The 113,280-nt window shown below is 50.0% G+C and overlaps 4 protein-coding genes across 6 annotated transcripts in view; 3 read left to right on the top strand and 1 right to left on the bottom strand.

The window, feature by feature from the left end:
• The window catches only part of SUFU (SUFU negative regulator of hedgehog signaling), a 112,131-nt gene extending 99,555 nt beyond the window's left edge, over positions 1-12,576 (top strand). For both annotated transcript variants that reach the window (XM_044916589.1, XM_044916590.1), the window contains exons 10-12: positions 900-1,038; positions 9,840-9,908; positions 12,292-12,576. In XM_044916589.1, the coding sequence (XP_044772524.1) occupies positions 900-1,038; positions 9,840-9,908; positions 12,292-12,381 (298 nt within the window). In that variant the 3' untranslated portion in view covers positions 12,382-12,576. The remainder of the gene's footprint in view (positions 1-899; positions 1,039-9,839; positions 9,909-12,291) is intronic.
• Positions 12,577-23,738: 11,162 nt separating this feature from the next.
• Positions 23,739-36,712, top strand: TRIM8 (tripartite motif containing 8). 2 transcript variants are annotated; one of them, XM_021699651.1, is made up of 6 exons: positions 23,741-24,608; positions 33,640-33,735; positions 34,088-34,321; positions 35,318-35,349; positions 35,485-35,600; positions 35,953-36,712. In XM_021699651.1, the coding sequence occupies exons 1-6, from the start codon at positions 24,039-24,041 to the stop codon at positions 36,558-36,560; spliced, it is 1,656 nt and encodes a 551-aa protein (XP_021555326.1). In that variant the 5' UTR covers positions 23,741-24,038; the 3' UTR covers positions 36,561-36,712. The 2 variants fall into 2 exon arrangements, with proteins under 2 accessions (XP_044772527.1, XP_021555326.1); XM_044916592.1 differs by lacking the exon at positions 33,640-33,735 and having other exon boundaries at positions 23,739-24,608.
• A 15,146-nt stretch (positions 36,713-51,858) lies between these two features.
• ARL3 (ADP ribosylation factor like GTPase 3) lies at positions 51,859-87,426 on the bottom strand. The gene is made up of 6 exons (XM_021699761.1): positions 87,319-87,426; positions 80,736-80,879; positions 74,952-75,068; positions 62,882-62,932; positions 60,922-61,107; positions 51,859-52,130 (listed from the first exon to the last, which is right to left on the bottom strand). Exons 1-6 carry the CDS (start codon positions 87,319-87,321, stop codon positions 52,083-52,085), a joined length of 549 nt encoding a protein of 182 aa, XP_021555436.1. The 5' UTR covers positions 87,322-87,426; the 3' UTR covers positions 51,859-52,082.
• A 224-nt stretch (positions 87,427-87,650) lies between these two features.
• SFXN2 (sideroflexin 2) lies at positions 87,651-108,564 on the top strand. The gene is made up of 12 exons (XM_021699665.1): positions 87,651-87,756; positions 98,859-99,043; positions 99,203-99,373; positions 100,614-100,712; positions 101,678-101,753; positions 102,062-102,147; positions 103,401-103,461; positions 103,830-103,896; positions 104,632-104,681; positions 105,018-105,067; positions 106,792-106,839; positions 107,655-108,564. Exons 2-12 carry the CDS (start codon positions 98,883-98,885, stop codon positions 107,752-107,754), a joined length of 969 nt encoding a protein of 322 aa, XP_021555340.1. The 5' UTR covers positions 87,651-87,756; positions 98,859-98,882; the 3' UTR covers positions 107,755-108,564.
• Positions 108,565-113,280: the final 4,716 nt, after the last annotated feature.

Raw genomic sequence — 113,280 nt, forward strand, 5'->3', positions numbered from 1 at the left:
GAGCCTGAGAAAGGAGTTTGGATGCTAACCAGCCTTGGCCAGCCACCCTGGGCAGCAGGGCAAAGATAGCAAGTGGTCAGAATGAACAGGGGCTGGCAAGGCCCCCCCCACCAGGACCCCAGCCATTTCCTCCCCAACTCCCTCTCTGGCTCAAGCTCAGGACCTTTAGACTGGTGAAGGGTTAATCTGAGGCAGCCTGGGAAAGCAAAGGGCAGGCTGGGCTTCCTTTGCTGACTGGCATCTCTGCCTCACTGGTTGTCCCTGCCTGCCCTTCCCCCAGGTGTATTTCCAGACTGGGGATTAACAGTAACTTCTTTTGGCTCCCTCAGAGTGACCCCATTTGGTGTCAGCCTTTATTATTATTGTTGTTGTTGTTGATTTGTCTGTTTGGAGGTATGCTTGTGGCTTTGGGGCTAGCCGTTTTAATCCTGTGGGAGAGCCCATGAGCAGGTGGAAGACTCTCCCGTGGACACAGGGGTTGTGCTGTGAAGGCACTATGCCATCCTCCCAGGGGCTTGGCAAATTTGTTTAGGTACTACTTCACCTCTGCCCTTGAAACAGAAGGGACATGACCCTGCTCTTAGTTCTGGGCATGACCTTGGACACATCGCTAACTGCCCTCTCTGGCCTCAGTTTCCTCACCAGGACACAAAGGAGGTGTCCTCCACTCCCCCCTGCAGTCCCTTTCAATGCTGATCTAATGTCTCTGGTAGCTTTGAGCACTTTGGAGCAGTGACAGTTGAGAACTTGGGAGAGGCTTCTCTCGGAAGGGGCTGAAATGAACATGTTTGGTTACAGTCCCCTGTTGGTGGGCAGGTGGGCAGGCAGGAGGGCATTTGCCAGGCACCCTGTCCCTTGGCCAGGCCTGATGCTCACGGTCTCTGTGTTCCCACCCCCAGGGGCAGGCTCCTGCATGGACGGCACTTTACATATAAAAGTATCACGGGTGACATGGCCATCACATTCGTTTCCACGGGAGTGGAAGGCGCCTTTGCCACTGAGGAGCACCCTTACGCAGCCCATGGACCCTGGTTACAAGTGAGAAGGCTCATTTTCTTGTCCCTACCTTCTTTCCGTGGGCTCTTCCCCCACCCGCCTCCTCCCTCTCCTCCCTTGGCAGCTCTTGGTGGCTCCCTTCCAGAGGGGCTGGTTATGGGAAGCCATGTGGAGTGTGGATGCTGTTGCCTATCCCATCAACTCTAGGAGCACTTCCCAGCCTCTCTCCCCATCACCTGAGACACCAGGGATAACTCTCTAGGCCCTGGCCACTGGTTTGCCATGGAAATCCAGATTTGAGAGATGTGAGACTTTCTGCACCCTGGGTAAACCAAAGGCCAGGAAACCGAGGGTGCAACAGGGTAGGAGGAAGGATGGAAGCCACTGAAGCGGCTCTGTGGAAATCCCACCAGAATTCCTAGAAAATGGACATGTGGGCCTGGCCTGGGGCTGGGATGGGCAGGCTTCAGCAGACAGCCTCCCCACTCCCTTCATCTAATCGCTCTGCGATTCCTCCTAATGGAAACCCAGCTTTTCTGCACAGAAACCTGCTGGCTTGTCCAGAACACTTTGTCCTTCCTTTGCTCTTCTGGCTGGAGCACAGCTTCACAGCCACTGCCAAGTGGGGTGCTCGGGCCTGAGAGCCACAGGCCTCCTTCCAGCCCCCACCCTGTCCCAGGTCTCCAATGGGTACTTGGCCAGTCCGGCGCTCTCCCAGATGTATTAGGGGAACGACATCCTTTTTTCTTTGTTTGTTGGAGGTGTGAGAGGAAGAACACTGTACCTTACCTCTCTCAGGAGTATCAAGAAAGGGGATCTGACCCTAATCCAGAAATTGACTGTGCCTTGTTTGTGGTGTGTGGAGGGGTAGTTATAGTAGAGGGGAAGGGAATTATGCTGGTTTTGTGGGTTTAAGCCAGTCTGGGGGGTCTGTGAAGCATACTTACTGGTAATGTGGGTGTGTATGTATGTGTGTGTGTGTGTGTGTGTGAGAGAGAGAGAGAGCTTGCAGCTGAATTTCTCCTCCTTCAGGCCTCTCCCCCCCGCCCCCGCCCCGCCAAATACTAACCCTTAATTAAAAGAAACAGCAAACAAAGGACACCAACCACACTCCTCAGACGAGTGAGGTAGAAATGGAAGCTAGTGCTTTAGGAATATTGTGTTCCATAAATTATCTTGCCTTTTTCCACTGTTGTTATTACATTGTTTCATAACAAAATTACTTTGAACCATAAAGTTATAAATACGTTTTAAAAGTCCCACTTGGTAACATTAGATTTCTGTCCATGTGGTGTTGGTAGTTACTGTAATGTTTGAAACTAGCCCCACACAAGTGGAAAGGGCCTCCCCACCAGCCCCAGCTATGTCCCAGGAAGGCCAGGCTGCCTCTGTGTAGAGGAGGAGGGCTGCCTGTTACCTGGGCAGAGCTGGCAAGGAAGGGGGAGGTGGGCACCCAGCGGGAGAACCCAGCATTCCCTGAGAGTCGAGAGTTCCCAGGTCATCATTCCCAGTAGGTGACTGTGCTCACAGGTCTCAGAAGTGTCCTCAGATAGCATTTATGTGTATTGAAGGTTCAAGCACATGTTCTTGGGAAAGTAGGGACCAGGGTCTCCCCAAACTCAAGAAGAAGTCCCTCCCCCCCCCGTTACATCTTATATCTTCACCTCTGAACCTATCCTTGGAGTCTTGCCATCCTTGGAACACCTTCCTACCCTGAGGAGGGGGTGGTCACCATCTCTATTCTCAGCAGCCCAGGAGCCCTGGCCCCCAGAGAACTCAGCAGATGTCATGTTGCCCCTTCGTGCCCCCAGAGTTCTGAATCCAACCCCAGTCCCAGAGCCCCTTACCCCAGGGCCACTGGTGTTGTGCTCCCAGGCCCACTCCCGTCACCCTTGGGCAGCCCCTCAGGCTGCTGAAGCACTGGGCAGGGCCCCTCCCTTGCGCTGTTGCCCGGGAACCCGAGCGGTGGGAACCAGCCGCTGGCCTCGGCATGTTTCAATAAAGTTTCTGTGCTGGGAGCTGCTTAATCAAAGGCCTGTGTTATGGGCTCATTAGTGTGGTCCACCATGGGCCAGCTCACAGGGGAGCTCCCAGGAAGGCTGGCTGGGGCCCCACTCCCCCAAGCATGCACCCTCACTCACAGAGGGGTTTCTCAGGCCCTTTCCAAGGAGCCCTGGGAAACCCTCCTCAGCCATGGAGCCAACACCCACAGCAGCCCTCCTCCCTTGCCCCCAAAGCAGTCAGCATTTTCTGCTTCTGACTGCCAGCCCATCTTCCCCTTTAGGGTCTTGCCACTGTGGTCACAGGCAGCTCCCTAGCTTGCGGGAACCTGGGCTTCTAATTACTTATGGGCCTCTAGGGCTCCCTCTGGGGCTGCTTGTCTCCCAGGAGACTACAGGACCTCTTGGAGGCCTGGGGTTAGGCTCATCACCAAGGAGGGGCCACTCCACTGGACCAACAAGGGCCCCAGGCCCCTCTGGAGGCAGTCCCCCAACATGGAGGGGACTGACCTCCCCCTACCCCCGCAGGAATCTCTTGCTCATATTCCCAGGATCAAGGGTATCTCCTTGGGCCCTGTGTACCACACCTGTTGGGGACAGAGGAGTAGGAAGGAGCTGAATAGAGCAGGCCCAAGAATGTGAAGAGCTTGACTTCTGTTTTCTTGGCTGCTACTTGAATGCTCCCTGTTGATCCCAGCTGAATGGGGAGGGGCTGGGATGACTTTCTTACATCAGCCTCACCAGCTTTGGAAGCCCTCGATCCCAGCCTTGGCACCTTGTTCTGGCTACCAGCCCAGGCCTGTTATCTCTTGGGGAAAAGGCACGGCAAAGACACCCCGCATGAGAGAAGAGTGACAAAGGAGAAGGTGAGGGAATCTGGGACCTCACTGGAGTGTGTGGAGTGGCCCCCCACACACCCACCCTGCCCTCCCCTCCCCCCATCTTTCCAGCCCCAGAGAAATCCAGGCCCCAGCATACAGAAAGGCAGGGCCATCTGCAGCTCCAGGGTAAGCTCAGCGGACCCTCCCTGCCTCCTGGAGGAGCTGGGGAGGCAGGGATCCTGCTCCAATTCTATAGGCTTCGCAGTCTCCGGAGGTCAACACCTTGATTCCATCTGCCCTACCATCTGCTGTTTCCGTCCTCGTCCTCATGGAGATTGTAAAGCCTGTCAGCCAACTCCAGAGCTTTGCAGGAGGGTCTTCAGATCCTGGGGGAGGCCTGCCAGCCATCCTCTCTTGCACACCTTCCCCCAGCATTCCATATCCCGGTAGCTTTAACAAGCCTCTCTCCCTTGAGTCTGTCAACACCGGGCTGTTAGTCTTCTGAGCAGGATCCCAGCCCAGAGCTGAGTCGTTAGCCCAGCCCAGAGCTGAGTCATTAGCCCAGCCCAGAGCTGAGTCGTTCATCCGTTCATCCGTCCCCAGCAGGGTTGACCTGAAGTGGGAGAAGTCGGCCCTAGAGGTCACGTGGGGGTCACATCACCAAATATGAGAATATTTTTTTAAGCCCTGCAATGCTTTCTCAGCTGTGTGGTGTCTGACAGCTCGCCCAGGTGGCGCGCCACCCCCCGCTTCCCAGCCATTCCCCACCCAGCCCTGATGGGAGGCTTCGGGCTTGGGAGAAGATGCCCAGCTGCTGTTCCGAGTGGGCTCACCACTCCAGGCCAAGTTTGGGAATCACTGCTGGGCTCTCATCCTAGCCCAGTGGCTGACTCACCACTGTCCTCTGGACAAGTCCCCGCCTTCTCCTGTCCCCATCCACCCATTTGGATGTTGTGTGGAAGACACCTGGCAGTCCTGGGCCCAGGCCCTGAGCAGTCCCTCTGCAGTGCCTCTACGGCTTCTCCTTCCGCTGGGGGGCTGGCCACAACTGTTCTCCCCAGAGACCTTCGCTTGGGCTGTCACGGGGCCTCACTGTCCGGGGGTGCACCCAGTTAGGGTTTAAATCCCCCCACTGTGCCTGGGGAGAAGACCATGATGGCCCGCTGTGCCCTCACCAGCCAGCAACCAGAGCAGCAGGAGTCTGAGCCTGCTCCTGGCCACCAAAGCCAACTTCTCACCACCCACTGAGAACAGGAAATGAGTGTATGCCCCGCACACCTCTGCCCCCAAGCCTGGGGGGTCTCCAAGCTGTTTTCTGGCTTTCAGCTGGCCTGTTGGAGTTGGGGGGACACAGACCAGACTGCATCCTAGTCCTGCCCCCTCCTTGGCCATCGTGGGCGCCAGAGCAGCCCCTTGGCAGGCCCCACCCTATAAACAACACATTTCCGCCTCTGAAAGAAGGAAAGAGAAGGAAAAAGAAAGCCAGACTTGTCAGGAAGCAAGAACAACGTGTCAACATGAAGGGCAAACAGGGCCCCGGACAAAGTGTGGACTGTCATATCGAGGGGGAGGAGGGGGCATTGTCAGCACCGTTTGCAGACTCAGAAATAGCACCCACCACAGACATTGGAGTCAGGTCCGCAGCAGGCTCCTGCCCTCAGCACAGCAGAACCTGCCCAGGGCAGGCATCCCGAAAGATCACTTTTCGGGTTCCTTCCGGAACCTGCTGGGGGCCTGGGGAATTGGGAGATTGTTGACAACCCCCCCCCCTCCAATTACCCACCAACCAGGTTGTCCCTAAGGCACCTGGTGTGAGCACCTTGGAAAAGGCTGCTGGTCTGGATTCCAAGCCACCCTCTGACCAAGAGTGGAGGTTAGGGGTGGGGAGCAGGGGGCCACTGTTCCCCTCACAGCTTGGCCAGTTAGATGGTGGTGAAGCTGCAGCCACCGACTCACCCCTGTTGGTTAAGCCTGTGCCCAAACCCCATCCCCCTGTGTGAGCCTGAGTGTTCCCCACCCCATGATCTCCTGGGATGCCTCAAAAATGCAGACACCTTGGCCTTGCCAGAGTACTCGGATTCAGAAGTTCTGGATGGCATCTCCATAGTTTCGAAAGCTTCCCAGGGGAGTTAGCTGCTCACTAGAGAGCCTCCTCCCTCCAAGGGCTGCTTGTGCACAAACATAAGCGTTTGATGCCCAGCTCTTGGTGAGTGCAGACATTACTGAGTGCACTTGTCATTTTCCGTATTATTAGTTATTTCTGTTGCTGTTTTCTGGGCTAGAGTAACTGTTGCCTTATGTATGCATTCACTAAGCTGGCCTGGGCATGTGCCTCGCTGTTCCCACTTGGACACCATCTTTGGGCATGGTTTGCCTTCCTTTCCAATTGGCCATCTTGGTTTTTGAGCTGCTGGGTGTCTGTGATGCTCAGGGTTCCAGCCCTCTTAAGCTGAGCAGATTGTTCCTCTTGAGGAAAAATGTGTGGCTGGTGGGGGTTGGGATGGCTGGTCTTCCAGGCCATTGGTAGAAGCCAAAGTCACCTTCACCTCCCCCAACAGAGGAGAGAGAAGAGTTAGCCCTGAGTATACAAGGCTTCTAGAATTGGGGTGTTTTCCCCAGACCCGAGGAAAAGCGTATCCTCTACCATAGTGAGGTCAGATCACGTTCTAAAGTCCAGGAGCCTTATCTCCTCTCAACACCTGCTTGTCTGCAAAATGGGGGTGATAGTTACCTCTTCTGCAGGCCCGCCAGGAGGGCTCAGTGAAATGGTACCGCTCAAGCCCTTCACCCCGTGCCCGGTGCCTGGAGGAGGCGCTGCTTCGGCTGGAGGTGGTGTCACCATTCCTACTGGCATCGTAACCCTCCTGTTATTATTTGTGGCAGAGCCAGGCAGCCCCGTGGGGACCCAGTGAGCTTCCAGCGCCTCAAGCCCCAGACTGCACCGGCTTTTCCCACAGTTGCATCACGACGGCGTGTCTGTTGCTCAGGAGAGCGCCCAGGAGCCGCTCCGTCACAGTTGTCTATCTCCAGTGTCCTGTTGATAAGATCTGTTCACATTCTCAGCTCCAGGTCTGAAATATACAAAGAACAGGGCCTGTTTGTTCAATCCAAGCTTCTAAGGTTTAACTCCCAAAGGAAATTAAATTAGACGCCTGGAGCTATGACAGTCTGTCGTGTTTCTTTGCAGGGAATGTCACCCTTAATATCATGCAGATCTTGTGTATAATTTTCTCTGTTTAATTCTTTTAAAATAATGTGAAGTTTCCAGCAGGAACCAGCAAATCACCAAAAGTGAAAATTGAGGCACCACCAGGGTTTGTCCCCTTTTCTGGTCTTGCCATCCTCTCCCCCAGCTGAGTATAAAACGAGTCCACACCCAGATGGCGCGCTAGCTTGGTGCGGTTCTGCTGACAGTCACCATAACGCACCCTCTCTCCACCACCTATCCCAGACCTGTGTCAGAGGAACTGGCTTGGGGCTGAGCTCAGCGTTAGTGGGATTGTCTTGCCCCTTGTTGAAAAACAGCGCTTCAGTGTCTCACTGGGTGGTCGCAGTCCCTGTGAACCCTCCCCTCCACCTCAGCCCCGGCGCTACAGTCCCAGGCCTATTTACCTTCCTGGCAGAAAGTGCCTCCCTCCGAATTATTTGTGGGTTAGAAATCAGCGCAGCCTAGCCCGGCCTGGAGCCACTGTAATATAATTGGGTTTTAGGTATGCTTGTGTTTGTGCTAGCATTTGCAGAGATGGCAGTGAGCCCCGGAAATGCCAAAAATATGAATGTGACTTTTGTGCTACTGAAGCCGACTGGTGATAACTGGTAGGGAAACTCTGGACTGTGCGGGGCAGGGGAGGGGGGGATCCCTGGATAAGAGGAGGAGCCAAGGCTCTGGCAGTGGGAAGACTGGGGTATGATGGGGAAAGAGTCACTGGAGTCTGGGAAAAGGATCACCCAGGCCCACCTGGGGGCACTTGGAGGAAGAGTGGGGGCGGGAGGGGCCCCCTCGGGTGGGCATTTCCCTGGACTGACTTTGCCTGTCTAAATCTTGTCTCTGTCCTCACTGGAGGCCTGAGCTCCTCAAACAGAAAAAAACTTGGGTGAGATGGGGGCCAGTGGTCAGAGCTATTTTGTTGCTGACTGTGGGCTTGCAGCCTGGAAAGGAGACGTCCTTTGGCTCCCTGTCAACCAAGAGAGGGTGCGTGTCCAGGTAGAGCATGGACTGCTTTCATGCCTGTGTCCCTGGGGCCCCACCCAGGGCCGGGCCTAGCAGAGGCACCTAGGGAATGCCGTGGAGTTCGGTAGATTGGTGGGCACATGAGCGGAAGAGTGAATAAAGGCGTCAGTGCTGTGGCGGCTGCACTTCAGGCACTACTCTAGAGTCCAGCTAGGTCTGGGACATGGTCTTATCTCAGCCGCTCACAAGCCATGTGACACTGGGCGAATTACATAACCTGTCTGTGCCTCAGTTTCCTCATCTCGGAGGAGACTCAAGGAGATAAGATACATGAGCAGTCAGCACAGGGCCTGGTATGGTGGTGGTTTGCTCACCCGGGCTTCTCATTCCTTGCTCCCGCCTCCACCCCATCAACTTCCTTCCTTTGGAGTCCTCCATCCCATGTGGTCTCCAGCGACCCCACTTGCTGCTCTTCTGCTCTCCCGTGCCATTTCACTTCATCTCACAAGCTGACTATATTCCAGATATAGATATATATATAGATATATAGATATAGATATAGATATTCTGATATATGTGTATATACACACACACACACACACACACATACTCCACTTATCGGAGTGGACAACTCCCAGGGGAAACCTGAGGAGTATTTTCTCAAGTTCTTGATCCCCATCCTTCTAGAGGGGTTTCCCTCAGCAGAGTCGTTCACCTTGGTCTTCACCCCATTGTCTGTCTTCCTCTGTGCCTCCCCTGGGGCATTCAAAGTTTGCTGGAGGAGGCAAAGCAGAGGCAGGTGGAGCCACAGCCTGGGGGCGTATAGAAGGGTCTTGTGCCAAGGCCAGGAAGCCCCATGGGTCAGCACAGGGAGGAGAAGGGTGGAGGAAACGGGTCAGATTGGGAAGAGGAAAGACACCCTCAGCCTGGGCCCGGTGTGGTGCAGGCCTGGTGTGAGCTTGTCCTGACTCCGCAGAGCGAGCCTGAGCAGAGGAGCCAGTTGGGAAAACCTGATGGCCCATCAGGTTGAGGAAGGCCCGTGAGGGTAGGGCTTGTGCCAGCTGAATAGCGGGGCCAGGCTGTCCTAGACATCAAAGTATGAAGTGACAAGGCATCAGACTAGAACAGCGAAGTGGGACAGCCGGGAGGTGATCTGGAGAAGAGGTTTCTCAGAGGAAGTTGTGAAGAACTCAGTGGCTGAATGAGGTCAGCAGGGCAAGGGTTTGGGAGCTTCCAGCTTGAGAAACTGTGGATACTGCAGACGGAAAGGGGACTTGAGAGCCCCCTTTCCATCTGTAAAATGAGAGAGGGTGGTGCACAGTCTCCGAATTCTCCAGCTCAGACATTCTTGGATATACCTTCTGGGGCATTTCCAGATTCCAGACAAGGCCTGTATTCCAAATCCAAACAGATTCCTTTTGTCCTACCAAGTCGGGAGTGAGGGGGAACTTGGGAGCCCGGCTGGGCACGGGGCATGTTGGCGATCACTCTTGCCCAGCCGCCCACTTCTCCCTGCCCCTCCACTGCACTGCAGCGTGCCGGAGGCCCAGACTGCCCAGCCCGTATCCCTTCTGGGGACCAGCACTACATTCTCTCCAGATATCCCCACCTTGCTTCCCCATCGTCCTCTGACACCCTTCCTTCCTTGCCCTGGTCCCTGCGGGATTGCAGGCAGGTTGGGGGGGTGGGGGAGAACGCCAGTCTGAGATAGGCTTCCAGCACTTCCATCTGTCCCTAGGACAGGCTCACAGCTCCTCCGTGGCTAGAAGAAAGATCCATGGCTTGGCAGTTGGCAAAAAGACCATATATTAAAAAATAATAATAAACACTTGTCTTGTGCCTTCTTCCCAGATTCTGTTGACTGAAGAGTTTGTAGAGAAAATGTTGGAGGACTTAGAAGATTTGACTTCTCCAGAGGAAGTAAGCCTGTTTCATTCTAACAGCGGCTTCCAGTCTCCAGGAGCCCATGTGTGTCTTTCGGTCTGTCAGTCTCTGAGGTGTGGGGATGGGCTGGAGAGGAGCCCCTGCAGATGTGAAGCAGCTTCATTTCTGGCCCCCCCCACCCCAGCCATCATAAGGACACCCAGCCAGTTGTCTGAATCGGCAGCTTCCGAGAAGCTCACTGCCGGGGCAGCCAGGGCCTTTGGGCTAGTAGTTCTTCCCCAGCCCCTGCTGTTCCCTGGCAGGTTCCGAACAGAAAGCCCACACCCGCTGCCAGAGAATATTCCACTGGGGAGTTCTGGTGGCAGTGAGGGACTCCTGCTCTTGCCTCAGGCCACCCAGGAGCCGGCCTCCTTCCTCGCTTCTCCAGCCAGGAGCTCTCCCCTCTTGGTCTGCCCCTTCCAGCCTGAGACCCTGGCCGGCCAGGTGGGAGCTTGTGCCTTTCTTGGCTACTCATCTGGGGTACAGGAATGGAGCCCATAATCCCCTTTGTTTTTCTTCCTTGTTCCTGGCATCCTCATTTGCAGGGACTTACCTCATCCTGGAAAGTCCCTTCCCCTCCCCCGGCCTCCTACTAAGCAGCACCCCAGTGGGATCTGAGCCTTCCTGGCCTCAATGCCCCATAGGTTAGTGGAACATTAGCAACCTAGCCAGGCCTCTGGAGAGCTCTTCTGGGCCCTCCCCTGCCTGTGGCAGAGACGGACAGACCCTTCCATTGCCCTTTCTGCCGGGAAGCGTGTTTGGGGGAGAGCTCCTTCAGCTCCCAGGGGCCAGCCTTTCAAGCCAGAGGGAGGCCACGTAGGAGCTAGCTCCCAGCCAGGCCTGGAGCGAACAGTTGCCGGGGCTTCCAGGGCCGCATCAGCCGGGACATGGTGGCCTCCATCACCCACCAGGTGGAAGAGAGCCCACAGGGTGAGCCTGTCCTGTCCAGGTCTCCAGGTGGACAGCAACTCCTCAGAGCCTGAGGTCACCTCTGTCCTCTGGGATGTGGCTTGAGAAGTTAACTCATTTACACATTCCAAAGCCACCCGTCCCCCGTGTGTGCCAGCCAGTCAACCCCCACGAGTCACTGGTCCCTGAGGCCTGGCTCCTATTGAGTCAGCCCAGAGCCAGCTACCCAGAAGCGCTTCCGGAGAGGCCGCATCGCACGGGGCAGTGCCCGTCGCACAGGGTGGTGCAGCGCCAGACTGTAGCTTTGAGCCTGGGTGTTGAGGAGGTGGGAGGGGGACTGTCCAGGCAGGAGGGACAGGAGCCAGGGGGAGCTCAGGAAAGTAGGTCACTAAAAATGACTTTTTTTTTTTTTTTGGTTCTCTGTCCAGAGGCTATCCCCACAGCCAGCTCCACTCTCCACTTTGGTCCTGGCTCGGACAAGTCTCCCATCAGAGGGAGGGAGACGGGGCCAGCCACTTCCAGCCCCAGCTCCAGGCAGGCCGAGGGCCCTGTTCTTTCCTCCTTTCCAGCCTGGCCTGACTTCTCACCTAGCCCCGGGACAGTAGGAGTCATAAAAGGCAGACCCTGTTTTCAAGTCAGTGAGCATCTAGTGAGCACACCAGCTGTGGGTCAGAGGAAGTGAGATCCATCAGCCTCTTTCCCCCACCCCAGACAGAAGCCTGAGACGCAGAACTGTCAGCAAATCAGTGATCCCTGGGCTCGGGTAGGAAGAGCCTGGGCTCTCGTTGGCCACCACTGGCACCATGCTCACGGTGGTGACCCTGAGAAACAGACGAGCTTGAACAGAGGGGAGCAGGATGGGGATGCACCAGGCCCAAGAAATCACCTCCAGCCACACTTGTCCTGCTCCTCTCCTCCCACTGAGGCCAAGCCAGGGCCTCCTTCCCTTTGGACCCTTTGGCAAAGGCCACAGAGGGCAGGTTCTGGGGTCCTTCTGCACCAGCCCCTGCAAGAGAAGCCATGGCAGGGACAGGACCACAGAGTTCCAGACCTCAAGCCACTTCCCTGAAGCATCTGCACCCTCCCACCCTGCCCCCATCCCCCAGCCCCAGGGCCTCAGGGAGCAGATTCCTTACATGCTTGTGGCCGGAGGCAGAACCAAGGAAGTGAGCTGGAGGGAGGTCAGCACAGTCAAGAAAGAGTTAGAAAACATGCCTCCTCCAACCCCAGTTAATTATTGGCAGGGCAAGGGGAAAGAAGGGGTCACCGAACTCCAGCAGCTTAACCTCAGCCACCCACCTGGGAATAGCATTTGCGATTGAAGCCAGGCAACCGGTGGCCTCTCTTGCCCCCAGCACCTGGGGGACGGGACGCGGGTGAGGGCCCTGGGCTCTCTGTAGGCAGTCGGGACAGAAGGCCGGGAGTGGTGCTAACTGTGTGCACTCTGGCTCTGTGCTTGCTCCCTCCACAGTTCAAACTTCCCAAAGAGTACAGCTGGCCGGAAAAGAAGCTCAAAGTCTCCATTCTTCCCGACGTGGTGTTCGACAGTCCACTGCACTAGCCTGGGCTGGGCCCTGCAGGGGCCAAGGGAGAGCCCAGCTGCTCCCGGGTGACTCCCAGTGCACCAACTGCGGACACGCGATCCCCACAAATGAAAGGACACGCCTGAGGAGGGCTGTGCAGCCTCCGCATGGCCTCACCTGAAGCTCAGGGGCCTCCCCGCCGCCTGGAGCCGGCCAAGCCCCTGGGGCTGGGAGCGGGCAAATGCAAACATCCCCCTCCTGCTGCTGCCGCAGCGTGGTTTGAGATGTGACTCTGGACCTTTGATGGTGTGCCCTTAGGTGGAGACCGGCCTCACTGTCATCTCTCCCCTGCCCGCTCCAGCAGGAGGGAGTGGAGTGGCCGTGGTGCGCACGGCCCAGCTCTGCTGTGGGAAGCCTTTGCTAGGCCACGGAACAATTCCTCCGATGGTGTTTGGTTTTCTTCCTCCTTATTTTATTTTGTCGAAACCGGATGGTATTTTATTGGTCTTCAAAGATGTCCAGAAGCCGTGTATATAATGTTTTTTAAACAGAACTTTATTCCCAGATGAACTTTCTCATTCTCTCAGACGAGGGCCTGGGGCTGTCTCCCCCTGAGCCACCACCAGAGAAGGTGCCGGGGTTCAGTTCGCCTGCCAGCCCAGGACCCCGGAGGAGCCAGCTTCACAGAGAGGCTGATTTCTTCCCAGCGGGGCCTGGTGGAGCTTGGGGCAGGGGGAGAGCTGAGCTCTGGCCCCATGCAGCCTTCGGCCCGTTTAGCCAGCTGGGGCCAGGAGAAGGTGCCGCTGGTTCTAAAGCGGACTAGGCCCCTGGCAAAGTTCCAGGACCACCAGGGTCTCAGAGACTTGGTAGCCCCAGCCTCATCTTCTAGGCCTTGTCCACCTGACCAGGCCTGCCTGAGAGAAGGTGAGGCCCAGCACCTTGTAGACCATCCCCACCTGCCACTCAGGGCCTAGGTCTCCAGCTCTTTGACCACTCCTGTCCCATTTCCTCCTCCCCTGGGCCTCCCAGCCTCCAGGCTGCAGGACTCTGGCATATTAAAAATGGAAAAATCAACCTCTCACCATGTCTTTCACTTTGATTTTGCAAATACCGCACTCTGCTGCCCTCATCCTCCCTGAGTCCATTCGTTTCTTGTCTTTCATTTTCATTCCCCGTTCTCCATGTCATTCCCCATGCCTTTTTTCCTGCATCCTGGTCTCCCCCAGTCCCTTGCCCCACTACTGCAGATCTCATGGTCTTCCTCCCAGGAATAGACCTATCTCTGGCCCGTGGATTTGGGTTCCTCTTGGGTTGTCTCCCACCTCTGACCTGGAATCACCAAGCCCCTTCGTGCCCTCTCACCCCTGACTCTAGGGACTGCTATTTCAGGCCTTTCCAAAGCAAAGTCCTTTGGTCTGTCACGGGCCTCGTAGGGCCATGCATTGCCCCGTCTGCACCCGCCACACACACGGCCACTACAACAGGGCCCCAGGTGGCCCATGCAGGACGCCTCTGATGAGACTCAGCCAAAGAGCTGCCTCCAGGGGTCATGAGGGCAGGGGCCAGGCTCTCCAGGGAGCAAGATTTGGACTTCCAAGGGGCCACGAGGCCCTGGCCGCTTCTCTGCACACACCCTCAGGGCTACCCAGTTAACTCCATCAAACTCAGAGCTTCAAGGTGGATCAGCCTGGGAGACTGGGAGAGAGAGGCTCCAGGCCTCCACCAACGAAGATGGAAGCTCCTCTGGACCTGATGTTGGGCGCAGCTGTGCCTTCTGCTCCAAGGACTTTTCCAAAAGGACATTTTCTGGCCGCTGCCCACCACAGCACCTCTGCCTTTGAAGCTCTTGTCATCTAATGTTTCATGGCCGGAGAGGCGTCATTAGCTTGTCTCCTTTCCGTGCCACCCTGGCCCACCGCTCCACAAATTCTTTCTTTCTGGGGACCTGCCTCTGCCTATCTGCTTTGGCTGATGGGGAGGAAGGTATTTTCTGAGCTAAGCTTTGTTATCAGTACGGGAGGCAGGCGGGAAGCCGGTGAGCTCTGAGACAGTGAGCCCATGAAGCCTGTGGCCCCTTCCTGCCCCATGATGCCAGCCACCTCCAAGGCATCCACCATCTCTGACCAGGCCTTCCAGAGGTTTCTCTGGGAGGGGGCTCTCCACTGAGCTTCTGGCTGGTGAGAGGGGACCCTCACTGAGGACCAAGTGAGGCCGACCCTGTAGCGTGCCCGGCATAGCACTTGGCGTACAGTGGGTACTCACTAAATGTACCGCTTCCTTCCCTCCCTGCAGCACTTCGGGAGCCCTGACATAATAAGTCCGGGAGGTAAGAAGCCTCCCTCCTAAATCTGCCTCTTCCTCGTGGCTTCCTTGTGCCTTGCCCAGTCCCACCCACCCCCCTCCAGGTCCCTGTGGCTCAAGCTTCTGAGAGGACGGGGCTCCCCTGTACGTACACACGGCAGACTCTTGGACTCCTCAGGTCACGTGTGGGCTGCAGGTGGGCTGCAGCCCAGCTGTCATTCTGCGGGGGTAGAGTGGCTCATGCAAGGTCTCAGGTCTGGCCAGGGACCTGGTCCCTCTTCCTGCCCTTCTCTTCCTCTTCCAAAGGCAAGGCTTCAGGGCAGGGACTAGGAAGCCTTGGGGAGAGTCTAAAGGGCTAGAGCATTTTTAAAAATGCACACAGGGTCTTGGGGCTGGGTTTTGAGATTGAGTTGAGAGCAGGGAAAAAAAACCCCAAAGGTTGGTGCCCCTATGGGGCAGACCAGTAGAGAACTCCCTTGACTGTATTTTTTTATCCAGTTGTCTTTCCTCTCTGGCTTCCAGGTCCTCCGCGCCAGGTAAGGTGCCTGGGTCCCTGTTAAAAGTCAGGAGCCCTGTAGAGAGAGCCCTCCTTTTGTACAAGTACCTGAATGCTGCAATGAGCAGACTTTTGTAAAATTTTATATTAGTTTCTAATGTCGACTGCGACTCGGTTCCTGGGGGCTGCAGCCAGCCTGGGACTTTTGTAAGAATTTTTGGGTGACTCACTTAGATGTCGTTTCCTTCTTGCTCCCTCTTCCTCTGTGTAATCTAAGTACATTAAACATTTTGCAGAAGTGCCTGGATCTTGTGCTCCTTTTTGGATGCCTGGAGTAGGGGAGCAGCAAGCCTGGCAGAGGGGTGGGTTGGACTCAGCCACTTAGAAGAAACCGGGATGGGGGAAGGGCCCCCGAAGACTGTTGTCGGGAGTGGAGGGGGTGTCAAGGAGCAGGATCACGCAGCTGGTGACTCTAGAGTCATGCAGAAATGACTTTGCAGGCTCCCTTTCACTGGTCTTGAATTCCTCTAGGGTCATGGGGGGTGTAGGAGCAAGAAACAGGTCTGGGGAAATGGGTGGGTCAAGACCCTCTTTCTTCCTCTTCCGCTCTCCTGTCACCAAAAAGCCCTTTCCCCTTGGGAAGGTGGACCTTCCTTCCCTCCAGTTTTAGGGTTCTTGTGTCCCAGCTTGGGTCAGGAGATGGTCACTGCCCTCAGCATCTAAATTCAACCTCCTGGGATGGACAGGCAGCCTCAAAACCATCACACCCACTGGGTGACACAGAAGGTGGCCCTCCCTTCCCATGAGCCCCTCTGGGCCTGGCCTTGGTGAGGAGGTGGTGGATTTTCCTTCCCTGGAAGGAAGTGGCCTGGCACAACAGAGCCCAGTCCCCGTGGAGAGAAGGCAGCCGCCTGGGACCTTAGAGGCAGGCAGGAGAGGGTCTGCACCCCGACGGGGTTCCCAGAGCCTGCAGGGCTGCTCTAAACCTTCCCGCCTTCTTTCCCTTCCTGCCAGGCCTGGTTGTCTGTCTCGGAGAACAGCAGGGCCTTTTCTCATGCCAGGTGTTCTGCTGGGGCTAGTGGCAGAAGTCCTGGGGGGATCAGCTCATGTAAAGGGACTCTGTCCTCTTGGAGAACCAGCCGTATCTGGGGGAGCTTTCCCCAGGCAGAGGTCAGTACTCCTTCCCCTGTGACCTCCTACTGAACCCCTGGAGCAGTGGGCCAGGTCGTGTCTGGGGTCCTCAGTCACTCTGGCAGTCAGAGCAAGGGAGCTGGGAGGGCCTGGACAGACGGACCATCCCAGGGTGGCCCAGGCCACACCCCTTCCCCTTTTCTTTTCTCCTTGGAGATTGGGAAGCAGGGTGGAGGGGAGGGCTGATTATCTAATCCTCCTCATCTGACCAGCCTACAAGCACCCAGGGTCAGAGTGAAGTTCCTGCCCCAGAGAGTACAGAACAGCAAGATCCTGTGTTTAGCTCGTTCCAGGAGACAGGATGAGGCTGAGATTATTTCTGGAAAGAGGCTCCTGGGCCTATAGCAGAGACCCCACCCTAGATTTAGGGAGGGGAGAAATCTGCCATGTGATATGTAATGTCACCTCCAAAAGGCCTGTACATTCCTCCAGGCATCTGCTCTGCCCCATGTGGGGTGGGAGGATGTCAGGGGCCCTGGGTGAGGGGGACCCACAGGCTCCAGAGCCAGGGGGCTAGGGAGCCTAAGAGATTTACTAAACTGGCCTAACCAGAAGGAGAATGCAGCTGGAAGTGAGTCAACCCAGGCTGCCAGGCACTGAGGCAGCTGAGGAGGTGGGGAGGCCAGGGTGGCGGAGAGGGAGTGCTGTGCTGGGCCGGAGAAGGGGGAGATTAGTCCCAAGACTGCGGTGGTGGTGGGGGGGGGTGCCAGGGCAGGATGTGGTCTGGGAGGGGCAACCATCTCCAGGCCCCTTCTGTGGGGGCACCATGGGACTGACCCAGTCCCCTCCTCTCCTCCTTAACTGCCAGGAAGTCTTTGGGAGAAAGCTACGGACAGGATGGGGGAAGGGGAAAGCTGCCTGCTGGTGGGTGTCCACAGTCTATGTTCATTCCTTCCTTCTTTCAACAAACGTATGCCCGGCCCTCTGCTGTATGCTGGGAGACTGGGAGACTGGGAGACAGGACACAGGCCTGGCCTTAGGAGTGTGTGGTGCAGTGGGGAAAACCGACAAGGAAACATCTGCAAGGAAGAGCCACAAAGGAGAAGGGCACTCAGCTGCTTTCTGTCCTACCCTAACTCCACCACTTGTCAGTGTGACTTTAGACAGGTTTTTTTCATCTGCAGATGGATACTCACTTCTCAGAGTTTTTGCAAGGATTATATGAGATAATACACCTGAGGTGCCTGGCACATAGTAATTGCTCAATTAGTGTTAAGCCTTTATTAAAGGGCTATGCTAGGGTACAGACATAGAAAAGGTACCCAACCCAGTCTGGGAAGATTTAAAAAGGCTTCCTGAAAGAAGTGGCATCTAAGTCAAAACTGAAGGATACTTAAGGATGAAGGGCAAAAGAAGAGGGGCTTTATTTTCAGAAACCCTCCAGACAAACAGGACAACAAGGACAAAAGCCCCAAAACTCTTCTTGGGATTTGGAGAGCTCAAATTGCTTAAGGTTTTAAAGTATCAAGCTTGGGCGCCTGGCTGGCTCAGATGGTTAAGCGTCTGCCTTCGGCTCAGGTCATGATCCCAGGGTCCTGGGATCGAGTCCCACATCGGGCTCCCGGCTCAGTGGGGAGCCTGCTTCTCCCTCTGACCCTCTCCCCTCTCATGCTGTTTCTCTCTCGCTCGCTCTCTAAAAAATAAATAAAATCTTTAAAAAAAAACAATTAAAAAAGCATCAAGCTTTCTGAAAGAGAGCAAGATTGGAGGCAAGGACCAGGTAGGACTGGATTAAGGTGGAAGCAATAGGGATGGAGAGAATGGAACTCATTCATTGAGTCAACAAATATTTATTGAGCACCTACTATGTGATAGGTCCCGTTCTAGGCACCAGAGATATATTATTAAAAAAAATTCCTCCTTTCACAGATCTTATATTTTAATGATGGGAGATAGTATTTGTTTAGAGTAGAATACTTAGTACATGGATATATGTGCTATGGTGAAAAAAAATAGAGGAGGAGAGATAGGCTGGTGTGGGGCTGTGTTTTTAAATACAGAGGTCAGGGAAGGCCTCCCTGCATAAGTGACATTTAAGCAAAGGATCTCAATGACAGGAAGAAGTGTGCAATAGGGACACCTGGAGAAAGAATGGTCCAGGCAAAGTGAAGAGCAACTGCAAAGACCCTGGGGTTAGGGGAGACACACCAGGTGTATTTGAGGAACAAAAGAGGATGCCAGTGTGGCTGGAGCAGAATGAGAGAAGGGGAATAACAGGAGATTACTTATACAGAGGTCAGCTTGTGGAGAACCTTGCAGGCAATTATAAAACTTGGGACTTTTATTCTGGTTGACATGGGAAGCCATTGGGAGATTTTGAGCAGAAGAGTGACACAATCTGACATATATTTTTTTTAAATAATTTTAAATATATTATTTTAGAAAGAGAGTGAGCAAGGGGAGGGACAGAGGGAGAGAATCTCAGGCAGATGCCCTGCTGAGCAGGGAGCCCCACGCGGCGCTTGATCCCATGACCCTGAGATCATGACCTGAGCTGAAATCAAGAGTCAGACACTTAGGAGTGCCTGGGTGGCTCAGTTGGTTAAGCGACTGCCTTCAGCTCAGGTCGTGATCCTGGAGTCCCAGGATTGAGCTCCGCATCAGGCTCCCTGCTCAGCGGGGAGTCTGCTTCTCCCTCTGACCCTCCCCCGTCTCATGCTCTATCTCATTCTCTCTCTCAAATAAATAAATAAAATCTTAAAAAAAAAAAAGTCAGATACCCAACTGAACCCCCCAGGCGCCCCACAATTTGATGTATTTTTTTTTTTAAGATTTTATTTATTTATTTGACAGAGAGAGACACAGAGAGAGAGGGAACACAAGCAGGGGGAGTGGGAGAGGGAGAAGCAGGCTCCCGGCAGAGCAGGGAGCCCGATGCGGGGCTCGATCCCAGGACCCTGAGATCATGACCCGAGCCGAAGGCAGACACTCAACCAATTGAGCCACCCAGGTGCCCCAATAAATAAATCTTTAATTAAAAAAAGAGAGAGAGAAGCATCTATAACACCTGATTGGATAGATAAGGGAGATGAAAGACAGGGAGATATTAACATTGCTTCCCTGATCCTTGGCTTGGTAACTAAGCGGCTGACAGTTCCACTGACTGAGATGGGGGACACAGTGGATGAAAACAGGCTGGAATGTGAAGAGGATGATGAGTTTAGTTATCAGTACATTGAATTCAAGGTGTCTGTGAGACATCCGGGTGGACAGCATGGTTGGCTACACTGATCTGCAGCCAGGAGGGTGAACTTCTGGACTGGAGATACTGAGTGGGGAGCCATCAGTATACAGACAGTAATAAGGCTTTAAGAGTGAGAGGCTCCAGGGAGCAGGTGTAGATTAGTAAGAGAATAGAATGGAGGGCAGGGCTCTGAGGACTGTCAACATTTATGAGATGGAAATTGGAGAAGTCTGTGGTTAGAAAGATAAGAAGAGAACCAGAAGAGTATGATATCTTACAAGTTAAGGGGATCGGTGTAGAAAGGTGAGGAATGTAAGGAATCCTTTAGGTTATCCCGGAGGGCATTGGTGAGGAAGCCAGAGAAGGACCCTCCAACAGCTCCAAGCTAGACCTTGTTTCTCTGTACTATCTTTAGAGCATGCAATTAAGGGTTAGGGCTTGGAAGCCATTTTCTCCTTGTTTGTTCATTCAGACATGCAAGCATTCATTTATTCATTCATTCAACATTAAGATCTCCCATGTGGGGGGATGCAAAGTGCTGAAGACACAGGGGCTCTGTCCTTGAAGGGCCCACATTAGCCCCCCAATCAGGAATAAGGAGATGGAGGTCCTAGAGCAGAGAGGCACTTTGGTTTTATGGAAGGATCAGGGACCCATTGGTTACTCTGAATTGGATTTGCATCTCAGTTCTACCATTTAGAATGTAATTGCTGATGACTCCAAAATCTATAATCTCAGTACAAACCTCCCTCAAGTCTGTGTATATGATTATCTGTGCAACATTTCCACTGGGATATCTGAACCAACTCAAATTTAACTTAGAACTCCTGAAAAATCTCCCCACCCAATCTAATTCTCTTCAATTCTCTCCTTCTTGGTAAATGGCACCATCATGCAGACTCTTGCTGAGGCCCAAATCCTAAGAATCATTTAAAAACATTTTGGAGGGATAAAAAATTATATATACCTGGTAACATTTTGAAAGTTCATAAGGATATACTATATACAGTGATAAGCACATCTTGATCCCATTCCTATCCCATTCCTATTAACATGTTAATTCCTCTACCCCATATCTAACCCATATCTAGTCCTGTTGGCACTACTTCCAGAATATATCTCAAATCTGACGGCTTCTCATAACCAGCTTCAAGTCTAAACTTACCATGACCTACAAGGCCCTATATGTTCTGGCCCCTACTTGTCTTCTCCCTCACACGGCCTCCTTTCTGCCCTGCAGCATGCCGAATGTATTGCTTTCCCATTGGTTTCTCCTTCTGACTGAAGCACCCTTTCCCAGGGTTGCTAATGGCCTGACTCCTCCTGAATATTCAGGTCGTGGCTCAGATGCTACTTTTCTGAGGACCCTGTGTAAGCCCCTTACTCTCTATCACAGAAATTATCCTGCATATTTAATAATAATAATATTTATACATAATGTATATTATAATATAATAATAATAATAATTATTATTAGGTATATGTTCTCCAGGGAATTCCCAGGGCCTAGAAAAATCCCTGGCACTTCCAGGCTCTTGTTAAGTATTTGTCAACTGACCCATCGACCTCCAATAGACTACTTCACTTCTTTAAGCCTTCGTTCCCTTATTAATAGAAGAGGGAGTACAATGCCTATTTTGCTTGGTAGTGTTTTTTTTTTTTTTTTTTTTGCTTGGTAGTTTTAAGCGTCAGATATGTGGGGGAAAGTATTAAGGACATCGGGAAATTGCCCCACAGTGAACCTTTGCAGTTCCCTGCTCACTTCCATTAGACAGAAGGAGCAGACTGATAAACCCTCCCTTTCCCCCCAGGTAAAAAGAGCTACGGGTGAAAAAGCCCAGGAAGAGGTGGTCCCACGACGCAGCGGCATCATCGCCCTTTTAAGAAGCGCGGAACTCTCCTCCCACCCTAGTGTTTATTGTACCGAAGTAAGTGCAAGTCACGTGAGGCTTTCGGGTCTGCCCCGCCTTGAAGAGGCGGAGCCTCAGCTTGGGGACCAATAGCGGGAGCAGCCTCCGGAACAGCCCCAACTCCAGACAGGCGAAAAGGGGAGGAGCCGGGAGCCTCAGCCGCTGTAACAGCACTTCCGGACAATACGCCCCGCCCTTATCCTACCCCTCCCCTCCCTGTCGGTCTTGGTCTCCAGTGCCGGGTGGGCCGAACCAGCGGGTGCTGATTAAAGGCGCCGCCGTTGCGCTGCCGCTTTCTCCTCCCGTCCCCCTCCCGGTCTCCCCGCCCCCTTCCCGTGTAGCGGGACCGGCCTTGATGTAGGGACACCACCCTCCGCCTGTCTCCGCTCTAGCTCAAGAGTCCGACTCACCGCAACCCCCTGCCCGCCTGCATCCCCACCGTGTCAGCCGCACTCTGCTCGGAGGCCATTGTATCCCCTCGCCTCCGGCTGCAGACTCGGAGGCCAGGCGGTGGCGGGAAGATCGGGGACCCCTGTGCGCCCCTCCAGCCGGTCCCGTGAGCCGGGGCCCCGGCCCCTCCCCCTCCCGCCCTCCTTCCAACGGCGAGGTAGCGGCGAGGGTGCCCTTCCCTCCCTGCTGAGGTGGAGGGGGCCGACTGACCGGCAGCAGGGACTCACCCCTGCCCCAGCCCCAGCGGCGCCCCCCCCCCGCGCCCCCTTCCCGGGGGGAGAACCGGAGCCCTAGCGAGCAGAGGCAGGAAAAGAACTGCCCGGCGCGCAGATCATTTTTATTATCGAGATTATTATTAAAAGGGGGCGGGGAGCCCAGAATGCGGGGGAGGGGGCTAGAGACGCAGCTATTTTTATTAAACAGATTATTCCTGAAATAATAATAATACGCGCAAGATGGCTGAAGGTGGCCCTGATGAGAGTGTTAGTTTTTTTTTTTCTTCTTCTTTTTTTTGATCTGAGGATAAAGCTCTGAGGCGACTGCCGCTGCGGAGACCCTGCCCGAAGTGCCCTCCCCTCAGTTGTGAAGCTTCGGGCGGACAAACGGACCCACAGACAGAGCGACTGGCGTGGGCCCGCCCCGGACGCGTCGCCTGGGCAGCAGCCGGGGGCCGCCGGCGCTCGCCTTTCTGCCGACTTCTTCCAATTCTAATCTTTTTTTATTTTTTGGAAAGGACCGGGGTGGGTGGAGCAGAGGTGGAGAGAAATCGGGACTTGGCATTTTCTCCTCTCTCTCTCCTAATTTGAGGGAGGCCGCCAGCCCTCCCCTTAAAAAAAAAAATCCCACCGAGAGAGAGCGAGAGAGCGAGAGAGAAAGCCCGCTGCAGGACCCTCGAGCGAGCGCGCCTGGACCCCTGGCCACCGCGGCCGCCGCCAGGAGCCCAAGATGGCTGGGCTCTGAGGGAGGCAGCCTGGCCCGGCTGGCTCGGCCCGGCCCCGCCGCCGCAGGCTGGCTCCGACCGCAGCCCCGAGCCTTCCAGGCCGGAGCAGAGGCCGAGAAGAAAAGAAAGTGGGGGGGAGGGAGGCCGGGGTGGCGAAGGGGGAGGGCCGGGGCGGGGGGGGAGGGGAGGGCCGGGAGCCGAGCCTCCTGTTCATTAGCAGTTGAGAAAAATTCCTTTCTAGTTTGATCAATCCTTGTTTTCCTCGGCAGAGCCGAGGCGCCCGCCCAGCGCGGAGACCGGGAGCGGGGTCTCTCTGCGGCGGGGGCGCCGGGCCTCGGGGAAGCGCAGAAGTCGCGAAGAGGGGGTCAGGCCGGAGCACCGCCGGGGCTTCTCCCTCCCTTTCTGGTTGGCTTTTTTTTTTTTTTTTTCCACTTCTCTCCCTCCCCCTTCCGTTTCTATTTGTGAAGGGAGGAGGAAGGCAGAGGCGGGCTGGTGTCTCTGGCCGGGGACTGGAATTTCATCTGAATGACTGCCCCTGCGCGCACGCAGCGCCCCGGAGTCGGCCCGCCTGCGCCCCGCAGCCCGCACCCGCACCCGGCCGGGCAGCCGGGGGGCGCCTGCGCCGCGGCCCGGGGACCGCCAGCTCGCCTCGCCCGCCCGCTCCCGGTCTAGCCGCCCTCGGCGCGGCCGCTCTCGCTTCCCCGGCTTCTCGGACCCCGGACGAGGCGAGTGAGGTGCTGCGCGGGCGAGCCGGGAGGGAGCCCCATCGCCGCCGCCGCCGCCGCCGGAGGAAGTGTGCGGCTCCCGGGCTCTGGCCGCTGCGGGGCGCGCCCCAATGTCAGCCGCGAAGCCGGGCGCAGGCCGCGGGCCGCCGCTGGCCTAGCCGCGCGGACGGGGGCGGGGTGGGGGGGGCGGCCTCATATGGAATTTGGACCCCGGCGCTCCCCTCCAGGGCTGGAGTCCCGGCCGCGGCCCTGGCGCAGTCCGCCGCCTCCCGCTAGGCGCTCGGGAGGAGGAGGAGACGCAGCCGGCTGCGCGCGCGGCGGGAGGACCGAGGCTCCCTCCTCTGGGGGGCAGGCGCGCGGAAGGCGTTGGTGACTGAGCGACTGTCGGGGCTGCCTGGGGCCGGAGCTCGGGGCTCGGCGGGCCTGTAGCTGCACGGGACGGACCCCCAGAGTTGGGCAGTTGGGGAGGCCTGCCCGGGCCCCCTGCCCGCGGCCGCCATGGCGGAGAATTGGAAGAACTGCTTTGAGGAGGAGCTCATCTGCCCCATCTGCCTGCATGTCTTCGTGGAGCCCGTGCAGTTGCCGTGCAAACACAACTTCTGCCGGGGCTGCATCGGCGAGGCGTGGGCCAAGGACAGCGGCCTGGTGCGCTGCCCGGAGTGCAACCAGGCCTACAACCAGAAGCCGGGCCTGGAGAAGAACCTGAAGCTCACCAACATCGTGGAGAAGTTCAACGCCCTGCACGTGGAGAAGCCGCCGGCGGCGCTGCACTGCGTGTTCTGCCGTCGCGGCCCCCCGCTGCCCGCGCAGAAGGTCTGCCTGCGCTGCGAGGCGCCCTGCTGCCAGTCCCACGTGCAGACGCACCTGCAGCAGCCCTCCACCGCCCGCGGGCACCTCCTGGTGGAGGCGGACGACGTGCGGGCCTGGAGCTGCCCCCAGCACAACGCCTACCGCCTCTACCACTGTGAGGCCGAGCAGGTGGCCGTGTGCCAGTACTGCTGCTACTACAGCGGCGCGCATCAGGGACACTCGGTGTGCGACGTGGAGATCCGGAGGAATGAGATCCGGGCAAGTACCCTGCACACACACACGCACGCGCGCCCTGCCGCCGGGGGGCCACCCCTCCAGACAGGCCAACTCTGCTGACAGCAGGCCAGAGGCCCCCTTCCACACTCTTCTACCCTGAAACTTTAGGGGCGAGGTCCTGGGAAGAAGGGTCCCCCGCTACGTGACACATTCCTGCACCTGTGCTCATAGGCTCCATCTCTTGAGTCATTTACAGAATTGAGGTGAGGGGTAGAGTTCGGCTGTTGCTTTTCTGTTCTGCTCCGCAGCTCCCTTCCCCGGCCTTGTTTCTGTAGGCCCTATGGGAAGTCACCAAGGCAGTGACCCAGGTCCTGCTTCTCCAGCTGCTGTTTATGTAATGAGTGTCCTGGTGCCGCTGCTGCGGCTGACATGATCCATGATGCTGGCATACCAATGAGGAAGTAAACAAAAGCAGCCATGTTCGTTTCGAGCCCTATTGGAAACACACTGGGGGGGGGGGGGCGGCGGAGGGGAGCTTCCGGAGGGAGAACAGAACTCGTATCTATCTGGACCAGGCCTGGACAGCCAGCCGCACCAGTGAGCAGTGTCTCGGCCATTCTGATTATTCCCAGTAGCCCACTCTCCGTGTGTGAGAATCACCGCCCTCTGCGTGCCTCTCTGTATGTTGCCTGCGTCCCCATGAACAAACCTTAAAGTATGTGTCTTCATCACCCTGAGCCCTTTTCTCCCAGCCCAGCCCTCTATCACAGCCCTCCCACATTTGGGGAGGGGAAGTGGAAGACGGAAAAAGAATCCTGTGGGTTTAAGGTTGAGCTGCCTTGCAATCTGGTTTCAGGCAGCTGGCTCCCCTGGGCTGCTGGCGGGGTGATTACAGAACCGCATCCCCTCCCATTGTATACACCCGGCGGCAGCAGCCAATGTCAAGACCGCCTTCCCCCTCAGGCCCCTGGGCCTGGCTGTGGAGCTGGACTGAGGCAATACTTCCGTCCCCTTCAGTGGAGGGGGGCTCCTCATAGGTCCCTCCCTGGTCCCCTGGCTTTCAGGGTTGAGTCATACCAGAAGGAAGGGGTTGGCCTGAGACTGAGCCATCTCGAAGCCCCAGCTTGGAGCCTGGGTGTGATATCATGGGGGTGAGATTGGGCTTTGGTTGGACTGGGAGTGTTTAATGGGTGGGGGCCCCTGGAGGCTAGTCGAGGTCAGTGGGGAGCTTGGGTATGAGGAAGCTCTGAGCAGGGGACGGTTGTGGACGGGGCCTGTTTCCTGTGGGGGGGGACCAGTCAGAATGAGTCACTGTTTAGCAATTAAAAAAACATACACATACAACTAACAAAAGGCAGGAGGGCCGCCACAGGCCGAGGGCAGGGATAACAAATAAAATTTGCTGTATAATTAGTTTCCAATCGGATGGGCTAGCTCTGGGTTTTTGAACCAGGACAGGACCTCTGGTTTCTTAAAGGAAGTGGAGGGGATGGAGAGAGGGTCCATTCTCTCCCCTCCCCTGGAGTTGAGAAACAGAGGCCCAGGGGAAGCAGATGAGCCCCTGGTGTCCACCCCCAACTCAGGGCAGGCAGAGCCCAGACTTTTCTCAGTACTGGGAAGCTCCTGCTATTAAGAAAGATGGAAAGGCCGGGGAAGGAGGGGAAAGCGCAGGGGCAGGAGGAAGGAGCGCCGTCCAGTTCTCTGTCCTGGGAATGACAGCGGAAAGTGACAGGAAGGGAAAGACTGAGATGTGGCTGAAAGGACCCGGGGAGGGGGCAGCAGCCAGGGTGATGAGTGAATGTGTGCCTGCACCCACGCTTCTGCTCTTAACTGTGTCTGAGTGCTAGGGGTGCTCTTCATTTGGGTGGGGAGAAAACACAATTGTGCCTGGTTCGGTAGTAGGAGGGGATCTTTAGATATGTGTCTGTGTTTCCAAGTGCTCTGAGGCTGCTTTGCCCTTAAATGCACCTGTCTCTCGTCTGTACAGTTGGGGACTGGGGGGTGGGGAGGTGGTTTGCCCATGCATGCAGAGTATATTCTGGGGTTTCCATCAGCAGGTCCCTGATCCTGGCTCATGGAAGGAACTGGATGGGAAGGAAGCGCTGAACTTTGTCAGCAGCTGCGTGCATGCATGTGTGTGCCTGTGTGTGTGTGTGTGTGTGTGTGTGTGTTCATGTGTTCATTTTTGCTCCTGGTGTGGGCAGGCTTACAAATAGTGGGGTTGCTTCAGGGCCAGATGTGCAATTCTGTGCGCTCAGCATCTGTGCCCAGCAGCCTGAGTCTTATCCCCCTCCCAGCGCCCCCTCCCCAGCCCTCCGGATTCTCTCTGGTGACCCAGGGCACTGGAGTTGGAAACCCTTCAATAGGCCAGCGCCACTCACTGTGAGTTGGACTTACTGAATGTGGAGGAAGAGGGGCCTCGCCCTCAGGGGAGGGGAAGAGCTGTGGGGAATCTGAATGGAAGAACCCATTGCGCTGCCTGTCCTCCAGCCAGGGGGAGGGGCCTTTCCCTGGGCCTCTTTTTCCCTTGCCTGAGGGCCTTTGCTGATGCCATGGATGTCACGGAGAGCAACAGAATTCTCCTGGATGTAGGAGCAGATACATGGAGAACTGCCCTTAAAATACAGCCCCTCTTCTTGTGCTTCCTCTTCTCTCCTGCCAGGGTGGGGGTGGGGGGCTGCTGAAATGCCCTATTGGCTACAAATAGGAAACTGATCAACCTCTCCCTAGTGGCCCTAGTCCCATACTCAAAAGCATGGGCCAGTCGTCTGGACTAGGGGCCCAGCAAGAAAGCAAGCCGGGCTTCTCTCCAGCCTGGAGGATAGCAGGGAACCCAGAGTCAGGCCAGCCAACTCTGTTGCCCCACTCTGTCCTTGGGAAGCCAGTGTGTAGGCCCCATTGCCCTGAAGCCTTATCCACTGGGTAGGCCCCAAAGACTACTCTTCAGGACAGGCCTAGACCCCAGATACATTCTTTGGGGCCATAAGAGGCTAACTTCCCCAAATTGGGATATCCAGGTAGGTTTGAGCCTGGCAGCTGTAGGTGGTGAAACCCTCTTCTAGCCCCCTGGTTTAGGGGTTCATCTGAGCAACAGGGAACTGGGGTAAGCTGGGAGCATCCCTACCTCATAACCGTCTTTAACATAGAAAGAAAACCCAAGATAAGGCCTAGTTATATGTATGAGGAGCTATTCAGGGTGTGTGTGTGTGTGTGTGTGTGTGTTCAGGTCATAGTTGTGCACCTGTATCATTCCTAGGACCCCAGATCAAGGCTGGAAATGTTGCCAGAACCCTTTTCCTCACATTCTTGTAGGTTTAGTGTTGAGAGATGTTCTCTGGAAAGGGGGGTGGGGATCCCACTGATCAGGCCAAGGTTATGCTGCTCACATTGCCCCTGGTTGGAGGGCTTGCACTGGGACCCCGGAGGGGATCTGATGTCTCGGGGCCCAACGTATCTCTGGGTGGGCTGTGGAAGTGAGGGCTGCCCTGGCCCAGGTGACTCCGCCACCCCTCCTCCCCTGACCATACTCCTGACCTCTCAGGTGGGGTGGTAGCTGGGGTGTGTGTGAGGTGCCCCTTCCTTATCCTGAGTCTGCAGGGAAGGTGGGCCCTGGGCCCCAGGCAGAGGGGAGTCTCAGGCAGAGGCCCAGCCCCCACCTCCAGCCCAGGATCCCGCTGACACAGCCAGGCGCCTGTCATGCACGCCCTATCGATTACTCGGCCTCCTGCAGCTCTGGGTGGCTGTGCGTCCGTGTCTGTCTGCAGGTGCATGTGCGCGCTTGAGTGGAACCAGCGTGTCTGGTTGTGTCTCTCAGCATGTGACTCATTTTCTCTATCTCCCACGTGGATCTCTGCGAAGGCACCGTGTGAGTGACTGCCTTGATTGTGTAGCTGTCTCGGGTGTTGCTGCGGGGTCAGGAAGGCGTGCAAGTGTGCGTCTCTGAGAGAGGCAGGTGACCGCGTGGCCTGCTTGCCGCAGCCCTGTGATTGGAACTTGGGTGGGTGTGCGTGACCGTCAGCACCATGTTGCTAGCATGTGGCTGCCTGCTCGGGCTCTGAGTCTTGTGTGACTTTCCCAACTGGTGGGGGTGTCGCGGAGGGGCTGAAACGACGGAATTCCCCTTGGGGTGAGCTCGCCACCCATGGCAGGTGTTGGAGGCAGAGGGCCAGGCAGATCCTGCGGGGCTGTGTTGGAGGCAGTGTGGGTGGGCACAGGCAGAAGGTGGGCCCAGCTTGGGCCCCTGCCCTGGACGGAGCAGGCAGGCCTGGCTGTCCTCATCCCTGGCTCTGGGAAAGCCTTCCTTCCCGGCTGGCCTGGCATTCAAGCCTAGACAAAGGGGGGCTTTCTCTCTCGCCTCTTTGTTCTGCCGCCCCAGAGCACTGCTCTCTGCATGGCAAAAGCTAATTCCACTCTGCAGCTGGGAACCCTTCTCTGGGGTCTGCCGGGGCTTGTCTCCGAGCTGCCGCTGCTCTCCTCACCCTGGCTCCTGCCCTACAGCCTCTTCTCTCTGCGCCTCTGGTTGCCTCTGGCCCGGGGGCCCACAGGGTAGCCTGAGGCAGGGGCTGAGGCCTGGAAAGGGGTGTCTGGAAGAAACTGCTCTGAGACCAGGGGAGAGTGCTGTGGCCCAGGGAGAGAGGAGGCCAGCGTACTCCTGGGACGAGGGCTTCGGGGAGAGAGTCGGGGGGCAGGTGTGGAAGCTGGGAGGAGGTCAGGATGGGGTAGCTCTGAGCAGGGGCTGCGGCCTGAGCTGGAGCTGGAATGAGGGCCCTCCAAGAACCAAGGCCAGGGCAGGGGCCTGACCAGAGAGGTGTGTAGCAGCCCAGCTCCCTCTTCTTGCCCCCCTACCTCTCCCCGCCGCCACCACAACCCCAGGGCTGCCAGGTCCAGCCCTGGCCCTGTTTGAAAACCTCAGGCCTGCCTCTGGCCCAACCCCTGGGGCCCTGTTCCCTCCTGACCTTGCTTCTCTTCAAGGTTGACTTGAGGGTTTTATTATTATTATTTATTAACTTTTATGCAGCCTAGAGGCCCCATGGCCTCAGCCGTCTGCCCAGTCCAGTCTGGCGTCAAAATGCCAACTGGGCCTGGCCAGTTAGACTCCAGAGGGATGTGAGGCTTTCCTGGGGCAGGAACGTAAGGGGCTATAAGTGCCCCCTTTCTGAGTCGGGAGGGGCATCAGAGGGAGCAGCTCAAGGCAGAGTCTGGATGTTCTGGGGCCTGCTCCTCATCCCCGCCAGGTGTGATGGGATGGGAATGGAGTGCCCCCCAGCCTTTTTGATGCTTTTGCCCTCACAGGCCCAGGAGCAGACCACAAAAGGCCTAAGTCCTAAGGGCCAGGGCCAGGGCCAGGGCCAGGAGTGAGCAGGTCCCATCAGGGCCAGGGGCTGCTGAGTGGAGCCGGGCCTCAGATTGTTTGTTGTCCTTCCTGCCGGAGGCCTGCTTCCTCCAGCACTGCTGGTCTAGCCCACGGTTCCCCGCTCTGCTCTGCTCCTGCGCCTGCACCCTTGAGGTGCGCCACACTCCAGGTGACTCACTTCAGGCTGGGAGCGTTTGTAAAGTGCCCCCACCCCCACCCCCACCCCTGCACTGAGAGCCCATACTCTGAAACAAGCTGGAAAATCTGGTCCTGTCTCAGCTGTTTTTCCCAGGTGGGCAGTGGGGCCTTGGCTCTCGGCAATTCCCTGGACGTTGGGACGGAACGAGGCTGCTGGTAGCGGGGCGGGGGGGTGTCAGTCTTGCTTCCTCTCTCCCATCTCCCAGCTTCTCGGTATCCCGATTCAGTCATTTGGTGGCATTGAGGTGAGGGCTAAGGAAGAGACAGCAAGTAAATATTCCTGTCCCTTCCCCCAATTTCCCAGTGCCTGAGGTAACAGTGATGTCCCCCCACCCCCCTGCCTCCCTCAGCTTTTGTCTGTGGCAGGATTAAGATCATCTGGCCTCAAGGGAGGGCAGTTCCTGCAAGGGTGAGCTGACCAGCAGGGGCCCCTGGGCCCCCCTCTCAGCCCTCCATGACGACTGGCAACCCTTGGCTGGTTTCCTTCCCATTTCTGCCCCTTCCCCTACCTACCCCTGCAGCAGAGACAGGAGCTCAATGTCCTCTGAGCTGGGGGAGTGGAAGTGAAACCCAGCCACCTGCTAGAGAGTGCAGCCATTGCCTTTGCCGGGCCTGGACTGGACTCCCAACCCAGAGGGCTCTGGGCATGCAAGGTCCCAGAGTATAAGTACTGCCAGGAAAGGCTCTGAGAAAAGCCTAGAAGAAGAGGCACAGGGCTGAGCTCCACCCCCTAGGACTGGATGGAAGGTAACTCCTTTGGCTGTTCCCTGAGGAGTCAGCCATGAATTCCTTGAAGGGGTTCCAGGTGGGCGGGAGAGGGGCTTCCCACTGCTCTGGAGGGTGGGAGTGCAACAGCCCCCATTCCAGGCCCCGGGAAACTTGGTCTGGGTACCTGCCTGGGGCTGCCTCTTTCCTGCCCCTCATCTGGAACTCAGCCCCAGGTGCATCGCTAATCGGACACTGATGGGTTTGGTCATAAGAAGTAGCTAGGCAGGGAGACCATGGTTTGCAGATGTTTGGGGAGGGGGCTGGGCTTGCAGGTATCCTGAGCACTGGAAAGACAAGAGTGGCCTGGACTCTGAGACACATCTGGAGGGGTGTGCCCCGTTCTCTAAGTAGCCAGAAGGCAACAATTTGAGGGCCAGTTGTTACAGGCCCTAATGTTCCTGAAGGGGAGTCCTGGTGACCTTGCCTTTATGGCAGGCCTCTCCTAATTGTCTGGGGCCCTCAGGGGGCCCAGCCTTCACCGTGTAGGGGGCAGGATGCAAGTATATGTATAGCTGTGTGCAACAGTGTGCGTGAGGGAGGCCTGGGCCCAGGGGCAGTGTGGGCTTGGGTGTGTTCTGGGCAGTGCCGCAGGGTGCTGGGGGCAGCTTCATAGACACGAAGGATGCGGGACTGCCCAGCCGTTGTTTCCCTGCAGGCTCTGACTCTCAGGCTGACAGCAGACCCCTGTGCATGTTGGACTGGTGTGGGGACCTGCTGGAAGGACAAAGCGCTGGGGGCAGGGCAAGGTCTCCTGGGGCTGGTTCTTAGAGGTCCTGTCCTAGGTCAGGGGTCAAGTTGTTGGAGCAGGGGCGGGGGCCGTGTACCCCTGGCTTCTCCAGCTTAGAACCTGAGAGCCTTAACGCACCACCTCCTCCTGTCCCCAGGGTCCTGATTTTTGTTTCCAGGGCAGCCACCAGCTCACAACGAGGTCGCCAAACTCTCTTACTGGCCTTGGTTTCCCCCGAACATAAAATGGGCTGGAGGAGTGAGGAAGGGATGGGTGCCGCTTGTCTCTAGGAAACCAGTTGGGTCTGGGTGAAGAGTGGGGGGTCATAGGTCAAACTTGAGGGTCACTCTGAGGCCCACACAGAGGAAGGAAAAGAACCACTCCTTGTGGACACTTACTGTGAGCCAGGTTCTGTGCCACTTGCTTTGCAAACCTTATATTGTAGGCAAAACCCTCGCTTTATTCAGTCAACTGGTTCTGTGTCTGTACGGTGCTGGGGCCTCTGTGTGGCCTGGCTGGGGAGGGAGGGGGGAAAAGACAGCAGCAAAACCCTATTTTCAGTAGGCTTGGAGCTTTGCAGGGAGACCAGACTGCACTTTGTGAGGCGGACTACAGAATAGTGTCCTATAGGTCTTTCTGTGATGAGGGTCATGTTTGGTACCTGTGGTGTCCGGTACGTTAGCCCCTGGCTCCATGTCGCTATTGAGCACCCGAAACTGAGGCTGGCACACCTGAAGAACTGATGTTTGACTGAATTTATTGTCATTCGCTTCAACTTAAATAGCCACCTGTGACTCGCGGCTGCCGTACTGCACGGCACAGCGACGGGGAGGTACAGTGTGACAGGCCCCCGCCCGACAAGGACGGGGAGGGCCCTGCGCAAATGTCGAGCGTGGACTGTGGAAAGTTGCCTAGGTCGTGGGGCCTTAAGTTGTGCCTTGAGGGATGGCCAGAGGGAGGACGGGAGCACTGTGGGCATCGTGTCAGCAGGGTGCAGGGAGTTTGGATGTGCACGGAGCACTGGGGACAGGATAGCAGCCCACCTGGCTGGGCGAGTCAAGTTGTCAGAAAGCCTTCGTGGCTGGAGTATTGGAAGGAGGGAGTCATTGAGGGCTCTTGAGCGGGAAGAGACCATGTTTGAAGAGGCATGTCTGGTGAGGGAGGATGACAGGATGGGTGGAACAGCCAGGATGGGCAGGGCTGGGAGAGGAGGGCTTGTGGAGACAGGAGATTAGGGGCTGAGAAGAGCAGCTTGGTTCAGCACCTCCCACCAAACTGGCCTTGGTTCTTAGGAGAGCCAGAGTCTCCCACCTGGGTCCACCTGAGAGTCTGAGACACCTAGCAAGGACTTTAGAGGCCTAGCTCTCAGCGTCGAGAACAAAGGAAGGGGTAGCTGCCCTTGATGCCCCCAAGTGCAGGTAAGGCAAGTATAGGGTGAGATCTATGGACTAGGCAGAGGCCCTGTATGACCTTGGAAGGTTGTTTGTCCCTCTGCATCTTAGGGTACTCATCTCTAAGATGGAGCTCCCCAGAGAGAGGTGGCATGCCTTGTATGAGAACAGACCCTGCCGCCTGATCACCTAGGGTTGTATCCCGGCTCCGACATTTACTAGCTGTGTGACTTTGGACGAATTGCTTAATCTCTCTAGGTTCCTCTTCTCTGAAATGAGGATAATAATAGTACTTAACTCATAGCATTACTGGGGTGATTAGATAAGTCTATGCAGGAAAAGCACTTAGAACAGGGGCCGGCCTGACCCTGCCCTCAGAAAGCTCATGGTTTAGATATGTGTGGGCAGCTATTCCAGGCTTTCTGTTCCTGGGAACAGGCTGGCCAGACAGCTGTCACCAGGCCCCTGGGATTGCGTGGGGGCCAGAAGGGTTTAGATGGCAGAAATTTAGGCCATCTGAGTCAAAGAATCTATAGGATGGGTCTGTTCTTAGAGGGAAGGGTGGTGCTCACCCATCCTTGGTAGGGGATAGAGCTGCAGCCCCCTCTGATGCCCCTTCCCCACCTGTCCCCGCAGAAGATGCTGATGAAGCAACAGGACCGTCTGGAGGAGCGAGAGCAGGATATTGAGGACCAGCTGTACAAACTTGAGTCGGACAAGCGCCTGGTGGAGGTAGCTAAGCCCAAGCCCATGGTATGGGGCGGGGAGGCTTGGGTGCAGGGCCTCGGGCTGGTTCCTTATTTGGGCTAGGACCTATTCTGGGGTCGACTCTGTGCCAGAATCCCTTGGTCAGTTATTTAGTGAACTGACTAAATATGAGCCCCCACTGGTGCCAGGGGTAGCTGGCCCAGAGCCCCGCGCTACCAGCAGGGAATGAGCAGGTCGGACCTTGCCCTCAGGAGCCGTGGGCAGCCTGGGGGGTGGGCGTCCCAGACTCTACCTTCCAGGCTATGAGAGTGGCGGGAGCGGCAGCCAGAGGTCCCAGGGGCTCACCTCCCGCCCGCTCTCACCCCCGGGCCTGCAGGAGAAGGTGAGCCAGCTGAAGGAGGAGGTGCGGCTGCAGTATGAAAAGCTGCACCAGCTGCTGGATGAGGACCTGCGGCAGACGGTGGAGGTCCTGGACAAGGCCCAGGCCAAGTTCTGCAGCGAGAACGCAGCGCAGGCGCTGCACCTCGGGGAGCGCATGCAGGAGGCCAAGAAGCTGCTGGGCTCCCTGCAGCTCCTCTTCGACAAGACGGAAGATGTCAGCTTCATGAAGGTGGGCTGGGACCGGGACCGGCCGGTGGGACCGGGGGTCATTCCTAAACTGGGGCCTGCCCTCCTTGGCTCCCCAGTGAATTGCCCCCAGCAGTATGCTCGCAGGGTTTTGGAGCCAGCCTGCATGGCTTCAGAACCCTCCCACCCCGCGCTTTCTAGCTTTGTGAGCTTGGGAGCGAGTCATAGATGTGCCCTATGCCGGAGTTCCCTCACTAATAAAATGGGGGGCATAATACAGATCTACCTACTATCCTTTATCCACAGTGCCAATTTTTTTTTTAAGATTTTATTTATTTATTTGACAGATAGAGAGCACAAGTAGGCAGAGCAGCAGGCAGAGGGAGAGGGAGAAGCAGGCCCCCCGCCGAGCAGGGAGCCGGATGTGGGGCTTGATTCCAGGACCCTGGGATCATGACCTGAGCTGAAGGCAGCCGCTTAACCGACTGAGCCACCCAGGCGCTCTGACGGTGCCAATTTTTAAAAGTCTCTGAAAACTGGTAGAAAAAATTCCGACAACTCATTTAACAGAAAAAATTGACCTGCACTCATGTTGGCAATTTATGGTCTTTATTTATCTTGCTTGATACAAGTATTCAAACATTTTGCTGCAGGAACATTGATGTATCGGATGATGGATATAATACATAATATATAGTACAGGCACCATATCCCCCTTCTAAAATCCAACAAATTCCAAATTCCAAAACACAGTTGGCCCCAAGGATTTCGGATAAAAGACTGAATGCCTCTAACATCTTCCTCCTAGGATAATTGTGTAGATAAAATGATGGATATGTAGAAAGCACTTTAGTGTTTGTCACATAGTAAGTGCTCAATAAATGTTAGCTATTCTTATCTTCTAGAAATGGAGACACTCCCTCCCCCCTTGCCACACTTTGGCTGGAATCAGATGGTCAGCCCTGCCTGGGGAGAAGGAGGATGGGGCAGCTCTCCCATGTTGCCTTTCCCACTGACTAACCCTTTTCTCTCCCCCTAGAACACCAAGTCTGTGAAAATCCTAATGGACAGGTGAGCAGCTGGCCATTGGCCCCCAGGGGAACACATCTGGGGGAGGGCAGGGAGGGCCAGGCCCACCGGGGGGGAGGTAGGGCAGGCTCACCCGTGATACCTCCTCACAGCAGATGCCCCGTCCACTGCCCCCAGGACCCAGACCTGCACGGGCAGCAGCCTTTCTCCCCCTAAGATCGGCCACCTGAACTCCAAGCTCTTCCTGAATGAGGTGGCCAAGAAGGAGAAGCAGCTGCGGAAGATGCTAGAAGGTGAGGGTGGTATCCTCAATGGAAAGGAGAGAGCCCTTTGGGCAGGGAGGAATGCCAGAGCCTTCTCTCTGAGAGGCAGCATGGCCTAGTCAGATAGTCTTTTCTTCTTATCCTGGCTTTGCCACTTCTAGCTATTGGACCTTGGGAAAAGCCATATTACCTCCCTAAACTTCAGTTTCTTCAGCTGTAAAATGGGAATAATAGTACTATCTACCTGCTAATGGAGTAGGCAGCGTTGAGCAAGACCGTGCATGATGTAATGAGCTTGGGCCTGTAGATAGAAAGCGGGGAGAGGAGGCCTGGGTTGCTTGGGTTGGGAGCTTTGGCGACTTTTGCCCCAAACTCTCCACAGGCCCCTTCAGCACAGCGGTGCCCTTCCTGCAGAGCGTCCCCCTGTACCCTTGTGGCGTGAGCAGCTCTGGGGCGGAGAAGCGCAAGCACTCAACGGCCTTCCCGGAGGCCAGTTTCCTAGAGACGTCGTCAGGCCCCGTGGGCAGCCAATATGGGGCAGCGGGCACAGCCAGCGGCGAGGGCCAGTCAGGGCAGCCCCTGGGGCCCTGCAGCTCCACGCAGCACTTGGTGGCCCTGCCGGGCGGCGCCCAACCAGTGCACTCAAGTCCTGTGTTCCCCCCGTCACAGTATCCCAATGGCTCCGCCACCCAGCAGCCCATGCTCCCCCAGTATGGCGGCCGCAAGATTCTCGTCTGTTCTGTGGACAACTGTTACTGTTCTTCCGTGGCCAACCACGGTGGCCACCAGCCCTACCCCCGCTCCGGCCACTTTCCCTGGACAGTGCCCTCGCAGGAGTACTCACACCCGCTCCCGCCCACACCCTCCGTCCCCCAGTCCCTTCCTGGCCTGGCGGTCAGAGACTGGCTCGACGCCTCCCAGCAGCCTGGCCACCAGGATTTCTACAGGGTGTATGGGCAGCCGTCCACCAAACACTACGTGACGAGCTAACGCCACGCAGGCAGTGGGGGCACTGGGGGATCTTCCCCCCCAGCCCCCCAGTGGCTCGGGAATTATGCATCCAGAGACCTGCCCTTCTACCTTCCTGTCTTCCCTCCCTTCCTCCTTCATCTCCCCCCAAGTCTTTTCCTTTTGGATTTTGTTTTGTTTTGGGCTTTGTTTTTGATTTTTTTTTTTTTTTTTTAATGAATCTCCTGGACGCAGACGTGACAGTGAGAGCTGGCCCGGGCTGCAGGTGGCCCTGAGTTGGGAAAACGTCTACTTCAAGGCATTGAGCTCTCTCTCTGTCTCTCCTTTTTTTTTTTTCCACTCCTTCCCCTTCCAACCCCCGTGGCTGGAAGGAGCCTCAGCTTCCCCTAAAGCCTTGGGGGATCCGGGGGATCTAGCCCTCCTCACCTAGCCCTGGGAGGAAGGACCAGTGGTGCCCACTGGCCCGCTTCTCCTCTTGTTTTTCTTTTGGGCAGTTTGATCACTGACTAAGCAATGACCTGTAGATTGTGGGGCTTTTTTTTTTTTTTTCTTTAAACCAAGAATGATTTCTCCTACTTCCTTCTTCTCAACATCCTCCCAGATGGAGTTCAAAGGCCACTTCTCAAGCAGCTTTTGGCACCTTCAGCCTCAGAGTGGAATCTTAAAGACAGGAACCCCATGTCCAGGAAAGGGGAAAAGGAACTTTGCCAATGATAGTGACCACAGCAAAAGCAAATAATAATAATATTAATAATAATAAAGAGAAATAAATAATAAAATAAAAAACCATAGCACAGCCCTTGTTGAGGTCAGTGGGGGAGGAGTGGCTGCCCCGAGTTGGGTCCTTGCCTGGATTTTGACACAGCAACTTCCTGTAGTGAGCACTTTGTATGAATCGTGGACTTCCTGTTCTCAAGGCGCAGGTATTTATTCTGTAATCTGTCTAGAGCACACACCGAAATCCAACCTTCTAATAAACATAATGGCGCAGTCCCACTCCCTGCCTCGCCTCTTACCCCTCACTCCCCCAGGCCTAGGGTCTTCAGGTGTTGGTACAAGAAAGGGCACTGAGGGATGGAAGCCGCTGCCTTCCTTGCCTTGGTTCTGTGCTCCGTCTAGACTGTTCCAGGCCCGTGAATGTCAGCTCGTCAGGCACTAACTCCATCTCCTCTCAGCCTTGGGTTCATTTGACAAATATTTGCTGAGCGAGGGCCTCCCAGGCCCAGCCCCCTGCTTCATAGGTCCTGGCATCTCTTTGAGGTTCTGCCAGCATGTTCTTAGCTAGGACAGACAAAGGAAGAAATACCTTTCTGGGAGTCTTGCAAAATTACCTCCTTCAGTCCACAAATATTTATTGAGCACATGCTAAGTGCCAGGCACTGTGCGGGGCCCTGGGCATAAACAGAGCAGACCCTCTTTTTGTAGTTTAGTCTAACTGGGCCTTGGCCCCCATTGGGGGAGTCACTCAGCTCCATGCTTCCTGTGGTGACTTGGGCCCAGGCCCACCCTGCGCACAGGAAAAGAGCAGGCAGGAAAATCCTTGGCTCTGAGAGGCATGGAGGTAGGGTAGCAAAGTGAAGAAGACATTCTACCCCCATCCCCTTTGGCAGAGGTGCTCAAAGTCTCTAGTGTGTCTTGGGAGCTTGTTAAAAGGGCTGATTCCCAGAGTCCGCTTAGACTCTGTGGGAGCCGTCAAGGGCCCAGGAATCTGTATTTTTAACTCCCCAGTTAAAAGAAGTGCTGCCATGAAGCATTGGCTAGGGTCCTGCTTGTCACAGGGACCCCTGGGTAGAAGGAGGCGCTGGAGGACACCTCTGGTGGGGGCGGGGGGGGTGATCTTTTAAAAGGGATCTCTGGTTTGTTGCGTAACACTTTGCATGGATCTTACGTCATACAGCAGCCTGTGCCCTTCTTCCGTACCAGTAGGAGGGGCAACCTTTGCTGGTGCCTGGTTCTCTTTCCCCTTGTCTGGGTAGAATCAGGGCCCGAATGCCTCCTATCCCAGGAAGCCTAGCGCAAGGCAGGGAGCCATGGGTAAGTCCTGTCCTGTGCCAGGGGCCCGAGCCTCACCCAGCCCTAGTCATTCCCCCTCTCATAAAAGTAAGGACCCAGGGTGGAGGGCATGGTGAGGCCATGTTCCCCTGGCCAGTGGGCTGGCCAAACCAAAACGGAGTCTTGGTCCTGCTAAGTAGAAGCTCTGTCTTCCCATCCTGTGGGAATAGAAAATGACTCAATGTTGGGTGGGTGGACCCTTGCCTCATTGCTCCCCCGTCCCCAGTTCGGCTGGGAGCCAGAGCCAGGACAGGATGACAACAGCTGGCCTGCCCCCTTCTCTTCCCCTGCACCTGTTTGGGGCTAAAGCGAGGGGGCAGATGGTTGGAGCACAGTGCCCGGGCAGCCCAGGGTGGAAGGATGCCTGGGGGCAGGTGCTGGTGGACAGACAGACATTTCACTCCGCTCACATCTGCTCCTTTCTGTGGTTGTCAGGGGCCCTAGGACATCTGTGCCAAGGGTTGGGAGCCAAGACAGAAAGCTGCCCAATTTCTTTCCCACTTGGCCTAGTTTTGTTGTAGCTGATGGGAGGGGCCCTGTCTCCAGATGCATCAGTCAGACCAGGATAGGGAGGGAGACTCTGGTGGGGTGGGGGGTTGGGGCCCCACCGGGTCCCAGCTCCGGAAGCCCACCCGGGACACCCCGGACAACTACACACTCAGGCACGCAGGCTGCAGGCAAAGCAGCCAGTTGCCAGTAGTACAGCCGGGGGGTGCCCGGGCAGCCAGGGAAGCAGGGAAGCCAACCCCACCCAGCTGCCCCCCGCCACCCAGCTGTCCCCGGCTTCAGAGGGGCAGCTGTCACCCACCTCCCAAGAGGGTCAGGGGCACAGGAGGCCCAGAAAGAGCTGGAGCGTCCCCAAGACACAAGGCCTGCAGGAGAAGGTGTGAGGGGGCCTTCCCCCACCCCGCCCCGGTGTGCACACTCCCGCACCCCTGGGCCCCCACAGCCGCGCCCTGCGCCTCACACCGCGGACGGCTCCGAGATAGCGGCTCTCGCACCCCAGGCGCTGCCCTCCCGCCTTCCGCGAGGGGCGGTCACTCCTCCCCTTTCCGGGAAGGGCTGGGTGTCAGGAGCGCCTCTCCCCCACCCCACCGGTGGGGGGCGGCGGCTGCTGTGGCCCAGATGCGCGCCGCCCTCGCGGAGGCGACCGCCGGGGGGTTTCCTCCGCCCGCCACCCGCGCCGCCGCCGGGGCTCTTTCATGTCGCTGCCCTCCCCGGCCCGGCCCGGGCCCAGCAGCTGCGCCCCGCTCCCCGCCCCAGCCTCTCTCCCAGCTGGCTTTAGGGTGGGGCGGCGCAGCTGGGGAACAGCTGCAAGGCGTGGGGGGGAGGGTCGGCTGGCCCCGCAACAGCCGGAAACAGTCCCGGTGCCGGGGGAGGGGCGCGGGGGGGGCGGGGAAGGCGAGGCCGGGGGTGGTCGGCTCCTCTGCCCCGCCCCCCGCGCATCTGGCCGGGCCCGCTGAGAGGGGCAGACCCCAGATCAAAGCCCCCTCCCGGCTTCAAAGGGCGCCCTGCGGGCGGGGCGGGCGGGCGGTGGGGCAGCCGGGAGCACCCTGCGGGCGTTGCCGCTGAGTCAGCGCCCCGGGCCCCTCTCCCGAGGCGAGACGCCACCTTCGAACCTCACTTCTGGGTTCCTCCATTCCTGTTCACACCCACCCACTCAAGGCCCTGTCGTTGTCACCATGCCACTTCCTCAGACACCTTCAATTTCTCCCATCTGAGGGTGGGGGAGAACCGAGGCACACTTTCAAGATGGAGCCTGGCCCCCTGGGGGATTCCCTACCCCACCTCTGCGTCCTGTAAATTCGGGGTGGGTGGATGGAGGGTCTAGGATATGTCCTTCCCCAACCTAGTGATCTAGGCCTACAAAGAAAGGGCGGGGGGGGGGGGATGTTGATCCTACTGGGGCTGCGGGGTAAAGGGAGGTAGAAGACTGATCCCCGGGTGTCCCTGGACAGACCCCACCCCATTTTAGCCCCTCTTTTACAGTGAGGGTCTCCCTGTATGATTTTGGAAAACTCTCCCTTGGAGGGGCCTTAGAAACAGTGATCTCTAGAACCTGGGATCCTTCTACTGGTTCTAAAACCCTCTCATTCCTGTTTCTTTGAGTTAAGGGAAAGGAAGGAAATTGAGAACACTCTTGGATTGCCCCTTCCCTATACTCTGGGCAAGGCCCCGGGATTCAGGGCTAAGACCCCAGAAACATCCACGGAGGCTGAGGAAATGAGACAGACCAGAGAGTGGGGCAGAGGCAGCCAGGGTTGGGGGCTCATCAGGTGAGAGGTTATAGATCTGGACCAGGGGGTGGGCTGGCCTCAAGAATATCACCTTCCAGGGGCGCCTGGGTGGCTCAGTTGGTTAAGCGACTGCCTTAGGCTCAGGTCATGATCCTGGAGTCCCTGGATCGAGTCCCGCATCGGGCTCCCTGCTCGGCGGGGAGTCTGCTTCTCCCTCTGACCCTCCTCCCTCTCATGCTCTCTGTCTCTCATTTTCTCTGTCTCAAATAAATAAATAAAATCTTAAAAAAAAAAAAAAAAAGAATATCACCTTCCGGCAGCTTCTCTCTTCCTCCAACACTCTACCCTTTCCAAAGACTCTCTTCCCTTCCAGAGCAAGATGTAGCCACTCTCTGCTTGAATTCCTCAAGACACAGCTTCCACAGGGAAAGCTCTTACAGATAACAAATAGAAATCCGGTGGATAGAGCTTTGATCTCTACCATATTCTCTATGGTATATGGGAATCTCACCCGCTGAGTGAGGGAAGCCTTCAAGAGCCCAGGGCTTCTTCCCTAAAATCCCCTGTCCCTGGCATTTATGATGCAGGGCCTTGGCAAGAGGCTTACCCCTGAGCTCTGCACTCGAAGTCTGCATGTTTCCTCCATGGGCAACCAGTTTTCTTTAATTGCTGTGTGGTTAATTCCTCTCAACTGCGGCAAACTGGGATATTTATGACCTCCCCTTGCACTAGATCTTCAATAATTGGGCCTTTCTTGGGCGCCTGGGTGGCTCAGTTGGTTAAGCCACTGCCTTCAGCTCAGGTCATGATCCTGGAGTCCCGGCATCAAGTCCCGCATCGGGCTCCCTGCTCAGTGGGGAGCCTGCTTCGCCCTCTGACCCTCCCCCATCTCATGCTCTCTCTCTCTATCTCATTCTCTCTCTCAAATAAATAAATAAAATCTTAAAAAAAAATAATAATTGGGTCTTTCTTGAGAAAGAACCCATCTGCTCAGTGCCATAAATTATTTTTCATTATTTACATGGAGGCAAGAAAAGGGAGATGTATGGGGTGGTGTGTGGCAGAGTTTTCAACAGCTTGTAGAACGGGGTGTTAGCGGTGGCACGGGCAACATCTCAAAATTGCAGGTAAAGAGTGAAATGCAGGAGCAGGTGTCCAAGACCTGAGTGTTAAGGATGGTGTGGACTTCTGGTCCACCTGGGGGGGAAAAAAAATGACAGTGAGTCATGTGACCTATGGATGTTGGGCTGCCTGGTTGTGAGTTGGATGTTGTCATTACTCTCCACATCTGTGTCTGCTGCAGGGCACTGAGCAGGGAGGGGGTTTGGATGCAAATGGGCAACTCAGGGCCTAACAGAGAGGGACTCTCCAGCTACACCACATGCCATCTCCAGCAGCTGCAGCAACCCAAGCTCCACCTATCACATCATAGGCTTAGAGTCACTCCTCAGCAGCCCAGGTGGTTCCGTGCCCTGGTGGCTCTTCTGAGCCCTCTGCCTGGATTGTACACCTAGACTCAGAGTTTTGCCTCGGCTGCGTGCCCCTTCCTGCCCTCTCCAGGAGGGCATGAGGAGAAAGGAAATGACGCACGCAAAGTGCTGGGTTTGTCGCCGTCACTGTCCACTTCGGGGCATTGATACCTCTCACAACGCTTCTGTTCCTGCGGGCCAGCCACACTGCCGTGCACCTAGGACTCTCACGCGGTATTCTAACTGTTGGGGTTTACATGTCAGGCTGCATGTGGCCCAGCCTACCTGTCCAGCTAGCCTGTGAGTCCCTGGAGGACGTGAAATAGTAGTCATCTTTGATTTTTCAGAGCCTACGGACATTGCCTGTTTCATTCATTCACTCATTTACTCGAGGTTCCTCTATTTCTGGACACCATTCCCAAGTTGGGGATACATCAGTTAACAAAACAGACAAGCTCTGGGCCCTCTTGGAGCTGATAATTTGGTGGGGAAGGGACAGATGACAAACAATAAATCAATAAATGTGAGTTGATGGTAAGTACTCAAGTAAAGCAGGGTGAGGGGGGTAGGGCATGCCAAGAAGGTAAGGGGGCATGGCAGTTTTATATAGGGAGATGGTTGGGGATAGCTTTACTGAGAAGGTGACAGCAAGCAGATATTTCAGAATGTGGGCACCTGGGTGGCTCTGGTTAAGCGTCTGCCTTCGGCTCAGGTCATGATCTGGGGGTCCTGGGATTGAGGCCCGTGTAGGGCTCCCTGCTCTGCCGGGAGCCTGCTTCTCCCTCTCCCCTTGCCCCTCCCCCCACCGCTTGTGCATGCTCGCTCTTTCTCTCAAATAAATAAATAAAATCTAAAAAAAAAAAAAGAAAAAAGAAAAGATATTTCAGAATGTGAGGAGGCAAGGTCTCAGGGCATCTGAAACAACAGTGTTCCAGGCAGAGGAAAAAAGCACAAAGACCAGAGGCAGATGATGCTTGTTTCAGGAACGGCTAGGGGGTGTGTGTGGCTGGAAAGATTGAGAGGCAAGAGCAGTGAGTAATGAAGTCAAAAAGGCATGAGGGAAGGGGGCCAGGGCATGAGGCATTATAAGTGCTTTGCCTCTGCTCAAGAGATAATTTGCTGAATGAATGAACCAATGGATGGATGGATGGATGGATGGATACCAAATGCTGATGCTTTCAGGGCTCTAGGGGTTTCACAGGGGAGCCCTGTGGGCTAGAGGGTGCCAGGTCATCTTCCTGGGCATATGGGACTTGCATCATGCCCTAAAAGAGGAGTAAGAAAAGCACAAAAGAGGGGCAGACACTCCAGAGAGAAGGTGACTATGAGCACAGGTGGGGAAATAAAATTGCAGGCGTTAGGTTGGGGGATATCGAGGATAGCTCTTGTGGAGCTCAGGGTCTGCGTGAGAGTCCACGATTGACAGATCTATAACAAAGGTTTGGGGTCAGATCAGAGGGCTCTTGAATGACAGGATAAACAGTTTGGCCTTGAGTCCCATAGCCACAGGGCCCCTGAAGACATCTGAGCAGGGGAACTGTGTTTTAGAACAATGGGTCTGAGCACTAAGGCGGTGAGGGCCAGGCAGCAGGGGACAAGATGGCCACCCAGGGGGCAGAGGGAGGTCCGAGAGAAAGAGTCGGTAGGGCTGCAGGGTGCAGGCTGGCCCCCGCCCAAGGACAGGAAGGGCCTCCAGGTCCCATGGCTCAGCCAAGGAATGGAAGCCCGGATGAGGCCTTCTCCTTCCCTGCCAGCCGGCCACGGGCCCTGGAGTCAGCAGAAAAGCCCGGGCCCCGGGGAGGAGGCGGCGCGGAGCCAGAAGCTGCTGAGGGCGCACTGGCAGCAAGATGCCATTGTACGTCCGCAATCAAGATACTTCAGAGGAAATCAAAAGCACCAACTGGGGAAATGATGTGCGCGCGCTCTCTCTCTCTCTCTCAAACACACACACAAACTTCTGCCTCCAAAATGGGTCAAGTGAAGGCTGTGGGCGTGGGCTGGGGAGGGAGGGCTGGAAGGAGAGGAGGCCCAGGGCCCCGGAGCAGCCTGGGCGCTCGGGCCCACTCGCCCTCCTGGCGTAGGGGGCGGCAGCAGCTGCAGGGGGGGGGGGGGGGGGGAGCCTAAATACCCACCCCCCAGGCATATGGATAATGCTCACAGCTGCCCTGCCTGCTTTGCGTTCATTAAGACCAACTGTTTCAGGAGTGGTGGCAGGCGGGCAGGAGGGGGCGATGTGCCCATTCACAGACTGGGGCCGGGGGCCGGGTGGGGGGGCCTGCCTGCAGCTGTGCAGACACCGCCCCCTGCCTGGATCTGCATCCCAGCCCCCCAAATTCTCCTTCCTCCCTCTTTCTTCCTCCCAGCTCGCTGCTCTGGTAGATCTGGAGGTCTCAGGGTGGGAAAGGGGGCCGGGGAGTCCGGGTGAACCCCCAGGAGCTGGGTGAATTGAGGGGCGAGGTGGGCTGGGTTGTGTCCCCCCCACCCCCGCCCCCACCCCCGCCGCAAGATGGGCGGTTGCTTACAAACCGAAGCTCCTTATCCTTTTCTCTCCTGAAGCCATCTGTGCTTTGGCCCTGTCATCTGGAGGCCCCAGAGGAGCCTCATTCCTACCGAAAGCCAGGCTTGCTGTGTGCCCCCAGACAGAATCCAAGGCGTGCGGGGGTGGCGTGCCAGTGGGATTTCACCCGATTCCACCTCTCAGAAGTGAGGAAGGCTGAGGAAGGGAGGCTGCTGGGCTGCAGGTCGACCAGCTGGGACTGGGGACTGGGTTAGGGGGCCAGTGTTGAAAGCCAGGCCCAGGGAGGGGTCTGGCTGGTGTAATAGGCCCCGGCCGCCAAGTACGGCTGAGCCGCCCGCGCCCTACACGAGGGCACCCACCCGAGGGACTCGCAGCTAGCGCCAAGCCACACACCCTGACGTGGGTCATCCTCTTCCATATGAGTCAGCAGTGGCCTGGGTGACAGGCCTGTCCGGTGTCAGGAACACGCATTCTGCTAACAAGGCAGTGTCCGCGTGCATCGGTTGGCAGCCTGCCCTTCCTTCTTCCCGTTGGTGGTCTGAGGAGGGAGAGCGCGCTCCCTCTCTTCCATTTCGGGCCAGGGTACTGGGTGGGGGCTGCTGAGCCCGGGTGAGAATGGAGGCAGCTGATGCCAGGCCAGGGCCCAAGGAGCAACGGCCTCCCCAGCCTCTTCCTCTGTTGTCAGGGTGGGGCCGGGCCCCCCTACCCCCTCTGCCGGCGGCCTCCAGACCAGCGGCCACCTCTGGTGCTCCAGGAAGGGGCTTGTGCATCCTGAAGAGGGGGGGACAAAGAAGAAGGTAGGCCTCTCACCCACCTCCCTGTTTCCCGGAGCCTCACCCCACCGCTGCCCCCAGCAGGTCACAGCCCTGCATCTAGTCCAGAGGGCATCCGGGAGAAAAATGGGCCTTCCAGGCTGCCGGAATCTCAGACAAGCCATTTCCTCGCTGTGTTATCCTAGGCAAGTGACTTACCTTTGAGAGCCTTGGTTTCCCCAACTAGGAAATCGGGATGGGAATACTTACCTCGTAGGGCTGCTGGAAGGGCCTAGTCAGCGATTGACTAACAGGGCTAGCAGTTTGCTTAGCAAAGCCGCCCCCAGCCCTTGTAGCTTTCAGCTTCAGGTATTCGAGCAGGTTCTCCCATAAACTCTGCCCCTCCTTGACTTAGCTTGACCTCTGCAATTCTCTCATTAATATTTTATTTCTTTAGCAAAGGCTTTTTGTCCCTGGGACACTGCTATTCACTCTGGGGAAAGAAACCTCCCCATGTTCCTTTGTGCAGGAGGCTTCCTTAGCTCCTTTTCTGAGCGTAGAAGCCAAAAGGTGAAAAGGCAGAGGCCCCTCTTCCCCTGCTATCTGAAAGTAGAGCTTTCCTAGGAAACCTTTCACAAGCCAAAACAGGGTAAAGCAGTGTAGACCCTGCTTTCCAAAAGTTCGCATCACACCACTTGGCTTTTATGTGAGACCTACGTTAGTACGGCAATGGCTTTTTTTTGCAAAAATGAAAATCCTCTTCAAATTTCTTTCGGTTACTGAAAACAGGTACTAATGTAGGTCTTTCGTAACAGTGCAGTGGCGAAACATGAACTTTCGGAAAGTGAGGAATACCTGTGTCATGGTCTGCACTCGGGGCCCAGCAGCGACCCGGGCTGGGGTGCACATTGGGTTCTGCGCCGCTCTTCCGGCGTGGTCTTGAGCAAGTGATTCAAATTCTGTGAGCCCTATCCCCAAACTGTGGTCATACCTACAGTTAGTAATGTTGTTGCGAGGATTAAATAAGCTAATAACTGGGAAGTCCCCAGCACAAGTGGGTGCCCCCAACCACTTGCTCTGGTCTGACCATAGGGGCCTGCCTGGTTGTTGGCCGTATCTCCACATGTGTGCGTGTGTGTCTGGTTCTGGACACACACACATGCACTGTCACAGTGCTGGACCCGCAGAGTCACTGCAGGGAGCAGGCACCGTCTTCCCCTCCTCCCTGCCCAACTCCTGGTGCTGCAGCTTCCCTGTGCTCTGCAGTGTTGGAAAAGGAAATTACTGAACAGATTGCAATTAAGAGGGGAGAGAGGGAGAGAGAGACAGAGGCCCTAAAATGCAGCTTGACTGAGCGCTAAACTGTGTTTTTGCCTGGAGCCAATCAGGAGCCTCTGACAAGAGACTGTTCCCACTCACAAATCTAATTGCAAGAGGTGTGGCTGGGGTGGCCCTGGGAGCCCGGGAGAGGAGGGGGCTGCAAGCACCTTCAGGAGACTGTTGGCCTCTTGCTTGTTGCCTTCAAAGTTCCAGAGCCACATGGGAGGGGAGGAGGGAAGGCAGAGGTCTAGGGGGCCTGGGAAGGTCTGGACTCCAGAATTTCTGCCAGTTATTACAATAGCTGCCAATGATTTAGCACCTACTATACACGGGACATGCATAGCTTCTCCTCAGGAGAACTGGATGATGTTACCTCATTTCACAGATAAGAAACTGAGGCACAGAGTGTCCCTACCTTTTTTTTTTTTTTAAGATTTTTATTTACTTATTTTACAGAGAGAGAGAGTGCACAAGCAAGGGGAGCGGCAGGCAGAGGGAGAGGGAGAAGCAGGCTCCCCACTGAGCAGGGAGCTCAATAAGCCTCCATCTCAGGACCCTGGGACCATGACCTGAGCTGAAGGCAGACGCTTAACAGACTGAGCCCCCCAGGCACCCCGAGCGTCCCTACTTTGTGCTAGCTGTTGCCTTAGGTCTAAGGACTTTATTTACATTATATCTCTTTTAAATTTTAATCCCATTTCATACATGAAGAAGCAGGACTCCAAGAGAGTAACTTGCCCAAGATTACAGGGCTGATTTATGATGGGCAAGGATTGAACCTGGGGCCTCTCTGACTCCAGAGAACGGATTTTTTTTTTAAAGATTTTATTTATTTGACAGAGAGAGCACAAGCAGGGGGAGCAGCAGAGGGGGAGGGAGAAGCAGGCTCTCCGCCGAGCAGGGATCCCGACATGGGGCTTGATCCCAGGACCCTGGGATCACGACCCAAGCTGAAGGCAGCCGCTTAACCAAGTGAGCCACCCAGGCACCCGCAGAGAACAGACTTTTTAATTGTACCTCACCGTCCCTTTATTGAGCAGGGTGTTCCGGGTGGAGTTGCGAGAATTTAGCAAAACAACACAAACAAAAAAACTGAGAAGGCCAGTTTTTGAATTTGAATTTCAGAAAAAGAAGGAATTTTTTTTTTTAGTATTGGAAGTATGTCCCCAATATTGCATAGGATATACTTGAATTAAAAACAATTCTTTGTTTATCTGAAATTCAAATTTAACTGAATGTCCTGTCATTTATCTGGCAACTCTAGACCTCTCTCCTCCTGCCCCAAGCACCCCTCTTTTCTGCCAACAGCTTGCCTTTAAAGGCGGGCCCTTGGGACTAGCCATTCTGGTGTGTAGCTAGGCTGCTCAAATGAGGCTGCCCAAGGGGAATACGTTGCTTTTCTGCTCCAGGGGCAGAACCCTGAACACGAGCCTGTTCTGTCACCTACTGTGTGACTTTGGGCAAGTCTGTTTCCTTCTCTGAGCCCTCTCTAAAAAGAAGACGCAATATCAGGTACTAGGTAATTGCAAGTGTCCTCACCAGGCCTTTCCCAATATCTTGTCCCTTTTTCCAGTCCTTGCTGAAGATGGTACAAAATCTGTGGTTGCAGAGGTGAGGACAGGGAACACCCAACACCCAGGACAAGGAACCCCAGGGGAACACTGCTGGTGTGGACTTGGAAGGTGGGGGGGGGGGGCTGTGTAGGCTAAGACTGCTGGGAAATGGGCCATGACTGTCTTTGTCCCGCAGAGGTGACAGCTTGCTACAGCATTCAGACCCAAGGCTCCAGCCCCTCCTGCACTGAAGGTTCCGTGAGGCTGGGCACACTCCTTAACCCAGGCCAGTGCCTCAGTCTTCTCGACTGCGAAGTGGGACTCATGCTGCCTGGTACTGAACGTAGGGGACGTACGGTAAGGCGCCTGCTGGGTAGGAAGGGCTTCATAAAGTGTGCTTTTTATCGTTGGTGGCTGTATTCGTGTTCTATGCTTCTGAAAGAAGCACCTTGAAGAATGCTAACCTCTGAAAGGACAAACACAGTCGAGGCCCTTTCCGAGCTCTGGCCAAGAACACAACACATTCCGGGCTGCCTTCCTTTCAGCTACATTTTATTTGTCAGATTTTTGACAGACGTCTAAATTATACATTGAATTTTCCACATGACCAAATACCACGTCCCTTCCTTTGATTATCATTTTCTAAAGGGACTATAAAAAAAGAACCTTTCGATGGATCAGACTGAACCCTGAAACCACATGGAGTGCAGAGCTAAAAATAAAAGGAAGTAAGAACTGGCCCCTGCGAAGGAAAGAGAAATCAAAGCAAACTCTGACGGGAATCAAGGGACGCGTCCTGGCGAGGGTGACATAGTGTCACCCTCCAGGCCAGGCCGGATCAGGAGCGGCCGACAGTGAGGGTGGGGCACAGAGTGGCCCAAAAATAGCCTCCGCTTTAGCCCGGAGGGGAATAAAGAAATTTGTCAAAAGCCAGGAGAGAGAGAAGTGGAGTTGGAGGGAGGGAGAGGGCAGGACCGCGTCCTTCCAGCAGTTTCGGGAGCTGCGGACTTCTTCCACCAGGGCACATTTCCACCCGCCGGCACAATCGCTGACTTTCAGCTGTGTGCCGACATGTTCCCCAGCTCAGCCCACATCAATGACACCCTTGTTTCCATAGTAACCAAGGGAGAGTGAAGGGGAAAGGGTGTGCGGCGCTGGGCGCGGGGAGCCAGCCGCCGGGAGCCGCGCCGGGGACGGTCGCGGCCCGGGAGGGGGCCTGTCCCGCCATCGCGGGCGGTCTGCCGGGGCGCGACGCTCGCTGGACCCCGCCAGGGGTGGGAGGACGCCAGGCCGGGTGTCCCCTTTCTGGCTTCAAATTCCAGCTTCTGGTCCCGGCCACAGCGGTAGGGGTGGGGCTGGGAGGGGAGAGAGGACTTTAGAAGCGTTTTGTTTTTCACAAACGGGAGCTTTCAAACTCGGCATTTTTCAGGCTTCGCTCACCTACCCCACGAGCCCCTGGAGGGTTCAGTAGGGCTCGGAGGGAAGATGAAAGCTTGTGACATCCGCAATGCCTCTGTCTTTAGCTGAAAAGCCAATGTGAGCATTCACAGAGGCTGTTATCAGAGGAGGGCAAGTGGCTTCTGCGGGCTGGCCGAGGCCTTGGGAGGGCTCTTCCAAACAGTTCCCTGAGTTGGTGGTGAAAGAACGAAAATATTTCACAGGCCATCCACTGCCAAAGTTCCATGTCCCAGTGTTCCAAACTGCAGAGCTCAAAGCAGGCATTTTGCCCCTCAGGTAACATCCCTGGTGCACTATTTGGAGGGAAAAACCATTTTCAGGCGCTGGAGCCACTTTCCAGCCCGACAGAAGAGGGATTTCTGGTTCCTTATCATTCTGTTTTGCCTCTGTTCAAAGCCAGAGAGGCACCTGGGTGAGACAGAGAAGCCAGAGGAGACTGCAGGGAGCAACTTAGCTCAGTGGTTGAAAAAAACCTCACCCTCTTTTGTTTTGCAAGTCCTTACTGGTCTGTCCACAGCAACCCCAGGACACATTTTTGTGTCTGGCGTTGTGAATGACTTTCACCCCAGACCGTCTTTGAAGCTGGCCATGCTGCAGCCTCACCTGCACAACTTCGTCCAAAAAAAAAAAAAAAAAAGCTGGGGACTGAGGGCAGGGGTGGGGGGGCTGGAGTGGCCCCTTCGGTCTGCTCCAATGCCTTGGTGGGTTGGGGAAGGGCCATCTCCCAGGATGAGAAGGCAGCTGGCCTCCTGGGACCCACTAGCCACTGAACAGTCTCTTATTCACACTCTGAAAACCCCTGAGCTCAGGCACCAGAACAGAGTTCAATTCAGGAGCCGAGTGTTGCTCTGGCCGGCTTTCCCACATCGAAGCTGAAGCTGGGGAGTTCTTTGGGCTCGGGGAGACAAGCTCTTTTTGCCCTTCTTCTCCACTCCACCCTCAGAGGCCCATTTTGCTGAAAAGAGGCAGAGGACACAGCCGCGGGGGTGACTCTGGCCCCCCTGGGCATGGCCCCAGCAATCATACACACCCACGTTCTTCCCAGCAGCCACCCCTCTCCACCCACGAGCATCCCACCCCACCAAGCTGCCAGCGCTGTAAAAATTGATCTCTTCTAAAAATCGATCGGCCAGCCTTTTCTCCGTGGGGCAGGTTCGTGGTAGAGCCGCACTTATTTTTAAAGTCTGATAGCGGCGGCCTATTGTGATCATTTAAACAGAATTCTTTGAGCTTTAGAAATCCCCTCTACAGGACGGCCATGGAGAAGCTAGCTAATCTCAGAGTCGGAGGCTCACTGCTTCACTGAACTGGAGAAAGCCTGTTTACGCTAGCCTGAGCCCTCGATGGGAGAGGGCTTTTTAAGGACCTTGTAATTTTTCTGGAATTAAACCTCCCACCTCTCCTTACATTCCAGATGTCATTACAGTCAAAAGTCATAAGAATTTGCTTCCCTGTGTGGCTGGCCAGGGGGGTAGGGGGGGCGGGGACGAGGTATGTTTCTGTGGTGACTTGTTTGCAAGAAAGGTTTTCCCCCACCCCTCTCTCCAAAGGGTGAGGATTACATACACAGTCTCCTACCTGCATGACAAGATGGTTTAATCATCTGCTATCCACCCTCCTCCCACCCCCCCACCCCTACCCCGCCAGGCCGCTTCCCACCCTAGCTTGGTTGGTGATGGTAAAAATCACTGCCCAGCACCAGCAAACACTGTGGTTTCAGAACCATGGGGGGGAAGGAGGGTGGGTAGGGAGGAATGTAAGGGACAGGTCAGGAAATAAATGAATGCAGCATAAGCTGCTTCTTCCTCTTTTCCTTTCTTCTTTTCTTTTCTTTTTTTTTCTGAAAGAAAAAAAGCCCACTGGAATTGTCTAAACTGCAATGTAATCTCTTGCTCATTTAAAAGATCTCATTTTCTAATCATGTGCTTTGAGACATTTAATACTATTTCAATTATGCAGAGGAAATAATATAATTCCTTTATTTGAAAAATGATACTGAACCTCAGAGATCAGTTAAATCTACTGCTGGAATGGGGATTCTTTTTAAACTGTGTTGTTCCCTCTCTTCAAACAGCTGTAGCTGTACACAGATGGAAAAACATTTGGTCAGAAAGCAGCAAATTAGTGTTTTTCAGGACAGAATTCAGCTCCCGCAGCTCCTGCGTCTCTCCGTTCGACTAGATTTTATTTCTTCTTTGCATTGACATTTTTGCAGACCCAGTTCATGCCGTCCTTTGAGGGAAATGGGCAGAGAAAGGCAGTGTTAGTTGTAAGAAAAGCACCACACACTCAAGCCCGGGGAAGGAGAGGGGGGTCCGGGTCCTCCCTCCCCAACCTCAAGCTCCTGGGAAGTTTGCTTGCCCCAGGGGCCCACCTAGGTGACCAGGGACAGTGGCCTCCTGGGGAGGAGAAGTGGGGCCTCTGAGAGCACAGGAGGGAGATGGGAGGGGGAGTGCCCAGTGTCTGAACTTGAGATGGATCCTTAGGAACTCCCTCTGAAAAAATAAACACATCTGCCTGGATCCAAGGCCTGATTGAAGAGCTATCAGAGATTCCAGCCATTTTTGGCTTTTTCTAAAAGCTGACCTTTGCCAGGGCATTAAATTCAATAAGCCACCCTTCTGGTGCCCCAGTGTGTTTACAGTGTGACAGTGTACACTTGGGTTAAATTAAATTTTTTTGGAAAAACAAACCAACTGTAGTGTGTGTTACTAGACACACACTGGGGCAATGTGCATTTATTTCTCTTCGAGCAGCACTACACATAGGTTTCAAAGGGCTGGTCTGATTCTTGCAGCTTTAAGCACTACCAAGCTGAGGGACTGGGGAGAAGGTTCCCTTAAAGGCACAGTGACCTTGAAAGTGTCCTCTCTTAGAAGGCTGGAGAGGGACAGGGGTAAAAACCACACAACGCCTACAGCCACCTGGCAGGCAGCATGATTTCCCATGGATGCCAGGCCTGCCAGAGATGACCTCCTTTTCAACCCCCTCTGGAGCCATCCCCGAATGCTCTCCCCTTCCTCAGAGTCTCTCCGACCTTCAGGGGTGTGCGGAGTTCCCTCAGAAGCCCGGAACAAAGTCAAAGGAGGCTCCGGCAATGAATCCCTTTCCTCTGGCATCTGTAACACATACTCACTGAGGTCCCGGTCACATTTGCACATCTCAGGGCATACATGACATGTAGAGCCCGCATTTCCTGTGACCATGGAGCTAGCAGTTGAACCTGAACAGCTGAGACAGCTTAAAGTAATAAATATCAGCTGACACCCTTGGCCGTTCAGAGCATTAATCCCATAAACAATACATCACTGCAAAACAACCAGCAAGCATCCTATCTCCTGGCTAATCTGACCATAACCTGAATTTACAGTGATTAAAACTCTCGTCAGTTGCCATCAGAGCACTTGCGCGGGAGAACCAGGTAATCTGTTGGCTGTCCCAGGGCAGACCTTAGGGCGTTTGCCAAGATGTGGCTGGCCACCAACCGAAGCCCAAAGGCGGACAGCACCTGGCAACAGTGGGGGCAAGGGTGGGGGGATGCCGAGGCGGGAGAAAGGTGGGCTCCAAATGCGTCTCCAGTTACAACTGGGTCAGCTCCTTACTGTGAGAAGCTGAGGCCAATTTGAAGACCATTTTATGAAAAGGATTAATTTAAAGAGAAGCACGTTTAATTTTAGTAGCTAATTGGTTTCCAGGAAAAAAAAAAATCACCTGCCAGGAGACAAAAAAGAGTTTACAAATAAAAGAGGGATGAATAAGATAACCATCTTCTCTTTGCCTTCGAAGCTGAACAGCTCAGCACTTGTGTAGCACATTCCACCTTCAGGAACCCGTACAAACACTATCAAAGGTGTGCACCTTCGTATTTTCTCCTCTAAAGAGACTTGCAGATTTTATCAAATCATCTTCTCAGAGAAATCAAGAACTGTTTTCCCACACTACACGAATGGCAATTTTTCCTCTTGTTTTATGGCTGGTTATGGGGGGGGGTTCTTTTATTATATGTAACTGAACATGAATGCAGTCAAAGAGATAGGAAAAATATTTACTCAGCTGCAGGAACCCAAAGCAGAATGCGGAGGGTGAGGGGCAGCCTCTCCCTGGGTATCTGTTATGGAGGTAGAGGGGATTTCAAGCAGGGAGCCCTGCCGCGAGGCAGTGTCTTCCAGATGTCTGCGAGGGCCCGGGGTGGCAAAGCCCTTCCAGCCACAGTCTTGCCAACAGAGGGCGCTCAGAGGTCAGGCCCCAGCGGCTGACCTGCGGGCCCCCGGGCCTCCACAGCTGCGGCCGGGAACCTGGAGGAGTGCGGGCGGCACGCGGAGATGGAATCGGGACAAAGCCGTGTGGCTGCTCTGGCGCTCGGAGGCTGCCCCGGTTTCAAGTGTCTGGAGGTTGGGGAATGGTCCCTTTCCTGTCATTACCCAGAGGAGAACCTGAGCTGGAGGTAAGAGGTGTCAGGGAGGCCATGGTTCACGGGGTGATGCCTCTTCAGTCAAAGCAGGGACAAGCTGTGCCAAGTTGCCCCCTGCAGAGGAAAGACAGTGGTGTCGCCCAGGAGCCCTGACAGGAGGGTCCGGGTCCGACTGGCCTGAGGAGGCGTTTACAGAACCTAGCCTGGTATCACGCTATCTGGCCTCCAGCAGACTCGAAATTTCTATCTTTGAAATGAATCCTTGTCACAACGCTGTGAAGTAGGTACTATTCCAATTTCCACGGCCCGGAGGAGGAAATGGGCGCCAGGGCCGTGGGAGGCAGAGGCAGAGGCAGGCCGTGAACGCAGGCTCCCCAGGCAGCCCCACTTCTCAGGGAATGCCGCCGCCTGAGACAGGGTGCGGGTCACCCTGCAGCTGGGAAAGGGAGCGGTCCAGGCTCTGCGTGCTTAGGGCTTCCGGCCGGAACGGGGCCATGGCCCGGGCGGGACCCCCAGCCAAGCACCCTGCACGGCTCTGCTGCCGCTCGGGAGCGGGCAGAGGCTGGTTTTGGTCACTTAACTCTCAAGATTCCCGCGCTGCGTGTGGAAGCCTGCGTACCTCCCCTGCCGCGAGAGCCCAGCCGATGGACCGTCTGCCAGACCACTGTCGGCGGTGGCCGCCCGGCGCTCAGCGGAAACGAGCCCAGGGACCTTCTGCTCCCCGTGTTTGCGCCAGTGCACCCCACGGCCCTTGCCTGAATTTGGAGAGCAAATGTTTTTTTAAAACAGATGACTGAGGAAAGGTGACTGTCTACTTGAAGTAGGTTACTGCTCTGCCTCCAGATGAGGAAATGAACTCATAGGTTTGTTGAATGGTTGAACCTTTATTGTTAAAAACTGGTTTGACCAAATTTCTGCACATTTGATCTCTGTCATGGGATGACAGTCTTAGGGCATGGGTAGTCCTCCCCGGCACCTCCTCCTGACCAACCTTGCTGAAACCCAATTGGAACTGATTAGCTTCAGTTCAATAATAGAGACTAAAGAGAGTCCTTGAACCTCAAATACTGAGCTTTGTTTAGCATCATGGAAAGGAAAAAAAAATTACATTTTACTATGTCATGATATTATTCCCTATGTTAAACACTGGGAAAAAATCAAGGCTGCCCCTAACCATCTAGGTGGAAACGTAGGAGTCCCGGACCCCTATGCTCCAAGACTGAAGGTGCAATGCCCCTTTCTTTCTTTTTTTAAATTTTATTTATTTATTTGAGAGAGAAAGAGAGTGCGCACGCACAAGAGGGGGTGGGGCAGCAAAGGGAGAGGGAGAAGCAGGCTCCCCACTGAGCAAGGAGCCCAAGGTGGGGCTCCATCCCAGGACCCCGGGATCATGACCTGAGCCGAAGGCAGACGCTTAACTGACTGAGCCACCCAGGTGCCGCGCAATGCCCCTTTCTGTGGGAAGAGTGACTGCACTGCTCCTTTGAACTTGTTCTTTCTACCATGCATCCATCACTGCCTGGTGGTTGGAAGGAAGCAGTAGCAGCTATGGTTGGGTGGGCCTGGTTTTTAACGTCAGGAGGACTACACCGTCACATCAGTAATTGCTTTAAGATGACGAGGAGCTCAGACTCCTGCGGAGCATCACAGCCTATCCTGTCGTGCCACAGGGCCCCAAGGGCCAAGGAGCAGCTTGATGTAGCGTACATAAAATATTGCTCACTATTAATATTTTTTTTCTGGTGACAAAGGTACCGCACCAGAGAGGTAGCAAAATCGCATGTTCCAAGTTTGCTTTCTTGGTCTGTAGAGAGGTTTGAAAATTTAAAAATAGCCCTGAGGTCTGACTTGTAGATAGGCAGTTCCATGTACACTTGGAGTCAAAAATAACTGACGTCAGGCCTTAGAAAGGAGGGGTAAATGTCATTTTTAAAAATATTGAAATTCTGTTGGCTTATTAAGGGCAAAGTCCAATAGATCAAGGTTAAAAAAAGAACCAAAACCCAGAAACTTGGCCAGTGAACGTTTAGTGGCCATGTGCAAAGCGCTCTGAAAGACAGCTCCCACATCAGGCGGGGCTTAGGTTGCTGATGGTCCTTTCTATGTCTGAGACGACTGTGAGCCCGATTGCTCCTGTTTGGAGCAGGAAGATCGGGGATGTGGGAGAGATGTGGGAGAGATGGTGAGCATCAGGTGGAGGGCACGGAGAGCAAACCGCAGGAAAACCTGAGAGCTCAAAGCTACCGGTGTAGGCAGGACTCCATGATGACTGAGGCTAGAGGCCAGGCTGTAACTGCTGATTTCTGCTTTGAAAGGAAATTCTAATCCAGTATAATTTCAATTAAACACACACGGCATTGTAGAAAGCGAATATCTGCAACCACCTGAAACTACAAGAGCAGAGGAGAGCCATGCTTCAGGGTTCCAGTTCAGGTTTGTAGGTGGAAGAGGGATCAATTCCTCTACCTTTCTCTGGCTCCAAGCCAGATCCTCTGTTCACCACTTTCTAGACATGCAGGGGAAAGAAGAGCATCTGGAGCTAGATGCTATGCCCTGGGGCAGGGGGGCCCGGAGGGCGGCTGCCCCCGTGCATCTGTAAGGTGGTGTGGCTGAGGGGGCTGCAGGTTTCCCAGCCCAGACATAGTTCAGTTTCTCCTCTCTCTGCATTCAGCTACTTGACATAACTGGGTCTCTTCTGATCACTCCTCTGGACTGTGAGCCTCTCAGCAGGACAGAGTTTCCAAGATTGATGTTCTTCTTCAGCTTCTAGTGCCCTTTACCTAAGCTCTGCTCTTGACAGTTTCCCATGAAAACCGCTTTAATCACATGATGGCCCGGCCTCCTCATCACCATCAATCAGGCAAAGAAAGACCTGTTCTGAACTTTCCTGAAGCCCCCAAAAGTCCATTTCCATACCCAGAGCAGGGGCTCATATTTATTTGCCTTCAGAATATCAGGTAGAACAAGAACCTCAAATCATTCCCAGGAATCACTAACTTTCTTCATCTCAAATCATGTGTTGGAGCTACTCCGCTAAGGAGAAGCGATGTATCTGCCCTATCAGTCCTGAGGGTTTGGCTCACCGTCTAGTGGACCCGAGCCTGCTGCTCAGCTCACCCACCGGAGGGTGTTACTTATCGGTATGAGACAGGTCTCACAAATGCATTTAAGATGAAACACATACGCTCAAACACAATGTAAATAGGGACACTGTCTTTGAACACCTGAAACTGTAACAGAAATCCCAGGTCTTTTTAAAAAATCTTGGTACATTTTCTTTCAGGGTCATTAGAGCTGTGGTGCCAGATGTTACTTGACCCATTTCATGTCTGATCATTTTGGTAGGTTTGCCCATTACTGACCAGCTTTCAGGGGGCATTTTAGTAATTATTACACAGTATCCATGCCTGAAAGTGATCTTATGGACATTTTTCTAGTGACGTCTTTCATTTTGAGGAATACTTAAAGCCTTAATTAATCAGAATCATTAAAGGCCTACACTTGAACTAAGCAATGCAGGAAAAGAATTCCAAGTAAGTGACTCTTTTTAAAGTGAAAACCAAGAAACTGGCTGAGTGGGCAGGAGCTGAGGTCAGAGGCATTACCTGAGGGAGGGACATGGTCAATCAGCGCCTCACAATGAAAAAAGCATTTCCATAGAAAACTCCCCGACCTTTCTCCAGTCCCCAAAGGTTACCATTAAAGGACAATAGACAGCAGATTCCCTTCTTAATTAACATTTTTATTAAATAACCCATTTCAAATAATGGTTAAATTCTCTAAATTTATATCATTCTATTAACCATAATCTAATCTCATTAACCTTGAAATCCCAGTCTTAACTACCCAATTCTATACACCATGGTACTATCTACTAAACTAATTAAGTGACCTTCAAACTATTTCTCCTTCATATAAAATCATTATTTTTCTTGTTCACAGTTCTTTGTTGTATCTCTCTTGATATCATTTCCTGTGAACCTGGTTGCTGAAGGTCCCTGATCTGAGAAGAACATTCTGCACAAAATCAAACCACATATGACATCTCACTTGATTCAAACTGGTTGATTTTAAAGCCCTCCCTTGCCTAACCCCACCCTCAGTCTGATAGCTCACTGCCTCTTTTTTGGCATAAAGATCCTGTGACTTGAAGGGAACTCCACTTCCATGGTGGGTGACACAGCCTCGAACACCGAGCTCTCTACCCTCCTAATCTCTGCCTGAGTGGAGAGGGGCAGTGGGGGGAGTGGGGGCTGGGCAATGAGGAGTGCTCCCTCCCAACCTCCAGGCTCCTCTGAAGAAGCAAGCACCCTTGACTTGAATGCCAATACTCTAAATACTGATTCTAGATAACTCTAGCCCTCCTTTTGACATCCCTAAGGCTGGCTGAAGAAAACAAGAGCCTCACTGCTAATTCCAGCTTTGCTTTTTCTTCCTTTCAACACTCTGGCCCAGTGAAGATTACAGAGCTGTCAATTCCCATTTTTTCAGGAGTATGCACACAACATGTATTTTCTCTAGTACCACCTTTGGAGTCTGCAACTCAAGACATTTTCTACCTTCCTTTTTTTCTTTTTTTTTTTTAATTTTTAAGTTATCTACACCCAACATGGGGCTCAAACTCACAACCCCAAGATCAAGAGTCACACACTATACCAGCTGAACCAACCAGGCACCCCTGTTCTCTACTTTCTATATTATTTGTGTTTTAAACCATTTAGAGAGGCAGAATCCTCTTCCTAAAGTAGTTTGTACAAACACAAGAAAGCTATTATCCTTTCCTGGGCTGCCTCCTCACCAAAATAACCTCAGGCCTCATGAATACCATTTTATGCACAATCCAGGGAACTGCCTTAGGCAAAACTTGGGTTTCTTTTTTTTAAGTGAGAAACTAAATAAAATGATCAGAGTTTACCTATCAAAAACATGCTGGGTTGTAGTATACTTGTTTGACCAGCTTGTAAATTAAGCTGAAAAATGCAGTTAATTTGAAACCTGGTAGAAATATAATCACATATGTGATTGCAATTTTATAGAGGAGGCTTGAGAAGAAAAAACTAGTGTGATCAGTTCCTTTGTCCAGTGGGATTGGGGAGAGGAAAGAACTTTTCAGTTTTTAGTTTTATATACTTGTACATGATTCACAATGAGAATGTATTACTTTTATAGCCAGAGTCTAGGATGGAAGGAAATACGTAAGACTGAACACCTGCCCCCTCCCAAACCTAAACCTCACAGGGACCCACAGAGCTCTGGCTTCTATTCTGGGGATGCAGCAGAGGGCCTCTCTGGTTACCTGAGAGCCTCCACAACACACACACACACACACACACACACACACACACACACACACACACGCGTGCACGGAGAGCTTCCCAGGGTGCAGGTATTGAGGATTCTGGAGGAGGAGGCGCTCATCCAGGGCGGACTGGTCTGCCCTCTGATCTAGAGGCCAACAAGCATAGAAGCAGGCTCCGGCTGTTTGTGTAACAGAAAAAAGCCAAAGCAGCAAACAGATGGAACAATTGAGATAATTCTTGGAAGTGACTGATTGAGATAAAAGCAGTCCGGCAGTTTTAAGACCAATCAATGTCAAATGTCTTAGGAGAGAGGGAAGAAGAGCATTAGAAGTGAAATGGAAGGAGGCTGCAGGACAAAAATGGAGAATCAAATCACAACGACCCAAGTTGAGAGAAAAGCAAACTGGCCGTGCTGTTATGACACACGCCATATGGCAATAGGGGAAGATGCCGTTTCTTCAGATGTTGTTAATCCCCGCCCCCCCGCCCCGCCCAGCATCCTAGAGCAGTACTGTCTGGTTCTCACAGCACTGTGGCACTTTCCTGGCAGGTATACCAGATGTTTAAATTCAGGCATGTTGGCATGCTGGGGCTCCAGAATAAAGAAGTAGCCCTAAGTGTCAACTGGTTTGAGGCTGCTTGGTGGGAAGCATCAGAGCTGAAACTTTCTCATTCTTTGAGGATGCAGGCTCTCAGGTAGCTGGGATACAACCATTTTCTGCCCTAAGTTAATATCAAGTGAGGGGGGACACTGCTCTTCCGGTTTATGGTTCCTCAGTATAAAGCGTGGGGCTTTCTGTCAGCAGAAGGCTCCCAGTGGGAAACCAACCTGAAGCAGCAGGAAAGAGACACCAGCCCTGAGGGCAGGAGAGTTAGCCAAGAGAAAAATCAAAACACTTCTAGGATAACTGGTGTGCATGATTGTTGACAGCTGTTACCTTGGGAGCCCAAGTATTTAGCATCCATAATATTAGACACAACACAAAATCCCCAACCCAGTCATCAAAGAATCCTAGTTAGAAAGCATCTTCAAAGGTCTTCTGTTCTGACCTTCTACCCAATGGGGTAGTTTGTCCCTCGCGTGGGGTGGTTTATCTGTGGCTTTCCTGGAATAGTTAATGATTATCAAATTGGTTGCTAAGTAAAAAAGAACCAAACTCCTCCATGCCCTTCACATCCTGGAGCAGTTCATCTGCCAATCAAAGGCTATTTGTTTCATATCTTTTTCTATCTAGCTCAGCTCAACCAATGAGACAGGCTACGTTGGTTGGGTGCTATGTTGCCAGGTAACCAAGCCTTCTGGTAATCTCACCTGAACGCCCTCTCCTGTGAGAGCTGAGCAGGACTGGATCTGCCAGATGCGGTCGCGGATGGTATGCAGGTTTAGTCCTTCTGCAATTTCAGAGGCAGGGGCTGCCGTGAGCAAATCTTGCTTGTTAGCAAAGATGAGCACTGGCACACAACTTAGTTTTTCTTCCTCCAGTAATTCAGCTAGTTCCTGGATCATTTTGGGAATGGATGGGAAGGGAAGGATGAAATCTATGATATTTAATCATGTATTTCTAACTAGGAAAAAACAGAAGTGTTAAGCTGCTCAACTAGCAACTTCTAAGGGCAATGGTTCTCAAACTTGAGCCTGGGGAAGAATTCCCTGGCAGATTCCTAGGCCTACCCCAGAGATGCTGACTTTGGAAAGTCTGAGGTAGGGCCTAGGAATCTGCGTTTCAACACGCTCCGCAAGTGGTTCTGCCATGGATTCAGAGATCATACTTTGAGGAACACTGTTCAAAGGAGAACACAAGTTGTGAGGGCGCCTGGGTGGCTCAGTTGGTTAAGCGACTGCCTTCGGCTCAGGTCATGAACCTGGAGTCCCGGGATCGAGTCCCACATCAGGCTCCCTGCTCAGCAGGGAGTCTGCTTCTCCCTCTGACCCTCCTCCCTCTCATGCTCTCTGTCTCTCATGGTCTCTCTCGCAAATAAATAAAGTCTTAAAAAAAAAAATTAAAAAAAAAAAAAGGAGAACACAAGTTGTGGACAGAGATTTAAAACTTACTCAAGGTTGTTATCTGCAAATGACTTTCAACGCATGCGTGTGCGCACACACACACACATATTTTAAACTGTAAATGACAGTGACTTTGGAGATTATAATGCTGCTTCATCAATCTCTACCTTCAAAGCATGCATGCATGTGCATTGCACTTCATCAAACTCACATCCTAACATAACTATCTTAGTCCGTCTGGCAGTATGTCTGATGTTTTGGTTATTGGTTGGGGTCTTAACTGTACGTTGATTCTGTCTGCAATAAGCATAGGAGAGCGTGTATATTTACCTACGAGGACCCACCTCTTCCCTATTAAACTCACATTATAGCTGCTTAGGACACTGGAGCTGTCAAAGGGAACTGGATGGTTCAAGAGGCAGATCATCCTATTAACATCCTTTACCTCTAAGCTCATGTTTAGCATTGCTTTTCATGAGTAATGATATAGAAATCATCAAGGTATGGAAAGGAGTTCTCAAACTAATTTTCAGGAAAAGGCAACATAAACTTGGGGAATACTACCTTTGGAAGGCCATCTGTGGTAGTTTAGGACACAGGCCAAGGACTCTGCACACTTCTCTAAAGAGGTCATTCTATTCCTTGCTTCTTATCAGTATACTCCGTCTGGGTAAAATGGTCAATGCCCACTGCTTCTCTCTTTAAAATTGTGTACACAAATCTCACTGTGTAATCATATTGACGTGTACTTTGCATGTAAAGCCATATTTGGGTTCTAAGTCTATCTATCTCTTGGCTTGGAAACAAGGGCAGCTTAGTCTTGGCTTGCATATTTCCTCCCATCCCTTCAAATTTGTCAGAGGTACCCTTGGATCAATTAAGCTGCTATTGAAAAATGTACATAGAAATGACAAGTGAATTGTTCCTCTGGGTTAATTTGTAAGTGGCCTGGGAAGAAACCTGAAGAGCTTTTAAGCATGGTGGCAAGTTCCATTTGTTTATATCTTGTTTATTTAATTTGACTAAAACTAAAAGGCTGTAGTCAAAAAATAATTTGAAGGACTCTCAACTAATTTTCTTTCCAAAAACCTTTTTTTAAACTTTTTTTTTTTTTTTTTGCAACTGGTAGTTTTGCTTGCTTGCCAGAATGACTGTGTTGTTTAAACTGCAAAGGTTAAAAAATGCCTCCCTCGCTCTCATACATTTACAAGGTAGATTAATGAATACCCAGTTATTTGGAAAATATCTCAACAGAAGAATTATTTACCTGACCCGTCTCTTCAAATCTTTTTCTGTCTGCACTGTCAATTACATATATCTGTAAAGTAAAAGGAGAAGGTTACTTCAATAAACAGATATAGAAGAAGATGGGGCACCTTCTGCAGAAGGAGCAGAGGATCCCCAGGCAGATTTCTTATTAGCACAGCAAATGGAAACTGGGCTGAAAACTCTTACCTCATCTATGGATGCAAAATAAACTAATTCATTGATTGATTGATTGATTTAAGGGGGATACCCAGAAAATATGTCCAGCAAAGCACCAAAGCGGATGTCAGGAGAGCCAAGAAGGATAAAAATAGGTATATTTATTATGTATTCACTGAACATTCTTGCTTAGATTTACCCTATTAATCGTTATTATGACTCTATGAGATAGATTTCATTATTTTCCCATTTTATACATAGATAAACATAAGCCCAAAGAAGTTAAGTATTATGCTCAAGTTCTAATAAGACTCGGATTCAAACTCAGGCCTACCCGACAGTAAAGTCCACAGGTGCTCTTGAGCACTCTGCTGTTCTGCTTCCCAAATTGTCAGGAAGGGATGGTGTTTTGAGGCATTTACAAATACCACAGTCCTGGAGCATCATGGCTCTGAAAGTACATTCTGCAGTATTAACTACACGCTGACTTCAGGTGCCAAGGCAGGAGACCCACTGATCTCCATTCTATTCCCACCTTCTCAGGCTTGCTGGGAGGTTAAGATCAAGCATTGGAAATAGCAAGGGCACAGGCTTTGCCAGAAGTAAGAGAAGTCTCAAGAGTCACTGTAAATTATAAATCCCAAGCTTTCTTTCCCATAACTGAATTTTATTAATTGCATAAATAACATCCTATAAGAACAATAAGGGAAATGAAGTAAGACCAAAGGAGAAAAATCACCTAAAGTTATAGAACCCAAACACATTAATTATTTTAATTTCTTGTGAAAGTTCCCTTCTAATCCTTCTTCATAATTAAAAAAGAAAATTATAGATACAATTTTGTCGGCCTTTTTAAAAAAATATTATTTATTTAAGTAATCTCCACCCCCAATGTGGGGTAACTCATGACCCTGAGATCAAGAGTTGCACACTCCTCTAACTAAGCCAGCCAGGTGCCCCTTGTAGGCCTTTTTTTTTTTTTCATTAAACGACATATTAAATGTTTTCCCAGTTGCTAATCTTAAAAATTATCAAATTTGCAAGCTTTCTTTAAAGAATTTTGTTATTAAACTAATGGTATTATAAAAACACTCTTTTAGGGCGCCTGGGTGGCTCAGTTGGTTAAGCGACTGCCTTCGGCCCAGGTCATGATCCTGGAGTCCCGGGATCAAGTCCCGCATCGGGCTCCCTGCTCGGCAGGGAGTCTGCTTCTCCCTCTGACCCTCCCCCCTCTCATGTGTGCTCTCTCTCTCTCTCTCAAATAAATGAATAAAATCTTTAAAAAAATAAAAAAATAAAAACAAAAATAAAAACACTCTTTTAAAAGAGCATATTCACTTAAAAACAACAAAAGGGACGCCTGGGCGGCTCAGTGGTTAAGCATCTGCCTTCGGCTCGGGTCATGATCCCAGGGTCCTGGAATCAAGTCCCACATCGGGCTCTCTGCTCAGTGGGGAGCCTGCTTCTCCCTCTGCCTGCAGCTCCCCCTCCTTGTGCTCTCTCTCTCTGACAAATAAATAAAATCTTTATTAAAAAAAAATGCCAAAAAATAAACTGCAAGTCTCACCTCTCCCTCCCTTCAATTACATAAACTGGTACACTGTAATGCAAACAGGCATTTCTGTATGCATGTCAAATTCTGTGCTACTCTGAACATTGGCTCTCTTTTGAAAAAAAAATTAAAATTCCCTTGCTTTTTGTTCTCTCATTTAGAGTTACTCATGCTAAATATTATACCAGGAACCAAGTCTCAGCCTTTCCTATGAAGAATACCCTATGTTTCTTTCATGGAGAATCACAGGAAGAGGAAAGATTTACGTGTTTGGTCTCGGTATTTTTTTTTTTTTTTTGCAGCCTTATTGTTATCGTTCTATTACTCTGACTCAGTATCAATACATGCATTAATGGGCTCTGCCCACAAATACTCCAGATTTGATGCTGACTGTCTTATAAGTCAACATGGAGAACATGGTGGTAGCTTAGTTTTTCTCCTGGAGGGGCTGGGGTTTTGAAAGTAGCAGGCATTGTATAAACACAGCTGTGGAAAGAAGGAATGCAATGGGAAGTAAACCTCACTATACAGAGTTGATTGGAATTAGTGGGGAGTATACAGTGGGTTAGGATGATCTTCACTCAGCTAACAGTGCAAAAAGATGGGAAGGAGGGAGGGAGAGAGGGAGGGGCAGGTGATGGTTGGGAGGGGTTGGGCTCAGAGGGCCGCCTGAAAGCAGCGAGCAGGTCTGTGGGCAAGAAAGAAATTACAAAGTAGGAAAAACTCTACTTGGAAGCAAAGGATGTGAGTAAGAAGGGAAGAGTGGAAAGAGGAGGCTGAGACAGGCTGAGACAAGGCTGAGAAGACAAAGATACAGTTAAGAAATTGATGTTTTATATGATGAAACACAGACAATTGGAGAGAAAGGAGGAATGGAAAGATGGTTTAAATCACAGACAAGAAAGATCATCAAATACCAGAGTCCGAAGGTGAACGAGAAGACGTTTTTAACTTAAAATTGCTAAATTACTTGCTATTTATTGCTTTGACAGGAAATTTCACAGGAAACATTTTCATTAAAAGTTTCAAAAGGAGGAGGCACCTGACTAGCTCCGCTGGGGGGAGCATGTGACTCTTGATCAGGGTCATGATTTTGAGCCCCATGTTGGGGGTAGAATTTACTTAGAAAAAAAAGAAGATTCAAAAGGAGGATTTTCCTAAACTGCACATAAATTCTATCATTTAGTATGTTTCTCACATAACTTTTACAAAATTTGAAATTATTACACAATAATTCCAGGAGAGAGTCTATAAAACAACTGCCCCATTTATTAAAAGGGCCAAGTGAAAAAGTCATTAGCACAAGCCAGTCTCTGGTGATCCCACAAATTTGTTTTTCTGCAGTGGCATACTCTCCTCCCTGTCGCCTGCCTCCCCAGTGCTGTCCACTGTCTTCACATTTTCACCCAAGTACCTGTTTTCTTCTGGTCAATAGCTAAGGATAAGGTTAGTCTATCTTTTTTTTTTTTTTAATAGCTGTTAATCTAGTCAAGTAAAAAAATTTTTTTAGAAACTTTATCTAAACAAACTGCCAATGAAAAAAAAATACCCTGGGGGCACCTGGGTGGCTCAGTCGGTTAAGCGTCTGCCTTCAGCTCAGGTCATGATCCCAGGGTCCTGGGATCGAGCCCTGCATGTGGCTCCCTGCTCAGTGGGGAGTCTGCTTCTTTCTCTCCCTGCTCTTGCTCTTGCACTCTTGCTCACTCATTCTCTCTCTCTCCCTCACTCCCTCTCAAATAAATAAAATCTTTAGTAAAAAAAAAAGAAAAAATACTCTGAAAGTATCAGGGAAAGTTAAACATTTACAGTGTTTCTAACCGATCTTAAAACATGAACTGGGACACCAGGCTGACTCAGTCGGTGGAGCGTGTGACTCTTGATCTCGGGGCTGTGAGTCCGAGTCCCATGATGGAGTGGAGATTACTTAAAAAATAAAATATTAAAAAAAACATTATGGACTTTCAAAAATCAAGTTTCATAAGCTATTCTAAAATGAAGTTATAATCCATGGCACTCAGAATGATGCTTTACCTAAGCAAAGCCAATTCATATCTTCCTTGGCAGTTGTTTTGAAATTTTTATTTGGTTGTAGGAGGAAGAGCAAGAGAAGATGATTTTTTCTTGACAGAAGTTCAACCAACTCTAGATTATCCAGAGACTAGTTAGTTATCCAGCCATGTGAATGGAGGGCTCTTTGTTTCTCCTCTTACTTCTGGTCCTCCTCCCTCCTGCTGCCACCTTTTGGCCATTTTACTGCTCCATAGTATTCCTCCACAAGAGTGGTAGGCAGAGATAAGGAAAGATGACACTAACAAGTGGGCTTGATATGGTAGCTCCAGCAAAAGTCTAAGAGGAAGCTGAAACTGACAAATGAGGTTTCTGGGTAATGTGGTTTTCAATTATTTGTGTTCTAGAAGTACTCAGGCTCAAGTGTGAGTGATATCATGGAAATAATACAAGAGATGATTGTTTGAGATCTATCTCACTTGATGTCCTACACTTTGGGCATGGAAATGATGACAAAGTTACTTTGTTTATATTATGCTGCATCTGAACACAAAACTGATAATAAAGCAAAGAGAGTTTAGAAGTAATATGACCATATCTTGAAAAACTATGTATTTTCAATCTATTAAAAAGCTGTTATCTTCTGGTCCAAGAGAAATGGAAGACATTCTATCCCCTCCTTCTATGACCCCTCAAGTTTTATTTCTTAGTCATTTCCCCCAAATTATTAAAGCTGAAGTCAGCTGTTCTCAATATCATCTTCCCTGAGAATAACTGGCACTTCTAGGAGTTGCCCTCTTTCAAACCTCTAGAGAACCATTTAATGCTCAAAAGTGGGGTGTGTCAATCTTTTTCTGTAAGGAGTTAGGTGGTAAATATTTTAGGCTCTGTGGCCTACACAATCTCTTTCATAACTACTGAACTTTGCTGTTGTAGTGCAAACCATAGAAAATCCATAAACAAGTGGACGTGGCTGTGTTCCAACAGTACTTCATTTATGGACTCTGAACTTTAAATTTCATATTATTTTCATGTGTTATGAAATATTATTCTTTCGATTTTTTTCCCCCAACCACTTAAAAATGTGAAAACCATTCTTAGCTCACAGGCTACATAAGAATAGGAGGCAGGCTGGATCAGTTTGTCGACACCTGCTCTAAAGTAAGAACTTCTGGGATTACTTCTTTCTGTCCGTGGGCGCCGCCAAGTAAGCATCATTAAAGTCTCCCCTCCCACCACCAACAGGTCTAAGTCAGCGTCTCCCAAAGAGCCTGAACAGCTGTGGAGGCTCTTCATCAGAGGTTTGAGCTTTGAAACAACTGATGAGAGTCTGAGGAGCCATTTTGAGCAATGGGAACGCTTAGGGCGGATTGTGTGGTAATGAGAGATCCAAACACCAAGGGCTTCAGAGACCTTGGGTTTGTCTGGGATGCCAATGTGGAGGAGGTGGAGGCAGCCATGAATGCAAGGCCACATAAGGTGGATGGAAGAGTCGTGGAACCAAAGAGGGCTGTCTCAAGAAAAGATTCTCAAAGGCTGGTACCCACTTAAATGTGAAAAAGATTGTTGTTGGTGGCATGAAAGAAGACACTGAAGAACATCATCCAAGAGATTATTTTGAACAGTACAGGAAAATTGAAGTGACTGAAATCATGACTGATCGAGGCAGTGGCAAGAAGAGAGGCTTTGCTTTTGTGACATTCGATGACCATGACTCTGTAGACAAGACTGTCATTCAAAAATCCCATACTGTGAATGGCCATGACTGTGAAGTAAGGAAAGCTCTGTCTAAGCAAGAGATGGCTAGTGTTTCATCCAGCCAAAGAGGCTGAGGTGGTTCTGGAAACTTCGCTGGTAGTGATGGAGGTGGTTTTGGTGGGAGTGATAACTTTGGTCGTGGAGGGAACTTTCGTGGGCAAGGTGACTTTGGTGGCAGTGGGGATTCAGTAATGATGGAAGCAACCCTGGAGGTGGTGGAAGCCGTAATGATTTTGATAATTACAACAATCAATCCTCAAATTTTGGACCCATGGAAGGAGGAAATTTTGGAGGCAGACGCTCTGGCCCCCATGGTGGTGGAGGCCAGTACTTTGCCAAACTTTACCAAATCGAAAGAAACCAAGATGGCTGTGGTGGTTCCAGCAGCAGCAGTAGCTTCGCCAGCGGCACTGGGTTTTCATCGCTGCCAGGAAACAAAGCTGAGTAGGAGAGGAGAGCCAGGGAAGTGACAGGGAAGCTACCGGTTACAACAGATTTGTGACCTCAGCCAAGCACAGTGGTGGCAGGGCCTCGCTGCTACAAAGAAGACATGTTTTAGACAATACTCATGTGCATGGGCAAAAAACTCAAGGACTGTATTTGTGACTAATTGTGTAACAGGTTATTTTAGTTTCTGTTCCAGGGAAAGCGTAAAACATTCCAACAGAGGGTTTTAATGTTGGTTTATTTTTTTGCACGCATGCTGTTGATTGCTAAATGTAACAGTCTGATCATGACGCTGAATGTGTCTTTAAAAAATAAATAAAGTAAGTAAGAATTTCTTACTGCACTCTAGAGATAAATGAAAAGAATTAACCAGGTAACTAAGTGTGTCAAGCTTCAACCCTGCTCTTCTAGGCAGTGTGGAGGGTAGGGTAATAGGTCTTTTCAACCAACAATGAAAGACTATTATATACAGCCAAACTAATATAACCCATCAACCACTGCCACTCCAAGCTGCTTATGAAACTGGCAGACAGGGCTGAGTCACAAGGCCTTAGAATCTAACCCTGGGGACTCAGCTGCTCCCCCAGACTTGTTTAATCTCAAACGGCACCAGAAAATAATGAAAGGTTAACTTGGAATCCAAAACACTGTCTGGAACTGACAGCCTAAGGTAGCTGGAGAAAGCTCCTCTCGGGTAGCTCAGAACTGACTTTTACTGGATTGTCTGATAATTCCGGGGCACTCTCAGCTAGTAAGAAATGTGGAATCTGGGTCATGTTACAACTACTTTGCAGTCTACCCTCAAGGTGTTAGAGCTTGTGATTTAAAAGTAGACCAGAAAGGTTGAGGCCTCCTTATTGAGCCTCATGGTCATTAATGTCCTTAAATATTGCTCTTATTTGGGTATTTCTTTCAAAGTACCTTAATCCAGCAGATGAACAGAATGAACTGTTACTTCTCTCAGCCACCTGCTTTTCCCTAACTCTTGACTGAAAAAGCACAAATCTATAGCCCCCCCCCCAGTTTTATTGAGGTATAATTGGCATACAGCACTGCATAAGCTTAAGGTGTACAGCATAATGATTTGACTTCAATCTATAATTAATTCACTTTAATTTTTTTAAAAAAGATCTTATTTAATTAGTTGTCAGAGAGAGAGAGAGCACAAGCAGGGAGAGAGGCAGGCAGAGGGAGAAGCCGGCTCTCCGCTGAGCAGGGAGCCCGATGTGGGACTTGGTCCCGGGATCATAACCTGAGCTGAAGGCAGACACTCAACTGACTGAGCCACCCAGATGTCCCACACTTCAATTTTTTTTTAAAGATTTTTATTTATTTATTTGTCAGAGAGAGAGCACAAGCAGGGGGAGTGGCAGGTAAAGGGAGAAGCAGCTCCCCGCTGAGCAGGGAGCCCGATGCAGGGCTCCAGGACCCTGGGATCATGACCTGAGCCAAAGGCAGACTCTTAACTGACTGGGCCACCCAGATGTCCCCCCTCACTTTATTTTTTAAGCATTTTTTTTTTTTAAAGATTTTATTTATTTGAGAGAGAGAGACTGAGAGAGAGAGCACATAAGAGGGGGGAGGGTCGGGAGGGTCAGAGGAAGAAGCAGACTCCCTGCCGAGCAGGGAGCCCGATGCGGGACTCGATCCAGGGACTCCAGGATCATGACCTGAGCCGAAGGCAGTCGCTTAACCAACTGAGCCACCCAGGCGCCCAGCAGTTTTTTTTTTTTTTTTTAAAGATTTTATTTTTATTATTTATTTGACAGAGAGACACAGCGAGAGAGGGAACACAAGCAGGGGGAGTGGGAGAGGGAGAAGCAGGCTCCCTGCAGAGCGGGGAGCCCGACGCGGGACTCGATCCCAGGACCCTGGGATCATGACCTGAGCCGAAGGCAGTCGCTTAACCGACTGAGCCACCCAGGCGCCCCCAGCAGTTTTTTATTTACAGAGTTATTGCATAGATAGCACGGAGTTCTGTATACCTACCCCACCTCCATTCCCTCCCCCAGTCTCCTCTGGTAACCTTTTGCATTAGTGTGGTGCATTTCTCACAATTCATGAGCCAATATTGATACATCACAGTCATTCTTTGTATTTTAAACTATGGATTTTGACTGATCCATGCTAACATGTATGCACCTTACGGTTTCATACAGAATAGTTTTGTCACTCTAAAAATCCTCTGTATGTCACCTATTCATCCATCCCTCCACTCTCCCCTGGGAGTTCTGGCAACCACTAATCTTTTACTTGTAGAGATTTTTACTAATTTCTATAGTTTGCCTTTTAAAAAATGTTGTATAGTTGGAAACAGAGCATGTATCGTTTTTCAGACTGACTTTGGCTTAGTAATATGCATTTAAGTTTCCTCCATGTCTTTTTGTGGCTTGATAGCCCCTTTAAAAAAATTTTTTTTTCATTTCTTTTTATCAAGAAATAATACGCTATTATATAGATGTACGACAGTTTGTTCATTCCCTACTGCAAGACATCTCAGTTGCTTCCAATTTTTGGTAATTATGAATAAAGCTGCTATTAGCATTCATGTGCAGGATTTTGTGTGGACATAAGTTTTCATCTAATTGGGTAGATTAGAATGACTGCTGGATCACACGGTTTAGTAAGATTATATTTAGCTTTGTAAGAAACTGCACACTATCTTCCAAAGTGGTTGTACCATTTTGTATTCCCACAGGCAATGAATAGGAGTTCCTGTTGCTGTTCCTCCTTGTCAGCGTTTGGTATCATCAGTTTTTAGATTTTAGCCATTCTGGTATGTATGTAGTGGCATTTCATTGTTTTTCAGTTCCCTAAGATAATTATCTTTTCATATGCTTATCTGTGTATCTTCATTGGTGAGGTGTCTTTTGCCCCTTATTAATTGGGTTTTTTGTTTTCTTACTGTCGAGTTTTAAGAAGTGTGTGCGTGTGTGTGTATTTTGGGGGGGGAGGGGCAAAGGGAGAAGGAGAGAGAATCCTAAGCAGGCTCCATGCTCAGTGTGGAGCCCGACGAGGGGCTCGATCTCAGAACCCTGAGATCATGATCTGAGCCAAAATCAAGAGTTGACGCTTAACCAACTGAGCCACCCAGGCGCCGCTCTTTGTATATTTTAGATACAAGTACTTTATCCCATGTGTGTTTTGCAAATATTTTCCCCAGTCTGTGGCTTATATCTTTATTTTCTTTTTTTTTTTTAAAGATTTTATTTATTTATTTGAGAGAGAGAATGAGAGAGAGCACATGAGAGGGGGGAGGGTCAGAGGGAGAAGCAGACCCCCTGCCGAGCAAGGAGCCCGATGGGGGACTCGATCCAGGGACTCCAGGATCATGACCTGAGCCGAAGGCAGTCGCTCAACCAACTGAGCCACCCAGGCACCCATATCTTTATTTTCTTAATAGTGTCTTTCTCAGAGCAGAAGTTTTAAATTCTAATAAAGTGTATCTTACAAATTTTTGTCCATTTCATTTGGTACTTTTCTAAGCACTGGGGATACAAAAGTTGGAAAAAAACAAAACAAAACAGAAACAACAAAGTCCCTGTCTTTGTAGACATTACATTCCAGGGGGGAGAAGGGTAATAAATAAAAACATTTCTGATGGTGATGAGTACCAATAGGTCTGATCAAAGACAAGAAAAAAAAGCAGAGAAAAATTACAGTGCCCGAAGGGTAGGGATAGGAGTCACAATTTTAAATATAGTCATCAGAGAAGGTCTCAGTGGTAAAGTGACATGTGAGCAGAGACTTGAAGGAGGTGAGCGGATAAGCCATGAGGATATCTAAGGGAAAAGAATCCTAGCACTGCAAATAGCAATGACCAAGGCCCTGAGGTGGGAGTATGCCAGTGTGGAAGGAAAAGCAAGCAGGCCAGTGTGGCTGGCACCAAGTTAGAGAGGGGGAAGACAAGACAAGTAAGACAAGCCAGAAGGCAGGGGGTCTTGTAGGCCAGTGTTAGAACTTTGGCTTTATTCTGAGATGGGAAGCTTATGTGTTAACGGGATCACTATAGATATAGCACTGAGAAGAGACTTTAGGGAGGAAAGGCAGAAGCAAGGAGACTAGTGGGGATGACACTGCAAAAATCAATGCACAGTAGCAATGGGCTGGAAAGAAGTGGTCAGATTCTAGAAATATTCTAAAGGTAGAACTGGCAGGATTGGCTGATAGGTCAGAGGTGGGGAGTGAGAAGAAAAGGAGCCAAGGATGACTCCAATGCTTTTGGATGAATGGAACTGTCATTTACTGAGAAGATAGAAGAAGCAGATCTGGGGAGGGGTGGATGAAGATAATAATTTGGTTCTGGACATGTTGAGGATGAAGGGACTTACTAGCTACTGAAGTGGAGATGTCAAATAGGCAGCTAGCTATATATGAAACCAAGGTTCAGGGGAGAGTTTCCGGTTGGAGATAATGGGGTGGGATTCACCAGCAAGTAGGTGGTAATTAATGCCTTGAAATTGGATGAGGTCACTTAAGCCACAACTTAGAGAAGAAAAGCACAGGCCTGAATTGTGGGGGCATGCCAACATTTGGAGGGAAACAAAGGGGAAAAAAGCAATGGAGATTGAGAAAGAGTAGCCAGTGAGATACGAGGAAAATCCAAGATAGAACGGTATTCTGGAAAACAGGGGAAGATAATGTTTCAATGACTGCATGACCAACTTCATTAACTGTACGGCTAGGTCAAGTAAGAGGAGGATGGAAAACCCTAGCAATGTGGAATTCTTGGTGAGCTTGAATGGAGGGTTCAAGAGAGAAGAGGAGGAGGAAGTGAGGATAGAGAGCTCAGGAAACTCTTAACATAGTTTTGTTTTAAAGAGAAACTGAGGAATAGGGCAGTATCTGGATGGGATACACAGCCAGGGCAAGAGTTTTTTGTTTCTAAACAAGAGAAGCCATAGGCTGTGTGCATGCCCATAGAATGATCCAGTAGAAAGACGCATAGGAAGCAAAAGCAGAGAGTGAAGTTATTTGAGATGCACGATGGTTTCTATTGGTAATGAAGTCACCAACATGGCTGACTTTATGGCAGTTCCTTGTCTATGGGCAGAACTGTAGTAAATGCAAACTTTCCATTAGAGTTTAAAACGGTTTTTTTTTTTTTAATTATTTATTTATTCATGAGAGTCAGAGAGAGAGAGAGGCAGAGACAGACGGAGAAGCAGGCTCCCCGCCCAGCAGGGAGCCCGATGCGGGACTTGATCCCAGGACCCCGGGATCATGACCTGAGCCGAAAGCAGACGCCCAACCATCTGAGCCACCCAGGTGCCCCCTCCATTAGAGTTTAATGAAAATAATATGCAGGTTTTTTTCTCCTATCCAAGTTCATGAGACCCCCTGGTTTTAGACCATGATCATGACAGAGAGTAGCTAAGGTAGGGTGGATGAACTGAGAGGCTAAGGTATTGGAGAAATGGAGTATGTGGATAGTGAGCTCTCCAAGAATTCTGAAACAGTAGTCCTACAGAACGTGACAGTGAGCTGGGAGCTAAGATCTCAGCCCCTTCCTGAATGAATGCTGCCTGAGCCAGGGAATCCCCAGTGCACAGGGCAGCTGCTTCTACTTCCAGACAGTGAAAATGATAGGAGACTTTTTCCTTATTCTGAGTTAAACTCTACCACCTAGTACTCCGCAAACTGCTCCTCACCCAGTCCTCTAGAACTATTCATGATGAGGCAAAACTCTCTGACTTAACACAGATCTTGAAAGCAACTGAGAACAGTTCCAAGTTTCTTTTCTACGAAGAATATCTGTCTTTAGACCATTCCTTATGCATCATTATTTCCAGGACCTCCACCATCTTGGTTGCCTCTTTGGGATACTCTTGTTGACTTCCTGGGGATGGTGGAGTCAGAGGCACTATCTTCTGATTTCCCTTCTGATGTTCAAATCACTATGGTAATTAATACTTTATTTTGTCAAGGCGAGTGTGGGCACAACATTGTATTGAGCAAAAGCAAAACTCATATACAAATTATACAAAGATGTTTCTCTCTCACAATCTGCAGCCTCCTGCTAGCCCTAAATTCATAGTGACTAATGTTATAGCAGTGGAATTACTGACAAGAAAGAACATTACAGTGTTAATATTCCTAACACACTGCAGAAACGACTATGAATTAGTGCATGAGAAGGAATACTTACGAGAATATCAGTATTTTCAAAATAATTTCTCCAGTATGGTCTGATTTTTCTCTGTCCACCAATGTCCCATACATTCAGTTTAAAACCTTGTGATTGTACACTTTTGATGTTAAATCCCTGAAACAGAGGCAAAAACACCAAGCTTTATTAAGCTTTGAGATAATTCTGACAAAGTTATATTTAACAGCTATGTTATTTATTAATTATGGGGTACTCTGCCAAACGTGATACTGGTAACACTGAGAACAGTCTGCTATGATAGGGAAGAAAGAAATGTGTTTTTACATGCTACTTCATTCGGGTTTGGAGTCAATATTAATGTCATGGCTAACATGACACTTTCTCTAATAAGTACACATGTGCACACGTGCGTGCGTGTGCGCACACACACCACTGCTGAGAACAACTTGGAATGAGAATAGTTCTGATAATCAACACAGACCACACCTCCTGATGGATCCTCAAGATGGTAACATTTAACAGAATATTACATTTAACCAACAAAAAAACAGAAGCTAAATCTGAAGACTCAATAGAACAGAATAAATTCCAAGTTTAAAAAGAGGCAAGAGCTACAATCTGCAAGACAGGATTCTTTAAGAAATTTCTTCATATGGGTTAATCAGGAAAAGGAGGGAGCTGAAGTCACGACACTATGGGAGAAGCTGGTTTGTAACTGGACTCTTAGCCCCCGTGAGGAAGGGATGACCTGCTGGAACAGCATGTTCAAACGCTGAAGTGGGGCCCTCAGTTATAGGAAGTGATGAAAATAAACAAGCAGGCATTGGAAACTGTTCTTTCATAAGCATTTCTGATGAACTTGAAAAGAAAGTATTCATTTTCAGGACAGTGACTCAAGGTGGAACTTTGAGGAAGGTGAGCAAATCAGGGGCAGGTGGAACTGTGAGCTGGGAGTTGGTGTGCAGAGAAACAAATTAACACGACCTCTGGGGTTTGGAGAGAAGGCATTTCATGAGCAATAATTAAAAAAATAAATCTTTTTCTGAGAATGATATAGTGAAATCAGGACTTGAAAAATCCAATCAACAGCTTGCTATCACAGAAGTGACATTTCATCCAGGAGAACTGGAGTGAAGTGGGCCTGGGGACGTCTCCATAAACATTTGCCTCATCTGGCAGCCTGCCAATACAACTTGCCTCTTGCAGAAGAACAAGGCACAGTGTGATGGTGCAGGAACACTGCCACCCAATTGCCACTGAGGATAAACGCACTATAGGGGATACCTGGGGATGATGCTGACTACAGCTCCTGTAAGATGCCAACGACTGAATAAATTAGAAGTTTAAGAACTCTAAAGGGAAGTGGCTTAAGCTTATTGCAAAAGGCAGCTTCATTCGGACTCATTGACAAAACCACTTTTGTGTGCTTAAAAGTTCTATACTTAACTACGATATTCAATGTCAAAGCCAGTAATGTCAAATCTTTCTGGAATGAAGCAGGAGATAAATAAGAGTAACTCCTGGAATTTGACCATATGTATCAACTGCCTTAAAATTCTATAAGTCATCGAAAGAAAAAAAATTCTATTAAGTCATCGGACCAACAAATCTAAGAAATTATTCTAAGGAAATAATGGGTGCAAACATTTAGAAATGGGTATTACATAAGTATTATTTATTTTTATTCTTTTAAAGATTTTATGTATTTATTTAGCAGAGAGAGACAAAGCGAGAGAAGGAACTGGAGACGCTTAAGCAGGGGGAGTGGGAGAGGGGGAAGCAGGCTTCCCGCTGAACAGGGAGCCAGAGGTGGGGCTTGATCCCAGACCCTGGGATCATGACCTGAGCTGAAGGCAGACGATTAACCCACTAAGCCACCCAGGCGCCCCGTCATTTTTATTTTTTATTTTAATTTTTTAAAGATTTTATTTATTTATTTGAAAGAGAGAAAGAGGGAGAGAGAGCACCGAGGGAGAGGGAGGAGCACTCTCCCCACTGAGCAGGGAGCCCGATGTGGGGCTCGATCCCAGGAGCCTGAGATCATGACCTGAGCCGAAGGCAGACGCCCAACCGACTGAACCACCCAGGTGCCCCTATTTTTTATTTTAAATATACCCATCATAGGTGCATCTGGCTGACTCAGTAGAGCATGCAAGGGTTGTAAGTTTGAGCCCCATGTCAGGTATAGAGATTAATTAAAAATAAAGCCCCATGTCAGGTATAGAGATTAATTAAAAATAAAGTCTTTAAGGGGCGCCTGGGTGGCTCAGTCAGTTGGGCATCCGACTCTTGGTTTTGGCTGGGGTCCTGATCTCAGGGTCTTGAAATCCAGCCTGCATGGGGCTCCATGCTCAGTGCAGACTTTGCTTGAGATTCTTTCCCCTCCCTCTCCCTCCCCCTCTGCTCCTCCCTCTGCTCATGCTCTCTCTCTCTAAAATAAAATCTTTTTTTTTTTAAGATTTATTTTTTATTTTTTATTTATTTGACAGAGAGAGACACAGCGAGAGAGGGAACACAAGCAGGGGGAGTGGGAGAGGGAGAAGCAGGCCCCCTGCGGAGCAGGGAGCCCGATGTGGGGCTCGATCCCAGGACCCTGGGATCATGACCTGAGCCGAAGGCAGACGTTTAACGACTGAGCCACCCAGGCGCCCCTCTAAAATAAAATCTTTAAAAAATAAAATAAGATCTTTAAATATACCCATCATATATGCATAGAAAAAAAGGATACATTTTTTTAAGGATTTTATTTATTTATTTGAGAGACAGTGAGAGCTAGAGAGAGAGAGGGCATACACACAGAGGTTGAGGGAGAGAGAGAAAGAGCTTCCCCACTGAGCAGGGAGCCTGATGCAGGGCTCAATCCCAGGACCCTGGGATCATGACCTGAGCCGAAGGCAGATGCTTAACCGACTGAGCCACCCAGGCGCCCCCCTATTTTTTCTAATATAAAACAAAAACACAATGAAAGCTTGTTTTTCTTTTTTCTTTTTTTTAAAGATTTTATTTATTTATTTGACAGAGAGAGACACAGTGAGAGAGGGACACAAGCAGGGGTAGTGGGAGAGGGAGAAGCAGGCTTCCTGCAGAGCAGGGAGCCTGATGCGGGGCTCAATCCCAGGATCCTGGGATCGCGACCTGAGCCAAGGGCAGACGTTCAATGACTGAGCAACCCAGGTGCCCCGAAAGCTTGTTTTTCTAAATTTTTTAAAAGATTTTATTTTTAAGTAATCTTTACACCTAATGTGGGCCTCAAACTCACAACCCTGAGATCAAGAGTTGCATGTTTTTCCGACTGAGCCAGGCACCCAGAAGGCTTGTTTTTTGTTTTTTTTTTTAAAGATTTTATTTATTTATGTGACAGAGAGAGACACAGCGAGAGAGAGAACACAAGCAAGGGGAGTGGGAAAGGGAGAAGCAGGCTTCCCACCAAGCAGGGAGGGAGCCCGATGTGGGGCTTGATCCCAGGACCCTGGGATCATGACCTGAGCCGAAGGCAGACGCTTAACAACTGAGCCACCCAGGCGCCCCAGAAGGCTTGTTTTTAAAGAATAAATATGGGGGCACCTGGGTGGCTCAGTTGGTTAAGCGCCCATCTCTTGATCTCAGCTCAGGTCTTGATCTCAGGGTTGTGAGTTTAAGCCCCATGTTGGGTTCACACTGAGTGTGGAGCCTACTTAAAAATAACAAGAAAAAGGGGTGCCTGGGTGGCTCAGTTGGTTAAGCGTTGGAGTCTTGATTCTGGCTCAGGTCATGATCTCAGGGTCATGAGATCCAGCCTCCTGTTGGGCTCTGCGCTCACTGGGGAGTTTGAGATTCTCACTCTCTGCCCCTCCCCTCCGCTCATGCACACATGCTTGTTCTCTCTCTCAAATAAATTATTATTATTTTTTAAAGATTTTATTTATTTATCTGACAGAAAGAGACACAGTGAGAGAGGGAACACAAGCAGGGGGAGTGGGAGAGGGAGAAGCAGGCTTCCCGCTGAGCAGGGAGCCTGATGCGGGGCTCAATCCCAGGACCCTGGGATCATGACCTGAGCTGAAGGCAGACGTTTAATGACTGAGCCACCCAGGCGCCCCTCAAATAAATTAAAAAAAAAAAAAAGAATAAATATGAAAACTTGACATCATATAATAACAAAGTCACCTATAACATATCAAATAAAGCCTAAAAGTTAGAATTGGAACTTTGAGTCCATAACTTAAGAATTCATTTCTATGTTCACAGTGCTGGATGCCCTCATTTTACTGGTACTCTTAAGAGATACAGCCTACCACTAATACTCAATTAAAAAGAAAAAAAACCCTAGATTTCTTTTTCTGGCAGAAATCCCGACACAGTAATATGTGTTTTTAGCCCTTCTAGGCTAGACTACTGTAATTTGCTCCTCCTTAGGCTATACATTAAATTTGTTCAGAAGCTGTAAAATTGCTTATTTGGTAGCAATTGAAATGACTTTTCTGCAAAAAGTTGCAGATCAGTAAGACTCACAAGCTGTGAAGTACACAGACCAGCACAGCCATTCAAACCTGACACTAAACTTATATCACAGTACAGTGGTGGAAAATGCTTAAAAAACTGTTTTTGCTAAAACCTCTAATGCTCAAACATTTTAAAGTGACTAAGACCAACAGGGCTGTCCTCTAGTTAGGAAACCCAACGGGTTGGTCAAAGGTCAAGCCTTCGCAGGATTTCCTACAGGGAAGCAGGTCTAAAGAAGGAGGGTTGTTCCACTTAGGATTTGTCTTTCAACTTCCACACCGGCAGCACCACTGTTGCCTGATCCTTTGTGTTTTGCTTGCTTAGCCTTAGGAAAGAGGCTGGATTAAAAAATATAGGGGATTTTTTTTTAAAAGATTTTATTTATTTATTTGACAGAGAGAGACACAGTGAGAGAAGCTAACACAAGCAAGGGGAATGGTAGAGAGAGAAGCAGGCTTCCCGCCAAGCAGGGAGCCCGACGCGGGGCTCGATCCCAGGACCCCGGGATCATGACCCGAGCCGAAGGCAGACGCTCAACGACTGAGCCACCCACACGCCCCAAATATAGGGGATTTTTAAATTAAAAAAGTGATAGATATATTTGTATTTATTAAGTCTGAAAAATATACACTAAAATATTAACAGTTTTTCTCACAGTACTCTGTTTTTTTCTTTTATATTCTCTCTGTATTTTCTTTTTAAAGATTTTATTTATTTATTTGAGAGCGAGCACACACAAGCACAGGGGAGGGGCAGAGGGAGAGGAAGAAGCAGGCTCCCCGCCCAGCAGGGAGCCTGATGTGGGGCTGGATCCTGGGAGTCCAGGATCATGACCTGAGCCGAAGGCAGATGCTTAACCGACTGAGCCACCCAGGTGCCCCTATATATGCTTATTTAAATGATTTATTTAACAATTGGTAAAATATACATAACATAAAATTTACCATTTTAACCATTTTTAAGTGTAGAGTTCAGGAGTACTAAGTGCATTTACACTGTTGTGCAACCATCACCACCAGCCATCCACAGAACCTTTTTCATCTTACAACACTGACTCTCCGTGCCCTTTAAGCAATGACCCCTCCAATCCCCTCTGTCTCCAGCCCCTGGTAACCACTATTCTACTTTCTGTCTTTATGAATTTGACTACTCTAAGTACCTCATACCTATGTAATCACTCGATATGTTTTTGAAATCTTAGATTGTTTTTAAATTGTATAGACTTTTCTCAGTAACAAAACTTTGAGGGTGGACAAAACTGTATTTCCCATTTTGCCTTCCATATTGCTATGATCACTTTCCATATGTCACACAAGCACCTGGGGCCAGGGCAGTGCTCACCTGTGTAGGTGTAATGTGGCTGATGTCTTCAGATGCAAGCTGCTTCAGAAGAGTGGTCTTGCCAGCATTATCCAAGCCCAGGAGAAGAATTCTCACCTCCTGGTCTGGTGCACTTTTCAATTTGCGCAAAATTGAGAGCAAGCCCTTAAACAACCATGAAGAAGAGAGATTACTTTTGGGGCACTGACTTTGATATTAGTAGATATCAGAATATCTTCTCCTCCTTGAAAAAAGTTCTTGGTTGTGGAGAGCTCACAGTATTATTTTCCAGCTCAACGTCATTTATTCCATTTGCTTCATCCTCCTAAGTTTTGGCAGAAGTACTTCAGCAAATTCAGCAACTCAATAAATAGCATGGCTTATTGCTGTTCCTCCTATTAATCCAGTTTAGCAGTCACCCCAAATCTTCTGGGAGTGTGAACTACTACTCAATTCATGTTCCTAAAGCCCTTCATATACACTTAGAGTAGAGCACACATCATATCAAACTATAGGTAATTGATTTTTGTATTTTTCTCCTAGAGTGAAATTTATTGCAGGTAAGAATTATAGCTTTGGTCTCCCACAATGCCTGGCACTTATTGGACAGACATTAGATAATAGTTGTTGAATTAAATACAATTATCCACCCAAGTAAGTGCAAGATTTTACCATGCTACACACACACACACACACACACACACTCTAAAAAAAAAGTTGTATAAAATTGTTTAAGACTTTATTTCAGTTTACATTTAAGACTTCAGCATTCAAAATACTCTGATGACCTAAAAAAAAACCCAATACTCTATCACCATCTAATTTTCACAAGACCCATATAGGATAAGTGCATAGTATAAATTATGTTTTTCAGATGAAGAATCGGATACAACAGAGAGGTCAGAACATTGTCAGTCAGTCATGAAGAATAAAAACAATCACAATTTAGCCAGGGTATTTTCTACTAGTAATTTAATATAATAATTGTTTCTTGTTTTTATTATTTTTTAATGGCTAGAAATAAACCATATTGCCTTTTAGCTACAGACATAAGAAACTCTGTATAAGATAGTTATTTGTTCTGTCCTGCAGCTGACAGTCTTGTTCCAATGAGGCATGAGTTACAACAAGAATCAAAGAATTCCAGAGTTTAAAGGGCATATAATCTAATCTCCCAGCCCAAGGAGAAATTCCTTCAAGCTGAGTCTTAGAATTATATAAAATGGTTATATTTTTTTTATCCTTATTGCACCAGGCAATAATTCAAACCAGCCTGTTCACTAAGATCAAATAACCATTCTGTGAAATAATTCTCAACAACTGAGTCTTTGGACAATGATATGCAAATATGCATAATTATTAAGAATTCCTTTCTGCCTCAGAGGCTCTTTGTTTACTACTTCTAGTATTCTGTATTTGCACTGACTTGTTAAGGATTACATTAACCTCTCTGTGCCTCAATTTTTTCCAGCAATAAGATGGAAGATTTAGTTTAAGACAGAAAGACAAATCTATACCAAAAGATTTAGGAAGAATGATTGAACAGATTTCAAACAAACAAAAAGATAGGTAGGTCTTTTTTTTAATTTTAATTTTTTTTTTTGGCATGACATTTTTCTTTTGTTTTTGTCTTATCTGGCCTTGAATACTTTGACAACATTCCTTTTTTAAACTATATTTATGAGAAGTCTCCCTGGCTTCTATTAGCTACATTGCAATCACTCATTTATAATACCACCTTTCAGAACAGTTAAAATTAGAATTCTGAGATCCTCAGGGGACTGGTAATAGAAAAAGGCTAGAACAGGGAAAACACATTGTACTACTCATCCTGAGTTCTTGATTAGATGTCCTCATTACCTCTTCCAATAAAATTCTAAAATAACCGAAATTTATCACACCAGTACATGAAACGACAGTACAGGTAAAATTCTCATGCATTATCTACTAGTGTAGAAATCATGAAAGATGTTTCTTTTTTTTTTTTTAAAGATTTTATTTATTTATTTGAGAGAGAGAGAATGAGAGAGAGCACATGAGAGGGGGGAGGGTCAGAGGAAGAAGCAGACTCCCTGCTGAGCAGGGAGCCCGGTGCGGGACTCGATCCAGGGACTCCAGGATCATGACCTGAGCCGAAGGCAGTCGCTTAACCAACTGAACCGCCCAGGCGCCCATGAAAGATGTTTCTATAAAATATTTTCAAGGTTCAAAATGAATGTTTTAGGTTTTTCCTCATGTATCTCCTCTTTTAAAACAAATCTGTAAATAAAAATACTGCTTTCTGCAGGCCGAGACTTTTTACACACTTATTATATTTGAAATTGAACAATGAAGAGAAATTAATTTCTATTCATCTTAAAAGGGGAGAAGCAAAGCACAGAAGAGAAAACCATTCTAACTATACCTAAACTTTATTAACTTAAAGGTATCAAAAAATGATACTTCTACATTTCTAATGAGTGACTTTCCTTATCAGGAAATAACTTCATATGCTTCACCTTTAAGTGAAATTACAGAGAAATGGAAAGTTCAGTTACTATTTTCTTCAATCAAAATGATAGATGGCATCTGAAGCATGGTCTAGGGAAGACAAATGCAAATACAGTACAGCATCATATTAACCCAACTACTGAGGACAGGGGATCACAGGATTATCAGGGTTTGCTAAATAGGGAAGAGGATATTTATAGATATCAGAGTTCTGCCTGAAAGGTACAAAGTAAGCTGATTTAAGAGGCTGGAGGAAAGAGAGCAGAATAAGTCTATGTTTCTAAACATAAGTGTCCATACTTTATTTTAAATGTCAAATGAAGGGAGATAGCCGTTAGAAGTTAATTTTATTATGGGGCTGAGTTTTGTAGTATAAATACAAGGAAACGAATTTTTAAAGTGTATTTTTTGTTAAAATACCCATTCATTCCTTCATTCACATTAAATATCCACAGTGTGCCCCAAGTACAACAGCAAAACAGACATGATTTCTATGTAGGATTTGTACTCCTTTGACATTAAAGGCAATTTAAGAAATCAGAACTTTAGTTCATTGTATAAAGTCTATTATCAGCATGTGTGCATATAAGTTATCTGCACCCTGGTGGACAGAAGTGGTCTGACTCAGTCATAAAACATCTAAACAAACTTTCTACAGGCAAATTATGAATACATGTGCTATTGACTACAGATATTTTATCTGCCTCAAAATCAGCTTAAACTCAGCTACTGGCAGAAGCATGGTGCACTGACCTAAAATGATACAAACTAGGTCATTCAGAGAAACTAGGGTGGTAGAGGGTGAGAGAGGAATGTGATGGTGGACGGAAAGTGTATGTGGCTGTGAGGAGCAGTTAAAATTTAAATATTAAAATTAATAAGCCACTGTCAAGTACATGCACTCTCCATAACTAGCTTAAATGGAACTGAGTTCAATGTATCTTTACCTCTTTAACAAAAAAATTATGCCGCTCAGGGAGACGTTATTAACTTCCAGGAACTCCTATAGCTTTGATAGGGAGAACCTCACCTAAACTTGTCTTCTTTCTCCTCATCTCTCTATTAAATAAATACAGTGTTTCCTGAGGAACAAAATATGGGCATTTCCTCAGGAAGAGTGGGTTCCCACCTTACCAGAGTCCTAATAAAAACATTGGGGATGGGGATGGAGGTGGGGGCGCCTGACTAGCTCAGTCGGTAAAGCATGCGACTCTTGAGCTCCGGGTCGTGAGTTCAAGCCCCACGTTGTGGCTAGAAATTACTAAAAAAAAAAAAAACTTAAGAAAAAAAAAAAAGAGGGCACCTGGGTGGCTCAGTCAGTTAAGCGTCTCCCTTCAGCTCAGGTCATGATCCTGGGGTCCTGGGATCAAGCCCTGCATCAGGCTCCCAGCTCAGTGGGGAGTCTGCTTCTCCCTCTCCCACTCCCCCTGCTTGTTCTCTCTCTCTCTGTCAAATAAATAAATAAAATCTTAAAAAAAAAAGGAACATTATGGGCTTTGGAATTTCATAGACTTGAGTTCACCTATCTTCCATGTGTAACCCTGGGCACCTAGAAAATGGGAACAATACTTATATCTTAAGAAAAATGCTCTGAAGATTGAGATAATGTATGTAAAGCATAGTGCGTAGTAGACACTCGAAGCAGTAGTTGTGTTGGTTGTTTTGTTTTTTAACTTTTCACTGACCATTTTCTGACCAGAAAACACAATTTTAGGAAAAGTCTTCCAATGCTGAACATGCTTGATAAGTACCACTAGGTTCATGTACGTAGAAAGTACTCCATAAATAATTTGAGTGAAGGGGTCATCTGTTAAATAGCAGTGATTACTTAATGCACTAACATTACTGTCATCTTAGTATTTTACCAAAGACTTGATATCAAAACGCAGGGCTAAAATAGCTGACTAAAAGTTCAGAGAAAACATTGGGGTTTTTATTTATTTATTTTTAAAGATTTTATTTATTCATTTGAGACACAGAGATACAGAGAGAGAGACAGAAAGCATGAGCAGGGAGAGAGGCAGAGGCAGAGGGAGAAGCAGGCTCCTCGCTGAGCCAGAAGCCTGATGTGGGGCTCGATCCCAGGACCCCGGGATCATGACCTGAGCTGAAGGCAGACGCTTAACCATCTGAGCCACCCAGGCGCCCCATTGGGGTTTTTAAATAAGAAATAAAACATATTAGTCATAGCTGAAGGTTTATAAAGCAGAAACAAAAACCTGGGACTCAGCCTTCAGTTGTACAGTTATCCCAGGGATGGGTGGGATACCAGACGTGACACACTTAATCACACCACTGATGGTTTAAATTCTATGTTCCACTTTCAGTTCTAAGAATAGCTCACACTTTTGGAGATAAAAAAATGTATTTGGGAAACCAGATAAAGAATCCAGAATGATTTGCCCTAATTTCATATTGTTCATTTTAGGGAAAAAGAAAAAGAAAAAATCTGTCTTGATCAATGAACACAGCAGTTGTATACAATAGTGCTGTAGCACTGTCAATTTGCTGTCTACAGTGTCAATTTGCACCTGGAAACATGAGCAGTGGTTAATTTATTGTGGCCTGTAATTATAAATTAAACAATCATGAAAACAGTCCACTTAGTTGATAAACAAACTGGGGAAAAGTTAGCCAACGCTCATGCGTTTCTCATTTATGATGACATCTCATTCTCTGTTGGTTTGGCATGCCTTTTTTATTCCAATTCTAGTTATTTTCTGTGTAAATATTTATGTTTGTACTCATTTATTGAGAAAAACTTAGCCTTTAAATGGACAGCTCATGTATAAATGATTAATAAAAAGAAAACGTAAAAATCTGTTTAGCCTGAGGTTAATAAAACTGCAATGTAGCAAGTGTGAAATGTGATTGGCAACTTCAGATCAAATTCTAGTTCTTTAACAATCTGACAATGTAAAATCAATTCTTTTTCCTATCAAAATTTACTCATTGGATAATCTGACCAAAAGTGCATGCATTTTTTTTTTCCTTGCAGACATCTAGTCTTCATAAATTAATGGACGTGGGGTAGGGAAGTAACTAAGTTTGAGTGCCTGGCTCTGTGCAGTTGGTAAGCCAGCCAACCTATTCTAAATGCTTCAAAGTCAATTTTGCTTTGACTTGCTCTAAAACTACTCAATTCCATTTCAATACCCTCCAACTAACTGCACAGAAATCAACAAGGAACAGCGTGTCAACGGTCAGATCTGTCACACATCATAATTCACAACTTGGGAAAGCTTTAAGTCTGACAGAGAAAAGCCAACTGATAGCCACTCTAGTTTTAATTTCCCATTCTTTTTAGTTTGGAGATCCCAAGGTGAGATTAAGATCTTTGGTTCTGGTGTGGTCATATGTAAAAGGTTGCAACAGGTTTGAAATGAAATACTAAGGACTGGGCAGCAAATTTGCCTCCATCAATATGGATTAAGTGTTGAAGGGAAAATCGGTCATCACCAACAACCAGACTTTACAGAACTCTCAGCAAATAAATAACTCGTTGCTGCCACGCAAACACCAAGACGGCGTAAAATCCACCAGGCATCCCTTATAAGCGGTACCTCTTTGTGTCCTGGGATTTACACCCCTCCCCCCAGAGGCCCGCACTTCTCGAGGAAGAGGAGAGCTAGGCTACCATCTCCCCTGGTACCGCGAGGACGACCTCAAAGACAGTAGCGCTGACCCTTCTCCCCGATTCTGGCCGGACCCCGGTGGACCCACTTTCCAGCGGTACCGGAAGGCCGATTCCCTAGGAAGATCTAAGCCTGCATGCGGAGTCTGCTTTCCGCAGTTATTCGGATCCGCCCTCGCCTCCGTCCCTAGTAATGATGGAGCCCCGGCTCTGTACCGGGATAGCCACGCAACCTTTCAGCCCCTTCCCCTAGCTTCGGACCCGCTGCAAGCCCCGCCTTCCTCCCCAGGCCCAGGTCTCCTTCCAAGGGCCCACCTTCGGGATTCCCCGCTGCCCCCCGAAACCAATCCAGAACCCAGACTGCAGGCTGAGCGCCGTCCCATTCCCTCCTTGGCTTCAAGCGCAGTGGCCCGCCCTGGCCCTGAGGACTGGAGGGGGGTGACCGGCCAGCTCCAGAGGGGCCCGGGCCCCCACACTCACCATCCTCCCGCCGAGTCCCTCCTCCTCCTCCTCCTCCTCCTCCTCCTCCTCCTGCCTCCCCGTTACCAGGGGCAACTGCTGCGGCACCGCCCCCGACGTCCCTCGCACGCACAGCGGAGAAGCAAAGCAGCCGTACGGGGCGGGGTCCAGCTCCGCTTTTCCCAAAGTGCGCAAGCGCGCCAAGGTGCCCGCCCACTGCGCGGGCGGGCTGCTGGAGCGACTGGAGCCGGCTGCCGGCTGGTAGAGACCCGGCGAATGGTTAAAGCTCGCCCACGTGGCTGGTGGGCACCGCCCAGCCTGTGATTGGTCGGGAAGGAGCAGGGCAGGGGCGGGGCGAGGGGCGGTTCCCGGGCAGAGGCCGCAGGTTAGTACAGGCCAGGCTTCCAACGCAGGGTACTTCTGTTGGCAGTTGTCTCAGTACATTTTTCCCGGGACCAGGTAAGGGGTCTTGGGAGGAGGCCGCCTACCACACCTTCTTCTAGACCCCACATCCCCGGAGGGAGTTTGGATTTATGTCCTGACTGCCGAGGCAGGGCTGCTGCGGGGGCTGGACTTCCACCTGCTGTAGCCACGTGGCGCGAATAGGGGCCTGGGGCTGCCCAGGGACCGCTCCCTTATTGTCCCCGGCGCTATGAGGCCCAGCTGAGGGGTGGGAGGCGTTATGGGCTGTGCATCTATCTCCACATTTCTGTGTTAGAGTCCAGGATGGAGGAGTCCGGGTGGTGGGAGGCTGCCTGTTGGAGGGGGGACTGGCCCTGAACACTGAGGTGAGCAGACAGCAGGGGTGAAAGGCGTTTTGGAATGGCCGGGTTTTGCTAAGCAACGTTGGACCGGATGGTGCACTGTCTGCAGCCCCAGAGGAGGCAAAAACGGGCCTGCACTTACAGGCAAGCGGGAGCGAAAGGGATTCTGGGTGGGTTGAGAGGCGCTACCTCCCACCCCGACCCATGCTGAGAACAGGTAGAAGAGTTAATCACATATGCGGCAGGTCCTGTTCTAGACTCTGGAGACGCAGCAGGGGACAACATCTGCCCTCATGGAAATTACATACTTCTTGGTGGAATGCTTTTCACACAAGATTTCATTTCATTCTCACAGCCCTAGAAATTGGTTGTTCTAAGCGATATAGAGTCGGGACTTGAACCCAGTTCTGACTCTGGAGCTAGTGATTATAACACTATTGTGTTGTCTAAGTAGGACGAACAGAACGGCTTATATTTGTGCTTTAAACTCAGAACTTTTTAAGAGTTGGTAAAGTGATGGCACTGATGATAAAACCTGTTTGCAGTCATGTGTGTGCCTCTTACCTCCCTCATTGGGTTCTTGTGAGGATTATGTGAATTATATGTCAAGTACATAAGATATTGCCTGGCACATGGAAAGTGCTACATAGGATTTAGCTGTTATTATTATTTTTAAGATTTTATTATTTGACAGAGAGAGAGCACAAGCAGATGGAATAGTAGGCAGAGAGGGAGAAGCATACTCCCCTACTGAACAGGGAGCCTGATGCAGGGCTCCATCCCAGGACCCCGAGATCATGACCTGAGCCGAAGGCAGTTGCTTAACTAACTGAGCCACCCAGGCCCCCAGGATTTAGCTATTATTGCTTCATCTAGGTTTTGGGGCTTTGCCCCTCTTCCTACCAGCAGGCTTTCCAGTCTACTTAACATCACTGGAACGAAGGTGGATTTTCCCTGAATGGTCCTTAGCTATTTATGCATTCAACTAAAGTGTGTTTTTAAAACATCTGCTCACGGCATACCTGCTTCAGATCCTTGGAAAGAAAACTCAGTTCAGAACCTTGATTAAGTAGATGCAAGATGAATGGCTAGTTCAGAGCATGCACTCCTGCAGTCCACTCGTCTCTAGCCTGTTGGTTCTTTTGTGAAAAAGGAAGGGCAGACTTCTCTTTCTGAGTTGTCTGGTGTCTAACATCATGGTTGCCTTGGAGTCACAGGAGTGTACCTGGGCCTGCTTGTGTAATTATTAGTCTCATTGTCTAACTTTCTCTAGGCAGCCTTGGCACCAACCCTTGCCTATCTCAGGTGGTCTTTGTGTTTGATCTTCTTGAGTCTGGCTGCCTTGATCTTCCTGTGATGCAAGTACCAGCGATGATGTTTTGCTTTTCTTTCTACCTGGGGATACAAACAGGGAAATCTTGAGTACTTTCGCCCTTTGCAAGAGGATACCCAGAGGGAGTTTAGAAGCCTGTTCTCTGAGCTCCGATACTGTTTGCCAGAGAAAATCAACTCTGTTTTTTTTTTTTAAGTAAACTGTATCCCCAACGTGGGGCTTGAACCCAGACCCCAACATCAAGAATCACATGCTCTACCAACTGAGCCAGTCAGGTGCCCCAAAACTCAATTCTCTCTAAGAAGGATGACTTCAGGAGAGGTAATAGGTTGTTTCATTTTTTTTTTTCTCTTTTCTCTCTCTTTTTTTTTAAAGATTCCATTCATTTATTTGACAGAGAGAGACACAGCGAGAGAGGGAACACAAGCAGGGGGAGTGGGAGAGGGAGAAGCAGGCTTCCCGCTGAGCAGGGAGCCCAATGCGGGGCTCGATCTCAGGACCCTGGGACCGTGACCCGAGCCGAAGGCAGACGTTTAACGACTGAGCCATCCAGGCGCCCCTCTCTTTTCTCTTTTTTTCCCCTTCCTCCCTTCCTTCCTTCCGTCCTCTCTCTCTCTCGCTCTCTCTCTCTCTTTTGGCCTGTAGTGGATGGAGGACCCATCTAAGTGACCCTGAGCCTTGTGACCTGGGGAGAAGAGGCCCTGGCTATTGTCAGATTGTTGGACGGATGGACAGGACTGGAGCTGTGGTTAGGGCAGAGTTGTGTGTAATGTTCAGCATCCTGGCTCAATCGATGTGAATCTTTCTAAGCATCAGTTTCCTCTTCTCTAAATTGAGATCTTGGATCCCTCACATCTTTGAGCTGCGATATTCTCCAGTTCTCAGAGCAAGGGAATTATTGATCAGTCACCTGTTTGATTTCCAGCTCCCCCCTTGTTCCCAGTAGTGGAACCATATTCTTCCAGAACTGAGGCCACCCTGGACACGGTAGTGACCTCTTTAGGGAATACTAGATGCGGCTCATGTGGGAAGAGGGAGAATAACTGTTCTAGAGAAAACCTAGAGACCAGATTGAGCTCAGTACAGGAGGGGTAGACCATTTGCAGCTTCAGGACCCAAAGCCTGCCCTTACTTCTGTAACCAAGATAGGTTCTAAGTTTGACTTGAAAGAGAGATGTCCTTGATGCCCAGGGAGCCCAAGAGTAAGATGAAATGCATTTCAGGCAGGCAGTAAGTATTTTTAGAGGACGTGCAAGAGCTACAGCACGAACCTTACAATCGGCTGGGGGAGGCCAACTTTATACAAATAACTGTATGTAACAAGAAAGTGATAATTACAAAGCCGAGTGTTGCAAATGAGGATAGGATGCTGAGAGTATATGACAGAAGGGTTTGAGTTTGCCCTGAAGGAGTCATGGAACTGTGCCCATTGGGGGGCAGCAGATGTGGGGGGAAATATTTTAGACATAGAATAGAATTTAGATTTCTTTTTGACCATATGTTTTTGCTTTTTTTTTTTTTTTTAGATTTTGTTTATTTATTTGAGAGTGCATGTGCATGTGTGCAAGAGAGAGAGAGAGAGAATGAGCAGGGTGGAGGGAGGGGGCCTAACCTGACGTGGAGCTCCATCTCATGACCCAAGCTGAAGGCAGATGCTTAACCAACTGAGCCACCCAGGCGCCCCTGGCCTTATGTTTTATTTAAGACAGGGACTGGGCAACTCATATGCTGACCTTGGTAGTGAGGGGAAAGTTTCTTGAATAGTTTAGCAAATGATTATGCTTTCATGGTAGAAGTACTTCCATTATGAAAGGTGGAGAACTTTCCAGTGTTGGGTTGAGGGAGGAAAGAGATGTCTAAGGACAGGTTGTGTGTGTTCGGGGAAGGAAGGAAGCATAGCATGTTCAAGGGCACCAGGGTGGCTCATTCCGTGAAATGTCTGCTTTCAGCTCAGGTCATCATCCCAGGGTCTTAGGATTGAGCCCTGCTTCAGGATCCCTGCTCAATGCGGAGCCTTCTTCTCCCTTTGCCCCTCCCCCTGGCTTGAGCGCACATGCACGCTCTCTCTCTCTCAAATAAATAAATAAAATCTTAAAAAAAAAAAAAAAAAGGCAGCATAGCATGTTCTGTTGAGCTTTCTCCAGCAGAGGGGCTGGAGCCCCAGCTTGGGGCTCTGTAACCCAAGACAGTGTGTGATCTGCCAGCCAGGCCAACAACTCCTTTTAGCCCCATGTAGAGTCAGGGAAGGTAAACTCTTGCCTCTCTCCCACTCCTGGGTTCAGTTGTGACTGCATGAAATAGCTTTGGTCTTTGAACCAGCCTGTAGAAGGCCGAGTCAGCCTGTCCCCAGAGGACAAAGCCCAGAGCCTTCCCGTGGGCTTTGTGGCGGAGTGAGAGAGGCAGAAGTCTAGCAGTGGACACTCGCTGTCTGGCTTCTGACTTCTTCAGAGGTTGCCGCTCAGTGGTTGCCTCAGGGCCAGGGGAGGGTGCCTGAAAACTCCATGGGAGGCCTCCCCTTCTCTCTTGGCTCAGCATGTCACCTTGCTGAAGTCTCTCCCACCTCAAGAAAAAAATGTAAAAATTGACCATCTCTCCCTTGACTGCATTTGTTGGCTCCTCATGCCTCCTCCGTCTCTGGTGGTTCTTTCTCAACTATTTGGGCTTCCTTTTTGGGGGGGGCTGGCCTCTTACATGTGGTTGTTTTCAGGCTATGTCCTCAGCACTTTATTTTTCCCATTCTGTGTGTTCTCACTGGAAAACTTTGTCTTAACCTACCTTGATGCCCCCGACTCATTGTTTTACTTCTAACTCAGATCTCTGTACTTTCTTTTAAGCCTAAATATCCATTTGCTGACAAACTGGACCTCTTACTCAGCATATACTTGAATTCTTGTGCAAGCACTGGGGTGGCAGTGGGGAGGAAAATGGACACAGTCCCTGGGTCCAAGGAGCTTATGACCTAGAGGGGAAGGTAGGCATTCATTAAAATAAAACCACAGAGTGTTAGAACGAACTGGCACAGCTCTGAAGAAAAAGTACAGAGCCAAGAGGGCTTATAGCAGAGCACCTGATCTAGTGGTCGGGGAGAGAGAGGGGCCAGGGGTCCTTCAAAGGATTCCCTGAAGAAAGGTTTAAGCCAAGATCTGAAGGATGAGGAGGTGCTTCCTTGCAAGTAACTCTAGATTGTCCTGGAGAGCAAAAGGCTCCTTACTGAGGGAGAGGGTGGAGCCCTGATGTTACGTGCTGATACATCTGCTTTTCAGGCTGCTGTTTATTCTGAGGTGACTTTGCTGTGGCCTTCTCTTGCAGCTACAGTGGCCCATTCGGCTCTGTTGAGGTGGGAGTCTCGGGTAGAATTCTCCTTTCATTTTACCACTACTTAATATAAAACTTAAAATTTTTTTAAAATTTATTTATTTGTCAGAGAAAGAGAGAGAGAGCACACAAGCAGGGGGAGCAGCAGGCTCCCCGCAGAGCAAGGAGCCCGATGCGGGACTCGATCCCAGGACCCTGGGATCATGACCTGAGCTGAAGGCAGATGCTTAACCGACTGAGCCACCCAGGCGTCCCTATAAAACTTTAGGTTTCCTTTCCCTCATACTCAAATATGGGCTTTGTTTGCTCAATTTTGCGAGTGTTTTTGGATTTTGGTGATGGTATAACTCAAGATGACTGATTAAATCTTACTCCAGCTGTGCCTATGTATGAAAAATCCTCAGTTAGGGTGACATTTTTCGAGGAAAAAAAAATGACCTAGTAGTAGAAGGTTGAGAGTTAGATTTGAGAATTATTCCTTAAGAAAAGGGAGGTGGGATGAGTAGGTATTAGTGAAGAGGGGAAGGAACAGTATTCTGGACAGGGAATGGCATTTGTAAAGAACCTGAGACAGGTGGCAGCCTATTGCATTTAAGAAAGGTCCATGGTATTTGGAACTCAACACATGGAAAATCCAACTCCCTGTTTTCTCTCTTAAAGCCTATTTTTCTATATTACTTGTCTCTGCACAGTTATGGCCCCAGTCAGAAACCCCGGGTATCACCCTAGATACTTGTGATGTGTCAACTTAGCTAGGCCAAACAACCCCCCATATGCTTCCAGTTAGAGTGGGCAAGGAGCGAGAAACAGCTGTTTGTAGTACACACACCTCCCAGTTATTCGATCAAACACGAATTTAGGCACCATGGTGAAGGGATTTTGCAAATGTAATTAAAGTCCTAATTCGTTAGCTTTAGTTAATCTAAGGGGGGATTATCCTGGGTGGCCTGATTTAATCAGATGGAATCCCTTTAAAAGAAGGCTAGGCATCCCCTGGGGTCACAAACTCTGGCCATTGCTGGGCCCTCCCTCCCTCCCCAGGATCATCCCTGGATAACTGCCTGCCCTGCTGGTTTCAGGCTTGCTTAGCCAACTCCCACAATTACGTAAGCCAATTTGCTAATTCCTTGTACTAAATCCATTTTTATATATTTGTCAATATTGTGCGAATATATATAAAGGATATACATATCCTATTGATTCTGCATCTGTGCTTGAACCCTGACTAATAGAGTATTCTTCCTATAACCAATCACTACGGAAATCCCAAGATTCTGCTGCTTTAAAAGTTTCGGTCTTTTGGTCCCTCCTCTCTGTTCCTGTGCATCTGGGTTCACATGAGCCCCATCTCTTCTTGCCTGGATTACTGAAATTCCTGTCCAGCTGATCTCTCTGCATCCTCTGAGGTCCTACCACACCGAGTTTATTTTCATGTCATTGCCTAGAGTTTTCTTTCTAAACGACACATCTGATCTTGTCACTCTGCCTAAAATCTTTTAATGGCTTCCCGAAATTCTCAGGCAAAAATTCAAAACCCTTAGCTTTTTTTTTTTTAAAGATTTTATTTTTTTATTATGTTTTTGAAGATTTATTTATTTGAGAGAGAGAGTGTGTGCATGCACAGGGGCAGGAGAGGGAGCAGAGAGGGAGAGCGAGAATCTCAAGCATACTCCCTGCTGAGCGTGGAGCTGGACATGGGGCTCGATCTCACAACCCTGAGATCATTACCTGAGCTGAAACCAAGAGTCGGACACTTAACCGACTGAGCCATCTAGGTGCCCCTTTACTTGATTTTCTTTGTCTTTATTTTCTGCAGTTTGAAATATAATATAATATGATTAGATGTAGATTAAAAAATTTAATTCCAGTATAGTTAACATATGGTGTTATATTAGTTTCAGGTGTAAAATATAGTGATTCAACAATTCTATACATTTCTCAGTGCTCATCATGGTAAGTGTACTATTAATCCCCTTTACCTATTTCACCCATCCCCCTGCCCACATCCCCTCTGGTAACCATCAGTTTGTTCTCTTTAATTGAGTCTGTTGTTTTTTTTTTTAAGATTTTATTTATTTATTTGAGAGAGAGAGAGAGTGGGTGCACAAGCAGGAGGAGGGGCAGAGGGAGAGGGAGAAGCAGACTCACTGCTGAGCAGAGAGCCAGACGCGGAGCTTGATTCCAAGACCCTGGGATCATGACCTGAGCCGAAGGCAGATGCTTAAATGACTGAGCCACCCAGGCGCCCCAAGTCTGGTTTTTTGTTTATCTTTTTTTCTTTGTTCGTTTGTTTTGTTTTTTAAATTCCACATATGGGTGGACTCATATGGTATTTGTCTTTCTCTGACTGACTTGGTTCACTTAGCATTATACTCTCTAGATCTACCTATGTTGTTGCAAATGGCAAGATTTCATTGTACATATATGCCACATCCTTTTTATCCATTCATCTATCCATGGATACTTGTGCTGCTTCCATATTTTGGCTATTGTAAGTAATGCTGAAGTAAACATAGGGGTGCATATATCTTCTTGAGTTAGTGTTTTCATATTCTTTGGGTAAGTACCCAGTAGTGGAATTACTGGATCATATGGTAATTCTGTTTTTAATTTTTTGAGAAACCTCCATACTGTTTTCCACAGTGGCTGAACCAGTTTGCATTCCCATCTAGGTATAGATTTTTTGGTAGTTATCCTTCTTGGTGTTCTCTGAGCCTTCTGGACTTTGGGTTTGGTGTCTGTCATTAGTTTTATTTTTTTATTTTCTATTTTTTAATTTATTTTTAAGATTTTATTTATTTATTTGACATAGAGAGACACAGTGAGAGAGGGAACACAAGCAGAGGGAGTGTGAGAGGGAGATGCAGGCTTCCCACGGAGCAAGGAGCCCGATGTGGGGCTCGATCCCAGGACCCAGGGATCATGACCTGAGCCGAAGGCAGACACTTAACGACTGAGCCACCCAGGCACCCCTTGTCATTAGTTCTAGAAAATTCTCAGTCATTATCGCTTTAAATATTTCTTCTGTTCCCTTCCCTCTTCTTCTTCTGGCATTCCCATTATGTGCATGTTACACCTAATGTAATTGCCCCACGGTTCTTGGGTTTTCTAGTCTGTTTTTTTCATTCTTTTTCTTTACTTTTCAGTCTGGGAATTTTCTGTTGACACATATTTAAGCTCATGGAATTTTTTCTTTGGCCATGTCCAGTCTACTGATGAAACCATCAAAGGCATTCTTCATTTCTGTTACAGAAATTGTTTTTAAGACCTTATCTATTTTTTATTTGAGAGAGAGAGAGAGAATGAGCACGAGCAGGGGGAGGGGCAGAGGGAGAGGCACAAGCAGACTCCCCGCCAAGCACAGAGCCCAACATGAAGCTTGATCCCAGGACCCTGAGATCATTACCTGAGCCAAAGTCAGATGCTTAACTGACAGAGCCACCCAGGCGCCCCCAGAATTTTTTTTTTTAATTTCCAGCATTTCCTTTTGATTCTTTCTTAGAGATTCTGTCTCTCTGCTACATTATCCATCTGTTCTTGCATGTTGTCCACTTTCCCATTGGAGTCCTTAGCATGTCGATCATAGTTATTTAAATTCCTGTTCTGATAATTCCAAAATCTCTGCAATCTGGTTCTGACACTTGCGCTCTCTTCAAACTATGTTTTTGCCATTTAGTATGCCTTGTAATCTTTTGTTGAAAGCCAGATGTGTGTACAGTTTTACCTTTATCTGGGGAGATGTTATGTTGTATTTACTGTTTGCTGAAGCTGTAGGTGTCAGAGTTAACATTTTCTTTGGTGTCCTTGTTTTTGGCTCTCCTGTTGTCTTTGGGTTTCTAGAGACTTCTTAATAAGGTCTGAAACTTGCAATTCTTTCTGTTGTTGTTCAGTTCTCCCTGTTACCACATAGGAGCAATGTACCACCTGCAGTGGTCAAGTGTGAGGGAGGAGAGAGTGTTCTATAGTCCTGTGATTAGTTCTCAGTCTCTGAGTGAGCCTGTGCCCCTGGACCTTCAAAAGTGCTTCTCAGGCTCTTCTCATCCACTTCAAATGAGATAGGAAGGTTGGAAAGGGCTGGAGTTGGGTATTTACCTTTCCCCAAGTCATTTAGGTTCTAGTAAAACCCAAAATGGTTAGGCTGTGGTAAAACAGGCTCCTTTGAGGGTGGGTCTTGTTAGGAAGAACAGAGGGCTCTGGGTGTACTTCAAAATGACTACTTTTCCTATCTCCCTGTTAGAAGTACTAGGGGAGGGCGCCTGGGTGGCTCAGTGGGTTAAGCGACTGCCTTCGGCTCAGGTCATGATCCTGGAGTCCCGGGATCGAGTCCCGCATCGGGCTCCCTGCTCAGCAGGGAGTCTGTTTCTCCTTCTGACCCTCCTCCCTCTCATGCTCTCTGTCTCTCATTCTCTCTTTCTCTCGCAAATAAATAAAATCTTAAAAAAAAAAAAAAAAAAAGAAGTACTAGGGGATTTTTCTCTCATCTTCACCCTGAGAGCCTGGTGGCCTCTTGAAGGTGAACTCAAAAGTGCGCCCCCACACTCAAGGTTGAATCCCCTTGGAATATTTAATTTGCAAGCTTGTTCACACTGAGCTTCCAGCAATTTGTCAATTATAGTTTAAGTTTTCCAATGGTACTTGCCCAGTGGAGAGCTTCTTTTCCCAGTAAGCTGTCATTCTCTGTACTTGTCTGTCTCTCCAGGCTTGGGGGCTGTGGTTTGCCTGTGACCTCAGTTCACTGATGGGTCTAAGAAGAGTTGTTGATTTTAATTTGTTCAGCTTTTTTTCTTGTTGTAAGGATAGAAGTGACAGTTTTCAAGCTCCTTACATGTCCGGCCTGCCTTAGTTTTTCAAGACATGGATTCCAGAACCCAGTTAGAGGCAAGAGTTCTCAAGTAAGTCAGGCAGAATTAAAATCCTGGCTTTGTCACTGGCTAATGCTTCTGTGACTTGGTAAAGTTATTTATCTGTGCCTTGGTTTTCTCATCCATAAAATGGGGTTAAAGGGTATTTATTTTATAGCATTGATGCAAAGATGAATTCAGAAAATGCACGTCCAGCCCCAAGCAAAATGTATAGCATAGAATCAAAGCTCAGTAAGTGTTAGCTATGATCATCATTATCATTACCATGCACCCTATGTGCGGTCAATGCTGGCTCTTCTTTTTTTTGGCCTGGGACACCTCTCCTCTATCTATCTAACTTCTACCCACCCTTCAAAACATTGTTTATTTTTTGTTTTCACAAAGCATGTTCAGAATCCCTCATCCATTTTAGATAAGGGGACTGTATAATTTATCATCCAAATCAGGACACTTTTGAGAGTGGAAGGGGGTGCTATTAATAATTACCCCCAGGACAGCAGTCCCAGGAAAACTGGGAGATCTGGTCATCTCACTTTTAGATGCTTCTTCTCTGGTTTTCCACTGCCTCCAGTGTATGTCCACATCATTGTTCACACCGCTGTCCTTGTTGCTGTACTTGTCTTTTACCCCCCATTCTGTAACTCCTTGAGGGCAGGCATGGTGCCTCACTCACAGCCATGGCCTGGGATCTCTCACAGGGCCGCATGCACCGTGAACATGCACACACACGTGTGCACATTCATGCGCGCACACACACACACACCGAAATGATGAGTGTGATCATGCCTTGTTCATTTCCACCTTTCTCTGTAATTGTTTCTACCTCAGATGTGATCCATGCCTTCTGCCTCCTTCAGATAAATCTATCTTCTACGGCTCACATTCCATCTCTTCTGGGAAGCCCCCTTTTCTTACTGTGCTCCCCCATCTCTGCTTTCTCTCAACTCCTGTACTTATTGTTGCTGTATCTATTCTCTTCTGTTCCACGGGTGGGCTCTTCTTCCCCAGTTACACTCAGCTCCCCAAGGACAGGCACTGTGTTGTCCCTTTTTCCGGGTCTCCCACAGCATGATCAAGCACAGGGCTGGCTGCCAGCAGTCACTCGGGAAACCCATGTTGGTGTCTGGCTGCTCAGTCCGCTGCCCATTCCCTGGGGCCTTCCCAAGCCTGGTCAGATGATGCTAGCGCCTGCTGAAAGCAAGCATCCTACAACCACGAGCAGTGCTCAGGGCCTCAGGGCAGACTTTGGTTTGGGGGACCATCCTCATTTTCCCTCCGTTCCTTAAGTCCACAGCTCTGTGTGGGAGCAAGATGGAGGCTGATCTGTCTGGCTTTAACATCGATGCCCCCCGTTGGGACCAGTGCACCTTCCTGGGGCGGGTGAAACACTTCTTCAATATCACAGACCCGCGCACCGTCCTGGTCCCAGAGCGGGAGCTGGACTGGGCCAAGGTGATGGTGGAGAAGAGCAGGTGAGCAGTGAGGGGAAGGGACTGGAGGCGGTGGGGCCACACGGGTGGGTCCCCTGGGGAGGAGGTGGGAAATGAATGTGGGGAATGGGCAGGAAGGAGCAGGATGACTTGGAGCGAGGGGCCTGGGACGTAACTCTCTCTGTTGTCCTGGGGTGGCAGAATGGGGGTCGTGCCCCCGGGCACCCAAGTGAAGCAGCTGCTGTACGCCAAGAAGCTGTATGACTCAGCCTTCCACCCTGACACCGGGGAGAAGATGAACATCATTGGGCGGATGTCCTTCCAGGTCCCCGGCGGCATGATCATCACGGGCTTCATGCTCCAGTTCTACAGGTAGAGCTTGGGGGAAGGCAGCGGGCAGTGTGGCCGCTTAGGTCTGCCAGGCACGGAGCCCTATGGTGATGTGGTAATAGCCATCTTTATTGACCCCTTACCCAATACCAGGCACTGTGCTAAATTCTTTGCATGGATTTAATCTCCTCATCAACCCTACAGAGGTACTATTGTCATCCCCATTTTATAGGTGAAGAACTGAGGTTCTAGAGATGTTACGTAACCTGCCTAGGTTCACACAGCCAGGAAATACGGGTGCCTGGATGTTAACTGAGGCAGTTGTCTCCAGAACTCTCAATGAATAAGCCATCCTAATTCCTTCTTTAGAAAGCACTTATTCAACAATGAAATTTTTGTGTATTTTTATTTTTAAATCTATTTTATTTATTTATTTTTGGCAGAGAGAGAGAGTACGTGAGCGGGGGAAGGGGGTGTGGCAGCGGGGAGGGGCAGAGGGAGAGGGAGAGAGAAAATCCGAAGCAGGCTCCACACCCAGCGCAGAGCCTGATCTGGGGGCTCGATCTCACGACCCTGAGATCCTGAGCTGAGCCAAAATCAAGAGTCAGACACTTAACCGACTGAGCCGGTCAGGTGCCCCTAATGTGTTTTTATTATGTAACGTCCTAGTAAAAAATATAGGAAGATGACCTCCCACCCCACCCCACCCCCTAGCTACCCCTAAAATAGAAAGACCCTTTCAGCCTAGCAGGGAGAGAATAAACTTTCTCTGTAGCTGCTGGATATTTTACTCTTCCTCCTTCCTCTCTTCCCTCTGCTCCCCTCCCCCATGCATCCATTTGTCCAGTTATTGAGCCAGGCCTTGGGCCAGGTGTTGGGAATATAAAGACTAAGCCCCTCCCCTCAAGGAACTTCCAGTTTTGTTGAGCAGACTAACCGGTAAGCAGTTGTAGTCCAGCTTGCTAAGTGGTAGGTCGGAGGGAAAGTATGGGGTTGTGAGAGCAGGGAGTAGAGAATGACTCACAGTTCCAGGAAGGGCAGGGGAAGGGTTAGGAAGGTTCCAAAGAAGAAGTGACCTCTCAACAGAGCAGGATTTAGCCATGTATGGAGGGTGTGGGTGTGTAGATATTCCAGGCAGAGTGGCCGGCCTGTGCAAAATCCCTGGTGCATGAAACAGCATGGGAACAGTTTGGGGAACATCAGGCCATCTGGTTTGACTGGTGTGCCCAAGCCTTCCCTCCATTGGACTCTTCTCTGCCTCTCTGGGCCTCCCTTATGGTAGGACGATGCCAGCGGTGATCTTCTGGCAGTGGGTGAACCAGTCCTTCAACGCCTTAGTCAACTATACGAATAGGAATGCAGCTTCCCCCACGTCTGTCAGGTAGGAGACTTGAACCCCAGGCTGTCCATGTGGCTCTGAAGCAGGTGGCTGTCCTCTTGCCTCCAGGGGAATCGCCCTTCTAAAGCGTTCTTGGGCTGTCTTCTCCGGGTGACACTTGTATGGCGCTGGTGACCAAGTCCCCCTTTTTAGGGTTTGCAAGTATTTTCTGAGGCTGACTAGGACAATATCGTCCTAGACCAATTGAAAGTTTATTCATTCATTCGTTCTCAAGTATTTCTTCTTTTTTTTTTTTTAAGATTTTATTTATTTATTTATTTATTTATTTGAGAGCGATTGAACGTGCATAAGCAGGGTGGCGGGGAGCAGAGGCAGAGGGAGAAGCAGGTTCCCTGCTGAGCAGAGACCCTGATGCGGGGCTCAATCCCAGGACCCCGAGATCATGACCTGAACCGAAGGCAGACGCTTAACTGACTGAGCCACCCAGGCTCCCCTCAGCTGTTTCCTGAGTAGGTATTAAGAGTCAGGCATGGTTCTAGGGTCCTTGTCCTTGTGGAATTTAAGGTATTTTAAGCAAACAAGCACCGTAATCTTAGGTTGCGACTGCTACCCTTAAGGAAACAAACAGGTGACAAGATAGCAAACAGCAGAGGGGCATCTGTGTGGATGGGCTGGTTGGGGAAGTCTTTTTCTGTGGAGCCCACCTTTCGGCTGGTTTCTGAAGGGTAAGGATTTAGCCTGCGGAAGAATTCCCCGGATAGGGAGCAGCAACAGGCCAAGGTTCTGATGCAGAAAAGAGTTTGGTGTGTTTAAAGTACTGAAAGGAGGTCGAGGGGGCTGGAGCATTGTGTGTGTGTTTAGGAGGGGGAATGTCACAAGATGAGACAGGTGAAGTTTCAGGCATGAAGCCTCATTAAAGCCTCATTTCCAGACTTTCTCAATCAAGCCATGGTCCTGCCCTCAGCCGGCAGGGCTCCCCACTCCCAAGCGTGTCTCTCCTCCACTAGGCAAATGGCCCTTTCCTACATCACAGCCACAACCACTGCGGTGGCCACTGCTGTGGGCATGAACATGTTGACGAAGGTACTGTCTGGGGCTGCTGTGGGTGTGGTGGCCACTAGGGGGCAGCAAAGTCCTAGGGAAAACATCCCCTGGGCCTGGCGTTGCCCTTGTTTGGGTGAGTTGGGTATGGCCAGGGCCCAGACCACGAAGGGGAAATGGAGCAGACCTATCCCCACGTTAGTCTTTCTCGGGTCTTTGAGGGAATTTGGGTTCTTAGACCAAGTGTCTGGATACGTGGCAGTAGCGAGATCTGATTTCTTATTTTGTAGTCCTTAAGCCCCCTCCCCTCCCATCTTCCAGTGAGCCCTATTGTTCCCTTCCCCCAACAGAGAGCTCCACCCCTGGTGGGCCGCTGGGTGCCCTTTGCCGCTGTGGCGGCTGCTAACTGTGTCAACATCCCAATGATGCGACAGCAGTGAGTATGGGGGTCCCTTTTCCTCCCTATAGACCATAAGGTTAGTGGGTCAAGTGCAGGAAACCAAGACAGTCGGTGGCTTCTAGGGACTGAGGTGGGTGTGGGGAGGGCTGCTGGGCTACAGCTCTGAAAGGTCCCAAGGGATAGGCTGCTCCAAGGGTGCTGGCCGCAGGAGTGGCAGGTGACTTAAGTTTAATCTGTGATGAGTGTTGTGGGAGGCATTGTTTGGATGGTGTGGGATGGCGGGGAGCAGGGTGGACCTTTGAAGGTTTATATGAGATCATGTCCTTTCAACTGCAACTGTATTTAAGTTGTGAACTCTGCCTACTTCCAAAGCCCTGGGGATGGCTTACAGAATGAAATGTAGCAGAGCGAGGTGTCCAAAGATAGAACAGAGCCAAGAAGCTTTGAAAGAAGCCAGAGGAGTAGATAGATGTTTTCCAGGCACCCGGCTTTAAGCTTCGCAGCAGGAAAGGTAAAAGGAGAAACCCGTGTATCTTGCAATTCCTGTTTTTTGGCTAGAGAAAGCATAGCTGTTCCCCTGTTGTCAAACCTAATGATGTAGCATACCTCACGCTCTCCCGATAGCGCCTGGGAGGTATCACGTGCTGCCTAAGTGTTCACTCTTACTGCTCCTGTCATCCTCATCGCCTTCATCACCGTCACCAGATATCCAAGCCACAACTTCTTGGGACTGCTAGCAAATGGGAACTTGTCACAACAGCCCTTGCAGAAAGAGCACACCACCAGAATAGTCATGCATACACATTGTTCCTCTCTCTCCTCTTTCCGTCCCCCATCCAGGTGCTCCTTCCTGACAAATGAAGGAGACCTAGCCACCTACCTGGTCTGGGGTTGAGTGCTGTCAGGAGTGGACCAAACACTTTGCAGGCATTGTCCCCTTTAATCTTCACCAATCCTATGAAGTGGGTGCCATGATTAGCCTCATTTTGCAGATGAGGACAACTGAGTCTTTAGAAGGATCAGGGAATTTGCTCAAGTTCAGAAACTTACTTTGCCATTTCAGGATTTACCCTAGGCAGTCTGAGCCCAGGCCTAGCTCTCTTAGCCATGGCCCTAGATCACTTCTGAGATACCACTCACTGGAATGCACAAGGAAGATCAAAGGGCCAGGCTGCAGGAGCTGGCTTCCTAGAGCTTGAGTGCGCTGACCTTGGTCCCCTGGTGTGTCCCATCGTTGGCGGGCTTCCAGCACCCCTTTCCCAAGTCCAGCAACTCCTGTCTATGTTTAGGGAACTCATCCAGGGCATCTGCGTGAAGGACAGGAATCACAATGAGATTGGTCATTCCAAGGTGAGCAGAGGCATCCCTTTGGGGTGGGAGGAGGGAATTCTGTCTTATACCCTGCCCTGTTCTTAGTAGTCAGAGCAGGCCCGGGTTCTGTTATAGGATCCCCCTGATTCCATTCTCATTCCCCTTGATTTCCCTACATTTCTTGTTCAGAACAGGCTTGTCATGTCTTTTCTCCATCATTTCTGGTCCTGAAGCCATAAAAGTCTAGCTAGGTGAGAGAGGGTTGGGCGGGGACACAGCCCCTGGTGGATCTATCCCTTCCCCTTTACCAGCTCAGACTTGACCCTGACCCTTGACCCCGCCCTCTGGTGCAGCCCATGGATACTGGATAAGGTCATTCCTGACAATTTACTCTTTTCTGCCCTCAGAGAGCTGCAGCCGTAGGCATCACCCAAGTGGTTATTTCTCGGATCACCATGGCAGCCCCTGGCATGAGTAAGATAGAGAAGCCCTCCCGTCCTGGGGGACCCTGGAACATGTCCTGGAGGCCTCAGCCACATTTAGCTTTTGCGGGGGGCGGGGGGGGGCAGCCTCTACAGCCAAGCTTCTCAAACTGGCTTTTCCCACCACAATAAAAAAATGATAATTCTGTGATGCGATAGAGATTGTAGCTAATGCTACAGTGGTAATCAGATTACAATGTATAAATGTATCAACCCCACATGTTGTATATCTTATATCTACATAGTGCTAAACACAGAAACTCATGAGAGAACCACACTGTAGTTCTGGGAACATCAGTTAATTAAGTTCTTTGCATTCCACAAATATTCCTTAAGTACCTTCAGTGTGCTGGACATGGTGCAGGGTGCCAGGAAGACAGTGGTAAAGAAAATAAATCCCCTGCCCTGGTTTTGCTCCTAGCAGGGGTATGTTACAGAGTAGGATATGAGACTTTTTGCATGAGCCTTCAAAGATTTGAATTTTGAGAAGGATGCTTTGCGCCTGTGGTACATGTCCTATTATAGGTGTGCAGGTGGAAAAGTCTGGGAAGCACCCTTCTGCTAGGACTTGGGGGACAGGTGGGGGGGTGGCCATGCCTACATAGTCTTCCATTCCAAAAGTATTTTCTGGAACTTCAGGGGAGGTGGGTCCCTGATCTGATTTTGGAGAGGGGTCTTCGGAAGAGTCTGACAGCCCTCCTCCCTGCTTCTCCCTGGTCTCTTCCAGTCTTGCTGCCAGTCATCATGGAAAGGCTGGAGAAGCTGCATTTCATGAAGGTGAGTGAGGTCCTCTTTTGCATCTTCCTTGCCCAGAGCCCCCCAGCCATACCTACACTTCAGAGCTCCTGATCCTCATCCTTCCCTCTAGCTACTGGCCTTTGTCTCGCTCAAGTAGGGCCCGTGCCAGTCCCCCCCCGGCTGCCCGCTTTAGATGCCATGGCCGCTTGCTTGGCCTCATCTGCAGAGAGCAAGAGGGGCCCCCTCCTCCTCTCCTTCACGGCTCAAAGTTTTGTGCCTGTGGGTGTCTAACTGGCCGATCAGGGGTAGGGCAGGCGTGGGATTCGCGTTAAGATCTCTAAGTCTCATGTGGGTCTTTCCTTCGATTTTGTGCAGAAAGTCAAGGTCCTGCACGCCCCATTGCAAGTTCTGCTGTGTGGCTGCTTGTGAGTAACGTGTTTTCTTGGTTGGGTTCTGTGGTAGCTGGGGCCCCTAAGACCCGTCGTCTTGTGTTGCCCGTGTTGGAGAACATGAACTCTTTTCCCTGACTTCCATAGTGCCTGAGCTCAGAACGCCCCTGGGCCATCTGGAGAGTTCTCATCCCATCTTTGTTGAGGGCATCAGGCTGGGTAGGCACTGTGCATACATCCGCATGGAGAGCGGAGTGCTTGGGTGCCCTCCTGTCCCGGCGTGTCCTCGGACCTTCAGACTAGAGAAGAGACGAAAACCACGATACAGCCCCACCACAAAAAAGACATGATCGTCCTAGGGGCTCCCGGCTGGCTCAGTTGGTAGGGCAGGCGACTCTTGATCTCAGGGTTGTGAGTTCGAGCCCCATGTTGGGTGTAGAGATTACTTAAAAATAAAGAATTAAAAAAACCAATAACAATGAAGAAAGAAATGATAATTCTGTGACAGTGACAGAGGTGTTAGCCGATGGCCCGGTAGTCCCATTGCAGTGTATCACTCTATCAGATCCGCAGGCTATACACCTAACCTGTACACGATGCTGTGCATCCTCTGTATCTCAGTATAAATAAACTAAGTATATAAACATGCTGAGACGTAAAAAACATGAGGGGACAGCCTGGGGCTGTCAAGCGTCCCAACCTTGCACAAAAGGAAAACACCACAAGTCACGGCAGCGTGCTCTGGTGCCTGCCACCGACTGGCCACGTCCTAGCATCAGTCACACTTCGCGAGGCCACGGGGCTAATGACAGCAGTAACCACCAACACGTGTGGAGTGTGTCCTGTGTGTCCCCACTGTGCTCATGCTGCCCATCTATCATTTCACTTAAGCCCCTCAGCCCTGGAGGTCTAGGTCCTGTCATAATCTCCTTCTGCGCACAAGGAACCCGAGGCTTAGTGCGATGAGGAGACTTGCCCAAGGCTCTGTAGCTCGTAATTGCTGGAGTTGAGGTCAGTGCCCTAGCAGTCTCACCCGCCACGCTGCCTTCTGCCAACTGAGTCACCACTGCGTGAGAGGTTCCCCCAGGCTGAGCGCCATCCCCGGGCCACTTTCTCTGAGCCTCAGGCAGCCCTGCACACTAAGCACTCTTGTTGTCCCTCTGCTGGCTCAGGGCTCACTCGCCCGCGATCACACAGCGAGTGAGTAGCCGAGCTGGGATCCGAAGCCTGGTCTGTCACATTCCCATGTGCTGTAAGAGAGGGCCCTGGCCCCGAAGCATCCGAGGACCTTAGAAATGCTCTCAAGCCCTTCCCCAAGCCTCCTGCCTCAGCGTCGCTTTTTAACGAGCTCATTGAGCTGCTAGTGTTTGCAGTGAGGTTGGAGAAGCTGCCCTGTTCTGTTGTCTCCCAGCCCAGGGTCCGTGGGGGCTGGACCTTGGCTTTCATACCCCTTACTGCTTGGTGCTTGTGCTCTTTAGGCTGCTACTTGCACACCCAGTGCCTTTGTTACCTTCACCTACTTGAAGGACAGGGATGGGGGTGAGGGACGGGAGGTGGAGGGGGGCCGATTTCATGCCATGCCAGAATGAATATCCTGTACTGAGAGACCAGGCGGGGAGTTGCAGGGAGGGGAGCCATGGGGCAGCGGGGAAGGCAGGATAGTGAATGGGCATCTCCCTACTTCCTTTGAGGGGCTCAGAGGTGGGTGTGAGCAGGCCTGTGGGGAGATGCCCCTCACGCTTTTTTCTCCTTTCTTCCAGCCTCATCTTCATGGTACCAGTGGCTTGTGGGCTCTTCCCACAGAAATGGTAAGAGTTCTTTGTGCCTCACTTTACCAAATGCCCTGTCCCTGCTCTCCCTGACCTGCCCGCTTTCCTGAAGGAGACAAGGAGGGGCAGGAAGGGCAGCATTTGTCCAAGGACAAGTATCTATCAGCCTAAACTCTGGGCCTCTTAACCCTGGGTGAATGGTAAACCAAAACAGATCTCTGAGGGGCGGAGGGATGAGTTGCTCCCTCCCAGTGGAGTAAGGGCTGCCCTGGAGAGAAGTGGGGGAGCAACAAGAGACTTTCTGTCCCTGCTGCTTAGGTTATTAGGTACATCCTCCCTCACTGGATCTGGTCCTTGAAATTGAACAGAGGGATAGGTACTTATTCTGGCTTGTGTTTGCTTGGGGATGGATGACTTGGACCTCTCTACTTCCCTTGTATACCCTGGCAGGGAAGGGGTATGCGAAGCGATGATGGAAAAGGGAAACAAAGCATCAGACTGGGGGAGGGGAGAGGACAAGCTCCAGGAGACTAGGTGCAGCTTGGATGTACACCAAGAAGATGCCAGGTTCCGCTGCCTTCGTACTTGTATTTCAGTGTCATCTGCAGACATCTCCTGTGTTCCAAGCACTGTGCTTATAATCTTACAGAGAAGATGGAAGTTTAGCCAGGGAGAATGAAGTTAGACCTGAGTAGAAGTAAAAGCAACACATTATGTTGTACAGAGGCCATTCGTTCTGATGGAAAAATCAGGAAGGGCTTCTTGGAGGTGGCATTTGAGTTGGATTTTCTCTGATGGTACTTTGCTGCTTGTCCATTTGGCAGGCTCATAATCCCCTTATTTTCTGTTCTCAGTGAACTGTCAGTTTCTTATCTGGAACCAGAACTCCAAGACACCATCAAGGCCAAGTATGGAGAACTTGTGCCTTATGTCTACTTCAATAAGGGCCTCTAAATGCCCCATCCCAGCAAGGACTGGTCTGTACCCATATTCACCAGCCCTTCCTTAGCTGCCTTGTACACCTGTGCCCTCATTTCTCTGCCAACAGGGCCTAAAGGTCAGGGTGGATTTGGGGGTTGGGGAGCCTCATGTTTTCACCCAGGCATGGCTTATTGGACTCCAGGGGATAAAAGTGAGCAAGGGGAGCAAAGACCAAGTCTTTTATCTGCCCCCCGCCCCACCACCATCCCCTGGAGATCAGGAGCTGAGACTTCCTGAGGGAGAAGTTGCTGGAACCTGGGGGAGATAATCAAGCAAAACATTTGGAAAAATTAGGAAATCTTTGGGATTCTAATTCTGGCCAGGCCTGGGGAAGAGCCCCTGGGACAAAGGAAAGCTCCCAGCCCTGTTTCTTCTTCCCTTCCTCCTCATCTTGTCTCACGCTACAGAACGTTTTGCCCCTACAATTCTAGCTAACTCAGGAAGGGAGAGGGAAGAAGTCTGTTGTCACCTTGGGGCTCTTCTCCATTCTTCCCCATACTCCTCCCCAGTGCCCCCTTATCAGAAAGCGTCTTTGGGAGTACTGCTAAACTTGGGTTGATCAAGCACCCAGGAGTTCTTAGTGCTAAAAAAAAGGCCACTGCATGAGGCAACAAGGTTTCATGGTGCTCTAAGTCCTGTGACACGGACTTTGTTCTTCTGTGCTAAAATCATGTCTGATTTTACATCTCTGTGTTTAAAAGATAAATCCACTAGGGCACCTGGGTGGCTCAGTCGTTAAGCGTCTGCCTTTGGCTCAGGTCATGATCCCGGGGTCCTGGGATCGAGTCCCTCATCGGGCTCCCTGCTCCGCGGGAAGCCTGCTTCTCCCTCTCCCACTCCCCCTGCTTGTGTTCCTGCTCTCACTGTCTCTCTCTCTGTCGAATAAATAAATAAAATCTTTTAAAAAATAAATAAATAAAAATAAAAGATAATAAAAGATAAATCCACTAACTGTGAGTAAAAATTATATATGTATGTATTAACAACACATTTTAATGGGTATATTTTCCTAGCTGCCTCCCTTCCTCAGCCCATTGGGTTAAACACCAAAGACTGGTACGTACTGAATAGGAAAGGGGAGTTTTATTTGGATACTTCTGAGAATTAATCAATCAGGACCAAAGAGCCTTAAAGGACACTCAGCAAAGTACAACCATTTGCCCTTCCCATCTTGGCTGCTCTAGGTGATTTTTCAGGCTTGGGTCGGGTGGGCATGGAAGGAGACCATTGTGGCTTACCTGGGATCAATGTTTGTGTTGAGTTCTGTCTAGTAGAATTTACTGACTATTCAAAGGATACCACTGTGAATCAAATAAATTTCTTGAAAGAGCACAATGAACTATCTGCAGACTGAGTTAATAAAGCCTGGATGAAAAGCAGGATCTGGTCTTACTTTGGCGTTGGTATGGAAGAGGTTACCACAACGATAACGGGAACCTGTTTGATGCCTGGAGGCTGTTGTTGATTTCCCTTACTACAGAGGAAAAATCCACCTGTCTTTACTGGACACTCCAGAATGGGAACTGTGTTGTTTTAGAGCAGGAGTTGACAAACCATGGCTCAAGGGTCCCAATCTACCTGCTACCCATTTTTGTGTGCCTGGGAACTAAGAATGTTTTATATTCTTTTTTTTTTTTTAAACATTTTTTTTAAAGATTTTATTTATTTATTTATTTGAGAGAGAGAGAGAGAGTGAGAGAGAGAGAGTGCAAGAGGGGGTAGGGTTAGAGGGAGAAGCAGACTCCCTGCCGAGCAGGGAGCCCGATGTGGGACTCGATCCCGGGACTCCGGGATCATGACCTGAGCCGAAGGCGTCGCTTAACCAACTGAGCCACCCAGGCGCCCTGTTTTATATTCTTAAAGGGTAAAAAAGAAGAAAAAAAACAAAAACAAGAATGTGTGACGGAGACTTCCATGTATGTGGCATGCAAAACAAAATATTTGCTCTATTCCCCTACTCTGGAGCAGTGGTTTTTAGAACATGTGTCAGAGTCACGTGGATGGGTTGTTAAAACACAGATTGTGGGTCTAGTTATGTCTCCTGAGGCAAGGGAAACAAAAGCAAAAATAAACTATTGGTACTACATCAAAATAAAAAGCTTCTGCACAGCCAAAGAAACAACAAAACTAAAAGACAATTACTTAGTGAGAGAAGATATTTGCAGATGACATCTAATAAAGGGTTAGTATCCAAAATACATAAAGAACTTATTACAACTCAACACAAAAAAGCAAACAATCCAATTTAAAAATGAACAGAAAAGGGGTACTGGCTGGTTCTGTTGGTAGAGCATGTGACTCTTTATCTTGGGTCGTGAGTTCGAGCCCCACATTGGGTATGGAGATTAACAAAAAATAAAATTTTAAAAAATGGGCAGAAACATGAACAGACATTTCTCCAGAGAAGATATACAGATGGCCAACAGACACATGAAAAGATGCCCAACATCCTTTATCATTAAGGAAATGCAGATCAAAACCACAATGAGATAATACCTCAAACCTGTTAGAATGGCTAAAATCAAAAATAGGAGAAAAACGTGTTGGCGAGGATGTGGAGAAAAAGGAACTCTCTTGCACTGTTGCTGGGAATGAAGTCAGAGAAAGAGAAATACCATATGATTTCACTCATGTGGAACTGAAGAACCAAAATCAACAAAACAAAAAAAGAGACAAACCAAAAAAACCCCCAGATTCTTAACTATGGAGAACAAACTGCTGGTTACCAGAGGGGTGGTGGGTGGGAGGATGGGTGAAATAGGTAAAGGGGATTAAGAGGACACTTATGATGAGCACTGAGTAATGTATAGAATTATTGAATCACTGTGTTGTGTACCTGAAACTAAGAACACTGTATGTTAACTACACTGGAATTAAAAAACAAAAACAGATTGTGGGGCCCGATCCCCAGAATTTCTTATTATGTATGTCTGGGGTGGAGCCTGAGAATGTGCATTTCTCGTAATTGTCCAGTGATGTGGTTTCTGTTGGTCTGGGGAGCACACTTCAAAGACCACTGCTCTAAAGAAAAAGGGCCTCTTCCGTGAGGGCAAAGTACTGGCTGGAATTTAATTTTCCCCATTTTTTCAAAATTAAAATAGAATTCATATAAGTTCATCTTTTTAGTGTGTACATTTCAGGAGCACCTGGATGGCTCAGTTCGTTAAGCATCTGCCTTCGGTTCAGGTCATGATCCCAGGGTCCTGGCATCAGGCTCCCTGCTGAGCAGGGAGCCTGCTTCTCTGTCTCCCTCTGCCTGCCACTCCCCGTCTTGTGCTCTCTGTCAAATGAATAAATAAAATCTTTTAAAAAAATAAAGTGTACAATTCAGTGTTTTTCAGTATACTCACAAAGTTGTAGTCGTCATCACTAGTTCCAGAATATTTTTATTTTATTTTTTTAAAAGATTTTATTTATTCTTTGTCAGAGAGAGAGACAGAGCACAAGCAGGGGGAGTGGCAGGCAGTGGGAGAGGGAGAAGCAGGCCTCAGCAGGGAGCCCTATCCCAGGCCCCTGGGATCATGACCTGAGCTGAAGGCAGACACTTAACCAACTGAGCCACCCAGGTGTCACATCCAGAATATTTTTATTACTCCCAAAAGAAACTCTGTATCCGGGGCGCCTGGGTGGCTCAGTCGTTGGGCGTCTGCTTTCAGCTCAGGTCATGATCCCAGGGTCCTGGGATCGAGCCCCACATCGGGCTCCCTGCTCCGTGGGACGCCTGCTTCTCCCTCTCCCACTCCCCCTTGCTGGTGTTCCCTCTCTCACTGTGTCTCTCTCTGTCAAATAAATAAAAATCTTAAAAAAAAAAAAGAAAGAAACTCTGTACCCTTTGGCAATCTCTCTGCATTACCTTCATCCCCCATCCTCTCAAAACCCCTAATCTACTTTCTGCCTCTATAGATTGGCCTATTCTGGACTTTTCATATAAATGAAATCACACAGTGTGTAGCCTTCTGTGTCTGGCTTCTTTCATTTATCATAATATTTTCAAAGTTTATCCATGCTGTAACATATGCAATTTGATTTTAACTGATTTCTGAGCAGAAAACTCTGTGTCTTTGAGCTAGTTTTCTTAGGATAGGAGATCTGGCTCAGCTTTGCCCATTTCCAAAGACAAATAGGAAAAACATTACCAGAGCTAGCCAGAGCTTGGAAGCAATTCCATACTGATGTTCTTTCAAGAATTGACAACCTTCTTCTTCCTTCCCAGCTCCTTAAACCTCCTGGCATTCCTCCTCCCTCTATAGACAATGGCTCTTTTGGGAAAGTCTGAAGTATGTGGTAGCTACAGTTTAGAGGCACTTCAAAAAGCACTCATTCAAATTGCATCTCAGCTCCATTTTGTAAGACCTCTCTGCTTTCTTTGAGTTGGCATCTGTGGGATGTGGAAAGTGAGGTGGTTAGGGTGACTCAAATGCCTTCGTGTGGGAAGTGCTAATCCAGACTGGGCAGGGTTTAGTGTTTGTCCCATCCAGTGGCTCAGTTCAAGCTCTCAGGTAAAGAAGGAAAGGGAAGTTAGGATAAAATCTCCATGTTTGTTGAACTGAAATTATTGGGGTTTCCTAATGATGATGGTACCTGGCTTTTATAAAGGAGGACTTACAAAACCTTGAGGCCAGGACTGAGACCCTGTGCTATGAAAATAATTTGGCCCTTGCCTAATACTGAATCTTTATTTCTTCCCTAGGGAGCTTGATTGTGGTATGGATGAATTTCTAAGACATTTGAGATCAGCAAAAATACTTGTCACCTTTTGTAACACTTGGGAAAACAGGATCAAGAAGAGGCAGAACTATGGATATTCTTAAGCAGAGGGCAGAACCAATTTCTTCACTGTTTCCCACATTGCCACCATTTAAGCCAAGAACAAACTCCCTCTGGGCTCAGCCATGGGCTAGACTAGGCCAACCTGCAAAATGCTTTGGCAGGATTTTGAGAGGAAATTGGCAGCTACAGGCACCTGGCTTCTCTGGCATGGGTCTTCATTTGTTCATTTATTTTACCAACATTGTTGGGCTCATGGTTGGGCCTTGTATAGGATGTTGTAGGGATTTCTCAAAAGAAGAAAAAAAAAAGTAAGACTGTGTGCTATACAAAAAACTGCAAATTTAGTGGGAGGGGCCAGCCAGGCAGATATTACAGATCAGATACAGTGTGTATTAGTGTTATGAGGATCCAGAAGAAGAAACAAGGGAGGGGATGGGAACTAGGAGTTTATAAACAGAGAACTATATGTGCATTGTGTACTATAGCCCAGCACACTGGGGATCTCTTAAATGTCTGGTGTAAGTGGAATGTGTGGGAAAATGTAGTGGGAGAAGACAAGATAAAAAGAAGTAAGCAGGGATCAGGACACAAGAGAGAACCATACTGAGTAGTTCAGACTATATATTCCGTAGGTAGTTTAAGTATTTTAAGAGGGAAAGCCTTAAGACAATGATGTTTGGTTTTATGTCGTAGAGCACCCTTGCTGTGGAGTGCAGCAGTAATTGAGAG

This window comes from Neomonachus schauinslandi, chromosome 6 (genome assembly GCF_002201575.2).
Source record: "Neomonachus schauinslandi chromosome 6, ASM220157v2, whole genome shotgun sequence".
Classification (NCBI taxonomy): domain Eukaryota; kingdom Metazoa; phylum Chordata; class Mammalia; order Carnivora; family Phocidae; genus Neomonachus; species Neomonachus schauinslandi.

Bases quoted from the DNA above. Each gene is read 5' to 3' on its own strand.
- SFXN2 (XM_021699665.1), top strand. From the start codon at position 98,883: ATGGAGGCTGATCTGTCTGGCTTTAACATCGATGCCCCCCGTTGGGAC. The intron at 101,754-102,061 runs GTACTGTCTGGG...TTCCCCCAACAG, and splicing joins GCATGAACATGTTGACGAAG to AGAGCTCCACCCCTGGTGGG. The intron at 103,897-104,631 runs GTAAGATAGAGA...GGTCTCTTCCAG, and splicing joins CATGGCAGCCCCTGGCATGA to TCTTGCTGCCAGTCATCATG.
- TRIM8 (XM_021699651.1), top strand. From the start codon at position 24,039: ATGGCGGAGAATTGGAAGAACTGCTTTGAGGAGGAGCTCATCTGCCCC. The intron at 33,736-34,087 runs GTAGCTAAGCCC...CCGGGCCTGCAG, and splicing joins CGGACAAGCGCCTGGTGGAG to GAGAAGGTGAGCCAGCTGAA. The intron at 34,322-35,317 runs GTGGGCTGGGAC...CTCTCCCCCTAG, and splicing joins AAGATGTCAGCTTCATGAAG to AACACCAAGTCTGTGAAAAT.
- ARL3 (XM_021699761.1), bottom strand. The intron at 75,069-80,735 runs GTGAGCACTGCC...CCTCTGTTTCAG, and splicing joins GCCACATTACACCTACACAG to GGATTTAACATCAAAAGTGT. The intron at 62,933-74,951 runs GTAAGTATTCCT...TTTACTTTACAG, and splicing joins TTGAAAATACTGATATTCTC to ATATATGTAATTGACAGTGC.